We start from the raw sequence: 121896 nt of genomic DNA, 5'->3' as shown, positions 1-121896 counted from the left end.
TATATATATATATATATATAATAAATAATCTCAAAGTATATTATACTAATCCTAACTCACATAATTTCATTAAAATTAAAGAAAAATAGAGAGAGAACACTTTCAGTAAAAATACTATATGCAGCTAAGATGCATCATTATCACATATGTACAGATATGTACTTCTACTACAAATTTTATTCTGCCAAAGAAATAAACCAGATAAAAAATGCAACAAAAAGAATTCAATAAAGTATTACTAACAAATACTAACACATGCACACACTGATTAAGAGACTTTAACAAGATCTTGTAACCAACAAAAATACAAACATACATTTAATTTAGAAAGATTCATTTCTCTTCCCATATGCAAAATGCTAACCACACTTTAAGCTTATTAGAAGTAAACTCGTTTACTTTTATTAAATGAAATTGAAATTAACTCTAACCAAAGAAGATAAATCATTTGTACCTTCAAATGCAAGACAAAATATCGTGCACAAATATTTCACTCATCAGTCAAACAAATGTGCTGCTAATTTTAAACCAGTTTTTGAAAATATTAAGTACTTTTGGAATACATTTTTTGTAATGCTTTTGCAATACTTTTTTGTGAAGTGGGGCTGGATCTCCATCTACACACCATGACTATTTCAGTCAATTTTTCATATAAATTGACTGCATGTTCGGAAAGTCATATACACCTGTATAACAGCAATATGTAAATAATACATGATGAGTCACTGTGCACCATCTTGTGATGTGATATGAGACCCCGTGCATCTAGTGGTGCTGTCAAGGTTAGTTGGCTGTGAGAAAAAACTATAAACTCTTTCCTTTGAAATAAGTGTATAGTGACTTTCCAAACACCCCGTAAAATAACAGTCCTAGCCCAAGGGGATCTCTATATACTTTCAAACAAAACTACAATGTCCATTTTGGTAACAACATAATGTTTTTAACTTTATCAATGGAGAAAAAAAAAGTGCAATTAAAAACAAAAGGATACCGCCCCCCCACTTGACTAAACAAGCTAGTTAAATAACATGAATAGTCCTTTTAAATGGCTGCAGCAAACTTCCTTTCATAACACCAAATTGCTTCCATAATAAAATAAATTGCTGTTAATGAAAGCAAACCTGAACAAAACTTTTGTAATCACATAACTGATTCCAAATTACACAAAAACAAAAAGATAAGTAAAAAGGATTCCACATAAACTTCTGAACTTCTAAAGAGATTATGTTCCGAAAGTGTGTTGCTTGTATCTGAAAAGAAACATGTAGAGATTAATTTACAGGAAGTACAGGCAATATATATATATATATATATATATATATATATAATTATGAATAAAAATTAAAATTAAGTAAAGAAAGAAAATGGATTTGAATTTGAATAGAGATAAAATGGAATATCAATATATGTTGAATAAAGGGGGGAAGAACGGAAAAGAGTAACGTTATAAACAAAGTGCGAATTTTGAAAAATGCAAAATTTGAAAAGAACGAAAATAGAACGAAAATAGAAATAGCAGATTATTGAAAAGAACGACCAAAGTAGAAATAGCATTGCAGTATCTTTCATAATTTCATTATTAGCATAAGTTAAATTAAAGATTTGCACATAACATTAAAATAATTTTCTATATATATATATATATATATATATATATATATAAAGCTGTTATAAAGTGAAACCAATTTTTTAAAAATTCTATAACTTGCAATTATTATTCAAGCATATCAATGATCAACACTGTTGAGGACAAGAAAAGAACTAGATGTATGCACAAAGTGACCATATATATCAGTGTCCCAAAAAGCTAACTAAAACATCAAAATTTGTTCTGGTTCTGCCCTATTATATTGCAATATTCAAAATAAGGAATACAAATCTGATTCAGTGAACAACAATGCAGAATAATACACTGGATGGTATGTGTACTTTTATTTGGATTTATAAAATCTGATCTTTATGCATAGAATAAAATGCAATTTTACTATGAATAACTTAAATAGTAGTTAAGTTAACCTAAACAATGAATTTTGTTGGAAACAATGTCGGGACCTGCTGAGTATTAAGCTTACGTATTAAACTTAAGTTTCTTAATGTAAGAATTAGCAAGCAAGGTTATAATTTAAAGGAGCACTAAATTATCATTGTTTATGCTTCCAAGAAAGCAATATAAATTCAATACTGGTTTTTTACAGAAAAAGTTCTGTTTTATTAAGAATATAGCGTTTAATAATTAACATTAAGTACAAAGTGATATTTGTGAAATAGTATAAGAAAGCAGTATATATTCAATACTGGTTTTTTACAGAAAAAAAATTCTGTTTTATTAAGAATAGCATTTAAAGATGTACATTGAGTGAAAATTTTTATATTAACAGTCTCATATTAACAATTCTGCAACTGTTAAACAGCATAATCTCACACAAGGTACTAAGTACTATAGGTTCTAATACCTTTCGTGTTTGGGATTTTTATTAAAAAAAAATCTCATCTACCATCAAAGGCACTTGCAACTGTCCTACAGATATGGTTTCTTTCTGGTTAAGATGCAGCTTTCAATATCAATAAACAAAGTCAAAAGGTTTCTTTTTAAATAATTTTTTGCTTACCACTTTTTAGGGCCTTGATTTTTCATTCAAAATCAGATATCTTTCAGCAGTACAGTAAAACTACTAGGACAGCACAGAGCTCTGTCAATGATGTAGGGGAATCTTGGCAAGTAGATGAAAACTAATTATCCCACTATTCAAATCAATTATCAGACCACATTTTGAATACTGTATAGAAGTCTGGAAATTTCATTTAAAGAAAGCTTGAAACTTGCTTGAAAGGGTACAAAGGAAGGCAACAAGACCAGTTATGATTACAAAGATATTATAGCAAGAGACTTTAGTTCTGCAAGCTACAAAGTTTTGAAACTACACATTTGCATTACGACATGATTCATATCCTAATGCAAAGAAGAATAAGAAATACTAGTCTAGGTTTAGGCCCAAATGGATGTCAGATCTAATGAGACTCGTGGCAGAGAAGAAAAATGCATGGGATGCATATAAATTATCAGGTGACACAAGTCTATGGCAGATATACGCTAGTCTGTAATCAAGTCACAAAGGAGGTTAGGCAAGCAAAGGCAGAATATGAGAAATCTTTGGCACAGGATGCAAAGAAAAACAGCAAAGATTTCTTTACTTATATAACTATTTTGTATCTACATTCGCACATGAGGAGTTATTCAAGGAAGAAAGGGCCAGATGTTTATCAAACTCTCATAGGGAATTAAATAATTTTGTAATAACCGAGAGCAAAGTGGAGGAAAAGTTGTTAAAGTTAAACATAAGAAAGGCACCTGGGGGTGGATGTGATCTATCCAGTTATATTAAAGGAAGCAGCAAAGGAAGTAAGCAAACCCTTAGCCATAATTATGAGAGCTTCCTTGGACTCGGGGGAAGTACCCACAGACTGGAGATGCGGAAATGTATCTCCAATTCACAAAGGGGAATCAAAGGGTGACACGAGTAATTACGGACCTGTTAGTTCCCTCAGCATGAATTGTTGAGGAGGCTTCCATCCTGCATTGAGTTGATAATGGATGCAGTTTATTTATTTTTTTTAAAATTTAGTTTGAATTCTGTTCCAGGAAAAATAATGGAGTCACTGGTTAAATAAGCATTGAAGGATCATCTAGACAAGATCTCAGTTATAGTTCAGACACAGCATGGATATGTTAAGGGGAAGTCTTGTCTGACCAATTTGATAGGATACTATGTGGTCACAAAGGAGCTGGATGCAAAAAGTAATTTTGATATCATATACTTGGATTTCAGGAAAGTTTTTGATACTGTTGCACATGGAAGACTACTGTACAAATTGAAGCAGTATGGCATTAAGGGCAAGTTGCTACAATGGATAAAAGGATGGTTGAGTGGGAGAAGACAGAGAGAGGTAGTCAATGGACACTGAACTTCTTGGAATAATGTCATTAGTGGTGTACCCTAGGATTCAGAGTGGGCCCATTTTTGTTTTGTATATTTATCAATGATATTGATGAAGGTATATCAAGCTTAATGTCAAAGTTTGCAGATGATACAAAGGTTGGCAGGGTCGTTAATAACAGTAATGACAGTATGCTGTGGCAACAGGATCTGGAAAAGTTGGGCAGATGGACTGAGAAGTGGCAACTGAAGTTTAACATTGACAAATGCAACGTACTGCATATGGGTAGCAGTAATCCCAGAGTAACATACCAACTGGGTGGTGTTACACTTAGAGTAGTGGAGAATGAAAGAGACCTGAGGGTAATTGTCCAGTCAGATATTAAATTTTTCTGAGCAGTGCAGACAGGCTGCCAGAGTAGGTCATGGTGTTTTGTCAATGTTATATAGGAATTTTGTGAGCAGGGACAAGGAGGTGAAATGAAGCCTCATTTTAGGAAGGATGTAGAGTTGCTAGAACGAGTACAGAGATGGGCAACAAGACTAGTAAGGGAAACAAATGAGTGCTCTTACGAAGAAAGGCTTAAGTTCTACAAATTGCAGGTGTCTGGACATTAGGCACCTGCAAGGCAATGTGATTGAGATTTATAAGGCCTTGAATAGATTGAGCAGGCTCAATCTGATAGAATTCTCCCTCTTGCTCAGCTTACAAACCTGAGAAGGCATAAACTGAAATTGAGGAAAGACAGCTGTTGAACAGATGTGTGGAAATTTGCCTTTAGCCAGCAGGTTGTTGATTGCTGGAACACTCTTCCATCTGTCACTATGGAAGTTGGTAGCTTAAAGCTTAAATAAATCTAAGGCAGAACTAGCCAAGCATTTGAAATGAATGGATGGGCGAAATGGGGATTTTTTTTTTTTTTTTTTTTTTTTTTTTTGCTGTATAAGCTTACTTTCTTGCATCATATGCCTCTACTAATGTAAAAGATTAAAGCTGGATATTCTTAATAATTATGGAAGTACATTTTCTCTTTCTAGACTGTTGCAAGTAAGGAGACATACAAATTAAGGAAAGATAACTGTAGACTGAATATACAAAAAATTTACTTTTAGTCAAAGGGTAATCCCATTAGGGCAAGCTACAACCTTCATAACAATCCTTATAAAGTCAGAGAGTACATTTAAAGAGGGAACGATAAACATTTAAAAAAAGCAGACAAAATAAAAAAGGGCACATTTTTTTTTTACAACAGGTGCCATAAGCTTTACCTGCTTGCATCATTCTATCATTTTACTACTACTAATACCAGTGATTTCCTGTCATTTTTATTATACCATCCTCCAATTTGTACAGTAGTCTTCCATGTGCAAATACTCTGATGTGTTTTCTCAAGTTGTGTGGACCAAATGAATTTCACAACAAACAACCTTTTTTCTGTTCTCAATTCACATATCACTAACTTTGCACTCCACACTTAACTATGCTTTCAACTCATTGTAATAACAATAAATAATGTTTTACCCTTTAGTAATGTGAGACATTATCACAGCCATACATTTGTATGGCTCTGTGATAATTTCTAATGTATTCCAGCCACTGTAAAGTAAGGACATCCAACATCACCTCATACAAGATCACCTTTGGCCAATAGAAGCAGACCCTATCCATTCATTATCTCTGACCAACAGTCATGTTCTTTGTGTGCACCCCCATATGCCTGAAGATGGTAGACGAGAATATTCATATTCTGCATTTGCTCATTTGATAATAACAATGGTGCCAGGATTTGTCAGTATCATTGAGGATACCTTAAGGGTTTAGGAAACTGCCAGATGGGGGGGGGGAGAAGAGTACTATAGACTTACATTTATTCATTAATATCAGTCAAAGTAATGTTTGCACACATCAAGAATTTTGTTGGTTGACACAAGAGCCAATGTTGGCAAGATGTTCTGAGGGTGGCAACATTTCAAACACGAGGGAACAAAGCTACAGAAACATGCCTAAATAACTTCAAGGGGTTTGTCAGGGTAGTAACTACAGAAGAATATTTAGTCTTAACTGTATCTACAGTAAAGCCAGGAGTGTTGTCAAAAAAATGGGCAAATTTGAAATCCTGGTTAGAACAACTAATGTTAACATAATAGGGCTAAGAGATATGTGGGCCACCTGGAAATTAGGGATGATGACTTCCACTATAGTATGTATGTATGTATGTATTTAGGAAAGATAGAAGGGGTGGTGGGATCATGTTTATCAACAGCAACCCAAGCACAAAAAGGGCCTTTGCAAAGTCAGAAGTTAAGTCTGCCAGCATAGAATGTCTGTGGGGTTAGTTAGTTGGAAGCAAAGGTATAATAAGAATGGGCATAATCTACAGACCAGAAGAATAGGAAAACAAGTGTGAATGTGTTACTATGGGTGACTTCAGTTTGTCCCTAATTGATTGGACACAGCGGGAGGGGAACTCACCATGGAGAACAAAATTTTTAAATAAACTATATTTATACCAGCATGTTAAAGAAAACACTAGGGGTAAGAATATTCTTGACCTCATCATTGCTCACGAATCAGATGACATCAAAGGTCTTAAAGCACAGGAACCATTGTCAGGTAGTGATAACACAGTCATTAGATGGAAGATAAAGAAAGACAGTGCAGAAGTTAAAGGTAAAGGCATCGATTTTAATTTCAGATAAAGAGAATGACAGTTTAAGGTGCTTTATGGCATCTATTTGGGCAGACTGTACAGGGAGAGCAAATACATTAAAGTCATGGAATACCTTTAAAGCAATAATCACAGCAGTCACAAATGCATATATATCATTAAGAAAGTACAGCATGAGGAGAATGCCAAGATGGATAAATGCAGAGCTGATCAGTCTAACAGAGCAGAAAAAGATAGCATGGAAAGGTTAAGGTGATGAAAAGTACTGAAGCCTACAACTTCTACAAGTTGATCTGTAACAGTACCACAAATAAGGTTAGGGAGGCCAAGGCTGATTATGAGAAAACACTAGCAAGGAGAGCAAAGAATGGGGACAAGGATTTTTTCTAGTATATGAATAAAAAGATGAAAACAAATCAGATTGGACCCTTGTGTATGTGGGAAAGCCTTTGATAATCATAATCAAACTGATGTTTCTGATGAATTAAATAGGTACTTTGCAATTAGTTTTTACTGATGAAAGGCTTTTCATGCTCAGGAGAGGCCATCCGAGAGAGGCTGAGATATGAAATTAGTAATTTTGAAATTACAGATGCCTGTTTATTATAAAAACTTTAGCATTAGCATTAGTAGAGGCATATGATGCAAGAAAGCAAACTTATGCAGCATCAGCCAAAAAAAAAAAACCCTTCCACTTCACCCCTCCGTTCGTTCTAAATACCTGTCCAGCTGAGCCTTAAATTTATTTAGGCTATCAACTTCCACAACAAGGGATGGAAGTCTGTTCCACCAACCAACTACTCGCTGGTTAAAGGCAAATTTCCGCACATCTATCCTACATCTGTCTTTCCTCAATTTGAATTTATGCCCTCTCAGGTGATTATTCTGAGCAAGAAGCAGTATCCCATCAGCATTGAGCATGCTCAAACCATTCAAGGCTTTGTACACCTCTATCAGATCACCTCGCCGGTGCCTAGTCTCCAGACACTGCAATTTGCAAAACTTAAGCCTTTCTTCGTAAGAGCAACCCTTCGCTCCGTTCACTAACCTTGTTGTCCTTCTCTGTACTTGTTCTAGCAGCTCCACATCCTTCTTGAAATGAGGCCTCCAGACCTGTATACAGTACTCAAGGTGCGGCCTGACCATTGAATTATACAAGGGAATAATCACCTCCCTATCCCTGCTAGAAAAATTCCTGTATATCATTGATAAGACACCATGAGCTACTCTTGCAGCCCGTCTGCACTGCTCAGAGAACTTCATATCTGCCTGCACAATTACTCCCAGGTCCTTCTCATTCTCTACCACTGTCAGTGTAGTACCACAGAGTTGATACATTGCTCTGGGGTTGCTGGTTCCCATATGCAGTACTTTACATTTGTCAATGTTAAATTTGTCAAACGACACAAACCGTATCTAGGTATATAATTTAAACATGCCATCCATTTTTACATTTTATTTGATCACAGCTTTACTTGAAATTAATTTATTCAGATGCAGCTGGTACAATAATTCATTTATTCAATCGTTCATACTTCTCATATACGATAGTCATTTCCTTTAAAAAAAAAAAAAAAAAAAAATATATATATATATATATATATATATATATATATATATATATATATATATCCTAAATTACCATTATTAGAGCTTTCCAGTTTATTACTGTCCTTATTTCAGGATAAATTCTTTTATGCTGAAATGATAAGGACATTAGTAAAAATCCTCCAATTTCTTATTTCTTCTCAACATTAAAGCTCATCACAGATTTACACAAGCAACAACATACTTCTACTACATTGCTCTGGGGTTGCTGGTTCCCATATGCAGTACTTTACATTTGTCAATGTTAAACTTCATTTGCCACCTCTCAGCCCATCTGCTCAACCTTTCCAGATCCTGTTGCAGCAGCATAGCATCAGAAGAGTCCTTAACAACCCTGCCAACCTTCATATCGTCTGCAAACTTGGACATTAAAGCTTGATATACCATCATCAATATTATTTATAAATACAGAAAACAACAATGGACCCAACACTGAACCCTGAGGGACTCCACTAAAAACATTAGTCCACAATGAGCAGTGTCCATTAATTACCACTCTGTCTTCTGCCACTCAGCCATCCCTTTATCCATAGCAACAATTTGCCACCAATGTCACACTGTTCCAGTTTGTGCAGCAGTCTTCCATGTGCAACAGTATCAAAAGCCTTTCTAAGATCCAAATATATAATATCAAAGTTATCCCCTGCATCCAATTCTTTTGTGACTACATCATAGTATCCAATCAAATTGGTCAGACAAGACCTTCCCTTAACAAAACCATGCTGTGTCTGATCTGTAACTGAATTCTTGTCAAGATGATCCTGCAGTGCTTCTTTAACCAGTGCTTCCATTAATTTTCCTGGAACAGAAGTTAAACTCACAGGTCTATAATTACTTGTGTCAGCCTTTGATCCTCCTTTGTGAATTGGGGTTACATTTGCACATCTCCAGTCTGTGGGTACCTCTCCTGATTCCAAGGAAGCTCTCATAATCATGGCTAAGGGTTTGCTTACTTCCTTTGCTGCCTCCTTTAATATAACTGGATAGATCCCATCCAGCCCAGGTGCCTTTCTTGTGTTTATCTTCAACAATTTCTCCTCCACTTTACTCTCATTTGTTACAAGATCATCTAGCTCACTGCCAGTGTTTACTTCATCTATGGCATTCCCCTTCCTGAATAACTCCTCATGTGTGAATGTAGATGCAAAATATTGATTTAGTTTGTTAGCTACCTGACCAGGATCATGAACAGTTGAACCATCAATATCAAGTGAACCAATCTGATTTTGTTTTTTCTTTCCTTGCTGTTTTTCTTTGCATCCCTTGCCAAAGATTTCTCGTAATCTGCTTTCGCCTGCCTAACCTCCTTTGTAACTTGGTTACAGATCAAGTTATATCTATCATAGGCTTCTGTGCCACATGTTAATTTATATGTATCCCATGCATTTTTTTTCTCTGCCATATGTCTCATTAGTTCATCTGACATCCATTTAGGCCTGAACCTTGAATAATATTTCTTAGTTGGTATGTAAAGCCTAGTAGCTTCCAAGATAAGTTCTTTGAATGCTTCCCATTTTGAGTTTGCTGTTGGTAACATCATCAGTTGGTCCCACTGTATAGAATTTAAATACTGTCTCAGACCATCGTAGTCGCCTTTACGAAAGCAATAACCCTTCCCTTTACCCCTGATGGTAGTTACCTCCTTGAGTAAATCCCACTTCAGCACACTGTGATCACTGCCACCTAGTGGTTCCTGTATCTGCAGATTCTTAATGCATGAAGAATCACTACTGATAATCAAATCAAGAGTATTGCTCCCTCTAGTTGCCTCCTGAACATGCTGATTTAGAAAACAATCATCCAATAAATCCACAAAAGCCTTGCTAGTGTCTGAGTGACCAACCCACAAATTCAAGAAAATATCTGGGAAATTAAAATCCCCCATTATAAGACTGATTTACTGGCCCACTCTATTTCCCTGTACAGTTCCTTATTATACTCATCAGAGTCATTAGGCCTATAGCATACTCCTACTCTCAATTTTGATCTCCCAATGCTTATGTCACACCAAACTGACTCGACACTGCACTGTCCAGCGATGTCAACTGGATGCACTTCCTTGGATTTTATGTGTTTCTTAACTAATAGCATAATCCCTCCTCCCTTCCCATCCTGTCTATCCTTTCTGTAGACGTTGTACTCCCCAAATTCCAGTTCTGCATTACTTATATCTGTGTGACACCACGTCTCTGATATCCCAACAATATCCGTCTTTGATGCTTTGATGTCAACTGGATGCACTTCCTTGGATTTTATGTGTTTCTTAACTAATAGCATAATCCCTCCTCCCTTCCCATCCTGTCTATCCTTTCTGTAGACGTTGTACTCCCCAAATTCCAGTTCTGCATTACTTATATCTGTGTGACACCACGTCTCTGATATCCCAACAATATCCATCTTTGATGCTTTGAGCAATACCTCAAATTCATCAAATTTATTTACCAAACTCCTAGCAAACGTATAACAACTTGAGCCTAAAGGCAAATAAGGCTCTTCCAGTTGACGCTATATACCCAGTAATTTTAAGTAATATATATTGAATCATTGAGATTAATAATGAGGGCATCATTGGACTCCATTGAGATACCTTTGGATTGGAGAAGTGCCAATGTATCGCAAATATATAGAGGAAATTCTAAGAGTGAACTTGGTAACTACAGACCAGTTAGTCAGTCTCAATTTAGCGGTAATGAAAATCTTAGAGACAATGATTAAGAGCAATCCAGGGACATTTAGATAGAGATAGGATTCTGAAGAATCCACCCACCCATACACGGTTTTATTAAGGGAAAATCATGTTTAACTAACCTGGGAAGCTATTTTGGCACAGTATGTAGGGAAGAATTTCAACATAGTTTAGTTAGATTTTAGCAAGCCATTTGACTCTGTCCCTCATGAGAGGTTACTGAATAAGCTGGCCCTGGTGGGTAGCACAGTTGGTTGTTGTCCTCTCCGCACTGGGTGGAAAAGACCAGAGTTGAGTCCGATCAATGACACAAATTTTTACAGGCCTTTTCGCAACATGGCTGAGTTAGTCAATCTCAGACTTGAGTAGCATGGTTTTTTCCTCCTGAAAACTCAGGTTTTTCATCCAGTAAATAAACTCAATTTAGAGACAGTATACATGGAGCAATATGGCCTTATTCATTGATGCTACAAAACCCTATTATAACAAAAACTAAATAAACAGGAACATGTTAGGATTACTGCAAAGATTCTAAAATGAATTCAGGTGGCAGCAGGGCAAAAAGCAGAGGGTTGTGACAAATGAATATTCTTCAGATTGGTGTAATGTCAGAAGTATGTCAGAGCTGGCAACTGAAGTTTAATATTGACAAATACAAAGTACTGCATATGGGTAGCAGTAACCACAGAGTAACATACCAACTGTGTGGTATTAAAATCAGGGTAGTGGAGAATGAAAAAGACCTGGGAGTAATTGTGCAATCTTCTCAGCAGTGCATGAAGTTTATATATGAAGTTTTCTGAGCAGCGCAGACAGGCTGCAAGAGTAGCTCATGGGGTCTTGTCAATGATATATAGGAATTTTGCTAGCAAGGATAAGCAGGTGATTATCCTCTGGTATAAGGCCACACCTTGAGCACTGCATACAGGTCTCGAGGAATCATTTTAGAAAGGATGTAGAGCTGCAGGAATGAGTACAGAGAAGGGTAACAAGATTGGCGAGGAATACAAAGGGTTGCACTTATGAAGAAAGGCTTAAGTTCTGCAAATTGCAGTGTCTGGAGACTAGGCACCTGCGAGGTGATCTGATTGAAGTGTTTATGGCCTTGAATGGTTTGAACAAGCTCAGTGCTGATGGGATCTTCCTCTTGCTGAGATTCTGCACCTAGGGGCATAAATTCAAATTGAGGAAAGACAGTTGTAGAATAGATGTGCGGAAATTTGCTTTTAGCCAGTGGGTGCTTAATTGCTGGAACAAACTTTCATCTGTCGTTGCAGAAGTTGACAGCTTAAATAAATTCAAGGCTGAACTAGACAAGCTTTTGGAGTGAATGGATGGGTGAAATGGGAATTTTTTTTTTTTTTTTAGCTGATGCTTGCTTTCTTGTATCACATGTCTCTACTAATGCTAAAGTAGAGTTCCCAAGGATCAGTTCTTGAACCATTGTTGTTTCTGATTTTCCTAAACAACATCAAAGGGATAAAGGGTGTGATGTCAAAATTTGCAGACGACAAAGAGTAGGAGTGTCGTTAATGATCAGTGCCAAGTAGCCCTCCTTCAGGATGACTTGAACAGGTTTCAAAAAGGTCAGAAAATGGTAGCTACATTTTAATACAGCAAAATGCAAGGTCTTACACTTGGGGAATGGCAACCCCAAAATCAATTATACACTTCATGGGGGCTGAATTAAAAACAGTAGAGAAGAAAAAGATGTGGGAGTTATAATAAAGGCAGATATGAAGTTTTCTGAACAGCATAACCAGGTGGTCAGGAAAGCCCATGGTGTCCTATCAATGATTTATTGAACAAATATCCTGTAGAGAGAGAGAGAGGGAAGTAGGTCAAATCCCACCGTATACAGCAATTGTACAACTGCATTTGGAATGGAGACTTCCTCTGAAAAAAGACAGTAGGCTTCTTGTTAGGATCCAAAGATGGGCAACTCACATCGTAAAACTGGACAAAGGGTGACCACACAAGGAAAGACTTCGATTATATGGTATACAGAGCTTGTCAACCAGCACCTCAGAGTGGAGCTGATTAAGGTTTATAAAGCTTTGAGAGGGGCTAGTAAAATGAATGAAGGAATTTTCATTGTTATAAAGAATTCAAGAACTAGATGCCATAAATTCAAATTATAGGATTTAAACTAGATTGTAGGAAGTTTCGTTTAGCCAGCAAGTTATTAATTACTGGAACAAGTTGTCTCTTTAGGTAGTTCAGGCTGACAGTTGAAAAAATTCAAAGGTCAACTGGATAGTTACCTACACAAGGAGGGAGAGGCATAATTTATATTTTCTTATCTATTTCACCCCCCCCTCTATCTCTTGGCTGGTGCAACAAAAGCCTGTGGCTTCCTTGCACTATATGGCTAATACTAATAACAATAATAATCCTTTATTTGCAAATTATTAGTTACATAAAATATATTTTATATACTAAAGGAATATTTGTATCCTGAAACAGCCAAGGAAAGGGAGGGTTAGGTTTACAAGAATGAAAAACTCCAGCTAACAACATTATGCAAGTTTTTCATTCTCTGCATAGTGGAATGTAATATATGGACATGTAAAGCACTTTTAAATTAAGTTAAGTTTCATTACCCATATGCATTAAAGGTCCAACAAATAATTAAATATGCCATTGCACTGTGTGGTTACCGCACAGTGACTCTTTTGGTGTCTGCCTCAGAGCATGTACCTTGAAAAATAAATTAAATAAATTGGGATGATACTAGAACTAATTAAAAAGTACTCAAAAATATTAAAAGGATAGAGGGAAGTGAGAAAAACAGAGAAAGGATAGATGGAGGGGAGAAATGAAACTGAAGAAAGCTCTTGGCTGTTTAAAGACAAATAATCTGAAATTGCAGAAAACAAGATTTTTGAGATTTATTTTTAGATAGCAGATTTCTCTTTGATTTCATCACTCCTCCACCAAGACTACTAAGTATATTTTCATAAATATATGAAGCTTATTACTTATTTACATAATGACAGTTATGTTTGATATATATCTCTGGGTATTTTACAATTCTATTTCAGCAATTTATGTTAATGAATAACTGACAATTGTATGTACAAATGTGCCAGTCACTCACATTACAGTGCAGCTTAGCCTTCATAGACTAAATCCAGTTATGAAATGAAGGGGGAGGAAACATGCCCAAAAAGACAAGACAAAAAAATTTGAATTAAATATTGGCATTAATGGACCCAAGCATGTGTATTATTTCGCTAGAATTGTGTATTCATGGGCTGATTTGCATGTTGTGTGTGTTATGTTATCTGGCACAAGGGCTACATAGGCCATATTGCGCCTCCCAAACCAATTGACTTTACATATAAAAACTGCTTGAGCAGCAGTTAGAAACAGATATACATTTGAATTTGTTTTAAATAGAGAAAGAATTCTGAGAGATTCGCTTCTTTACCTATGATACTATTTGAGAGACAGAGGTTGTTGTAGTTCTGAAATCATACTAAAAGACATTTGTCAGGCATTGAACAAGCTACGTTCGAGGAGTACATGTTTTACTGTAAGTGATTGCAAGCAGTGCGCGCACTGAGGAGTATCATTTCCTGTAAGCAGGTAGAGACGTGTGAGGTGAGTGTCAACTATTGGCTAAGATTATTTCTTTTCTATTTTATGAAGGCTAGAAGTCCATAATTGTGGTTCAAGTTTTATTTGCAATAGCTTATTTGTTTGCATTTTCCACAGAAGCATGTGCGTGTATGTGATGAAAAACCTGGAATAACAGGAAAACCCTACACCCTTTGCATGAGACCAGCTAACTACAGCTGCAACTTAAAGATATAAGAATGCACTTTTTTTCCTAAATAAAACTAAAATAAAATTCCTAAATGCTGATAGTATTTTAGACATTGTATAGGAAGATAAGTATTAAATGGCTTAGATCAAGTCTGTAAATAATACAGACCTGTATTTTTCTAAAATTAATAATTTTAATGGTTTGCTATTAATTCTTCCCTTTTTAATGTCAAATTAAATATTTATATGTTACTTTTGTCCATTATGGAAGTCTGCACAACTAAGCGTTAAGTGTAGTAGTTTTTTTCTTTGCCTATGAGAGGTGATATACCAGTGTATTTAAGATTTTACTCAGTCAAATAAGAAAAAAAATATTTTTTTTGGTAGCATTAAAGGGATGAAAAAAATTAGTAAGAGTAAAAGACAGGAAAACATAAAAAGTAGGAGGTTGCAGATACGATTAAAGGGGATTTATCATAGGGTCCTGAGCTGGATATCATCATTCTTCTTTCTTGGTGATATTCTCTCTCTCTCTCTCTCTCTCTCTCTCTCTCTCTCTCTCTCTCTCTCTCTCTCTCTCTCTCTCTCTCTCTCTCTGTGTAATTAAGAATTTTTTTTTTTTTTTTTTGCTTGGTGCAGCATAAGCCTCAGGCTTATGCTGCACCATAGGGCTAATAATAATAACAACAATATATATTAAAATTAACTCAAAAATAGGCATTTATATTACACATTTGCAGAGTAAGAACTAGAATGCTGAACACATGTGAAGCAGTAATTATTATTCATGAAAATCCTGACACAATAAGCAATCTCACTTTTTAAAAACTTTATAAAATAATACAACAGTCCTGGTCTTCAGTTGCAGGAACAGAAGGCAGTGCTTCAGGTGGTGGTTCAGGGTAAAATCCATCCAAATATATTCTGATGATATATATATAATACTCTTCCTTGTCAGATACATTGTAAGTAAAACTTGTTTCAATACCATGATAAGCTTCACCACCACTGTAAAGTCTCATTGCTGCTGTTTCGGCACTCAAAACCCTGGCACCTGCAATGAAATAGCTCAAAATTGTAAGTGTTTACTATCTGTAAAAAGGTTTTTATTTAATAATAATAATAATAATAATAATAAAAACACATACTAGTACTACATGACATTTGGAAAGCATAGATAATGGGAAAATGTTAAAAACAACATATACTACAATGCTAAACTTGCAAAAGCAACTAAAAGAGAATGATTTTTCTTATAAATTATCAAGGGGAAAAAAAAATGTTTAAATGTTAAACAGATAATTCTGTATATTAACAATTTATCATATACATACACACACACACTTCTCAAAATGGAATCAAAAGTGCCCCACATGTAACCTGATGAACTGTTGTATGACCCAAAGTGTTGTTATCTGAGTGCAGATTCATAGTATTAAATCTATATTGAAAAACAAATGCTAAAAGAAATACTTAAAATATACATTTCATCAAAATTTTATAAAATTTATGTAGATCTTCAAAAATGTTGTTAATCATGTGCCAATATGAAAAGATCAAGAGGCCTCCATGCATGACAATTGTGCTAGTCAATTCAATTGCTCCTGATCAAATCTTCCAGTAATTTGCAATTTTATACTAGCCTAAGCTGCCACTTTATTTCCTTTTTTTGTGCTCCACCATAGCCTCCAGTATCAAGAATTCATCAATACATTTTTTTTTACAATACCCTGCAAAAGTTCAACAATCATTTAAATACTTCTGTCTTTTCTTAAGTGCCCTTAGTTAACTGAATTCTGTTGATGTGTATACCACAATAAGAATGATGCCAAGACAAGGCAAATTTGCAATATTTACCTAAAATTGTCAATTGACTAGATAGCTTGCATAGGAATATGCTAAAAGATTTTTCAGCTGTGTACTTCTACAAGTATCTTAAATGAGCATCATGAACACAGCTCAAGATGACAATATAGCTCATGCAAAAAAATTAAGGCTAAGACTACAACCACAATCTGCCCTCCTTCCTCCTGTCTTCTCAAAATTCACTTCCACCCCTCCCTCCCTAAATACACAAAAACCCTATGTTTTACAACTCTTAAAAAGATTTAGTGAACAGAATGCCATGTCAAGCACAACAATACTCAAACTGAAGAAAGAAGGCACCCTTGACAAATGTTCATACTGCCAAAACAGAAGACACCAGCTCTACTCTTGAACAACACATCTGGAAAATACATAGTGAGAAATCTTATTTTAATGAATGCGTTCACATTTGAAGATCAACAACTTGAGACTCCATACTGTTCAGACCCTCAAGCTCATATGCAAGGGCCATTCCCTTGACCCTTCCCCCATCACAACCAGCCAAACTGCCCAAGAATCTGTAGTCATACATTCCATTAAATATATGCTAAATATTCAAACCATGCCTCACATTCTGGTGCCCTTCTTAGGTCACCCCTCGTTTTGTAGAGGGGAGACGAATTCATGTAGTGCGGACTGTTTCCCTCGTGTCTGGCCTCAAAGAGGAGGGGAGGGATGGCCGTGAAGTTAGTCCCAATTGTGACATTCACTATTTATAAAATCACTAATGTAGTCCTCACTGCCACAACCCACCCATCCACCCACTAACAATTTTCCTCTCTGCTCCCAGTACTCTCTCCTCCCATCATAATGCACCATATATATTAATATTTTTCTCGAAAAATATCAAAAACAAATGACATACTTAATAACTGAATCACTGTTATTGGCACCACAGCTACCATTTCTAATATAAATATCTGCACAGGCAAGATAGCTAGGAAAAAAAAAAAACTTTTGATATCTTCCTTAGTCTTAGCAAAACTAACAAAAATTATCACTAGGTACTCATATTTTGTCTCAATTTAGGGTAGGAACTGCTCATTCCAATAAGTGTCTCTGCTCAGATCTCTGTGGCCATCAAGGATGCCAGCTGTACATTCTGGACAAATAAAATAACCCACAAAATCAGATAACAGCACACAGCCTGTTATAAAAGTCCATCCTGAAGATGCACAGCTACAAGGCCAACTAATGTTATCATTAGCTCACTGCCTAGTATCATTTATACATTAGCATTTAGAAGCATATGATGCAAGAAAGCAAGCTTATAACAGCATTAAAAAAAAAACCCTTCCCATTTCACCCATCCATTCGCTCCAAATGTTTGTCTAGTTCTGCCTTAAATTTATTTAAGCTGTCCACTTCTACAACAGATGGAAGTTTGTTCCAGCAATCAACCACCTGCTGGCTAATTTCTGCACAACTATTCTACAACTGTCTTTCCTCAATTTGAATATGTCCCCTCACGCAATTAATCTGGGCAAGAAGAAGAATCCCATCACCATTGAGCTTACTCAAACCATTCAAGGCCTTATACATCGCAATCAGATCACCTTGCAGGTGCCTAGTCTCCAGATACTGTAATTTGCAAAACTGAAGCCTTTCTTCATAAGAGCAACCTTTTGTGTTCCATTCACTAATCTTGTTGCCCTTCTCTGTATCGTTCCAACAACTCTACACCCTTCCCAAAATGAGGCCTCCAGACTTGTATACAGTATTCAAGGAGTGGCCTGACTATTGCCTTATACAAGGGACCATTGCTTTATACATCATAAACTGCATCATATCATCTATACATCATAAACTACAGCTTCAGTAGGCTGTCTTGAGACTTAATTATTAAACCTTGTATCTCTGGGAATGATTATTTTTTTTTTCTCTTGTATTCATTTACCAAAATGAATGTGGGTATGGAGGTTTCCCCTCAAAAATTTCTGCAAGAAAGTTATAATACAGTTTAAGATTGCCAATATTCAACATAATATTCTCCATGTTGGACAGACAACTTATGTGATTGAGACCCACTAATATTCGGAAAACCGGAGAGATGCTATACTATTGTGATTTTCTCTAGGAGAGAATCCGAGTCCTCATTTTGAATTTAAATCATTTAATAATAAATTTAATCATTTAATTAATCATTTAATAATAAATTTAATAACAAAACATAACAGCCCCCCCATTTAGGACTGCTGCTAATGGGGACAGGTAGTCATGCTTCTGGATTTCCGAGTGGAAACTTTCATATTCCTTCCTCTAAATTACCTTTAAGCTGTTCTAAATCCCTAGATTTTCAAATTCCCTAACTATTAGTGAAATATGAGGGGGCGGGAATTTTTCTTCTATCCTGTTTCTCTTCTTTTCACTTACTCACCCCCCTACACTTTTTAAATACAACGTGCTGGGGCTATATATACAGCCTTTGACATGTGCTCGCTTCCCCTTTTTAATGTGGTATAGACAAAAAGCCCCCATAAAGCTTTGGGTAATCTTCTCCCATTATACTTTCAATTATTCACCATGCATGGATTTAGGGTAAAAGCTTATTTTTATTCCTTTATCTTGTTTCAAGGTTTTTCCCTTCCTTTAAGCAGGTCTTTGAAACAATTTCCATATATTCTGATTACATCTTACATGGATGCAGTTATTCCTGGAAAATACCTCAGGTAAGAGATTTTCTGACTTAAAATATAATCTTAATATTCCATTTATTATATTTAGTACAGTCCATTCCAGTTATTTGGGACACATCAGGACTAGTACATTTTGGCCCAATTAAGCAGCTGTCCCAATTATCCGAAGTTTCACGTAAATAGTTAAAAATACAATGTATCCCCCCCCTTTATAATTAGTTCACTGTACAATCAAATCACATTACGACGAACTGAACATAGTAAAGTACCATTCACTACTACACAATGTGCAGTAAGCGCCAGTCATTGTGATCACGTTTGTGAACTGAATTTTAATTCTATTAAACAGCAATTCTAATTAGCGAAAATAGGAGGAATATTATCCACAGGCTATAAAAGCAAAGATATATTAAACACAAATTTACCCTTTATTACCTTACCAATTAAAAAAATTAAATGATACGTGAAAATCGGAAGAATATACGTGATAATTAATACGTACTGTAATATGTACATACGAACTAGTTGACATTACTGTTCACTGACATTTGTGGGTGGGGGGGGTTAAAATTTAAAACAGTAAAAAAATAAGCAATCAATAACAAAGAATGCAAGTAACAGGATATGCGCAAATGAGAATGGAGTAACAAGTTACAAAGCTTTAAAAATAGGAATGTAGAGAAGAGCTGAAAATTAATTTTTTTATATGATTGAAGATTTCATGGAAGTGTAAACACATTTCACCATAACCCACAGAATTCCAGCTGTCGGTATTATCGCAAATTCAATAAGATCGAGTTTACTGTTCGTTTATGATAGATTTCTCTAACAGAAAAGCCCAATAAACAGGTGACTGGTTTTTATGGTTGTGACCTTCAGAATTTCGACCGAACCACATGGTACCATCGGAGACAATCGTAGGGTAATCCCAGTGCTGCGGTCTCCTGCCCCAATTAAATGGCATGCTGTCCCAATTAAGCGAAGTAAACCCTGGCTATTTTCTCGATTGGTTTCTGTTTTTTAAGATTTGACCCAAATAAACGGCTTCCCCGATTAACTGGTGGCCCAAATAACCGGAATACACTGTATTCTATTTTTATTTTTGATTTGGTTAAATTTCAAAACATTGATTTAAATTCAAAATGAGGACTCCGATTCTCTACAAGAGAAAATAAAAATAGTATAGCATCTGTCCGATTTTACGAATATTAGCTGGTCTCGATCACACAAGTTCTGTCCAACATGTCTAGTAAAGTTGAGACAACAGGATTCCCATAAAGTTTTTATACAATGTCAATATCCACAATATTCTCCCTGCTGCTTCTACCCTCAACTATCTGCAGTTGGATTCCTGTTATTCCTATTGAGCACTGTAGACATACTACAGTGCTCAATAGGAATAACAGGAATGTAAGTCTCTTGAACACAAAGCATATAAACCAGTGATCTGAAAAATAAAAACTCAAAATAAAACTGATAGCCTTATTTGAAGACTATGCATCTGAGACCTAATTATATGATTCAGGTCTGCCAAAATTATACAAATACAGCTTTCTGTTACAATCCACAATAGCTCATTATGGCAACCCAGCCCATGAACTCTCAAAATATATTTCCAAACTTATCTCCCCTTATTAGTAACATCTGTTATATAGTCCACAGCAGTAGTAAACTTATTAATATAATTGCTTGATTATACAAAGATGATATAGTGTCATCTGAAGTGGTCTCCCAGTCATCTATTCCTATGGCACATGCTACTGAATGCATTTAGATATTTAGTAAGCAAGGATGCCATGCCAAGTACTTTGATTTATATTTTTTTATGAGTGAATTTTGGTAAGTATGTACGTATGTAGATCTGTCTTGAAGGTTACCTCTGTGTTCATTAGTGCATGAATTGTCTTGAAATTTTTCCAGTACATATTGTCATGTCTTATCTGTGTTTTCATCTAATTACTGACTTATGATTACTTATAGATGGCAGAATAAAATCATACCTGTTAACCTCAGTCATGCAATTCAGATTACAAAAGCTAAAATCAAGAAAATCTCTGCAATTCTGATTAAGATGACAAAAACTGAACCAAGTGATACAGATAGAGGTAAAGGGTATTATTTATATACAAAAGTATTTATGTACAGTTTATTTTGTAAAAATAAACTGTACATAATTACAGTAAACCCTCACTAATCTGAAGTAATTGGGGAGAGGAGTCATCCGGATTACACGAGAATCCAGATTAGTGAAGCAAACCATAGCCCTAAAAGACAAAAAAAAAAAACTTAATGATATAGGTAGTGCTGATGAAAATAAATAAAACAAAATCACTGAAGAGCCTTTATTTAAAATCTATAAAAGAGACAATAGTTTTTATGTTGTTAATTGTCTTTTTATACATTTATCAGGTGGTGCTGGCATCACACACCAAACGCAACTTGATCATTGTTGTGAATACCACTTAAATACAGCTTCTTCAAGAAACACTTCTTTTGGCTTTTTTAATGTCTATTTAATACACTGCTTTTATCACTCCTTACACTGAAGTTTAAAGGAAACGTCTTTATAGATTCTTTGTTTTTTAATATCTGACATAGCCTGTTTGGCCAATACCAAATTCTTTAGCAATTTTTTTTCCAGGAACACCATTTAAGTTAATGATAGTTAAAGTAGTGTTTTCTTTTTATTTCACTTTTTAATTCTTTAGAACCCATAATTATATAAAATATGTTAACTTACGTACATATATATATACACGTATAAAGAAGTTTTTTTTTTTTTTTTTATGAAAACCCCAAACACGAAAGTATCAAAACCTATAGTACTTAGTACCGTGCATGGGTTGAAGGAGAAGTATGGGGGGAGGGGGGGTGCCAGAAACTTTGCTCTAGAGACTAAACATGGGTTTCACCACTTCAAGCCTCCAATAAGCAAAGTGGTGGTATTTCACCGGTTGATGAAAGTCATCTACCACCTACAAATGAAGCGATATAAGCAATAAATCCGTCCGACTCAGAGTCAACAACAATATTGAACAACACTCAAGACAATGTAATGTGTTTCATCTCTCTCTGCACAATCAATCAGCACACAGTGAGAGTTACTCATCTGCCTTCTTAAATCCATGTGTTTTTCAAAGTACTCAACTTTGAACAAAATTTTCATATTTCAATCCGGATTATCCGACATCGGATTAACTGTAACCGGATTAGCAAGGGTTTGCTGTATTCCCTTCTCACTGCATCTCTCTTAATTCTAGAATTTTCCTAATTCTTGGGATAAAATCTATTTGCATATGTCCTTGAAAAATGAGACACAAACCTCCGATTCCAAAAAAGACTTGTTACAGTGTACGGATACTTTCCCTTCTTCATACTCCCTGAAAATAGCTTAATCAAGATCTTTCCTAACTATCCACTGACACAAAGTATAAAAAAATACATGTTTACAAAAAATTTTAATGCAGATATGATATTAACTCACTGGAAATTTTTAGTGATTACTTGTATGAGGAGACTACATTCTCTTTGAGAATTTTAATATCTCTGAGATTTTTTTTATTATTACTATTACCGTTATTACTATATTATTCCTCTGTATTACTATATTATTCCTCTCCTTATGAATAAAAATAAAAAGGTGGGAATAACATATAGGTTTGTGCTGTAGCATCATGTTTATACATAGTAGTTGGCTAAGTAGTCACAAATTGGATCATTTAAGTTCTCAATATTGTGAATGCCTTCACAAAGAGTTGCCATGATATTGCACTACCTTCACAAAGAGTTGCCATGATATTGCACTACCTTCACAAAGAGTTGCCATGATATTGCACTACCTTGAATAAGTAACACTTCACCAATGGAGAAGACTACTGTTACTTATTCTCGGTGGATACCACCACCCATATTATTCGAGGTAGTGCAATATCATGGCAACTCGTTGTGAAGGCATTCATAATATGAGATACTTAAATGATGCCAATTTGTAAATACTTAGTTAACTTCTTCATAACCTGAGGCTATTTCCCTAGACAAATTATGTAAAGATAGGAATGGTTATGGTCACATTATAACTCTCTATATAAACCTTTCTCATCTAAGGCATGTCAAGTAGGTTTTCTTCAAGAATGATGTTATATATAATTATGTGAACCAATATATGATTTATTTATTGCTCATTTTTATATACTTCTGAGAAGAAACAAAAATAAAATATTTACCTGTGGCTTTAATCCAAGCTTCTATTCGCTTTTTTGTTGCTGACAAAGTTTCAAATTCTGGCATAAACAGTCCACCTGAAGTTAACTGTACAGGAACAAATGTTTTGCAGTTTAAATTTAAAGTGGGGGTCTGATGATCCCCCAATGGAGCAAAAGGCTTCAAATAAACAACACGCAAGATGCGTACGTAGAATGTACTTCTGCTGCCATGTTCCGTATAACTCATTCTCTGGGTATCAATGTTGTTGTCTAGTAAAATATAACATACATTTTATGCCAACAAAGAACAAAAACATTTTTTAAAGAAGTTATAAACAATAACACACTGTAAAATCAGGTCACTAAATACACAGCACTGTCAGTTCTGCTATAACGCTACATGTGATCCTAAAAATCTCTGCATTATGGTATTTTGCGTATTAAAAATAATAGAGCTTATGGGGAAAATAGGGATAGAGGCAGAGCACTCAAAAAAAAAAAAAAATATGTTCTGTCTGGAAAGTAAAATACTAAAAAAAAAGTAAGAAACCCAATAAGATTGCTAACACAGGTTTAAACATCTTAAATTTACAATAAATAAATAAATAAATATTACAGCAGATATAGCACTTTATTTTGACAAGATACCTTGTATTGGTCAAAGACTATGTAAACTTACATACATAGCTTAATTAATATTTAATACCTTATATGCCTACTAATTGATATGTCTGTTCACTGAATTTTTTTTTTTGATTGTAAAATTTAAAACAGTAAAAAAGATAAGCAATCAGTAATGACGAACACGGCACACACAAATTTCACAAGTGAGATACGGAGTAATAAGTCTACGAAGCTTAAAAAATAGGAATGAAGAGAGGATTCTGAAAATTTATTTATGCTTTTCATATAATTGAAGATTTCATGGAAGGGGAAACACATTTCACCATAACGTAAAAATCCACACAATTCCAGCTATTGGTATTATCGCAAATGTAATAAGCTAGTTTACTACCCATTTATAATTAGATTACACTAACAGAAAAGTCCAATAAACCGGGAACTGCAAATGTTTTTATTGTTTTATGGTAGTGACCTCTAGTAACATGCTCCTTGGTGCTCACGCCTCACGAAATTTCTGTTTGAATAGAAAAATGTCAGCTTCTGAAAACATAGGCTGGCCTACAATATCACGTGCCATCTTTTGAATACAGCAAATGACAACGGCGTGTCTTCGACCACTACAACTACAGTAAATATGAAATATAGCTCTCACACATTTGACTTTTGACATTTAAGCTTCATAAACTTGTATGTATTGCTGTGTAGGTGGCTATGTTCAGTTTGGTGCCAGGTTTTGCGTTCAACTGATGTTGCAGACGAAATCGCATTATATTTGCATTGTTCCCTAATATATCAGTCGCACTGGAGCAAATTCGCATTGCTAAAATGCACGTTATAGCAGAATTAACTGTACTAAAATACTAAAGTTGAAATAAAATTTATGAAATTACTGTATAATGCTTGAAATAAAGATCAAAAATTTGAAATAAACTGAAGTCCAAAAGCCTAAGGGTATGAGGCACCAGCACATTGTTCCTGTGAATTGCATACATTCCATAGTTGGTTTACCTGGAAGAAAAACCAAATTTTTTAAGTGGTAACTGCATAATACTTGGCAGAGACTGACCAACTTAGCCACGATATAAGAAAAGGGCCATAAAAATTCCTCCTGTCTTTTAAACGGAATTTGAACCAGGCCTTTACAACTACTGTGCAACCTACGTGGATAGCTTTACATTGTTAATAACACATTAAAGCCACAGCATACAATGTTAAGAATGGGAAAGAAGGTGAGTGAAAACTTCTGTATGAAAGTGTGCCAGCACATTAAGAACAAAATTAAAGTTTCACTTAATGGCTATTCCACACAGCGCCCTTTGAAGTAATCCCTCTTACAGAGCAATATACCTTGTCCATCAATTCTGCCATTATTGGAAACACTTTTGGCTTCTAGACTCCACTTTTGCTATTTATTTTGATTTTTGTTAGGTCTCCAAAATGTCATTAATCCAGTGCCAGTTGCATGGATCCTGACAGGTCCCCTCTCAAAAATAACTGTTGAGCTTTAACCATTAATTAATGATTCAAAATCTGAATTTTTAATATATCTTCCTAAATATAGTCAAACTTTTATTTAAGATATTTTGGAAATGAAAAATTACTTACATGGAGTTATACATGTGAGCAACCTGTCAAGGTCTTCTGCTGATTTTGTCTTTAGCTTCAGTGTGGTAGTTTCATTTTTAGTGTCTTTTAAGCATGTTAATCACACGTTTGAAGTTGGCACACTGGCTGATGTGGCAGAGGCATCTGCCAAAGAAAGTGGTTCCTCTTCAAGTTTGTTTAATTGTACAAAATGCACATTGTCTTATTATTATTATTCATGTAAAATGGTTTCTTGCTTCTGTTATTATTAATCTATTTTTTTTTTTTTTTTTTGAGAAAACACATCAACGTGTGCATACATAAGTTTGAAATTTCATCCTCTTTAACAGTTCTCCAAACTGGAAAAGTGGTTATTGGTTTCATATTTATATTTTATGATAATCTTGGAAACAAAGATATCATAGAGAACTATGTCTGGAGAGTACAGAAGGTGAGAGCTAGGGCTATATTGTTTTTGGCCAAAAATCTTTACAGAGAGAGAGAGAGAGAGAGAGAGAGAGAGAGAGAGAGAGAGAGAGAGAGAGAGAGAGAGAGAGAGAGAGAGCAGTAAGAACAAACAAGGCACAAATTTTGCTTTGATCCAATGCAAAAATATGCATAATGATTTAATGATTGTTTTCTCATTACGAAAAAACATCATTATTTTTTCATCAAAATGTCTGGCATGTTGTACAGAAAAGTTTCAGGTATTTCTCAAAGTCATGGAGAAGGGGATTTGGTTGTCCAGCATGTTAATTTGTACAATACTTTTCTTTAATCTGGCTGGGGATCTGAATGTTCTTCATCTTCAGAGGTCAGTCCAATTTTGAATTACATAAACCACTCGATTTGCATTTTGCCCATTGTTTGATCTCCAAATTACACCTTTGGCATTGTGTTTCAGCAGCTGTTTTTCCAAGTTCAACAGAGCTTGATGCAAACTTATTATTTCAAATCCATCCTATTAGAAAAACAGAGAAACTATAGTAAAATGTACTTAATCTTACCTGGAGGCAAAAAACATTTAAGACTAGTGTCTAATCAATAAAGGTATACATTATTACTATATAGTGTGGCAAACCTCTATACCATCATTCATGTTGTCATAGCCAGAGGAATCCAGAAACTCCTCTTGGATAACAGTTATCCCAAAGTGGTTGCTGGGTTAAATTTCAATTTCTCTATATACATTAAAAAAGTTTTCCTCCTAGTGATATTTATTTAAGCCAATGGAAGAGGGCAGGGCAATTACATCACTACAAATGCACAGGTAAATAATTATATGGTTGTCTAATTGAAAGAACTGCATCTATAACGTTCGCCAACCTCATGCACGTGCTTCACTCTGTAATACATTAGCATTAGTTGAGGCATATGATGCAAGAAAGCAAGCATATATACAGCATCAGCCAAAAAAAAAAAAAAAAACCCTTCCCATTTCACCCATCCGGTCACTCCAAATGTTTGTCTAAGTTCAGCCTTAAACTTATTTAAGCTATCAACTTCCACAACAACAGATGGAAGTCTGTTCCAGCAATCAGCTACTCGCTGGCTAAAGGCAAACTTCCGCACATTTATTCTACAACTGTCTTTCCTCAATTGAATCTATGCCCCATCAGGTTTTTATTCTGAGCAAGCAGAAGTATCCCATCAGTATTGAGCTTGCTCAAACCATTCAAGGCCTTATACAGCTCGATAAGATCACCTTGCAGGTGCCTAGTCTCCAGATGCTGCAACTTGCAGAACTTAAGCCTTTCTTCATAAATGCACCCCTTTGTTCCTCACCAATCTTGTTGCCCTTCTCTGTACTCGTTCTAGCAACTTTACATCCTTCCTAAAATGAGGCCTCCACACCTGTATGCAGTACCCAAGGTGTGGCCTGACCATTGCCTTATACAAAGGGATGGTTAGGCCACACATTGAGTACTGTACATGACCATGCATAGCATCATTTGATGTTCCATTGTAATGTCAGCTGATGAAAGGACTCATTATGGTTTGTATATTTGTAAACAGTTCAATATTTTATAATTATTTTAAAGATTTGTATAGTTTGTAAATATTTTAGTCCTGCTCTTTTGGATGCAACAATATTCCCCATGCATTATGGAACCTGAAGCAAAAAGCCTTTTGCCTCAGGTTCCATAATGCATAAAAGCAGGTAAATAATTACATAATGATATTTATTCCACATCGAGAATGCTGCGCGGTGGGGTTCCAACGGAAGAAGATGGATGTGGGTCACATGGTACAAGTGGGTTGGGCAATTAACATCAAAAAATGCACAGGTAAATAATTACATAAGTCATTTGCTGATTACATATCAATCATAGTGGCACAGTGTTTCGGTAAGGTGCCACCTGTGGTTTCCCACATCTGCAAAAGCCAGAAAAGAGTGTTGTGTTGCATGTGTAGTTTAGTGTTGGATTCTGTTTGTGCTGGCTTCTTGGCCACAGGGCTCTTTTTTTTTTTTTTTTTGGCTAGTTGTTGGCGAATCGTCTTCTGTGGCCATATTGCACCTCCCAAGGTTTCTGCATTTTCTACTCTGATCCAAGCCCGAGGCGGATTTCGAACCCGCGACCTTTGGGCTGCTAGGCCACAGGGCTCCTAGTGGGACTCCACGTTGCCCACCACCATCACCACTGGGAGGTGAGCCAGGCTGTCCACAGTACTCTGGCTGCTCTCCATCAGGGGTCACCTGAGTTTCCTGATGGAGCACAAAAGAAAAAAAAATCATGAGCGAGGGAGATAGCTGAAGGATGGGAGTAAAAAGGGGGAGAAAGAACATCAGTGTGTTTCAACAGGTGTCTTTTAAGTAAAAAAGTGTGCGTGGGGGTTGGAGAGCAAAACAAGCAGGGGGCAAAGTCCCCTAGTTTAACATTAAAATAATTTTCCCAACTATATGCTTTTCTGCATTAGATTAATAGTAGTTATATAGTTGCAATTAAGTCATGTGCTGTTGCTGCAAGAAAAGAAAATAATAAAAAAAAGAAAAAAAAACTACATAAGTACTCAGCTGACTTTTGAATTTCCCCAAGATGTCAGTTAAGGCTGACATCTTGGGGAAACTACTACCCACAGAGGTAACTTATTCCAGTAAGTCACTGGCTGAAAGAAAACTTTCTGCAATCTAGTCCAAATCTCCTATGTAACTTGAATTTATGGCCTCTACCAATGGAATCATTTATAACAGTAAAAATTTTGCCCTCATTCATTTTACTATCCCCTCTCAGAGCCTTATAGACTTCTATCAGGTCTGCTCTAAGGTGCCTAAGTTACCAAGCTCTGTAAGTGCGCATGCGCGCGCGCACACACACAATTAATATACAGACACCCCTTTGTCAATAGTCACATCCTACTCAAGCACCAGATGTCAGACAACTCTAAATAATGCTTGTAGGCCTTCAAGGAGACAGTAGTGCAACTATGAATACAAGATGCCATGATTAATAAAGTTAAAAAAAAAAAGTTAACAGACTTCCAGTGCAGAATGATAACAGGGTGGCACACAAGCAATCAGTCTCTACATAACATCTCTACATGTTGAAAAACAGCACTGGAAACTTCTGAAGCTGACAGAAATGTCCTACAAAGAATTGTTTGCTCGGAATGCATGCTGGCAATGCAGCACATACAGGCTCTCAGTGAGAGGATTGGGACACATTTCAGCACTAGTAGTGTGCAGGATGCTCACTGTACTGGTAACAGTCTGACAATCATGCGTGGGTGTAGTAAATATCCAAAGAAAGCTACCAGCTAGATTATATATTCTCAACAAAGTTTGAAGGAGGCAGCATGATGCCTAGTCTGTTTTCATGGTTTGGACAAAGTCATAAATCCAAGGTCCATACCAGCAGGACAGGACAATGCTCCACATCATCCTGCTCACATTGTGACAACCTAGTCTGAGAATGTAAGTTGTGCTGAAAAGTTAGACTGGCCAGCCCAGAGACCTGATCCCAGTCCTACAGAGAAACTAGGATGAACTGGGCTATTGTGTGCATGAGGAGAAACTGTCAAAAAAAAAAAAAAAACCCTCCTAACACTATATTTTCTTAATGGCAAATGTGGCTTTATGTCTACTGTTTGAAAGGTATTCCATTCCATAATTCTAATGTATTCATCCTCCCTGTGCTAGCTTCCAGTTTTCTTGTACTAACAAAAGCCTTTTGATGTCATCTGGTTCATGGGTGATGATGATCAAACTTAAAATATTCTTTCCCCCTAGCATTTTCTCTAATGTGCAAATACAAATAATAATAATCTACTTTATTTAAAAATTTTGTTTCTCAATGCCAAGTTCCCCTCCTCCACTTATTCCAATCAGTAGAGACCAAATTGAGATCACCCAAAATAAGAATCACACTTGCTGACCTATTCCATCTTCATGTAGTGGCTCTTGTCATACTCTTTAGTCTTCTGGTCTCAATGAAGTTTCATCTTGGGAGTCAATCCCTCCAGTGAGAGTGAGACTTTTAGGCTTCAAGAGCTTTGTCTTGTGCTCACATTAGACACATCACTATTACCAACAATTAAACATATTTTGTCATGTGTTTATCTGGAAGATTTTCACAGCTACTCACTTAAACTCAACATATTTTCTGCACAGCAAAAAGTTTGCTAACAGAGGCTACCAGTCATCTGATACAAAACAAACAGGTCTTGAATCCCTGTCAAGGTGTACCTTGAACTTTAAATAAACAGTATATTCATCTTTTTGGTGCTGTTATTTACATAAAAATATTAGCATTCACGTTATCTCTGATGCAGATCTAAGCCCAAGCCTTGAGAAGTTAGTCTGTCACAGGAGGGACCAAAGTATCCCCAAGACAGAAAATGAATTCAGAAATGCATAAAATTTCAAATTAGCTATTACATTCCTATAATAATAACACATCACTTGCTTCATTAAAGCATTTCATGGCACATCCTGAATCACACAGGGTGGTACACACATCAAGTTGCAGAACAATGGATCTATGGGAAACTATTCATAAATATATTACATTTTAATATCTGCACCCTCAAACAAATTAAAATATTCAGAAAACTGTCTGTATGCTAGTTTATTTTACTGCTTAAAGAATTAAAAAATAAATTGTCAGATGGACTGATATTATATATCTCAAAATTAACAAAGTATTTACAAAATATTAGAAATTAGATTTAAATCAATATGAAATTATAATACACAATTATACAAACCCCAAAAATGCAATATACATATTTGTTCAGAGATGGTCAAATTCTCTTATGCGGCCTAACTACACAATTCTTTGACATACCAGGCAACAATTCCTAACCCCATTGTAGCCCAGCAACAATGTAATAGTTACAAGGCTAGGCATATCATGACTTTTACAATTTTTTTTTATTTATTTATGGTACTAAGCATACAGCCAATCTTTGTCAACCCAAAACATGTTCATAGTATCATACAGATTAAGATTTACTACAGAACTGCCAGTGATATATACACAATATTCTGTTCATAGTAGTGAACTACAACAGTAGTGTAAAAGGTATCAATTTAATTGTATCTCATATTGTGACTACCTTCACAATGAGTTACCATGATATTGCACAACCTCTATTAAGTAACACTTAACCAATGGAGAAGACTATTGTTACTTATTCTCTGAGGACCACCACCCAGATGGCACTATTTCAAGGCTTATTGGCCTATCCTCGGTGGGTGGGTAGGTACTCCGGTGTTGCAATCATGCCAACCCAGTTGTGAAGTATAATTCCACAATATGACAGATGCCAAATGGTGTACACAGTAATAGTATCACAAAAGTAAAAGCACCCATGGCATAATAAACTACAAATTAGAAATTCAGAACTGCCGGCGATATATACACAATATTTTTTTCATAGTAGTGAACTACAATAGTAATGTAAAAGGCATCGATTAAGTTTTAGAAGATAAAGATTTAGAATATCCAGAAAATACAGAGAAAGGGGCCTAGCTTATGTGAGCCATCAGTTCCTTGCCATACTTCTGCACACTCCTTCAATACAGAGATGCACTCAGCCAATAAAGACACATTTCATATTATACAATCCTAGTCACTAAATGGCAAACTTGACTTTCAACAGGAAGCTTTCCCATATGTCTGAATATAAGCCTCCATTAACTGGAGTGATTTCTTTTAACACTTCTCCTGCTGGCTTTTCCAACACCCTTTTGAGCTGGGATTGACAACCAATGGTTTGGGTCAATCTGGACTGGAGAGGGCAGAGACATTTTTGGGCTTTCTTTACACCATGACTGAACTAGTCAGCCTCCAGCAAAGGTTGCTTGACAAAAATATCCAGTTTTCCTTCTGTCAACTTGGAAGAAAAAATTCTAAAAGTAAGGAGGCTTTACCTCAGAGTGGTTTAAATACCTAATGCTGCATATTTGCATAATGAAGCAGTGAATGTGTTAATTTATTCTTTAACATAGTGATAACAATCTACTGTTATTTAAAATACCTACTATTCCCAAGTTGCCATACCTCTGAAGATACATAAACCAGAATTAAAATCCAAATACTCAAGTACACACACTCACTCCAAATGACTATAAAATTATACCCTACCAGATTTCATTTTGATTTCCAATGACTGAGCACTGCAAAATCTCAAATTCATTTGTTTGGAACACCACACTGAAGCCTGACGAATAACTGCAGAATATGGTTCAAATTTTGGATAGGAGAAAATTCCACCTTTGGAGATATTTTCTGGTATAAAATCTGCAATTCCTAAATATAAATAACACTTTTAGAAGGTAAAAAATGCCTTTTTTGTAAAATTGTGCATTAATTACAATATTAAAATGGCTAGTTCAATTAACTTATAAGCACTATTATACCAAAATAATTTACACTGGTATCAAAAGTAAAAGTTACAACTATAACATGTAAAATTGTGGAATCAAATCTTTTGTGGATGAGCATTATTAAAAGATTCAATTATATTTGAAAGCAAATATGCCTTGGTTATGATTATTTTCATTAAATCATGCTTACCCAAAACTGAAGGAGCTACTTATGAATGAATATAATCACCCTAACAGCTGCAAAACTCTCAACAGAAAGCTGTTTGCAAGGCTGATGACAAGGTCTTGTGGTAATATTTCTTGAAACTCTGCAAACAAGAGCAGATATTAACTGTAAGCTGCCACTCAATTTGAATATCCTCATATTCAAAGATATTCAAGATGAGGTAGCCAGCTGGGTCTCCAGATCTGAAATAACTAGCAGCCATAAACTAATGGCCACAGAAAGTCATGATTTCATAGGATAAGTGGCAAATTATGAATTCAGGTAGCCCAGCAGTGTTTGTGTTACCAGAAGTAATGGGACACCACAGGATAACCACATGGTTTGCAGAGGTGTCAGTGTGAATCTTGTTGGAAGCTGGATCTTCAATCACAGCTGTAGTTAGTTGATGTCAAGCAGAGGGAGCAGTGCTTTTACTGCGAGTTATTCTGGGTTTTAAACCTGCAAAGCACGAGAACTGGCTAGTGAACACAAGCATAAACATAGAAAATATGCAACAAATGATATAAATTGCAAATGGTGTATCCTAGCCTGATTAACTGATGCACCAAAAATTCCAAGAATAAGAATCTGCCTGAAAAAGTTGTGTAAAATCAACCACGAAGCAGACTTTCATACATTAAAATATTTCCATTGAAACCTTTTGATGCAAAAACTAGTAGAAATTTTTCTGCTGCATTCAAGACCAAAGGTGGCCTACATTATATTAAAGATTGTTTTTAGGAACTTATAAATTAATCAATTTAATTTAATAATAATTAAATAATCTTTATTGTTGCTAAGTAAGGTATACCCTGCACCTTACATAGATACAAGAGTAAAATATTGTTGCAGATTGGTTGTGTGACACCTATTCCTGCTTTACATGCATCCCTCCGAACTGTGCAATGGAAACCATCATGCTGTAGAGAAAATAGTCTTTTCCCTGAAATGGACTCTATGAATAACAGATCATTATCAGATGCCAATATGGGATTTTTGAAAATTGTCATCTGATCATTGCCTTGAATGCCAGTAAGCATCTGAGACACTACTTTCTGGGCAACCAGATATATGTTCAAATCATTGCTTAAAATTCCATGACAGCCTCACACACTTCGGGTGAAACATTTAAACTTGCAGAGGCAAGTTCATAAACAACCACACAACAGTTCTACAGCTGTTTCAATTTACTTATAGGCATATGAGCAGTTAAAGGATTTCCAGCATTGCCATCATTTTAACTCTTTTCCACTCTTTGAATCCTATTCAAACAAAGTACTTCTAGACTGAGAATCCTCTCCATAAACCTGATCGTGTCTAATGCTTCAGAAGCAGATTTCCCTAAGCTCTGGCAAAATTAGATGTTTGTATGTTTCAAATGATAATTTTTACACTCAGAAATCATGATAAAATAAACATACTTCAAATGCATGCAGCAAACAAAACATGTACCGAACAATTTCGGTACGTTTTGTTTGCTGAACAATTACCAAAAAACTTCTAGGTACACGTAGATGCAAGTTGAAACTTTCAATGTGAAAAAAAAAAAAAAACTGCATTTATCGACAGCAGTGATGTGCAGCCAGTACAGGAACTTGCTTAGCTGTACTATAAAAATATACAGCATTGAAAAATCTGCCTGTAACACTTTATAACTTACCCTATGTATGCACAGAATGTGTCAATTAAAATACACAAGGATCTATCTAGCTTTTTAGGTTTAGGCTATTTGCTGTATTTGGGCTGAAATTTTTGAATTTGATGTTAAAATTGGACTAAGTATTTTACAATAGATTTCATGATTTAAAAATTTTTTTTTTTTGCCTAATTAACTGCTTTCTTCTCACGGGAAAGCTGTTTCTGGTCTTCGGTTTAGTCTAAAAATGTCATTTTTCTGTACTTTGTGATACTCTCTTCAATGGGCACATTGAGCTGTGAATGGCTAGTTACAAATGCAATTATGTTGGTTCCTTTCACATTACAACTGTTTGATTTGTTTTTATTTTTGTTTCAAATAAAATTATTTTCATTTTTGAAGTACAGATATCATGATTTTACACTAAGCGGAACGTGGGGAACAACTCTCCCACTGAATAAAAGGTAGGCAATTATGCCAAATTTTAATTTAGAAATGAAAAATCTAAGCAGCATATTTAGACCAATTTTAACGTTAAATTCAAAAATTTTTGCCCAGATATGACAAAAAAGTCCACACAACAAATAGGCCAATCAGTAACATAGACCCTGGACTTTTAATAGAAACACCATGTAAATACATAGAACAAGCTACAGAGAATTACAGGCAGATTTTTAAAGGATTAACATAGGTAGGTTTTGATTGCTTTTTGGAGGTTCTTAAGCAGAAAATGAACTTTAATTTCATATTCCCACCAGGTTCCCACCAGGGGTGGGAACCTTTTTAGTGCCAGGGGCAAATTGCAAGTGCATATTTGAAAGCAAATATGCCTTGGTTATGATTATTTTCATTAAATCATACTATAGTAACTTGCAGGGGAGCATCTCTGCTGAGAAAAATAATGACTTAAATTTTAAAATTCATAGGTATGCACATGATCACACAAGGGTGCTCGGGTTGCAGAAGAGAACAGTCGGTGGATTTTTGGCTGCTGTAAAGGGATAAGTATTTTTAATTTTTACCGTATTCTTCGTTAATTAACATAGTACATTGTGTTTTACAGAGATATTAAATAGGTTTAGTAGCGTTTGTTAGTTTCTTATTTTGAATTTAACCAGCGATTTTTGGAAGTTACGATTCCCAGTGTTGGTGCCAATATTGTTGAACTAACTGTCATATTTTAGTCGATAAGAAATAGCTTAACGTATATATATCTCGAACTGATAGAGCGTAAAGAATAAAGTAAAACTAGATAGCGTAATACGAAGCACTGTATTAGGAATCTGTTAGTTTGTTATAATATTATCAATTAATCAAAAATAATATTAATCTTATTAAAATGCATTGTTAATTAAATTGTAATTAAACGGAAATCATGACCCAGACAAGCTGTGAAGCAAAGATCACAGACTAGCGAGAGTGCTGTGACTCGGGGGAGAAACGAAGGGGTGATTCTCCAATACATCAGTCTCAAATATGTGCAAAATGTGAAATGTTTGCCAACCTTTCTAAAACAGGACATGATCTAGCCAAGGAGGATGCCTTTGTGTGTGTGTGTGTGTGTGTGTGTGTGTGTGTGTGTGTGTGTGTGTGTGTGTGTGTGTGTGTGTGTGTGTGTGTGTGTGCGCGCGCGCGCGCTAGGTGTCTAGATTGTCATGAAATTAGGCACCAACTCAGCGTTCTGATGGGCGTCTACGAGAGCTTGAGGTGTAGGGTAAATGCCCTTGAAGAAATTAATGAGGGGCCTCATCAAGCTCTCAGCTGCCCAGCTCAACAACAGAGCTCATTCCTGTGCATCAGGAAAAAAAAAAAAAAAGTCAATCTACAAGGTAGAATGTGCTGGTCCCAAAGGAACTAGTTATTGTTGGTGACTAATGTCAGGGAGACAGGGAATATACTACGCAAGAAGGATAGGTGGAACAGGACCAGGGTATGTCTGCCAGGGGCAAAAGTTGATGACATTGGAGAGCAGATAAATTTTAAAGGCACAAAAGGTGTTGTTGTACTTGTTGGAACTAATGACATTAAGAGTAAGAGATCTGCAGATTTACTCAACAAGTACAGGTAAATGTTGAAAAAAAGTCACGAGTTAGGGTTGAATGTGAAAGTGTTTGCAATTCTGCCCAGACACAACAGCAGGGAGTATATGATGAGAGCCTTGTCGATCAATTTGGCCCTGGAGAGACGGTGCAAGGCTCAAGGGGTAGAATTTTTTTCAGCCTGGTCTGTGGTTGTTGACAGGAGAGACTGCTTCTACAAGGATGGGTACACTTAAATAGAAAGGGTGCAAGAATATTTGCTGATGCTATCGAGGCAGTGTTAGGTGGGTCAGAAAACTGCTAGCTTGAGGGGATACACAGATTAAAAGGTTAACAGTGGCCGCAGGCAGAGGTGATTCTTGCACTGCTTCTATTAGAATGAGCAGCAGCCTGGAAAGCAAGGTAATGGAGATTTCCAGGACTGCTGGGAATCATAGTGGAACAAGTAAATACATGGGCTCTGTTAGGGTAACTAAGAGTAGGAACAGGTGCATGTATACTTGCATGTACACCAATGTTAGGAGTATAGTTAATAAATTTGATGAGCTTGAAGTGCTAATCAAGACATGGTGCCACACAAATATAAGCAGTGCCAAATTGGAATTTGGGGAGTACAATGTGTACAGGAAGGATAGACAGGGTAGGAAGGAAGGAATGGTTATGCTGTTAGTTAAGGAAGTACATCCAATTGATTTTGGTGGACAATGCAGTTTTGAGTCTGTCTGGTGAGAAATAAGCAATGGGAAAGAAAAATTAGAGTAGATGTGTGTTACAGACCTATTGAATCTGATAGGTATAATGAGCAACTGTGCAGAGAAATAGAGTGGGCCAGTAAATCAGAATGTCTTATAATAGGGGATTTTAACTTTCCAGATATTGACTGGAACTTGTGGATTGGTCACTCACACACTAGCAAGACTTGTTTTTATTTTTTTATTTATTTATTTATTTATTATTACTAGCCATATAGTGCAAGGAAGCCTGAGACTTATGCTGCACCAGCCAAAAAAAAAAAAAAAATTTCCAAGTTACCCAGAGAGACCCCTGGGGTTTTATTGGATGACTGTTTTCTACAGCAACACGTTCGAGAGGCAACCAGAGGGAGTAATACTTTTGATCTGATTATCAGCAGTGATTATTCATGCATTAAAAATTTGCAGATAAAGGAATCACTGGATGACAATGATCACAATGTATTGATGTGGGAATCACTTAAAGATGTAACTACCATCAAGGGTGAAGGGAAGGGTTTTGCTTTCGTAAAGGTGACTACAGAGGTCTCAGACAGTTTTTAAATTCTGTACAGTGGGACTAACTGATGATGTTACCAATTTTGAATTCTAAATGGGAAGTCTTCAGGGACTTAATTTTGGAGGCTACTAGGCTTTTCACTCCAACTACGGAATACTGTTCAAGGTTTAGGCCTAAATGGATGTCAGATGAATTAATGAGGCTCATGGCAGAGAAGAATATATGGGATGCATATAAAGTACCAGGTGACACAGAAGCCTATGGCAGGTATAAACTAGTCTGTAATCAAGTAACAAAGGAAGTTAGGCAGGAAAAGGCAGATTATGAGAAATCTTTGGCAAAGAATGCAAAAAAAAACAGCAAGGAGTTCTTTACTTATGTAAACTCTAGAAGGAAAGGGATGAATCAGATTGGACCACTTAACATAGATGGATTGACTATTGATGATCATGCTCAGGTAGCTGATAAACTGAATGAGTATTTTGCATCTACATTCACACATGAGGAGTTATTCAATGAGGGGAGTGAGAAGTTTATCAAATGCTAACAGGGAGCTAAATGATTTTGTAATTACTGAGAGCAAAGTGGAGAAGAAATTGTTGAAATTAAAAATAAGAAAGGCACCTGGGCTGGACAGGATCTATCCAGTTACATTAAAGGAGGTGGTAAAGGAAGTAAGCAAACCCTTAGCCATAACTATGAGAGCTTCCTTCAACTTCAACAGGACCAGGGTATGTCTGCCAGGGGCAAAGGTTGATGACATTGAAGAGCGAATATCATCTTTTAAGGGCACAAAAGGTGATATATTTGTACACGTTGGCACTAATAATATTAAGAGTAGGAGACCGGCAGAATTACTTAACAAGTACAGGTCACTGTTGAACAAAAGCCGAGAATTAAGGTTGAATTTGAAAGTGTCTGCAATTCTGCCCAGACACGATAGGAGGGAGTATATGATGAGAGCCTTGTCGATCAACTCGGCCCTGGAAAGATTGTGTAAGGCTCAAGGGGTAGAATTTTTTTCAGCATGGACTGTACTTTTTAACAGGAGAGATTGCTTCTACAGGGATGGGATACACTTAAATAGAAAGGGTGCAAGAATATTTGCTGATGCTATCGAGGCAGTGTTAGGTGGGTCGGAAAACTGCTAGCTTGGGGGGAGACAAAGACCAATAGATTGACAGTAGCCACTGGCAGAGGTGAAAGATTCTTGCACTGCTTCTATTAGAATGAGCAGAAGCCTGAAAAACAAGATGCATGGTATTTCAGAGACTGCTGGGAGCCATTGCAGTACATGGGTTGTGTTAGGGTAGCTAAGAATAGAAACAGGTGCAGGTATACTTGCGTGTACACCAATGCTAGGAGTTTAGTAAATAAATTTGATGAATTTGAGGTATTGCTCAAAACATCAAAGGCAGATATTGTTGGGATATCAGAGACGTGGTGTCACACAGATATAAGGGATGCAGAACTGCAATTTGGGGAGTACAACGTCTACAGAAAGGATAGACAGGATAGGAAGGAAGGAGGGGTTATGCTATTAGTTAAGAAACACATAAAAACCAAGGAAGTGAAGCCAGTCGACTTCGCTGGACAGTGCAGTGTTGAGTCAGTTTGGTGTGACATAAGCATTGGGAGATCAAAATTGAGAGTAGGAGTGTGCTATAGGCCTAATGACTCTGATGAGTATAATAAGGAACTGTACAGGGAAATAGAGTGGGCCAGTAAATCAGAGAGTCTTATAATGGGAGATTTTAATTTCCCAGATATTGACTGGAATTTGGGGGCTGGTTACTCACACACTAGCAGGGCTTTTGTGGATTTATTGAATGATTGTTTTCTACATCAGCATGTTCGGGAGGCAACTAGAGGGAGTAATACTCTTGATTTGATTATTAGCAGCGATTCTTCATGCATTAAGAATCTGCAGATAAATGAACCACTAGGTGGCAGTGATCACAGTGTGCTAAAGTGGGATTTACTCAAAGAGGTAACTACCATTAGGGGTAAAGGGAAGGGTTATTGCTTCCGTAAAGGCGACTACGATGGACTGAGACAGTATTTAAATTCTATACAGTGGGACCAACTGATGATGTTACCAACAGCAAATTCAAAATGGGAAGCATTCAAAGAACTTATCTTGGAAGCTACTAGGCTTTACATACCAACTAAGAAATATTGTTCAGGGTTTAGGCCAAAATGGATGTCAGATGAACTAATGAGGCATATGGCAGAGAAGAAAAATGCATGGGATACTTACAAATTAACACATGACACAGAAGCCTATGACAGATACGAGTTGTTATGCAACCAAGTTACAAAGGAGGTTAGGCAGGCGAAGGCAGATTACGAGAAATCCTTGGCAAGGGATGCAAAGAAAAACAGCAAAGAGTTCTTTACTTATGTAAACTTTAGAAGGAAGGGGATGAATCAGATTGGTCCACTTGATATTGATGGGTCAACTGTTGATGATCCTGCTCAGGTAGCTAACAAACTAAATGAATATTTTGCATCGACATTCACACATGAGGAGTTTTCAGCAAGGGGAATGCCAGAGGTGTATTCAACTCTAGCACTAATCTACAGAATCTTGAAATAACTGGGAGTAAAGTGGAGGAGAAACTGTTGAAGATAAACACAAGAAAGGCACCTGGGGTGGATGGGATCTATCCAGTTATATTAAAGGAGGCAGCAAAGGAAGTAAGCAAACCCTTAGCCATAATTATGAGAGCTTCCTTGGACTCAGGGGAGGTACCCATGTACTGGAGATGTACAAATGTGACCCCAATTCAAAAAGGAGGATCAAAGGGCAACACAAGTAATTATAGACCTGTGAGTTTAACTTCTGTTCCCAGAAAATTAATGGAGGCGCACTGGTTAAAGAAGCACTGCAGGATCATCTAGACAAGACTTCAGTTATAGCTCGGACACAGCATGGTTTTGTTAAGGGGAAGTCTTGCCTGACCAATTTGATTGGATACTATGATGCAGTCACAAAAGAACTGTATGCAGGGAATAACTTTGATATCATATATTTGGATCTTAGAAAGGCTTTTGATACTGTTGCACATGGAAGACTGCTGCACAAATTGGAGCAGTGTGGCATTGGAGGCAAATTGCTGCTATGGATAAAGGGGTGGTTGAGGGGGAGAAGACAGAGTGGTAATCAATGGACACTGCTCATCGTGGACTAATGTTATTAGTGGAGTCCCTCAGGGTTCAGTATTGGGTCCATTATTGTTTTCTGTATTTATAAATGATATTGATGATGGTATATCAAGCTTAATGTCCAAGTTTGCAGACGATACGAAGGTTGGCAGGGTTGTCAAGGACACTACTGACACCATGCTGCTGCAACAGGATCTGGAAAGGTTGAGCAGATGGGCTGAGAGGTGGCAAATGAAGTTTAACATCGACAAATGTAATGTACTACATATGGGAAACAGCAACCCCAGAGCAACGTATCAACTCTGTGGTACTACACTGACAGTGGTAGAGAATGAAATAGACCTGGGGGTAGTTGTGCAGGCAGATATGAAGTTCTCTGAGCAGTGCAGACGGGCTGCAAGAGTAGCTCATGTTGTATCGTCAATGATATATATAGGAATTTTTCTAGCAGGGATAAGGAGGTGATTATTCCCTTGTATAAGGCAATGGTCAGACCACACCTAGAGTACTGTATACAGGTCTGGAGGCCTCATTTCAAGAAGGATGTAGAGCTTCTGGAACGAGTACAGAGAAGGGCAACAAGATTAGTGAATGGAACAAAGGGGTGCTCTTACGAAGAAAGGCTTAAGTTTTGCAAATTACAGTGTCCTGAGACTAGGCACTGGCAAGGTGATCTGATAGAGGTGTATAAAGCCTTGAATGGTTTGAGCATGCTCAATGCTGACAGGATTCTTCCTCTTGCTCAGAATAATCACCTGAGTGGGCATAAATTCAAATTGAGGAAAGACAGATGTAGGATAGACAGGTGGAAATTTGCCTTTAGCCAGAGGGTGGTTGGTTGGTGGAACAGACTTCCATCCCTTGTCGTGGAAGTTGATAGCCTAAATAAGTTTAAGGCTCAGCTGGACAGGTATTTTGAACGAACAGAGGGTTGAAGTGGAAGTGGTTATTTTTTATTTATTTAATTTTTTTAATTTTATTTTTTTGGCTTATGCTGCATAAGCTTGTTTTCTTGCATCAAATGCCAATGCTAATTAAGCTTGATATACCTTCATCAGTGTCATTGATAAATACAGAAAAAACAATGGACCCAACACAGAGCCCTGGGGGACTCCACTAATAACATTAGTCCGTGAAGATCAGTGTCCATTGATTACCGCTCTGTCTTCTCCAACTCAACCATCCGTTTATCCATTGTAGAAACTTGCTCTTAATGCCATACTGCTCCCATTTGTACAATAGTCTTCCATGTGCAACAGTATCAAAGGTTTTCCTGAAATACAAGTATATGATATCAAAATTATTTTTTTGCATCCAGTTCATTGTCTGACCAATCAAATTGGTCAGACAAGACATCCCCTTAACAAACCCATGCTGTGTCTTAACTATTACTGCAGTCTTGTCTAGATGATACTACAATGCTTCTTTAATCAGTGACATCATTATTTTTGCGAGGACAGAAGTTAAACTAATAGTTCTGTAATTAATCATGTCACCCTTTTATCCTACTTTTTTGAACTGGAGATACATTTGCACGTTCTGTGACTGGACTCAGAGGGACTTCCTGAGTCCAACAATGCTCTCATAATTATGGCTAAGGGTTTGCTTACTTCCTTTGTGGCCTCCTTTAATATAACTGGATAGATCCCATTCACCCCAGATGCCTTTCTTATGTTTAACTTCAGCAATTTCTCCTCCACTTTACTCTGTTATTACAAAATAATTTAGCTCCCTGTTAAAGATTAATAAGCTTCTGTTCTCCACTTCCCTACAGAATTTGTCATCTTTGAATGCAGTTGCAAAATACTTATGTATTCAGTTTGGCAACTATCTGAGCAGAATGATCTATAGTCAAATCATCGATATCAAGTGGACCAATCTGATTCATCCCTTCTTTTTAGAGTTTACATTTCATGAATTTGAAGTGCTGGTCAGGACACCAAAGGCAGATATTGTTGGGATATCAGAGACATGGTATCACAGAGATGATAAGAATGCAGAATTGGAATTTGGGGAGTACAATGTGTACAGAAAGGATAGGAAGGGAGGAGGGGGTTATGTTATTAATTAAGAAAAACTAAATCTAAGGAAGTGTATCCAGTTGACATAGACAGACAGTGCAATGTTGAGTCAGTTTGGTGTGACATAAGCACTGGGAAAGCAAAAATGAGTAGGAGTGTGTTATAGGCCTAATGACTACAACAAACAATTGTACAGAGAAACAGAAGGGGTCAGTAAATCACATTATGTTATAATGGGGGATTTTAACTTTAGCATTAGTAGAGGCATATGATGCAAGAAAGCAAGCTTATGCAGCATCAGCCAAAAAAAAAAAAACCCACTTCCATTTCATCCATTGGTTCGTTCGAAATACCTGTCCAGATGAGCCTTAAATTTATTTAGGCCATCAACTTCCACAACAAGGGATGGAAGTCTGTTTCACCAACCAACTACCCACTGGCTAAAGGCAAATTTCCGCACATCTATCCTACATCTGTCTTTCCTCAATCTGAATTTATGCCCTCTCAGGTGATTATTCTGAGCAAGAGGAAGAATCCCATCAGCATTGAGCATGCTCAAACCATTCAAGGCTTTATACACCTCTATCAGATCACCTTGCCAGTGCCTAGTCTCGAGACACTGAAATTTGCAAAACTTAAGCCTTTCTTCATAAGAGCAACCCTTTGTTCCATTCACTGATCTTGTTGCCCTTCTCTGTACTTGTTTCAGCAGCTCTACATCCTTCTTGAGATGTGGCCTGACCATTGCCTTATACAAGGGAATAATCACCTCCTTATCCCTGCTAGAAAAATTCCTGTATATCATTGACAAGACACCATGAGCTACTCTTGCAGCCCATCTGCACTGCTCAGAGAACTTAATATCTGCCTGCACAATTACCCCCAGGTCCTTTTCATTCTCTACCACTGTCAGTGTAGTACCACAGAGTTGATACGTTGCTCTGGGGTTGCTGTTTCTCATATGTAGTACTTTACATTTGTCAATGTTAAACTTTATTTGTCACCTCTCAGCCCATCTGCTCAACCTTTCCAGATCCTGTTGCAGCAGCATATCATCAGTAGTGTCCTTAACAACCCTGCCAATCTTTGCATCATCTGCAAACTTGGACATTAAGCTTGATATACCATCATCAATATCATTTTTAAATACAGAAAACAACAATGGACCCAACACTGAACCCTGAGGGACTCCACTAATAACATTAGTCCACGATGAGCAGTGTCCATTGATTACCACTCTGTCTTCTCCCCCTCAACCACCCCTTTATCCATAGCAGCAATTTGCCTCCAATGTCACACTGCTCCAATTTGTGTAGCAGTCTTCCATGTGCAACAGTATCAAAAGCCTTTCTAAGATCCAAATATATAATATCAAAGTTATTCCCTGCATCCAGTTCTTTTGTGACTACATCATAGTATCCAATCAAATCGTTCAGGCAAGACTTTCCCTTAACAAAACCATGCTGTGTCCAAGCTATAACTGAAGTCTTGTCTAGATGATCCTGCAGTGCTTCTTTACCCAGTGCCTTCATTAATTTTCCTGGAACAAAAGTTAAACTCACAGGTTTATAATTACTTGTGTTGCCCTTTGGTTCTTCTTTTGTGAATTCGGGTCACATTTGCACAGCTCCAGTACATGGGTACCTCCCCTGAATCCAAAGAAGCTCTCATAATTATGGCTAAGGGTTTTCTTACTTCCTTTGCTGCCTCCTTAAATATAACTGGATAGATTCTGTACACCTCGGGTGCCTTTTTTATGTTTATCCTCAACAACTTCTCCTCCACTTTCTTTTCAGTTATCACAAAATCATCTAGATCACTGCCAGAGTTTACTTCACCTCTGGCATTCCCCTTCCTGAATAACTCCTCATGTGTGAATGAGGATGTAAACTACTCATTTAGTTTGTTAGCCACCTGAGCAGGATCCTCAAATGTTGAACCATCAATATCCAGTGGACCAATCTGATTCATCCCTTTCCTTCTGGAGTTTACATAGGTAAAGAAATCTTTTCTGTTTTTCTTTGCATCCTTTGCCAAGGATTTCTCATAATCTGCCTTTGCCTGCCTAATCTCCTTTGTGACTTGGTTACAGACCAGCTTATATCTATCATAGGCTTCCATGTCACCCATTAATTTATACGTATTCCATGCATTTTTCTTCTCGGCCATATGTCTCATTAGTTCATCTGACATCCATTTAGGCCTAAACTGTGAACAATATTGAACTTCACAGATATTGACTGGGACTTGTGGGTTGGTCACTTGCTTTTTTTTTGGGGGGGGGGGGGGTAGTTGTTGGTGCATCAGCTTCTGTGGCCATAATGCACCTCCCAAGGCTTTTGCAGTACTTTGAACCAAGCCCGAGGCGGGATTCGAACCCGCAACCTTTGGGTTGCCAGGCAGGCACTTTACCCACCTGGCTAGCCCGGTCGGCTTGGTCACTTGCACACTACCAAGACTTTTGTGCAGCAGCATGTTCACGATGCAACCAGAGAGCGTAATACTCTTGATCTGGTTATCAGCAGTGATTATTCATTCATTAAGAATTTGCAGATAACAGAACCACTAGGTGGCGGTGATCACAGTGTACTGATATGGATTTACTTAAAGATATAACAGGTGGAAAAGGGAAGAGTTTTTGTTTCCGTAAAGGCGACTACAGTAGTCTCAGAGTTTAAATTCTGTACAGTGGGACCAACTGATGTTAACAACAGCAAATTCTAAGTGGGAAGCATTCAAGGAATTAATCATGGAAGCTACTAAACTTTTAATACCGATCAAGAAATACTGTTCAAGGTTTAAGCCTAAATGGATGTCAGATGAACTAATGAGACTCGTGGCAGAGAAGAAAAAAAGCATGAGACGCATATAAATTATCAGGCGACTTGGAAGCCTATGGCAGATATAACCTAGTCTGTAATCAAGTCACAAAGGAGATTAGGCAGCGAAGGCAGATTACGAGAAATCTTTGGCAAAGGATGGTAAGAAAAACAGAACAGACTTCTTTACTTATATAAACTCCAAAAGGAAGGGGATGGATAGGAACTGGTCTAATTGATATTGATGGTTTTACTGTTGATGATCCTGCTCAGATAGCTAATAAACTGAATGAGTATTTTAGCATCTACATTCACACATTAGGAATTATTATGGGAAGAAAAAGCCAGAAGTTTATCACACTGTAACAGGGTGCTTAATGATTTTGTAATAACTGAGAACAAAGTGGAAGAGAAATTGTTGAAGTTAAACATAAGAAAGGCACCTGCAGTGGATAGGCAGTGTGCTACTGCAACAGGATCTAGGAAATTTGGGCAGATGGGTTGAGAGGTGGCAACTGACAGGGTTTGCATCTCACCCCAGGGGCTCAACATCTGGTGAGTATGGGCTTGGCACACCTAGGATCATGAGATGGATATCATTATTCTTCTCTTTCTTGGTGATTCCCTTCTATTTTTGACTCTTGTTCTCTCTCTCTCTCTATATATATATATATATATATAACAACAATAAAAATAATGACAATAATAATTGACAAATGCAAAGTACTGCATATGGGTAAAAGTAACCCTAGAGGAATGTACCAATCGTGAAGTACTACACTTAGGGTGGCAGAAAATGAAAAAGACTTGGAAGTGATTGTGTAGTCAGATATGAAGTTTTCTTAGCACTGCAGACAGGCTGCCAGAGCAGGTCATGGGGTTTTGTCAATGATATACAGGGATTTTGCTCCAAGGAAAGGAGGTGATTATCCCTTTGTATAAGGGAATCGTCAAGCCATGCCTTGAGTACTGTCTACAGGTCTGGAGGCCTCATTTTAGGAAGGATGTAGAGTTGCTTGAGCATGTACAGAGAAGGGCTTAAGTTCTGCAAACTGCAGCAGATGGTGACTAGGCACCTGCGAGGTGATCTGATTGAGGTGTATAAGGCCTTGAATGGGTTGAGCACACCGAATTCTGATGAGATTCTTCTGCTTGCTCAGATTAAGAAACTTAGGGGGACAAATTCAAATTGAGCAAGGACAGTTGTAGAATAGAGTGCGGAAATTTGCCTTTGGCCAGCGGGTGGTTAATTGCTGGAACAAACTTCCATCTATCATTGTGGAAGTTGATAGTTTAAGGAAATTAAAGGAGGAACTGGAAAAACTCTATTAGTACTACTACTACATAATTAAAGGCATGATGCAAGAAAGCAAGAGTATGAGTCCCATGCATTTTTCTTCTCTTCCACGAGTCTCATTAGTTCATCTGACATCCATTTGGGCCTAAACCTTGAACAGTATTTCTTAGTTGGAATGAAAAGCCTCGCAGCTTCCAAAATTAATACTTTGAATGCTTCCCGTTTAGAATCTGCTGTTGGTTACATCAACAGTTGATATCACTGTATTGAATTTTAAAAAAAATCTGAGATCACTATAGTCACCCCTGATGCTAGTTACATCTTTGAGTAAATTCCACATCAGCACATTGTGATCACTGCCACTCAGTGGTTCCTTTATCTGTAAATTCTGAATTCATGAATAATCACTGCTGATAATCAGATCAAGAATATTACTCCCTCTATTTGCCTCTTTAACATGCTGCTGTAGAAAACAATCACAAATAAATCCACAACAGTCTTGCTACTGTGGGAGTGACCAATCCACAAGTTCCAGTCAATATCTGGAAAGTTAAAATCCCCCATTATAAGACATTCTGATTTACTGATTCTCTGTATAGTTGTTCAGGGCCGCTGAGACCTCATATGCCACCAGTAAGCGAAATCAAATTTGCCACCCCAAAATATTTCGATTAAAAAATAAATTTAGGCATAAATGGTTATTATTAATTTATTGAAAAAGAAAATTACAGCATTCACATATAATATAATGAAACAATGAACAAAAATAACAATTTCATTCTGAATTCTGGAAATAATCTTTAAATTATAATCACAGTAATCCTACTCTATTACAATAATAAAATAAAAGGAAAATTGTAATGTTATACAAATTTGTTTCCTTGCTTTAAGAGATGCAAATTTATTAATTATTTCATTTATGTTTATTTGTTCCAAATGATCATTTTCTATTGAAATTATTGCCAAATTAGAGAGGCATTGTTGAGACACTGTAGTTTCAAATAATTTGATTAATTTTAATTTTGAAAAACTGCATTCAACTGAGGCAACTGAAACTGGTGAAGTCATAAAAACTGGCATTGGCATTAGTAGTGGCATATGATGCAAGATAGCAAGTTTATATACAGCATCAGCAAAAAAAAAAAAAAAAACCAAAAAAAAAAAGGAAAAAAAAAACCACTTCTCATTCACCTCTTCATCCGCTTCAAGGGGTTTGTGCAGTTCCTCCTTGAATTTATTTAAGCTATCAACTTCCACAATGACAGATGGAAGTATGTTCCAGCATTCAACCACTCGCTGGCTAAATTCAAATTTCCGAACAGCTATTCTGCAACTGTCTTTCCTCGATTTGAATTTATGCCCCCTCAACTGTGTAATGTGAGCAAGAGGAAGAATCCCATCAGCATTCAGCTTGCTCAAACCATTTAAAGCCTTAAACACCTCAATCAGATCACCTCACAGGAGTCTAGTCTCCAGATGCTGCAACTTTCAGAACTTAAGCCTTTCTTGGTAAGAGCACCCATTTGTTCCCCTCATTTGCATAAATTCTTAATGCTACATTTGGAAAATGTATCTGTAAAATAGTTTTTTAAAATATATTGTAACACTTCAAATGGAGTAATATTGCTTTTAATATAAATTTGAAGTACTCTAAATTCTTCAAACAACATTAAATCATCCATAACAGACTCATTACGATCAATGCCACTTAATTTAATATGTAAATCTTTTCAATGATTTAATAAATCGTCTTATGACCATTTTTTTAATTCAGAAATATTATAAAATATTTTAAATATTTCTGCATGTTCTTTCATATTTCTAAACCTTTCACAGTTAACGTTTCAGTTTCAGATAATTTGAAAGAAAAATATAATTTTGAAATTTTGTTTCGGATCCTGAATAGCTTCCTCTCTACTTTCATAATCGAAATGACATCTTTTCAATCTTTTCCTTACAGTGCTTGCTTCTGGAAACAAAGTGTCAATGCCAATGATAGTAGCCATATAATTAGTCGAATCAAGAATTTTTTTTGAATGCTTCCTCTGCTCTATTTTCTTTAAAATATTTTGTGATTTCCATTGGTAGGGGTGTAAGGCAAGGATGTTCCATGTTTCCCATGCTATTTGATTCATATGCAGAAGCACTGATGAAAGAGTTCAAAGAAGAGCAGAAAGGAGGTGCAAAAGTAAGAGAAAAGATAAAGACAATATGATTTGCAGATGACTAGATACTGATTACTAATAATGAAGAATTACAGAGCTCCTTGGACATCTTGAACAGCACAATAAACGAGTACGATATTAAGATTAACAGCAATAAAACCAAGGTAATGTTAATTTTAAAGTGGCCAGGAAGAAGAATCAATATAACTTAGGTGGAATAATATTGGAACAGGTCAACAGATAGATACTTGAGAAGCATAATGACAGAAAATGGAAAAAGCCTGGAAAAAATAAAATCAAGGATTGCAATGGACAAAGAGGCATTTAGAACTATTGAGAAGAAATTTCAAGGAGTTAAAGAAAATGATGAAAACATTGATATGGACTGTTGTACTTTTTTGGCTCCGAGACGTGGACACTGGGAAAGAGATTACAGCTAGAAGCTTTCGAGATGTGGGTGTAAAAGAGGGAAAGGGAGAAATGGGTGAACAGAGTGAGATTTTGAGGAAAGTAGAAGAGAGAATGTTACTACAGAATTAAGGAGACAAAATAACTTTATAGGACAGGTATTGAGAAGAGAAAGCATGTAGAGGAAAGGGATTGAGGGGTAGATGTGTGAGAAGAGAACTACTGGGAGAAGGAAAATTGGAATGATGGATTGGATAACAAGAAATTATGCAGGAATTAAAAAAGGATAGCACAAGATAGAGAATCACAGCATCAATGATGCCCTGAACCTACCTGAGGGTAGATAACTTGAATAAAAAGATTTTGTAACTGCAAAATACAAATATGAAACAAATTCCAGATAAGCAAATTAACGTGTCTGCAATTTCATGTACTGTATTTCAAATGAATTATTTGCCTGCCTTGTTGAATACTGGTAAGCAGTGGCAGATCCAGAAAAAAAATGACAGGAGGAGCTCCATTTTGTGCCTTGTTTGTGCACAAAGCATAAAATAATGCACAGAACAAAACAAATGACACTCAAACAGAATGTGACTGGCAGACACAGGCACACAGCTATAGTCTGAATTACTTTGAAGTAAATATTATGCATGACCAAACTGCGTGATGCCTCGAACTAGAATGGCGATCACATCAGCATCAGTGTTGTCAACTGTAGTCAGCTGAAAAGAGCCTAGCCACAATGAAGAAATAGATAAAATCCTATATTAACAATAAAAAAAAATAAAAAAAAAATTTTTTTTTGTAGCTAAAGAGAATTTAAACACTTGGTGTATATTCTCCGAAAAATGACAGGAGGACACTTGCCCTACCCTGTATTCACCATTACTGGTAAATGATGGAAGTTATGCTGGTCATCTGATTGGTTTTAACCATCAGGTTAGCAGCATGACTTCTGGGTACGTGGGACAGGCGGTTGGATAGGTTTTAAGAGTAACAATAAGTTGAAGAATGGTAATACCTTTGGATCTTAATTCGTGCTTAGCAGCAGCACTAATTGACTCAATTGCTTGAAGGCCAGATTGTTTGTTTGTTATTTGGTTTTTAGGAGCATTAGCAACTAAGGCCATATTGCTCCAGGATATGCGGTGGTCATTCCCTAACCTTTCCGCATCCTCCGTATTTGGTGGTGACTGGCTTGAACCCCGGTCTAATCAAGAAGCATGTGCTATGCGCTGCTGCTCCTTTCCACCTGGCTACGGGGGTGCCTTTGAAGGCCAGAGGTGCGAACAAAGCATTCCCAGTAAAGTCTCTCGTAATCTGTTGGTATATGGAAGTAATCTTCGTTTTACCGAAACTATTTTAGATGCAATTACCAAGGGAGATTTAATAAAAATTGTTATATAGAAAAAATTTCTATAAAGAAATCCATTACAGAGGTCTGACTTGTACATGTCAAAAACATTTTTGGTGCCCTCCTGAAGTGCCACTTGTAAGCGATGCTTACCTCACTTACCCACTTGCAGCGGCCCTGTCATTGTCCACTGTACTCAGAGTCATTAAGCCTATAACAAACTCAGACTCTCATTTTTGCTTTTCCAGAGTTTGAGTTTATATCACACCAAACTGACTCAACATTGCACCGTTCATCTAGATCAACTGAATGCACTTGCTTAGATTTTGTGTTCCCTTCCCACCTTGTCTATCCTTTCCATACACATTGTACTCCCCAAATTCCAATTCTGCACTGCTTATATCTGTGTGACACCATGTCTCTGATATCCAAACATGCCTTGATCAGCACTTCAAATTTATAAAATTTATTTATCAAACTCCTAACCATTGGTGTACATGCACGTATACATGCACCTGTTCTTACTCTTAGTTACCCTAAAACAGCCCAACCCAATTACTTGTTCCATGACAACCAGCAACTCTTGAAATCCCCAACAACTTGCTCTCTAGGCTGCAGCTTATTACAATAGAAGCAGTGCAAGAATGGCTTTCCCCTCTGCCTGCAGCTACTGTTATTCTTTTAGTGTGTGATTTCCCAAAGCTAGCAGCTTTCCGACTCACCTAACACTGCCTTGACAGCATCAGCAAATATTCTTGCACCCTGCCTATTTAAGTGTACCCCATCCCTGTAGAAGCAATCCCAGTGATTGCTACTATTAAGCACAGACCATGCCAAGAAAAATTCTGAATTGATTGACAAGCCTCTCATTGTATACTCCTTCCTATCGTGTCTGTCCGGAATTGCAAACACTTTCAAATTTAACCCTAACTTGTTTGAGTCTAAGTTCAACAGCACAGAACTGGAATTGCCCAACAAAAAAAAAAAAAAAAGGGGGGGGGGGGGTTGTCCAATAATTTAGCTTTACTGCAAAGTTTTCTCCGTAGAAAATCTAAAAAAATACTGTGTTATGCGAGATTTGCCACAATTCTCTGTGTTAGATCGAAACCATATTATAAGTACCATGTTGTACAAGGATTGCTACAGTTTATTAATCATGTTAGAGCGAAACCATGTTGTACAAGGATTGCTACAGTTTATTAATCATGTTAGAGCGAAACCTTGTTGTAGAAGTACTGTGTTATATGGGGGTGGCCTATATATATATATATATTTATGAAAGCTCTCAAACTCTTAATTTTTACTCCAATGATATTTTTATTATCTCATACTAAATGTATCACATACTAAGTATTAAAATAGCAAATGCTTAAAAAAATAGGTATCACATACCTATTTCCTCATTTCCAGGTGCTGAATGCTCAAAAAATACTCTAATGACATAAAGAAAATGTTTAGATACTTCACCATCTTCTGTCCAATATGATCTATCAGGATCAAGACCTGTATAATTAGAAACCTTCATTTCTTGACTCTCAACTGTAATGACTCTTCCTATAAGAAAAGTAAATATTATTAAAAACAAAACTCATATGCATTTTTTTAAGTTTGACTATGAAATACAAGGCATTCCTAACTGACGTTCTTTAAGCCTCTTTAATGATGAGAATGCCTGTGTATAAAGCAGAATATTATGTTGGGTGAGAGACTCCTTTCTTTAACCAGTACAGTTTCTGCTTGGAGGAAAAAAATATATACAGCCAAACTTGGTTATAACAAGCATCAAGGAACTGACAAAATTTCTTCATTATAACCGTTACTCACTATATCAGTGATGAGTTAAATCTATCTCAGATTTTTTTTTAATTCTCAATAACTTGATAAAAAGACAGATACAAAAAACAAAAGAAATATTAGAGAGAAAAAATAAAATAGTATTAGTATATACATATATATTATTTGTATTAATATGCTTGTATTTAGTTTTTAAATCAATCCAACCAACCATTGTTACATACAAAATCATAGAGTCCAAATTGTTTAGCAAATTTTTCCGCTTGAGCCTTCAAGATCAGACCGTCTATTAGAAAATCCAGCACTTTTTCGTGTAGAGAACCATTGAAGAAACGCTTCATTGATGTTTGTAACATCACGCTTTCTAAATTTTTCCCCCCATTATGTTCTTTTCCAGTGCCTATAGGTAAACATGTTTATTCTTCCATAATATCATTACTCTTGAAGAGAACAAAAACTTTTTACACACTTCAACATTTTTTGCACCACGTTTTAACTCAAATAATTCGACTTTTTCGCGGATCAAGAGACACTTTCTTTTGTTAGTAGGCATGTTTCCAAAGGAAGGGTTCATTTCTAACTGATTTTATTTAAAATGACAGTAAAGTGATTCGCATACAAAATTCTTAGAAGTCCCGAAATAAATTTATGGTTCAGTGAATACAAGACAATATGTAAATAGGGTAATGCGACAAGCAGAACACCAATGCACTATTGTATAGCTCCAGTCCCTGAAAGGGCAAGGTCAAACTGGCCACTAATCCAATGCAATGAGGGTGGTCATAAAAGCTAAGTTGCCCTTTTAATTTTTGTCTATTCTAAGAATTGGGTTCTTTCAACTACAGGTAGTTCTTGACTTGACGAGTTAATTCGTTCCTAGCTCGCGCTTGTAAAGCAGGAATTGATTTCCCACAGACAATGTTAAAAATAGGGGTTACGTTATCAACAATGAAATTAGTCGGCTAATTAATTTATGTTTAAACAATGATTGATTTATCCAAAGAAATGAAAACGTAGCCTGTAAAATCAAACAAATTATAATAGAGAAATTATTTATGACTCACAAATGTTAAAGAATGTTTATTCTTCATCATCATCATTGACTAAATGCACACTCATTGATAACTCATTATTGGCTCGGCAGTTGGTTTGTTGCACAAGGAGTCGTCCTCTTCAGAAATACTTCAAGAGGCATTTATTTCCAAGACATTCTCTTTTCTTTATACATTTCAATAGCATAGCATATGCATTTTTAACGGAACACACAAATTGCAACACGATTTGTGCAGAGTAACAAGTTTACAAAGCTTTAAGAAAAAATAAGGAATGAAGAGAAGATTCTGAAAATTTATTATTTTTTTATACAATTGAAAATTTCAGTAAAGGGCAAACACATTTCACCAAAATAACTTAAAAACCCGCACAATTCCAGCTATCGGTATTTTCACAAATGCAATAACAGAGTTTACTACCCATTTATAATTGCTGGCAGTAACAGAAAAACCCAAAAAACCGGAAAGTGCAAATTGTTTGTTTTAGGTTCGTGACTTCCAGAAATGTGCTTTATAAAAATATCAAAAAGCAATGAAAGTGTAGTGCGTTTAAAGATTTGAATTGGTAACTAATATAATTTACCCTATAAAAACAACCTTTTAGGGAATTATATAGTGAAAATTTGAACTTCTGAGGTCATGGAATGAATTACCAAAAAACATCTGTTATTGGGTTCACATTATATTTTTGCGATACGATGGTAACGGATTAATATCGTAAAGCGGGGTACACTGTATTGTATAGCTACACGTGTGGTTCGAAATGCAGTATTTATGAATGTTTGCCATTCATTTTTTGCAATTAATGTTCAAATTTTCAATTTTGTTGATACTTGATTAAAAAAAAAAAAAAAAACTCCTAAACCCGGGAACTCGTAAAGCGAAAACTCTTAAAGCAGGAACTGCCTGTACTTTCGAATGTTTGCATAGTTACCAAAATTTGTACGGTACATTCATGTAGTATGCTCGTTATAACAGTGAGTGATTATATGGGAATACGCGTAAATTAAAATCATTATGGCTTTTTGCTCATTACATCCATGATCTTGTTATTTCCGTGCTCGTTATAACCAAGTTCGCCTGTATATACAAAGGGTACTAGGAAAGTTTTGCAATACAGCTTTATTTAATTTTTTCAAAGTAATTTCCTCTACATTCAATACACCTCTCCATCCTCCGAAACCAATCTTTAAACCAGTTCTGCCAAGTTTCACTAGGGAGTAAAGCACACTCGTTGTCCCAAGCCCGTAGAAGGTCCTCATCACTGGAAAACCGCCTCCCTTTTAGCTTCATTTTCACATGCGGGAACAGTGCAAAGTCGCAGGGAGCAAGGTCTGGACTGTAGGGAGGGTGCTCGAGAAGTTTCAGTCCTGTCTTGGTCAAATATTCGGTGCAGGCTTTGGCGCAGTGAGCTGGAGCATTTTCGTGATGGAGGTACCAGGTGTCCATTCTTGACTTTGGCCGCAGGTTCTTCATAGATCCAATGACTTTAGGCAGGCATTGTTCAGTATACCACTTAGCTGTGACTGTCTTCTGCGTGTCCAAAACGACACATTCCACAATTCCACTCGATTTGAAAAATACAGCTATCATTTTCTTCTTTACAGATCGGGATTTTCTGACAATTACGGGTGTGTCGTCATCATCAAAGACCCAAACTTTGTTTTGAGCCTTGGTCGGCAGATCGTAATAGTACAGCCAAGTCTCATCACCTGTCACGATGTTGTTCACATACCGAGATTGTCCCTTATCAAACTTTTTTAACATCTCCCGGCACCAAGTCACACGTCGTGTCATCTGCTCTTCAGTCAGTTGATGCGGCACCCAGAGAGAACAAAGTTTCTTCACGTGCAAATGATCTTGCAGAATCGAACGAATTGCTGGTGCATTTAGGCCCAATGTATCCTCTATCTGTTGGTAGGTCACTCGCCTGTTTTCGTCAAGCATTTTCCTCACAGCAGTAATGTTTTCCTCCGTAACTGACGTTCGTGGCCTTCCTGGCCTCTCAGAATCCTCCGGAGTGAAATTTCCCCTTTGGAATTCTCTATACCACCTGAATATCATTGTATGATGTGGACAATCATCATCTAGTGCAAGAGCCATTTCTTCTAAGCACTGGTCTATGGTTAAACCACGCACAAAATTATACCGCTGTCCTTATCTCATTTCTTGACCACGATGCCATTGCAAGCACTTTACACTCTCACTACTAATGAATAACTGAGCCCATCGAGTTGGCACAGCGGCTACTATGCACGTATGAACATGTCTCAACATGCAGCAACAAGCAGCTTCCTGTGATTCATTGTTGCGTCATATTGCAAAACTTTCCTAGTACCCTTTGTATATATTTTAGTTCTTAAATCCCATGACAATATTTGGAGATAGGTAAAAGACAAGTATTGGTTGCAATACAAGCTAACCAAATAGCTAAGAGGTCCACAGAAGGTCAAAAGGACAGGATGACCATAGGGAAAAATATTCAAGAGTTCTAAGGAGAATGGGATCTGCAAAAATTTTGGAGAAAATAATGGATCCAACTTGTATGTTATAACAATGTGGTAACAATTTTTTGCACATTAGAATATTAAGATACACATAAATAGGAAGATGTCAGACTCCAGGTGGAAATCCCAGTTATACAGGTAGCAGTTGCTACTACTGGCAAACAGCATAAACCAGCAACAGAAGAATTTTAATCTCCCTTAGTAGGAGAGTCAAGAACTCTTAAATTTAGTGCTGTTAGATAATCATTTAACAGAGAGGACAAATACCTACAATTAGGGAGAGGAAGATTCAAGATTCCAAAAATAATAGCATCAATTTTAAAGTTTAATCAACAACATCACAAATTCAATAAAAATATTTGCCCAATACTGGAATGAATGTACACATTAACAACATTGAAGAGAAATTGCCCAGATGGGCACCTAAGAGAATCACTTCAAATAGTAGCACTTTAGGATACTTAAACTGCTCTCATGAAGCAGCTTTTAATTATGATTAATATGCCACCGTGCATCAGTCTATTACGCAATGCAACAAAAGTTTGTTTATATTTAACTGTTTCATGCATACTTTGTGCTAATTTCATCAATGCTTTTGGTTTATATTTATTGTCAGGATTTTAGTGGGTTCTTTTGATAACATCTGTGTATTACAATGTCAGGACTAATATTATGATATATAAGATAAAGCTATTATAACATATTGTGATACATAATAAAAAAACTATTATTATTCTAATAATAATTTATTATTTTAATTAATTTTTTTTGCAGCATACTATGGCTACTAAAAGGTGTAAGTAATCTTTAGACAATCTGCTGTTTGTGAACATTACATCGGTTCAAATTCAGGTGAAGAATAACACAGTTGGGAGCATCAAATTCTACACTGCATATGAAACCTATTTTGGAATGCCTCGGATGGCTAAGACAAGTTGTGGATCCTGTAATCATGGGTGCCGGCAGCATGGTGCAAGGTGATGCAAATGCACCACCTCTGGATTTCAAAGTAACACACAATTTTTAATATTTTCATTAATTTATTGAAACATTAAAACAATACATTCTTTCAAAATACAAGTACTTTCTCCCACTGGTCACAAAACGGCTTGGCTGTACACGTAAATCAATCAACCTTTACTTAATTAAACTATTGCATGTATTCAAAAATTTGGTGAACAAAAAATTTATTCACATGCACCACCTTACAAAATATCCTGCTGGCACCCATGACTGTGACAGTTGTGGATCAACATTAGAGGGTTAGTTTTGTGATAGTGGTAAGTGTATATTTTTGTATATGTTGAATATTGCGAGTCCGTAAACAATCACGATGACCGCTAACCTTTCTATGATGGGTATATCAATATTTAAAAAGGCTGAAGATCAAAAAGCTGCAGTGTATTCCAACACATCATCCTTTATTTCTCTGGTGCCATAAAACAAAGACTTGCCAATTCCCAATCTATCTTCCAGAGAATAGTCTTCAGAACTGAATGATAAATCTGGTGAACAGGATAATAAGGATTAGACTTCAGAACCCTGTTCCAAGTAAAGCACCACATTTCCTTAAACTAATGCCAGTATTCCCAAGGTTCAGTTCTTTCTCCCACTCTTTTCCTTTTATACATTAATGAACTTCTTCCATCGACCAGAAACACTATCCATAGTTTTCTGATGATAGCATATTATATGCCACTTTCCAGTTTGAGAAACCTTGCCTTGCACAAACAGCTTCAACTCTTGAATATCCAATACCAATTCCTTAAATGCTGATCTACAGGTAATTCCCCACTGGGACAAAGATAACTTAGCTGATTTCAATCCTTCTAAAACTCAATCCTGTCTTATATCCCACAAAAAGGATTCTTCTTCTGCTCCTTTGCTCATCTTCAATGACACTCTGATCTCTAGACAAGATCATATATCTCTACTGGAGATTACTTCTAACTTCTTGGTATAAGTATATTTCAAATATTGTTTCCTATGCATCTGAAAAACTGGGGTTTCGCTTTCACTCTTGGCATTACTTTTCTTTCAAACAGTTCACTCTGCACAAATCACAAATTCGCCCTACTATGAAATATTGTTCCCACATCTGGGGCAGTGCTTCCAAAACCTCTCAGGCTTCTAGATTCCACTCAAAAGGGGCAGTTAGGTTAATTATTGACCTATCTCTAATAGAGTCTCTTCCCTCTGTCTCATAGACGTTCTGTTTCTGGTGCACGACTTTTCTATAGATACTTCCATGGGCACTGTTCTTCTGAACTGGACTCTTAATTCTCACTCTCTCTTCCAAAGCAGTCTGAACACGTGCTGCAACCAGGCAACATCCTTTTACTGTCCAAATTCAAACTCACAGGACCAACTTCTTTTTCTCACTTATTCATTCAACTTCTGTTTTCTGTAACAACCTTCCTTCGTATGTATTTCCTGAAAATTACAAACTACAGAAGTTCAAGTCTAATAGCAACAAATATCTTCTTTCATCTTCTCAACCTTCAACCCAAGCACATTACTAAATTCTATAGTTCCTAATACCTCTTATATTTGGGGTTTTCATAAAAAAAACAATCAAACACCATGAAATTCAAATAAACCAATTTTTTTTTTTTTTTATTTTTTTTTTTAATTCATAGTGTTATTGGTAAAACGGAGATATCCAATGTTTTGGGAAGAATGGTGTGGGTTTTTTTTTTTTTTTTAGGAGCATTAGCAACTAAGGCCATATTGCTCCGGGGATATGTGGTGGTCAATCCCTGACCTTTCTGCATCCTCTGTATTTGGTGGACACGGGCTCAAACCCCAGTCTAATCAAGAAGCATGTGCTACGCACTGCTGCTCCTGCCCACTTGGCTATGGAGGCACCTTGGGAAGAATGAGATCAGCAGCATTTTTCTTGAGATGACTCCTAATGAAGAGATTTTCATAATATTTTATATGGTGCTCTTTTAATAAAATTTGTCAAGCCATCCCAAATTTCATTAAAATCAAGCCAATAAAAAAAAACCAAAAAAAAAAACCAGTAATCTTTATTTCCTTGTCTCTCCAATTTCATGTATGATTGCCTGCAGCATATTGATTTTTCATTGTGTTTTGCTTTTAAGACACCTTTTGTGTAATAACAGTCTTTAATAGTTTTCTTAAAGCACTGTATTACACCATGATCAAAGTGTAGTTATTTGTTATTTGGTTTTTTTTTTTTTTTTTTTTTTTTTTTATGAGCATTAGCAACTAAGGCCATATTGCTCCGGGGATATATGGTGGTCAATCCCTGACCTTTCTGCATCCTCTGTATTTGGTGGACACGGGCTCAAACCCCAGTCTAATCAAGAAGCATGTGCTACGCACTGCTGCTCCTGCCCACTTGGCTATGGAGGCACCTTGGGAAGAATGAGATCAGCAGCATTTTTCTTGAGATGCTGCTGTTTCAGTGAGACAGCAGACAACGAAATGATATGCTAACAAAAATTTACAGTTCAGAAGCTTATTGTATATTTTTCTTTTAAGTTTATTCTTTTAACTTAAGTATATTCAAGTTTGGCCAAAGAGCTAAAGTTATAGAAAACCATTCCCACTAATTAATATTAGAACCCAGTAGCACCTAATAATGACCATGATCAATGTTGTAACAAGGCCTGCATGATTTGGGTTGAAAATTCAAAATAATTGTAGATATCAATCATTAACCAGATTATTATTTACAGAAAAAATTGGAAGGCAGTATCTCTCGGCACACAATTGACTGTCTATTGTTAAGATATTTTCTATATAAAAAACTGCATAACCATTTTTATAATTCTAAATTACTTAGTCGGACCTCTGTTTAACGAAGTCCTTTTATAGTGAATTATTTTGAATCCCCCTTGGAAGATACATATAAAATACTTTCCGTTGAGAGAACAAAATTTTCATACAGCGAACGGATTAAGAGAGAATAACTTGGTACGCACTGTTCGCATTTCTGGCCTTCAGGCAATTAGTGCTGCTGTACGAATTATGAGAGCTAAAGGGATTACCATTCTACAACTTAGTGGTACCTGGTAAAACCTATCTGACCACCTGTCCCACATATGGAGAAGTCGTGCTGGTCAACAGTGAGCAGATCAAGGGGTATTTCCAATGGGCTCTGGTCCACCTACTGCAGTAGTGTCCAAATGTTTCCCCTGTATGGAGAAACATTTGGACATAAACACCATATTCAAAAAAAAATTCAAAGTTAGATTTCTTTAGTGTGTTACATTTTCCATATCTTATTGCATGTAAAAGTAAAATCGAAAATATTTGAAAATTTTTTTAAGTACAATACACAATTATATTTACTGAACAAAACATTTAATGAGAAATTTTTTTGATAATTAAAAAAATTTAAAATGCTTTTTTAGTTCACTTTCTGGGTGGGCTGTAGGTTGGACAATGCTGTGAATCACTGTAAGTGCCCCATTCGAGAATTAGGAGAGAGTGATTTTCTTTTACCCCAACAAATAATTATTTGTCAGGGTAAAAGAAGTGCATCATCCATATTTTTCTGTAAATTTTCCCATCTCTTTACATGGTCACAGTACCTGAATATCTGAATGACACTGACATTTTGGACAGTTTCAAAAAAAAAAAAAAAAATTCAAATTTAAGAACTAGTGACAATACCGATGATGAGAGAAATAAAATGAGGACAACGAAGGTATTAACCTTCTAAACATGAATTGTTGGAAATTTGGTGAAAATGAAGTTAGAAAATTATATTAGGTTACAGTTAAATGAAAGAGATACAATTTGTGAATTTCGGGAATACCTAATTGAAAAAGTGGTTTCAGAAAAATTGAAGCATTTGATGGATGCTCTGAGTACAATACCAATTTCCTCGAGTGAATGTGAACAAGAATTCTCACAAATGAATCTGATCGCCAGCCCAACCAGAGCTTCGTCGATGACAAAAACAGTTTCTTAAAATTGTAGGCCAACTGCTAACCCAGTTTGATCCAGCAAAATATGTCGATTCATGGCTGCTTCGGAAACGTCATTCAGGAAGAGACACAACAAAGAGGAAGAAAAGAAGTTGGCACAGGATGTCAGATGAAAATTTAATTTGGAATATTCTTTTTTTTTATTTTTTATTTTTTTTAATGAAAACCCAAACAGGAGAGGTATTAGAACCCATAGTACTTAGAACTGTGCTTGGGTTGGAGGTTGGGAAGACGAAAGAAGATATTTGTTGACATTGGACTTGAACTTCTGTAGACTAATTTTCAAGAAATACATATGAAGGAAGGTTGTTCCAGAAAATGGCAGTTGGATGAATAAATGAGGAAGATGAAAAGTTGGTTCTGTGAGTTCGAAGTCGGACAGTAAATGGATGTTGGCAGGTGGCGGTACATGTTCAGACTGTTCTGAAAGAGGGGGAATTATAGAAGCCAATTCAGAAGAACAGTGGCTATGGAAGTATCTGTAGAAAGGCATGCAACAGAAACAGTACATCTATGAGACAGCAAGTGGAGAGACTCTGTTAGCGACGAGTCATTAATTAACCTAACTGCCCTCTACTGAATGGAATCTAGAAGCCTGAGAGAGGTTTTAGGGCACTGCCCCAGATGTGAGAACAATATTCCATGGCAGGGCGGATTTGCGATTTGTACAGAGTGAACAACTGTTTGGAAGAAAAGTAACGCCGACAGCGAAAAAGAAAACCAAGTTTTTTAGATGTAGAAAAAATAATATTTGTAATGTGCTTGTGCCAAGAGAGATTAGAAGTCAGGGTAATCCCCAAAAGAGATATCACCTTGACTAGAAATCGGAGTGTCACCAAAGATAAGCATAGGAGCAGAAGAATCCTTTTTGCGAGATATAAGACAAGACTGAGTTTTAAAAGGATTGAAATCAACTAAGTTGTTTTTGCCCAACTGGAGAATTACATGGAGATCGGCATTTAAGGAATTGGTAGCAGATTTTCAAGAAGTGGAAGCTGATTGCGCAGGACAAGGTTTCTCAAAATAGAAAGTGGAATGCAATGTGCTATCATTGGCAAAACTATGGATAGGATTTCCAGTTAATGGAAGAAGGTCATTATTATAAAAGAGGAAAAGAGTGGGGTGAAAAAATTAACCTTAGGAGACAACAGCATTAGCGGAGAAGTTAGAAGACAGAGAGCCATCTACCATCACTCCAGTGAGCAATCAGAGATAAACTGAATAAACAATTACGAAAAACAGTCGGCAAACCATAAGATGGAAGATTGTTTAGAAGACCTTTATGCCAAACACAACTGAAAGTCTTTGAGATGTCAAGAGCAACTGCTTGTGTTTCACCAAACTTTTTCATTGAATTTGTCCATAAATGGATAACATAAGCCAGAACATCAGTGGATCGACACTGACAGAATCCATAATGGTGATCGTTGATCAGACAAAAGGTTTCTAGGTAGTTTAAGAGTTGGCAGCTAATTGATTTTTCCATTACTTTAGAAAGAGTAGAAGCAACTGCAATGAGACGATAATTGGATGGGAGGGATTTGTCACCCTTTTTAGGAAATGGCTGGTTATGAGGAAATTTCTAAGCAGAAGGAAAAAGACCTTTGGAATAATAAAGTGAGAAAAGGCAGCAAAGAACAGGAGTAAGTTCAGGAGCACAGGTTTTGAGAACAAGTGGAAAAATACCATCAGGCCTGGAGCTTTCTGAGCATCGAGTTTCGTCAAAATCCTTTTGACGTAAGACCACAGCTGTGTTTTAACAAGATAATTAATACATTAACTGGAAGAAAAATGGAATGCTAGCAGGTCAGCTTTATCCTTGGCTGAAGTGACAACAGAACCATCTGGTTTTGACAGATGGTTCTGTTGGGAAAATGGGAAAAGGTTGGGGTCAATAGCTTTGGCAAGAGACCAGAATTCTCGTCTACCATTAGGACAAGAAGCAAGTTTTCTACTCTTAACTTGTTCAAAATCTAGTTTGGACTGATTAATAACTGCTTTACAATTGATGCGAGCTTTGGTGTAGGAAGAAATTGAAACTGAAGGATTGGAAAGAAGCCAATTCCAATATTCAACATTCTTCTCTTGAACAGCCTTAGTACATTTATTGGAAAACCAAGGTTTAGATAAAGGACAAGGTTTTATAGTGGACCTTTTACTGACACGAATAATTTAACTGATACGATCTGAGCAAATGCCGACATCAGAAGTTTTGAAACAGTAATACGACCAAAGAAAAGAAATTTCACAAGTCATCCCATTTTGCATTCTTGTAATGGCAAACAACAGTAGGTTGGGAATAGTCACGAGATAAAGGCTCCATTGGAGAAGAGACAATCACCAAGTTATGATCTGAGGTGCCTAAAGAACCACTCACTTCAGCCGTGTACTTAGAAGGGTTGTTTGTGAGAAAAAGATCAAGCGTGTTGGCTGTATGGTTAGGACTGTCTGGTATTCTGGTAGGTAAATGAACAATCTGTGTGAGGTCATTAGTAATTGCAAAAGCCTCAGCATTTCGACCAGCTGGGCGCAACGTGACTAGAAAACAGAAGCCAGCTGGAGTTGTGAACATTAAAATCATCAAGGAAAATTACCTCACTGTTAAGAAAGTTGGACTGGAGAAAGTCAAGTTGCAAAGAGAGGAAGTCAAAGAGCTCCAAGTGATTAGTGGAGTTCAGAGAATGGTAGAAACAACAGATGAATTTGACAGAATGAGGTAGAGAGAATTTAAGCCAGAGAAGATCGAAAAGAGGAGATCCCAAATTATCAAGTCTCTGACAGGGAATATCGGAACGGACATATGCACAAGTACCACCTTTGAGGCGAACGGAATCATACAGCAAATAATTTGGGCAACTGAGATGAGTAGTAGTTGGATCAACTGATAACTGAGATTCGTACATGTGATTTGCCAGAATGCAAGTGGAAATGGACATCATTGAGATTAGAACTGAGCATGTATATTTGTGAAATGAACTTAGAATTTTTTGCAGATAAGCTTACTCTATTAGTTACAAATTCTATAAAAACTTTATTATGAAATTATTTTTACTTATTATTTTTAGGGTCTGTAGTCTAATGAAGAACCCTTATGTCACTCAGTTGTATCTGTCTGCCCTTCTGTCACAGCATTGTATCTCTGGAACACTCAGCCTATTTGGCTTGAAATTTTGTATGGGTTTGTACATCATGTGGGCCAACATAATGCCACAATGATCGTTGACAAAAATTTGTCTGAGAAATGGGGAGGGGTAAAATATGGGATGACAAAAAATAATGTTGACAACCTATAGCTTATTATATACTGTTGGAAAGAGCTCAACGAGTAGGTTTAAAATATAATTTTAAAATTAAAAATGGCAGCGCCAGACAGGAAAATGTAATTTTCCTGTTCCCCCCTCTATTCCTGTCATTAATGGAACTAAAAATTTAAAAATCACATTAGCTATGCATTATTCGATGCTTATCAAGGGAAAACTATTCAGATTTAAATCTATCATTTACTTTTTGTGTTAAAATAAAAAAAACAAATTTTTATTGCTATTCGATAGCATGCTTCTTTGTAATGAGTAACTCTCCTTTTGGTGACAAAAAGGTTGTTAAATAGTTAGTTAATAATTCTATAAAGGTCATTTATAAATTTTGTAACGAGAAGTATTTTTTAACAATTTTCAAAGCTTGAGTTGTCCTGGCAAGGAGGTACTCAGAGAGCCAGCTTTGAGGCGGCGGTGGTGGGGAGGCACCTGCATGGCCCTCACCTGCCAGTTGCTTCTCCCCGAAGACATTAATCGCTTCTCCAGGAAGAAGCCGGAAATATTTCTTCCACCCTCGTCATTCACATTCACAACTGGAAAGACTCAAATAGACAACCTTTTGTTAGTTCCTCAGTTTTAGACCAAGTCAGGGTACTAGAAACTTTTTTCAGTTACCACAAAGCTATATTTGAGATACTACACTAACGACCATTCGTGACTATGGTACCTTCATCCTGAGTGCCCGGCACTCAGTAGTTGACAGATTTATTTACTTATTTTACTTATTTTTTATACTTGAATAAGAAATTTATGCATAATAAACTTAATATACTAAATTTGTTGTTCTTATTCCAAAAACATTACTACTAAAGTAACAATATCAGGAAAAAAAAATTTAGAGTATTTTTTCATATCCTTTTAATTTTCAATTTTTTCTGATAGCAAAAAATGAGTACTGGCACCTATTTTTTTTTTTTTTTTAACAAAAAAAAAAGCACTGGTTATATCAATTAAAAATTATATATTTTTCATGCAGATCAGCATATATTCACCAAGTCAGTCAATTTATATCAGAACTGACTTATCCAAGTTTGAATCCTTTTAACACCTAATAACTTTTATATTTTCATTTTACATAAACATAAGAGAACTGTATTTACCAGGCAATGGATTCCTGCGAATCATATTGTTGAATCTTTGCAAAAGTCTATCAAGCTTTTCATAGGACGGTGTTCCAAAAATTCCAGCTTGATCAAGTTTTTCAGGTACAAGGTTCATGTAGTCTAGCTGTTGAGCAGGCCGACTACAATCCAAGCGTGGAGTTAGCCATAACCTTAAAGCATATTTAATCAAATTATTATACAAAGGAGCAGCATGCTTTATCATTTATATACATTAGATTTCTGCAATATTAATTTTTCTAGACTAATTCTCTGTGTAATTATGCTCAAGCTAGTAAAAGTGATTTTTAGTGGCAGATAGGATAGAAAAAGACAGCTAGCTACAGACATAATATAACTGTGTACTGAAGGTGAAGAACTAATAATTCTAATTAATATAGGATTAAATTCTGAAGACAGATCAGGATACAACAAAGGCTTAGTTTATAGAGATACAACTCTTCATAACTACCATGCAGTTAGTTCTGCTATAACGCAGTACATGTGTTCCTAAAAATATCTGTGCTATGACATTTCATGCATTAAAAACAAGAGAACTTATGGGAAAAATAGGGATGGGGCAGATAACTCAAAAAAAAAAAAAAGAAAAAAAAAAAGAAAAAAAGTTCAGTGTGGTAAGTAGGTTTAAACATCTTAAATTTCTAATAAATACATAAATATTACAGTAAATATAGCAGTGTAATATATACATACTAACTGATATTTCTGTTCACAGAATTTTTTTTTTTGGATTGTAAAATTTAACAGTAAAAAAGATAAGCAATCAATGATGACAAACATGGCACGCACAAGTGAGATACTTGGTAACAATTTCATGCTTTAAAAATAGGAATGAAGAGAAGATTCTGAAAATTTGTTTTTTTATATGATTGAAGATTTCATGGAAGGGGAAACACATTTCACCATATTAACGTAAAAACCCACAGAATTCCAGCTATTGGTATTATCACAAATGTAGTAAGATCAAGTTTGCTACCTGTTTATAATTAGATTGCACTAACAGAAAAGCCGAATAAACTGGGAACTGCAAATTGTTTTTGTTTTATGGTAGTGACCTCCACAAATGTGCTACTTCGCTGACGCTATCCCGCCTCGTGAAATTTCTGTTCGAACTGAAAAATGTGAGTTCCCAAACACATCAGTCAGCCTACAATATCACCTGTTATCTTGTGAATACAGCGAATGACAACAGTGTGTCTCTGACCAACACAACTACAGTAAATGGGAAATATAGCTCTCACACACGACATTTTTAAGCATCGTAAACTTTGTATTGCTGTGCAGGTCGCTATGTTCAGCTTGGTGCCGGGTTTTGCATTCACCCAGTATTACTAGCAAATGAAATCGCGCAGGGCGAACAAGAAAATTGTGTTATACTTGCATTGTTCCTTAATATATCAGTTGCACTGGAGCAAATTCGCATTGTCAAAATGCACATTATAGCAGAACTGATGGTATTTAGAAATTTTAAAACAATTTTAAAATTTCAAAAAAAAAAGTTTTTTATTGATTTAAAAAAAAAAAGATCACTGCATTTATTTATGGTAAACAGTGTATCGTAAATAAATGCAATGAGTATAAGAAACATTAACTTGCATGCAAAAGACTTGCATTAAAATCATATTACACACAGAATTAACTGACAAATTAAAAGCACACAAGAGAAAAGCTAAAATAACTTTACAAAGTGGAGAAAAAATTATGCAAATACAAAATTAGAGTACAATGTAATGAAAAACAAATTTACAGAACTTAAACTAAAAATACATCAGAGAATTATGTAAAATCTTAATACCACAAATAATCTGTTTGTGGTATTAAGAGCAAACTCTCTTGAATAGATATTTATAATGGTCTTCAGAATTTTATTGACAATTTCAGTTGTGTATCTCAAATCCTCTATGAAAAAGACAGGATCAGGCTGAATTGTAATCACAACTGAGTAAATAACATACATTTTCTTTCTAAACATTTTTTAACTATGATTCAGTTGGTTATCCCACCAAATTTGGAACTACTGGTGATTCTGGAAATGATTCAAATATATTCAAGATGGTAAGAAGCTTTTTTTTTTTTTTTTTTGTTAGTTGTTGGCGCATCGGCTTCTGTGGCCATAATGCACCTCCCAAGGTTTTTGCAGTACTTTGATCCAAGCCTGAGGCGGGATTCGAACCCGCGACCTTTGGGTTGCCAGGCAGGCAATTTACCCACCTGGCTAGCCCGGTCAGAAGCTTAATCACAACTGAAACTAGACACTGATTCTACAAAACCCAAGAAAAATAAAGCAATCGGTAAAATATTAAGAAAAACAAAGTAGATCTGGAAGCTTTATTTCAAGACACTTGCCTTAAAAGAGTTATTGCTACGTAAAGAGACTGATTGAGGTATTAGAGACCTTAAAAGGGTTGAGCAAACTTAACAATGGATATATTTTCTCCTTTCAGGATGACACAAAAATAAGGGGACAGAGATGGAAACAATTTCATGTGTTAATTACTCACTACACCCTTTGATCCCCTTTGTAAATAGGAGACATTTGCACATATATTCCCTGAATGCAAGGATACTCTCATAATTACGGCTAAGGCCAAAAGTTTGCTTACCTCTTTTGCCGTTTCTTTTAATATTTAACTGGAGAGCTTCATCACCTCAGGTCAAATTTATGAATGGAAATATCTTCTGATGTTCTCTTCCCTAAAAGCACACCAAGAGTTGGGCAATAAATGGATGCTCATTGGTTGTGGCATATGTTCGCATAATGAAGGCAAATGGGATGCCACTATAGTAGTATAGCTGCCAATTCAGAAGAGCACTGACAATGGAAGTATCTACAGAAAAGACATGCAGCAGACACTAACCATCTGGGAGAGAGAGAGTGTGGAGAAACGTCATAAGAAATGAATCATTAATTAACACGGGTGCCTCTTTTGAATGGAATATAGGAGCTTGAGTGGTTTTGGGAGCATCGCTCCAGATGTGGAAATAATATTTAATGGCAGGACAGATTTTAGATTTTTACAGGATGAGGAGGGAAAGAAAAAAAGGAAAACTATACAGAAGAAAAGTAACACTGAGATCATAAAAGAAAACACATCTATTCTTTTTTTGATGCCAAGTAAGCAACATTTGTGGTGCTTAAGGCAAGAGAGAGAGACTAGAAGTCAGGGTAACCCCTTATACATACATTTCACCTTATTTAGAAATCTGAGTGTTGTCAAACATGAGCATAAGACTCTTTTGTGAGAAAAAAAGGCAGGATTGAATTTTAGGACTGAAGTTACTAAGTTTCCATCGCTCCACAGGTATCCAGAGAATGACACTTGAGGAGTTGGTGGTAGATATTCAAAATGTTGAAGCCATTTGTGCAGGCAAGGTAGAAAGAGTTATCATTAGTAAAATTACAAATACAATTCCATACTGGCAATTATTGTTGTAGTAGCAGTAGTAATAATAATAATGGAAAATGATGCAAGTTAGCAAGCTTATATAGCATCAACCGAAAAAAAAAAAAAAAAAAGCCTACACATTTCATACCTTCCAAGAATTTTTCTAGTTCTTCCTCGAATTTATTCAACTCATCCACTTCCACAACAACAGATGGAAGCCTGTTCCAACAATCAACCACCTACTGGCTAAAGGCAAGCTTCCACACATCTATACTGCAACCATGCTTTCTGAACTTGAATCTGTGCCAGCTCATGTGTGTAATCTCAGCAAGCGGAAGAATGCTATTAACATCTTTGCCTTTAAACACCTCAATCAGCTCTTCCCACAAATGCCTAATCTCAAGACGCTACAATATGCAGAACAAGCTTTTCTAGGTAAGAGCATTCTTTTGTTTCCTTCACCAGTCTGGTTGACCTTCTCTACACCCATTCCACTAGATCTACATCCTTCCTAAAGTGATGCCTCCAGACCCGTATACAGTACTCAAAATGCGGCTTAATCATGACCTTATACATAGGGATAATCACCTCCTTATCCCTGCTAGCAAAGTTTCTGAATGTCATTGACAAAACCCCATGAGCTGTTAGAGCAGCATGTCTGAACTGTCAGAGAATTTCATGTCTGACTGCACAATTTCCCCCCAAGTCTTTTTCACTCACCACTGCCATGAGTGTAGTACCACACAGTTGATAAGCTACTCTGGGTTTACTGATAGCTATATGCAGTACCTTGCATTTATCAATATTAAACTTCAACTGCAATTTCTCAGCCCACCAATGCAATTTTCCTGTATCTTGCTGCTGTGGCTCACTTTGATGACTGTCATTAACCACCCTGCCAATGTTTGTATCATCTGCAATCTTAAGACATTAAGCCTGATATATACCTTCAATATCGTTGATAAATACTGAAAACAACAATGCGTCCAGCACTGAATCCTGGCAAACTCCACTAATAGCATTAGTCCATGAAGAGCAGTGCCCATTGGTAACTACTCTGAATTATTATTATTAGCCATATGGTGCAAGGAAGCCTGAGGCTTATGCTGCACCAGCCAAAAAAAAAAAAAAAAAAATTCCCGAACTACCCTGAGAGGGAGAGGGAGAGAGAGAGAGAGAGAGAGAGAGAGAGAGAGAGAGAGAGAGAGAGAGAGAGAGAGAGAGAGAGAATCACCAAAAAAGAGAAGAATGATGATATCCAGCTCAGGACCCTGGGTGTGTTAAAGCCCATACTAACCAGATGTGAGCCCCTGGGAGTATTTTTTCCACTTAACCATTCCTTTATTCATAGCAGTAACTTGCCCTGAATACCACCTTGCTCCAACTGTAGAGCAATCTTTATGTGCAAAAGTATCAAAAGCCTTCCCAAAATCCAAGATTATGTCAAAATTATTTTTTGCATCCATTTCTTTGGTCATTGCATCATAGTAACCTGTCACATTAGTTAGACAAGACCTTCTCTTAACAAATCCATGGAGCAGAGCCAGAACTAGGCACTCCTATGCCTGGGGTAAAAGTGTTATAAGTACAGCCCCCATTATATATACAGGTAATCAATCTTTCAGCAGCATAGCTAGGGTCGTCGACGCCCAGGGAGGGGCAACAAGTCTTCCTGATTGTAATAGATAATTCCTTCAGTTTGCACCCCTGAAGCTCGGTACCCAGGGCAAATCCCCCCAATCTATACCCCCTTGCTACGTCTCTGCAAACTTTATGAATTTATACAAATTACTATTGCAATGGTCTACAATTTGCATATATTTATTAATAAAATAATTTAAATACAATGAATATAACAAAACAAAAATATCAAAGAAAAAGAAACTTTCAAATATTCATTTATATTTACAGAGAATTCAATTCTATATAAACTACAAAGAAATTAGAAAACCAGATAGTTTATGTTTATATATCTAGTATAAAATCATTGAAACAAAATACTGTGAAATATATTACGTGTACTTTTAACATTATTACATAAACTAAAAATATGCAATGAAGGTGTATTATTTTAATTGAATTTTTCTCACTTTGAAGGACATTTCACAAGAAGCTACTGTTACAGGCAGGATAAGAAAAATTCATAGTGCTAGTTCTACATTTAGATAAGGTTCTATTAGACCAGCGGTTCCCAACCTTTTTTAACTAGCAAACCCCTTTCAACATAATATTTATATCGCGAACCCCTAAGCCTATATTCTCTGAAATGGTATAAATGTACTGAATTTTCATTATAAAATATTTCCAGCATTACGTTTATATGAGATACATTGCGTAATAAAAATTATATTAAGTATTATTTTTATACTTTGTAAAGCAGTTATTAATTAGTGCAAACTAGATTTTGAACAGGCTAAGAGTAGAAAACTTGCTTCTTGTCCAAATGGTAGCCGAGCATTCGGTCTTTCCAAAGCTATTGGCCGCAACTTTTGCCCATCTGTTCCCACCTCTGTCAAAACCAGATGGTTCTATTGCCACATCAGCCAAACAAAGCTGACCTGCTAGCAACCTATTTTTCTTCCAACTCATGTATAGATGATCTTGGTAAATTACCTCAAACCATTCTCACATTACATTCCATTCAATGAATCCTGTGATTTTCTGTCAGGATTTTGATGAATCTGATGCTACGAAAGCTCCAGGTCCTGATGGTATTTCTCCACTTGTTCTCAAAACATGTGCCCGTGAATTTACTCCTGTTTTGTGTCGTTTGCTTCACTTTCTTATTTCAAAGGTGTTTTTGCTTCTGCTTGGAAATTTGCTCACATCCAGCCAGTTCCTAAAAAGGATAACAAAACCCTTCCATCCAATTATCGTCCCATTGCGATTACTTCTCCTCTTTCCAAAGTAATGGAGAAATAAATTAACTGCCAACTCTTAAAACTACCTGGAAATCTTTCATCTGGTCAACGATCACCAGCATGGATTCCATCAGTGTCGTTCCACTGGTGATATTCTGGCTTATGTACATCTATGCAAGAACTTCTAGAAGAGACAGAAAACAGAATGAAGACATAAGAGAGAAAACGGAAGTGAAAAATAATATGAACACTATCAAAGAAAAGCGTTTCACATAGCATGGACATGTAAAATGGATGCAAGAAACCAGATATCCAAAGGCTATCCTGAAAGAAGGAGAAGAGGAAGACATGGATGGATGGAGAACAGAAGTGCATGACAGTCTGAGGTTTAACTGACCAAGACACCTTGGACTGCACTTTACGACGGGAAAAAATTCCTACAAAAAATAACTTGTAGGCTGAGGAAACCCATTCTAAATGGAAACACTCCTCTTGGAAAAAATGTACATCTATGGACAAATTCAATGGAAAAGTTTTTGGTGAACTGAAGCCATTGCTCTTGACATTTAGCATAGGCATATGATGCAAGAAAGCAAGCTTATGCAGCATCAGCCAAAAAAAAAAAAAAAAAAAAAAACAACACGCCCCCATTTCACCCCTCTGTTCATTCCAAGTACCTGTCCAGCTCAGCCTTAAAATTTATTTAGGCTATCAACTTCCACAACAAAGGATGGAAGTTTGTTCCACCAACCAACCATCCGCTGGCTAAATGCAAACTTCTGCACATTTTTTCCCCTACATCTGTCTTACCTCAATTTGAATTTATGCCCTCTCAAATGATTATTCAGAGCAAGATGAAGAATTGCATCAGCATTGAGCATGCTCAAACCATTCAAGGCTTTATACACCTCAATCAGATCACCTCACAGGAGCCTTGTCTCCAGACACAGTAATTTGCAAAATATAAGCCTTTCTTCGTAAGAGCAACCCTTTGTTCCATTCACTAATCTTGTTGCCCTTCTCTGTACTCGTTCCAACAGCTCTACATCCTTCTTAAAATGAGGCCTCCAGACCTGTATACAGTACTCAAGGTGTGGCCTGACCATTGCCTTATACAAGGGGATAATCACCTCCTTATCCCTGCTAGAAATATTCCTGTATATCATTGACAAGACATTATGAGCTACTCTTGCAGATATCGGCACTGCTCAGAAAACTTCATATCTGCCTGCACAATTACCCGCAGGTCCTTTTTGTTCTCTACCACTATCAGTGTAGTACCACAGAGTTGATATGTCACTCTGGGTTTGCTGCTTCCCATATGTAGTACTTTACATTTGTCAATGTTAAACTTCATTTGCCACCTCTCAGCCCATCTGCTAAACTTTTCTAGATCCTGTTGCAGCAATGTACTGTCATTAGTGTCCTTAACAACCCTGCCAACCTTCGTATCGTCTGCAAACATGGACATTAAGCTTCATATACCATGATCAATATCATTTATAAATACAGAAAACAACAGACCCAATACTGAACTCTGAGGGACTCCACTAATAACATTAGTCCACGATGAGCAGTGTCCATTGATTACCACTCTGTCTTCTCCCACTCAACCATCCAGTTATCCATAGTAGCAATTTGCCTCCAATGCCACACTGCTCCAATTTGTGCAGCAGTCTTCCATGTGCAACAGTATCAAAAGCCTTTCTAAGATCCAAATATATAATATCAAAGTTATTCCCTGCATTCAGTTCCTTTGTGACCACATCATAGTATCCAATCAAATTGGTCAGGCAAGACTTTCCCTTAACAAAACCATCCTGTGTCCAAGCTATAACTGAAGTCTTGTCTAGATGATCCTGCAGTGCTTCTTTACCCAGTGTTCCATTAATTTTCCTGGAACAGAAGTTAAACCAACAGGTCTATAATTACTTGTGTTGCCCTTTGATCCTCCTTTGTGAATTGGGGTCACATTTGTACATCTCCAGTACATGGGTACCTCCCCTGAGTCCAAAGAAGCTCTCATAATTATGGCTAAGGGTTTTCTTACTTCCTTTGCTGCCTCCTTAAATATAACCGGATAGATCCTGTACACCTCGTGTGCCTTTTTTATATTTATCTTCAACAATTTCTCCTCCACTTTCCTCTCAGTTATTACAAAATCATCCAGCTCACTGGCAGAGAGTTTAGCTCACCTCCAGCATTCCCCTCCCCGAATAACTCCTCATGGGTGAATGTAGATGTAAAATACTCATTTAGTTTGTTAGCCACCTCAACAGGATCATTAACAGTTGAACCATCAATATCCAGTGGACCAATCTGATTCATCCCTTTCCTTCTAGAGTTTACATAGGTAAAGAACTGTTTTTCTTTGCATCCTTTGCCAAGAATTTCTCATAATCTGCCTTTGCCTGCCTAATCTCCTTTGTGACTTGGTTACAGACCAGCTTATATCTATCATAGGCTTCCATGTCACCCATTAATTTATATGTATCCCATGCATTTTTCTTCTCTGCCACATGTCTCATTAGTTCATCTGACATCCATTTAGGCCTAAACCTTGAACAATATTTCTTAGTTGGTATGTAAAGCCTAGTAGGTTCCAAGGTAAATTCTTTGAATGCCTCCCATTTTGAATTTGCTGTTGGTAACATCATCAGTTAGTCCCTTAGTCCCACCGTATAGAATTTAAATGCTGTCCCAGACCACCGTAGTCACCTTTACGAAAGCAAAAAACCCTTCCCTTTACACTTGATAGTAGTTACCTCTTTGGGTAAATCCCACTTCAGCACACTGATCACTGCCACCTAGTGATTCCTTTATCTGCATATTCCTAATGCATGAAGAATCACTACTGATAATCAGATGAAGAGTATTACTCCCTATAGTTGCCTCCCGAACATGTTGATGTAGAAAACAATCATCCAATAAATCCACAAAAAGCCTTGCTAGCGTGTGAGTGACCAACCCACAAATTCCAGTCAATATCTGGGAAATTAAAATCCCCCATTATAAAACTCCCTGATTTACTGGCCCACTATTTACTTGTACATTTCTTTATTATACTCATCAGAGTCATTAGGCCTATAGCACACTCCTACTCTCAATTTTGATCTCCCAATGCTTATGTCACACCAAACTGACACGACACTGCACTGTCCAGCGATGTCAACTGGCTTCACTTCCTTGGATTTTGTGTGTTTCTTAACTAATAGTATAACCCCTCCTCCCTTCTTATCTTCTCTATCCTTCCTGTACACATTGTACTCCCCAAATTCCAGTTCTGCATTCCTTATATCTGTGTGACACCACGTCTCTGATATCCCAACAATATCTGCCTTTGATGTTCTGAGCAATACCTTAAATTCATCAAATTTATTTACCAAACTCCTAGCATTGGTGTACATGCAAGTATACATTCACCTGTTCCTATTCTTAGCTACCCTAACACAACCCATGTTTACTTGTACTGCAATGACTTCCAGCAGTCTCTGAAATACCCTGCATCTTGTTTTCCTGGCTGCTGTTCATTCCAATAGTTGTAGTGCAAGAATCACTTTCACCTCTGCCAGTGGCTACTGTTAATCTATTAGTCCTTGTATCCCCCCCCCCCAAGCTAGCAGTTTTCAAACTCGCCTAACATTGCCTCGATAGCATCAGCAAATATTCTTGAACCCTTTCTATTTAAGTATATCCCATCCCTGTAGAAGCAGTCTCTCCTGTTAACAAGTACAGACCAGGCTGAAAAAAATTCTACCCCCTGAGCCTTGCACAATCTTTCCAGGTCCGAATTGATCGACAAGGCTCTCATCATATACTCCCTCCTATCGTGTCTGGGCAGAATTGCAGACACTTTCAAATTCAACCCTAATTCACGATTTTTTTCAACAGTGACCTGTACTTGTTAGTTAATTCTACCGGTCCCCTACTCTTAATATCATTAGTGCTAACGTGTACAACAATATCACCTTTTGTGCCCTTAAAAGATGATATCTGCTCTACAACGTCATCAACCTTTGCCCTTCGCAGATGTACCCTGGTCCTATTCCACCTATCCTTTTTACACGGCATGTTCCCCATTTCCCTGACAATAGAGTCACCAACAACTACTAGTTCCTGTGGGACCAGCACATTCTGCCTTGGGGGTTGCCACTGTGTTGCGCAATGATCAATTGCAAGCTCTGGTGTTGATGTGGGCAGCTGAGAGCTTGATGGGCCCCTCAATTTAGATCCTTCGAGGGCATCCACCCTGTCCTTCAAGTTCTCATATAGGCCCATAACAACGCTGTTGTCGCCTCATTTCCTCACACTCCTTACATCGCGCACACACACAAAGACATCCCACTTGGCAATATTATGTCCCGTACCTGATTGCTCCACAAACAACAAGCAAGCAATGCATTTTAAAAGGCTGTGATTCAGAGGGCAACTGCCCCCTTCAGTTCTTCCCTCAGCCACAGCACTACATTTAGCTTGAGCTTTTTGCTTTGCTGCACTGGTCTGAGTCATGGTTCCGATTCAATTTCAATAAAATTTCAATTTCAGTAAAAAAATTATAACTCTAAACTTGTATCCCAATGCAGTTGTAACACTATATATCTATTTTTTAAGTGTCAAGTATTATCTTCTAGTTTCTTTATATAAGTTCCATATCAAGTTATGTATTAATTATGTTACATTCGTAAAATCTAAGTCGTTATATATATTTAATTAAATGTACAATTAATTGACAATGAAATTCAACAAGATTAATAAATTTTACTGATTAATTAATAATATTATATACTATATTAAGCTAACGCTATCTAGTTCGGGATATAACGTTGTATCGTATAACAATGGCGGCAAGTTACGAACGGTAAATCTACAGACACTTAAATATTAATTAACTTCCAAAATCTTGCTGTCTCAATTCAGAATAAATCAAGAATCTTGCCTAGGTCTATAAGCTACTTACAGAAAATAATTTAATATAACAATTGGTCAATAAAGCGGCTAACTATAGCTAAAAAACTTCCGGTTCTTCGGCTCTGCAAATTTTGTAAAACCCGTAGGTTGGATACCCTTACCGATACTAAGTAATAACCTAAAAAAATCTCTATCTACATTAAAATTTAAAGTATCGTAACTAGGAATATAGAGCTACTCTAGAAAATAATTTAATATGCCAATTTAAGTTAATAAAACAGAAAAAAGTTCTATGTTCTTCAGCCATAAAAACTTCACCTGCACAAGGCTACTCTCATTTCCACTGAATCTCAGTTCCTACTGAATTTCAAAGGTGGGCAGGAGCAGCAGTGCGTGGACACGCTTCTTGATCAGACCGGGGTTCAAGCCCGTAACCACCAAATACGGAGGATGCAGAAAGGTCAGGGAATGGCCACCGTATATCCCCGGAACAATATGGCCTTAGTTGCTAATGTTCCTAAAAACCAAATAACAAAAAAAACAAAAAAAAAAACTGAATTTCAAAGGCTTTTGATTGTGTTTGGCATAAAGGCCTTCTAAATAAGCTTCCATCCTATGGTTTGTGAGCTATGTAATTGGGTATCCAGTTTTTTCTCTGACTATTCACTGTGGGTAATGGTAGACAGCTCTGTCTTCTTGGTTCTCCACTAATGCTGGTGTTCAGTTCTTTCTCCCACTCTTTTCCTCTTGTATATTACTGGCCTTCTTCCATTGACCGGAAATCCTATCCATAGTTTTGCTAGTGATAGCACATTACTTTCCACCTTCCAGTTTGGGAAACCCTGCCCTGCTGAAACAGATTCAACTTTGAGTATCCACTGCCAAATTTTTAAATGCTGATCTCCAGGAATTCTCCAGTGAGGCAAAGAAAACTTAATTTCAATCCTTCTATAACTGAGTCCTCTCTGACATCTCGCAAAATGGATTCTTCTGCTCCTATGCTTATCTTCGATGACACTAATTCCTAGGCAAAATCTTGGGGATTACCATAACTTCTAATCTCTCTTGGCACAAGCACATTACAAATATTGCAAAAAAAAACTTGCTTTTCTCTTTCACTCTCAGCATTATTTTTCTTCCAAGCAGCTGTTCACTCTGTACAAATCGCAAATCTGCCCTACCATGGAATATTGTTCCCACATCTGGGGTGGTGTCCCCAAAACCTCTCGCAGGCTTCTAGATTCCATTCAAAAGAGGGCAGTTACGTTAATTAATGACTCATCTCTAACAGAGTCTCTCCACTCTGTCTTAGACATTGTTTCTGCCGCATGTCTTTTCTACAGATACTTCCATGGGTACTGTTCTTCTGAATTGGCTTCTCTAATTCTCACTCTATCTTTTAAAGCAGCCCGAACATGTGATGCAACCAGTGAACATCCTTTTACTGTCCAACTTCAAACTCACTGAACCAACTTTTCTTCTTCCTCATTTATTCATTCAACCTCTGTTTTCTGGAACAACCTTCCTTCATACGTATTTCATGAAAATTACAGTCTGCAGAAGTTCAAGTCTAATGTCAACAAATATCTTCATTCATCTTTTCAACCCATGCAGGATACTTAGTACTATAGGTTCTAAAAAAAAAAAAAAAAAAAAAATCTATATGTAACAATGATCCTTGAGAATGGGAGAAAAAAAAAAAAAAAAAGTATGGAAATATATTTATTTAAAAAAGGTTGTTTAGGCATGGGTAATGTCCTTCCATCCTTTCTACTACCCAGGTAGTATTAATGCATCGTTTATTCATATCTCATATTGTGAATGAAATTTCAGAACAAGTGGCCGAGGTATTGCACTGCTTTGAATAAGTAACTTCACCAGGCTAATGTTACTTATTCTCGGTAGATACCACCACCCAGATGGCACCGTTTCGAAGCTTGTTGCCTTACTCATCGGTGGGTGGGCAAGTACCCTGTTGTTGCAATAGTGACAACCCGGTATGAAGTATAACTCTACAATATGTGAGATGCTTGATGGTGTGCATGGTTTAATCTTAAACTATTTCTTGACTAAACGTCAAAGAGTATGAAAAAGGTTGTTTATGCATGGGTAATGCACTTCCATCATTTCTACTACACAGGTAGTATGAATGTATCTGATTATATCTCCCATTACCCATGCATAAACAACCTTTTTCATACTCAGACATTTAGTCAAGAAATAAATTTTAGATATTTATTTAACATGGTATACTGTAAGATAGTAAAGTAATTATAAGGAATTGTGGGAGATGTGGTTTATTTCTTTGGCAATTCTTTACTTTTTATTTAATTTTATTGTTTATTATTAGTTATATTTTGTAGTTTACAATAATATGCCTATGTAAATCTAAGCAGACACCATTGTGGAATTTTTAGTGCAAACCCCTGGAACACTTGTGAACCCCCAGGGGTTCATGAACCACCGGTTGGGAACCACTGTATTAGAACAAATTGGGAACCATACTCGTGAACAAATTGGGAACCATACTCGTGAACAAATTGGAGAAGTTGTAAAGGGATTACAGATTTTCATATATCTGTTGAAATATCAACAGATATTTGAAAAATTTTGTTTTTCAAATATCTATTATTATTAAATTACAGTTGCTCAGAGTGAAACGGATACAAAAATATAGATCGTGACAAGTTTAATAATAGGAAATATACATATATTAGATTAGATACATACAAATAAAAGCTTTCGGTTGTTTAGTTAACCTTCTTCAGTTGAAATGAAATGACAGTTAGAATGGAGGCGTGTACTGCCAATCTTGTACGTGAAGTGCGAGGCTATTTGTTGGATGTTGAAGCCTGTGGCTGTGATGTATGTGTATTTTAAGCATATTGGATTTCTGTTATTTTCGAAATTGTAAAGCACTGTTCCTCCCCGATATTTTTTTCCCCCGGTAAGTGATTATAAATCCTGAATTTATAATTTTTTTTTCACTCTCACAAAAATTTTTGTAGCACGTGCAAAGATAACAGTATTTCTTTTAATAAAATTTAATTTTTGAACAAAGAACACAAGTTGACCAGAAGTTATTATCTGTGTCTGGAATATGCCTTAATCTTTTGACTGGCTATAGAAAGTAGTTGACTGGCATGACTTCTCGGTATGTGGGATAGGTGGCTGCATATGTCTTACATTCCATTTATATTGTGGAATGGTAATCCCTTAACCCTTAATTTGCACTTTCTAATTGCTTAAATTGCCTAAAGGCAAGAGGTGGAAACAAGGCATACAAAGTTAAGTCTCTCGTAATCCGTTCGTTATATGGAAATTTTCTTCATTCTACAGAAAACTTTAAATGTAATTACCAAAAGAAATTCAAAAAATTCACTATAGAGAAGTTCTTTAAACACAGGTCCGACTGTAACTAAACCAAAAATGAAGCAATTTTAAAATATATATCTGGTCGGATGTGCCTTAAAATGCTGCACCTAGGGATCCCATTATTTTCCCTGGAACACACATTAAGCTAACAGGCCTGTAATTATTCGCATCATCTTTTGATCCCCTTTATGAATTGTGGGTATATTTGCACATCTTCAGTCCATGGGGACCTCTCCTGAATCCAAGGATGCTCTCATAATAAGGGTTAAGAGTTTGCTTATCCCTTTGCAGCCTCCCTTAATATAACTGGATAGATTCCATTCACCCCAAAAGTCTTTTTTTTATATCCATCTTTAACAACGTCTCCTCCACTTTCCTTTCAGTTATCACAAAGTCATTTAGCTCCTTGTTAGATTTTGATAAACTTCTGGTATCCTCTTCCCTAAAGAATTCCTCACGTGTGAATGTAGATACAAAATATCTATTCAATTTGTTCACAACTTGAGCAGGGTCATCAACAGTTAACACATTCCTTCTACTGTTATTATAAGCATAGAAGCCTTTGCTGTTTTTCTTTGCATTCTTTGTTGGAGACTTCTCATATTCTGACTTAACTGCCTAACGTACTTTGTGACATGATTACATACTAATTTATAGCTACTATAGGCTTCTGCATCACCTGATAATTTATATACATCCCTTGCACTTTTCTTCTGTGCCACATGTCACAATAGTTCATCTGACGTCTAAGTCTTCAACGTACTTCATTGGTATGAAAAGCCTAGTAGCTTCTTTGATTTGATTACTTCTCTGAATATTTCCCATTTAGAATTGTCTGATGCACAAGTGTGAGCTCTGCTGTTGAGTTTGGGATGAGATCTTGATGGGCCCCATTTTAATTCCTACAAGGGGATCTATATTACTGTTCAAATTTTCATAAATGCCCATCAGAATGCCGAGTTGGTGCCTAATTTCTTCACACTCCTAGAACATACAAAGACATCCCCCTTGACTAGATCATGTCCTGTTCCAGAAAGATCTGCAAACATTTCACAAGTTGCACATTTTGTTAAGCTGTGACACATTGGACAATTGCCCCCTTCAGTTCTTGCAAGTCACGGTACTCCTGCAGCTTTGTGCCTGTCGCTTTACTACTCTAGTCTGGGCCATGATTTCCATTTAAATACAATTTAATTGATTAACAATTAAAATTAATAAGATTAATAAATTTAATTGATTAATTGACAATACTACACTAAACTAAGGTTCCTAAATCAAGTTTTACATTATGCTATATCATTATGATGGCAGTGTTAAATTAATTATAACCTTACTAAAAAGTAAAATACCTTAACTAAACACAAAAAAGATATGTGCAACATGCGATTAGAACCTTCAAGCTACTTATTTATCACGATTAAAACCCTACTATTCCATTGCACTACTCATTATGTGCTGCAATATTCGAGCCAAAACACTGATACAACAGCGGTTCAAATAGCAAGTTGCAACTTACAAAATCACTAGCTAAATTTAAAAATAAGCTAATGAACATAACTAAGACTATTTAAACAAAATTTAACATTCCCACCAGCTTAAAATTGTGTTCTGGCACTTATAATCTTGTACTAGAGACCTGCTAAAAGGTTTAGATAGTTTTAAGAGTTGGTATTACCCTACTGTAAGCCTTTTATACCTTATCACTTTCTTCTCTACTGCAACAGGGCTACCAAACAACAGCAGTATCCAAGTGTAACTTTTAATATTCCTGGTTCCAGGATAACCAAATATGAAATAACAATTGAGATAAGTGAAGCAACATGCATATATACATATTGTCTTTTACTTTCTCAAACATTAATAAAACTATGAATTTTTGAAGTTAAACTATTTTCTATGATAGAAGAATGAATTTAGCATACCATAGAAAAGTAAGTATATAAGCATATTCTAAAGCACAATCTCTAACACAGAAATGAGCTATACTAATGAACTTTACAGACAAAAAACAAAGATTGTTACATATATGAAAAAAGCATTAAATTTATGACCTTCATAAATGAAAGCAAACTGCTTAAACTGCAATATCAACTTCTGTCTATGAGTCCAAGTGCAGATACTACAATATTTAATTCTTCATGAACAAACACGTAATGTCCTTTTCTCAAAACATTTTTATACGTTAAATAAGTTTTTAAAGTTATAATTACAACCAAAACTAAGTAAGAATATTTTGTAAATGGCTTACTATGATTATATCTTCACACACTGATGAAGCAGAAAAGAACTGATTCCACAAAATGTCTTTTGTATAAGTTTATCTATTTATTCCCTTTAGTGTAATGCTAGAAAAATAAAATTAGATTGAACAAAACTCACAGAAGTGCTGAATTACTTAACCAGATATTCTCTATATTCTCTCGTCTATTGCTACTCTTACGTTCAGCATTAATTCAAATCAAAAACAAAACTAATTTCTGTGCCAGCATTATAAGAATCCATTATATATATTTATATATGCAAACGGGGGTGAGGGGCAGGCTTCAACCTTCCCCAGTCTATCAAAATGAAAAAACAAAAGTACTCAATGATTTCTCTCTAGGTAAAAGTAGTGACACTGATCCTCAGTCTCCTCCAAAGAAAAATACTGGGCGTGCACATTCTCACCTTGTTACATGGATAATCTAGTACCATCACTACTGCCATAAGCCCAAATTATAATTGAAGTGAGATTAAAAAAAATAAAATAAAGATTCTCTGTCCATTCACCTTCATATCAACCCCATAGCTTCTGTCAGGATGTAAATGGTTGGTATTAAAATGGATCAGTTTCATGGCTTTTTTACTACACTCAACTAATATCAAACAAGTGAGTGTTCCTTCATTGTCAAAGAAGCTGACATTTAAGCCTTCATGCAGCTCCTCAATGGCCCTGATGACTACATTTAAAATAGTGTCCCCATCCCAGGTTCATTGTCAATCAAAGCTAGCTGCCAACTTTCCTGAAACAAACTAGAAGCTAAACTTCATATATCATTCAAGGCTAAGAATAACAAGGAAAAGCACTTACCCTGCATTAAAGAAAAACAATTTATTGCAATGAAAGATTACAAAAAATTTACACTCATTGCAAATATGCAAAAATCCAGATACATCTCTCTTACAACATCCTGCCAATTATTCTCAGTGAAACATACATTACTGAAGACACAAGAATAAGAAAACCTTGCGATGATGGGAAGAACCACAGGCAAGGTCATAAATCATTGTGTGACATATGACACTAAGAGCTTTGATTAGAAGTATCTCTTCCTTTTCACAGGAAGTCTGGACAATCTACAAAGGGGCAGTGTTTCAGTGACGGTATCCATTTCCATGGACATAAATGGTTATGAATTCATTGGAATTACAAGACATGGGTATGCTGCTGAAGGAAGATATTCTGCTGTTGCCCATACCAAGAGGGATGTTCCATTCTGAGTTGTAGGTAGCAGATCCGACTTGGATCTAATAATGATGTTGTTGCAAAGTCAAAGTGCTCTGCATCAAAGAATAGTTTGAAATGAAGGAAGGTGTACTAATGGAAGGAGGTGCCATGGCTGGCTCTCAAGTATGGGTGATGAGGTACCTACTTGACATGAAGGTCTGAATTAATATTAATATTATTCACCATATAGTGCAAGGAAGCCACAGGCTTTTGCTGCACCAGCAAAAAAAAAAAAAAAAAAAAAACAAACCCAAGCAGGTAAGAAAATACAAATTATATGCTTCCCTCCTCAACACAGGTAACTATTCAGTTGACCTTTGAATTTATTCAAATTATCAGCCTCAACTACCTGCGAGGGCAACTAGTTCCAACAATCAATGACTCACTGGCTAGAAGAGAACTTCCTAATATAAACCTCAACCCCTGTAATTTGAATTTATGGCCCCTAGTTCTGGAATTATTTATAACAGTGAGAATTCCATCTTCATTCATTTTACTAATCCCTTTCAGAGCCTTACAAACCTCAATCAGGTCACCTCTGAAGTGCCTGGTTACCAATCACTGCAGCCCACAAAATCAGAGTTTTTCCTCGTACAGTCATCCTTCTGCCAATCTCACCATTCGAGCTGCCCGCCTTTGGACCGTTTCAAGAAGCTCAACATCTTTTTTCAGATGAAGTCCATACTTGAACACAAATGTGGTCCATACTTGAACACACAGTATTCCAAATCAGGTCAAGCAATTTCCTTATACAGTGGGATTAAGACCTCCCCTATCTCTTTCAAGATAATGTTCAATAAATCAATGATAGAACACCATGGGCTTTCCTGGCTGCCTGTTCACACTGTTCAGAAAACTTCATATCTGCCCATATTGTACTCCGAGATCCCTTACTTCCTCCCATTTTTAATTCAACCCAACCAAGTGTATAATTTATTTGTGAGTTGCTATTTTCCAAGTGTAAGATTTTGCATTTAGAGCATTAAAACATAACTGCCACTTCTCTGACCATCTTTGAAGTCATCCTGAAGGAGCACTGCTTGGCATTGATAATTAATGACTCTGCCACTCTTTACATCATCTGCATATTTCAACATCACGCCTTCAATGTTATTTATGAAAATAAGAAACAAGAGTTGACCAAGAACCAGTCCTCCAGGGACCCCACTCCTGACATTACATCAATCTGAAGAATATCCAATAATCACAACCCTCTGCTTTCTGTCCTGCAGCCACCCAGAAATCCATCATAGAATCTTACCAGTAATCCCAACCTGTTCAAGAGTATACAGTAACCTCTTATGAGGAACAGTCAAATGCTTTGCTAAAATCCAAATAAACTACATCAAAATAGCCTACTAAGTAAGTTAAACGATTTTCCCTTAAGGCCATGTTGTGTGTCCTTCAGAACGCCATATCTAGCTAAATGTCCCTGGATTTTTCCTACCACTGAAGTCAGACTAACTGGTCTGTAGTTACCAACTTCACTCTGAGAATCACTTTTATGTACTGGCGATACATTGTCACTTCCCCAATCCAAAGGAATCTCCCAAGTCCAAAGATACCCTCATAATTAACCTCAATAGTTCAACACACTCCCTTGTGCTTTCCATCAAAACTACAGAGTATATTCCATAAACTCCAGAGCCTTACTTGCCTCTATGCTCAAAAGTTTTTCTAATAAACAATCATTTGTAATTACGACATCATTAATTTCATATGACTCAGCCTCACTCACAGAGCCTCTGCTCATCTTTCATCAGTCAAGACAGATGCAAAGTACTTATTCAATTCATCCGCAACATCAGCTGGGTTATCTAAGACTTATTCCATGCCCAGTGCACAAAGGTCCAATCTGATTAGCTTTCTTCTTCATTGTATTCCACATACATGAAAATTTCCTTGTCTCCCATTCTTTGCTCTCTTAGCCAATGCTTTCTTATATGTAGCTTTGGCCTGCCTGACCTTATTTGTGGTACTATTACATGTGGACTGTTTTAGTAAGAGGCAACTCTGTATGTGAGTTCATCTTCACCTCATATCTCAATGAAGAACAGTACCACCATAAGAGGGCCAGAAATGCGAGTAGTGTAGGTTTGTGTGTATTATGTGTTTGTGTTCTGTTATGTTCTTGTTCACTTGGCTACCCAGAAGCATCAATCACCTGGACAGATAATTCTGGGTACTTGTCCACACCACGGGAAGGTGGGCCAGTCCCAATGGAGCATGTACTGTCTTGATATGGGACTCTTGACCCACCTGATATTGCCAAAAGGTGGGCCAGATTTCTCAGGGCCCACTCCAGAGAAGAGGGGAAAAAAAAAAAAATGCCACAGTGCAAAAAAAAAAAAAAAAGAGAAAGAGCCCAAGTCCCAGGAACAGAGTGGAAGTAAAAGAAAAAAAAAAAAAAACATTTTAAATTCGGCACGCCGGTTACCATGAGGCAGTGAAGAGGAAGAGATTAGTCAAGGTGCCGGGGGGGGGAGTTTTCCATCCCGCATGGGACAGAGTGAAAAAGAAGAGAAAATGGATCAAGGCTGCTCACCGCAGAGGCGTAGCTACGTTTTTGGAGCTCTTGGCAAATTCATGGCTACGCACCATTTTTTGGATAATTGGTAAAATAATAATAAACAGTAAGACCTCTGTTTAATGAACAGCCTGGCTCACCTCCCAGTGGTGGTGGTGATGAACAATGTGCAGTCCCACTAGGGGCCCTGCAGCCAAGCAGCGAGAGACACAACAGAACATAACACTATTTTTGACACAAACCAGACATTACACTTTTCCGGCTTTTACAGAGATTCTGTACTTCTTCACAAAGTACTATGGCTCAGATGTGGGAAACCACTGGTGGCACCTTCCACAAAACACTATGCTTAGTGAACTTCTTTATAGCAAATTTTTTTGGATTTCTCTTGGTAATTACATTTAAAATAGTTTCCATAAAACGAAGAAAATTTTCCATATAACGAATGGATTACGAGAGACTTAACTGGGTACACATTGTTCACATCCCTGGCCTTCAAGCAATTTAGGCAACAGTGCTGTTGCTAAGTGTGAATTAAGAGCTAAAGAGATTACCATCTACAACTTAGTAGTGCCCGTAAAACCTATCCAACTACCTGTCCCACATACCAAGAAGTCGAGCTGGTCAACTACTTTCTACATATCATAGCCAGTGGACAGATCAAGGGGTATTCCACATTTGGACAATAGGCCTGGTCAACCTTCTACTGAAAGGTTGACCAGGCATGAATAACAGCAGCACAGCTTCCACTAGCAGTGGACATCTGCCGTCATATAATCCCAACAGTTTGTGACCAGAGAAGTAGACATTACTTCACACTTTGTGAAAAGCAAAGGGAAAACTACCATTTAAAACTCCTAGTATCCACATGTCATACAGTGATCTATCTATGATCTTGCTTTTTGGTTCTTCATTTACTCTAATTCTTTTTCTTGTTTTTTCAGTAATCTAAAATTTCCATTCAGGATAGTTGGCAGATTGCTTCAACAGAAATGCATCTGGATTTTGTATATTTGCAATGCAAGTAACATTCTTGGAATCTCATTATGTTAAATTGTTTTTCTTTAAGTCAGAGTAGGTGCTTTATTATTGCTTTAAGCTGCATAAGTGACCTTCAAAAGTTATACTGCTAATAAGGGAAGAGGGGGGAGAGCGAGCACATGCGCGCGCGCGCACACACACACACACACACACACACAGGACACTACTCCATAAATTTGCCCAAAAGATTCCTGCAAGTAATGTTAGGTTAATGTTTAAGGGAAAGAATAAAAATAGATGAAAACAAGCAGATATGCATTTGCCTTGTAGAATACTGATTCTCACTTTCTGCCTAAATGCTTCTAAATTTTTGCAACATACATTTCTGGGATCAGACCAGGACTAACGTGGATTTTAGGAAATGGAAAGGACCTAATTTATGTAACAAAACACTATCATATGGTATCTAAGAGTACGCATTCCCTCACTATCGTGAATTTCCAGAATTAACTAGAATTTTCTATTATGGTTTCTTCACTGCCAAAACCAGATCCAGAATAATCTTTATTTGGCAAATCTACTAAGTCATGCATTTAGGAACTTATTACTCACATCTTACAGGACAACAATTATACACATCTTCTACTTAAAGAAGATCCAAAGTTAATAAGAGATTTATTCCAGATACATACCTTAATCCCCGAATATAACAGGTATGAGCTTCTCCATGTTCACGATATGTCATTTTCTCAGGATTCAACATTTCACGTTTAGCCTTGAATTCTACACTTTCACAAGATTTTACCTCCCACTGATGATTTGATTGCAACCATTGGTTGGCATTATTAACAAGTACTCTAGAATAAATATAAATAAAAAAAATTAATTGCAATCTTAGTAAACTTGAATTGGATAAAATTTTAACAATATTCAGGAATACAGAATTTAAGATAATTCAATTTTAATATGTAGCATAGGTTTCTGCCATGTCTAAAGTAAAAGTAAAGTATATGTAGAATACCATCTGTGAGATTTTAATAGATATGACTGGGATTTTCATTTGTTGCAACATCTGGCTGAGATCTTAAATGTTGTCCAGGGTTTTAATTAATATAGTTGGTTGTGGTCCTGAGGTAAAATATGTGAACAGTGACATGCATATTGTGAGAGAGAGTTTATGCACTTCTATAAGAAGTGCTCAGTCCACAGAGAACAAATTGTGATGGTTTATCTGCTGTAATTAAACAGTTCCAATGAAACTGAAAACATTGTGAAATTTGATATGATTTTGACATGATTTGTCAAATACAAATTTCACATGCTTTGTGGCTACACAAAATATAAATACTAAAAAGAATAAATGCACAAGGTGTAATAGGCTAGGATTGGTAATTCACTATAAGAATATCAGTGATATAGCACCATATTTTTCCGTAGTAGCAAAAAACTACAAAAGTAGCGTAAATGGCATCGATTTAATTGCATCTCATATTGTGACTACTTCCACAACAAGTTACCATGTAACAAAGAAAGGCTTAAGATTTGCAAATTACAGTGTCTGGTGACTAAGCACCTGCGAGGTGATCTGATTGAGGTGTATAAGGTCTTAAATGGTTTGAGCAAACTCAATGCTGATGGCATTCTTCCTCTTAGCATTAATAGAGGCATATGATGCAAGAAAGCAAGCTTATGCAGCATCAGCCAAAAAAAAAAAAAAAAAAAAACCACTTCCATTTCACCCCTCCGTTCGTTCGAAATACCTGTCCAGCTGAGCCTTAAATTTATTTAGGCTATCAACTTCCACAACAAGGGATGGAAGTCTGTTCCACCAACCAACTACCCGCTGGCTAAAGGCAAACTTCTGCACATCTATCCTACATCTGTCTTGCCTCAATTTGAATTTATGCCCTCTCAGGTGATTATTCTGAGCAAGAGGCAGAATCCCATCAGCACTGAGCATGCCCAAACCATTCAAGGCTTTATACACCTCTATCAGATCACCTCGCCAGTGCCTAGTCTCCAGACACTGTAATTTGCAAAACTTAAGTCTTTCTTCGTAAGAGCAACCCTTTGTTCCATTCACTAATCTTGTTGCCCTTCTCTGTACTCATTCCAGCAGCTCTATATCCTTCTTGAAAAGTACTGTATACAGGTCTGGAAGACCTGTATACAGTACTCAAAGTGTGGCCTGACCATTGTCTTATACAAGTAGATACGTCTCAGGCTTTCTTGCACCATATGGCTAATAATAATAATAAATATAATTAACTATATAATATTGGTGTAGATACACTATAGTTTACCCATAAATTTGAACTATGTATGTAATGTAAAAGGCATCGTTTTAATAGTATCTCATATTGTGCGTGCCTTCACAACGAGATAGCTGGTATTGCACTACTTCAAATAAATAATGCTTCTCTAGTAGAGAAGACTAATGTTATTTATTTTCAGTGGATACTACCACCCAGACGATCGTTTTGAAGCTTTTTGGCTTCATCATCAGTGAGTGGGCAGGTACCTTTATAATGCAACATGCCATCAACAGTTGCAAAGTTATTTCCACAATATGAGAGATGCCAAATGGTGTATAAATAATAACGTATTAGAAGATGAAATGCACAAGGCATAATTTCTTATGGGTTTAGGTAATTAACTATATAATAATGGTGTAGTTTAGTTTACCAAAACGATCGTCTGGGTGTTGGTATCCACTGAAAATAAATAACAATAGTCTTCTCTAATAGAGAAGCGTTATTTATTTGAAGTAGTGCAATACCAGCTATCTCTTTGTGAAGGCACCCACAATATGAGATACTATTAAAACGATGCCTTTTACACTACATACGTAGTTCCAATTTATGGATAAACTATGGTGCATCTACACTTTCTATTATATAGAACGATTCCATTATATAGTTAATTACCTAAACCCATAAGAAATTATGCCTTGTGCATTTCATCTTCTAATAAATATAATAAATAAATAATCATCGTGAAAGTTGTTCCAAGGGACCTACCTACCCCAAGGTGGGAGTGGCGACCAAGGCAGATTGTGGCGCCATCTGGCGTTACTCCTGAGAACTACCACTGGACATAAGCCAAAACTAAGCAGGTCCACCTCCATAGATGGATGATGTTACAGAGAAATATTAATCATACTTCACTGAGTATGGTGCAGGATAAAGTCACTCACATTCAAGCCTTAGGCAGAGGGGTCGGTTCGAAAAATCAGAGACGATCTCCCGAAGACAGTGGAGCAAATGGCACTGTCTCCCGTATGGCTACCACAAAAGAAGGGCAAGACCATCCAGCCCAACCAACTGGAAGTGCTTCCTGTGCAACTGTGCTAGTGACTACCCAGGAAGAGAGAAAACACCAACTCATGAAGTGGAGCATCGAAATGAATATGTACATCATGCAAGCATACTACAAAATAACGAAGCTGGAGACTGACACGACAACTTACAGAGTCAGACTACATACCAAGTGGCTCGAACGATTCCTGGATCTTCAGGTCACCGAGCAGCGAATAAAAGACCAAAGAAGGACCATCGTCACGAAGAACCTGATAGCTCATGTAATCTTGGAAAAAAACCAAGCAGGACGTGGGCAATCAGCTACAAAGGGTAAAGAATAGGAAACAGAGGAGGAAGAGCAAGAAATACAACCCACAGCAGCTGAAGTGAAAAGAGACTAGGTCATGATATACAGAGCAGAGGAAGAGTGGATGAAGGCCCTAACAGAATTCGAAGGAATGGACCCCACAAAGACTCATGTAATACTGAAGCAGAGGCCAAATAGAACCTTGTGGAGAGTCATAGACCACCTGAATCGGCACATAATACTGCATTACCGGAACAGCAATGGTGCAACCTGGAGGCCATCCACAAGGATTAATGGAAGAGAAGCGAGACCAGCACAGAAGAACCGAAAACAGAAGCAAGAAACCAGCAGAAGAACCGAAAACAGAAGCAACTGCCAGCTTGGTAAAAAAGACTTCAGCAGAAGATAAAAGAATTAAGAGTCAAGATAGGCCAATCGACCCAGTACCAACAGGGCAATAGGAGTAAGAAATTAACTGGAAAAGTGAAGAGCATCCTCAAGAGAGATAGCATCCACAGCAAACGTGAGAGAAAAAAAAAAAAAAAAAAAATCAAAGAATAGGAGAGTACTTGGAAACATTGAAGCAGAACCTCTTTGCACTCAGCAAGAGACTATGCCAATACAAAGAGCTCCCAGAGGAAAATAAACAACCAAATCTTCAATGAGGACCAAAGAGGTCCTCATCGAAGATTCAGTGTTTTTTGAGATTCTACAGGAATCTTGGAAAAGATAGGAAGAAGGGAATGGATCACCCAAAAAGACGATTCAGGAGTTCTGGGGAAACATATGGAGCAGGGAGTAGGACATAACAGCCCAGCCACCTGGACAGAACTAGAACGCAAGAAAACCAAGGACATACAAGAAATGAGAGGGTGGGAGATTCGGGAAGAAGTAAAACAGACTATCAAGAACTCTCACAACTGGCAAATTCCATGAATAGATAATGTCCACAACTACTGGTACAAGAAGCTCACTTGCACACACAAGCACCTGGCAGAGCAGTTCACCCAAATGATAAGGCACCCAGGGACAATCCCGAAGTTTCTCACTCAAGGAATCACATATTTGAAGCCTAAAGATGAAGATACAAGAAACCCGGCAAAGTATAGGCCAATCACCTGCCTCCCAATAATGTACAAGATCCTGACCAGCTGCATAACCAGGAAGATATCAGACCACATGGAGAGCCAGAACATAATGGCCGAATGGCAGAAAGTATGCAAGCAGCTGAGCAAAGAATGTAAGGAGGAATTAACCATAGATGCCACGGTTATGGAACAAGCCTACAAGAAGTGCCGCAACATGTACACAGCCTAAATCGATTAAAGCAAGGCCTTCAACTCCATGCCTCATTGGCTAATAGAGGCGCTGACCATCTACAAAGTCAATCCGATAGTGACAAACATTTTAGGAGAAACGATGGTGAAATGGAGTACCACCATTAAGGTCGAAAAACATAACCAGGCCAATTCACATCAGAAGAGGAATCATTCAGGGAGATGCCCTGAGCCCATTGTGGTTCTGTCTAGCACTTAACCTGCTATCCACCATTCTCAACAGTAGCAAGCATGGATATAACCTCAAAGAGGAAAGGAAGAATCTGTACACCCTCACCCACCTGATGTACATGGATGACATCAAGCTCTACGCAGGAACCAAGAAGCAACTATTCCAGATCACCGAAGAATTCAGCAATGATATTAGGATGGAATCTGGCCTAGACAAATGCAAGACCCACGGACTGCACTAGGGGAAATTAAAAAAAAAAAAAAAAAAAAAACGAGTCAACCGAAACTACCAGCTGTATACTGGTAGTTTTGCTTTCTGGTAGTACTGCATCATCCCCAAATACTTGGGGATGATGCAGGCCCAGCAGTTACATCACAAGGAAATTAAAACCTGCCTGACCGAAAAATACCATCAGAGACTCATAAGCCTCCTGAAAGCAAAATTGAATGGAGGGAACACAGTTAAAGCCATAAACACATATGCAGTTCCAGTGCTAACATACTACTTCGAGGTCATAGATTGGACTAACACCGAACTGGAGGATATCATAAGAAAGAAAAGGACAATGACGAAGAGCTGCCAACACCACCCGAAATCTGCCGTGGAGAGCTTGAGAATTGCCCGGAAAGAAAGAGGAAGGGGCCTGATAGACCTTATTGAGCAACACAAGACAGAGTCAGTTAACCTGAAGGATTACTTCTAGAAACACATAGCAGGCCATAAGGAAGACGGAAAAATGGTATACCCCACTCTAAGTGAGGAGTCCCCCCCCCAACCAGGAGATACAAACAAAGCTAGAAAGATGAGAAGAGAAGACACTCCAGGGCAGACACTACAGACCAGTTAATCAACACCAGGAACTACAGAAAGAATGTTACCAAGGAGCCCAGAGTGTTCGATGACACATACTGACGATGCCACCTGGCCTCAGAAACAAATCAACACATCACTGCGGGATGCAAGGTGATCACCCAGACTGAGTACACTCGTAGACACGACCAGGCAGGCAGGATAATACATCAGAAGCTAGCAAGAAAATACAAGTTGATTGAAGAAAGTGTACCATACTATAAGTACAAACCCCAAGCAGTACTAGAGACCCCAACCCAAAAGAAAGCTGTACTGGGACTGCTCCATAATAATGGATAGGACAATCCCACACAGACAGGACATAACCCTTGTGGACAAGAAGGAAAATGTTACCTATCTGATTGACATAGGTACCCAACACTGGCAACCTGCAGAAAACCCATGGGGAAAAGGTCAGGAAGTACATGAACCTAAGATAGGAGATCAAAGAGATGTGGCATATGCAACAAGTAACAACCATCCCGATCATTGTGTCAACCACAGGTATGGTGCCAAAGACCCTACATAACAGCATAGCAGCAATAGGTCTCCCAGCAAACACCTATAAGGAACTCCAGAAAGTTGCAATCCTAAACACCTGTACAATATCAGAGTTCCTCGACTAAAAGTAACACCAAACATTACAACCACCCTGTGTGCTTGGTAACAATACCTGTCACGAGGTGGACCCCCCATGAAGTAGAAATAATATAAGAGCAATAATGATCACCTTATCCCTTCTAGAAAAATTCCTGTATATCATTGACAAGACACCATAAACTACTCTTGCAGACAGTCTACACCACTCAGAAAACTTCATATCTGCCTGCACAATTACCGCCAGATCCTTTTCACTCTCTACCACTGTCAGTGTAGTACCACATGGTTGATACGTTACTCTGGGGTTACTGCTTCCCATATTCAGTACTGTACATTTGTCAATGTTAAACTTCAATTGCCACTTCTCAGCCATTCAGCCAACTTTTCTAGATCCTGTTACAACAGCATAGTGTCATTAAAACTTGGACATTAAGCCTGATATACCAACATCAATATCATTAATGAATACAGAAAACAACAATGGACCCAATTAATGTATTAATGATCATGTATTAATGATCTTGGTAAAACACCTCCCATCATTCCCAACCCACTCCATTCAATGCCTCTTGTGGTCTTCCATCAAAAGGAAGTCAGAAGGATTTTGATGATTCTTGATGTTAAGAAAGCTCCAGGTCCTGATGGTATTTCTCCACTTGTTCTCAAAACCTGCACTCCTTAACTTACTCCTGTTCTTTGTCGCCTTTTTTCACTTTATTATGCCAAAGGTGTTTTTCCTTCTGCTTGGAAATTTGCTCATGTCCGGCCAGTTCCTAAAAAGTGTAAGAAATCCTTCCCATCCAATTATCGTCCCACTGCAATTTCTTCTACTCTTTCTAAGGAAATGGAGAAATCAATTAACAGCAACTCTTAACCTACCTAGAAACCTTCCAACTGATCGATGATCACCAGTATGGATTCCATGAGTGTCGATCCACTGGTGATATTCTGGCTTATGTTACGCATTTATAGACAAATTCAATGAAAAAGTTCGGTGAAACAAGCAGTTGCTCTTGAGATCTCAAAGGCTTTCAATCGTGTTTGGCATAAAGGTCTTCTAAACAAGCTTTAATCTTATGGTTTGCCAACTGTTTTTTGTAATTGGTTATCCAGTTCTGAGGGTGATGGTAGATGGCTCTGTCTTCTACCTTCTCCACTAATGCTGGTGTCCTCCAAGATTCAGTTCTTTCCCCCACTCTTTTCCTCTTGTATATTAAAGACCTTCTTCCATTGACTGGAAATCCTATCCATAGTTTTGCCGATGATAGCACACTGCATTCCACTTTCCATTTTGAAAGCCCTTGTCCTGCTCAAACAGCTTCAACCTCTTGAATATCCACTACCAATTCCTTAAATTCCGATCTCCAGGTAATTCTCCAGTGGAGCAAAGACAACTTCATCATCATCATCAGCCATTTTCAATCCACTGCAGGATGAATGCCTCTCCAGCAACTTTCCAGTTCCTTCTGTTTTGAGCACTGGCCATCTATTTACTACTCAAAAACTCATGAATTTCATCTATCCATCTCCACCTTTGTCCTCCAGGTTTTCTTCTAGCTCCTCTTGGGTACCATTCTCTTATTTTCTTAGTCCATCTGTCATCATGTCTTCGAGCTATGTGTCCTGCCCAAGACCATTTTAGTTCTTTAGTTTTGATAAGAATGTCCTTTACTTGAGTTTGCTGCCTAATCCATGTGTTTCTCTTCTTATCTAACAGTCTGATTCCCAATATAATTCGTTCCATTCTTCGCTGTGTAGTTCTCAGCTTCTCTTCCATTTTTTTGGTGAGTGCCCAAGTTTCACTTCCATAAGTCATGGTGGGGAGTATACATTGATTCATTATTTTACGTTTCAGACAAACTGGGATATTGCTCTTCAGTATGTGACTATATTTCCTGAATCTATCCATCCAAAATTTATTCTTCTCTTGACTTCCAGCCATTTATCATTATTACAGCTAATAACTTGTCCCAGATAAGTATATGACTCCACCTTTTCAATTACTGCTCCTTCAATCATTATTTCCCTTTCCGTGGCATACTTGTTCATCATTACTTTTGTTTTAGCCATATTCATCTTTAGTCCAAAATCCTTACTAACTGTACATAACTGATTAAGATTTTCCTCTAATTCTTTGGGATCGTGGCTTATAACCACAATGTCATCTGCAAATCGTAAATAGTTTAGGTACTCTCCGCTCACATTGACTCCTTTCTGCGACCAGTCTAATCTTCTGAAAGCTTCCTCAAGGGCAGCAGTAAACAGCTTCGGATATATTGTGTCTCCTTGTGGAACTCCTTTCTCAATTTTAAATTTCCTACTGTCTTTGTCTAGTCTAATAAAGGAGGTCGCGTTCCCATATATTTTCTTCAAAATCATAATATATGGGGTATCTATGCCTTGTCTTTCCAGTGCCCGAAACATTGCCTTATGCTGTATGGAGTCAAATGCCTTTTCATAATCCACAAATGCCAGGCATAATGGTGTTTTATATTCATTTGCTTTCTCCATTAGCTGTGATATTACGTGAAGGTGATCCACAGTTGAGAATCCTGTCCTAAAGCCAGCTGGCTGTTTCAGTTGATTCTCATCAAGTATTCTTTCTAATCTGTTAGTAATGACCCTTGTAAACAACTTGTAGATGTGGGATAACAAGCTAATTGGTCTATAATTTCCAATTTATCTCCTTTCTTATACAGCAAAACTATGATTGCATTATTCCACTGCTTAGGCGTCACACCTTTTCTAATGCACTTTGTGAAGAGCCTTGCCAGTTTTTGTGTTATGTCTCTTGCTCCCAATTTTAACAACTCTACAGTAACTTCATCTTCCCCTGGGGCTTTCCGATTCTTCATTTTCTTCAATGCATGTTCTACCTCATCAGGAAGAATATCGGGTATGTATGTCGTATGTGTTGCTACTTCGCAATCCATCTTTCCCACTGCTGGTATCATTCCCTCGCTCCTTGTATAATTCTCTATAGTAGTCTTCTGATATTTGAATTATGCCTTCTCTGCTGTTTATAAGTACACCATCGCTATTCTTCAGTTTCAGTATCATTTGTCTTTCTGTATTACTGCTCATGGCTACTGATTTAAATCCTTTGTTTTCCCTTAATGCTTGTTCTACTTTTCTTGTGTTAAATCTTCTTATGTCCTCTCTGAGTCTCTTTCTAATGGCTTTGCATAACTCAGTATACTCAATTTTCTCCCTGTCAGTGTTTTTCTTGCTCTTCATTTGTCGTCTTAGGTTCATCATGACAAGTGTTTCTTGACTAATTGTTTCTTCTTTGGATTTCTGTTTCCCTATAGGTTTCTTGGGCTTTATCACTTTCAGAAAGTTGTAATATTCCTCGTCGATATCTTGGTCCTGAGCAGTCTGCAGAAGCTCAAACTTGTTCTTAAGTTCCAGTACATACTGCTTTTTCTCCTCCTCTGTTATCTCAAAGATCTTTGTATTATTTACTCGAGTCAGTTTTTTCCTTTCCTTTCCTACATCTATATCAAGTGTACATCTTACCATTCTGTGATCACTTCCAACATTTACCTTATTCAGGATGTAACATCATTCACAATATATCTTCTGTTAGTGAGGATGAAATCGATTTCATTAGTTGTTAATCCATTTGGACTCTTCCATGTCCACTTTCTGTTCACCCTTTTCTTGAAAAGGGTGTTCATTACTGACAGTCCTTGATATTCTGCAAATTCCACAAGTCTTTCACCTCTTTTATTTCTTTCACCAATTCCAAAATTTCCTATAGTTCCTCTTTCTGCACTGTTTTGCCTTTTTCCAACCTTAGCATTGAAGTCCCCCATAATAATAGTGTAGTGGGTTTTCTGCTCATCTAGAAGACTCAATTTCAGTGTACATTTCTGCAACCTCTTCATCATCATGGCTCGATGTTGGTGCATAAATCATTATAATCTTTAGCTTGTACCTCTTAGAAATCTTGAGTATTAATCTTGACACCCTTGGTGATGTACTTTTGAATTCCAAAATGTTGTTTTTAAAATCTTTATGGACCAGAAATCCAACTCCACCTTCACTCCTTTCACTGTTTCCATTGGTGTACAGCAGATTTCCACTTGATAAACTTAAGTGATTCATTTCTTCTTCTTGTTTCAGCCAAACCAATGATATTCCAATTCACATTTTCTAATTCCTTTTAGAAAATGTGAATTGGAATATCATCATTGGAAAATCAACTAAGACAACTTAGTTGATTTTAATTCTTCTAAACCTCAGTCTTGTCTTATATCTTGCAAAAAGGATTCTTCTGCTCCTATGCTTATCTTTGGTTACGCTCTGATTTCTAGGCAAGCTGATATCTCTCTTTTGGGGATTACCCAGACTTCTAATCTCTTTTGGCACAAGCATATTACCAATATTGCTTCCTCTGCATCTAAAAAATTTGGTTTTCTCTTTCGCTCTCAGCGTTACTTTTCTTCCAAACAGCTGTTTACTCTGTAAAACTCGCAAATCCGCCTTACCATGGAATATTGTTCCCACATCTGGGAACACTATTCCATCAGGTTTCTAGATTCCATTTAGAAGAGGGCAGTCAGGTTAATTAATGATTCATCTCTAACCAGTCTCTCCACTCGCAGTCTCATAGACATACTGTTTTTGCTGCGTACCCTTTCTCCAGATACTTCCATGGGCACTGTTCTTCTGAATTGACTTCTATAATTTCAGCTCTCTCTTTCAAAACAATCCGAACACGTGCCACCAACATCTGTCCAACTTCAAACTCGCAGAACCAACTTTTCATCTTCCTTGTTTATTCATTCAACTGCCGTTTTCTAGAACAACCTTCCTTCATATGTATTTCCTGAAAATTACAGTCTACAGGAGTTCAAGTCTAATGTCAACAAATATCTCCTCTCATCTTCTCAACCTCCAACCCAAGTACGGTACTAAGTACTATAGGTTCTAATACCTCTAGTGTTTGGGGTTTTCATTAAAAAAAAAAAAAAAAAAAAAAAGTGTACCCAGTTCTATCTGGGAGCTAAATGATTATGATAACTAAGGTAAGTGGAAAAGAAATTATTGAAGCTAAAAGGGGGTAAGGCAAATAGGCTGATGGACTTCCAAATTATATTAAAACCCGTACCAAAAGAGGTAAGGAAACCTTTAGGCATAATTAGGAGAGCATCCTCAAAATTAGAGAAGGTCCCTGCAGGCTGGGCACGTGCAAATGTCTCTCCTATTCACAAAGAGGTAAAGAAAATCAGAGAGTGAAGTGAGTAATTAGACCTTCAAGCTGGACTCTGTTCAAGGGAAGTCAATGGAGTCTGTGATTCAAGAAGTAATGGAAAACCATCAATGACAGGAATGTCCAATATAGTAGGTTTCTTTTTTTTTTTTTCTTTATATGACAATCAAAAGCATAGATCTGTTAAGCAGAAAAACTCTTTGCTTAACAGATAATTAGCTAACTGAGGTTTAGCACAAACTACTGGAAATGCACAAAGATGAGCAACAAGTCAGGAGTACAAAAGAGTCAAACAAACAGGTAGACAAAAGGAAAGGCTAAGTTCCTTGAATTGCAGTACCAAGAAATTATATATCTGCAAGGAGACCTGACTGAAGTGTTTAAGGCTTTAAATGAGTTGAGTAAACTAAACACTGACAGCATCCTTATTCCTTCTTGAATGGGACACATATGAAAGGACAAATTTAAATAGGAAAAGGATGGTTGTGGGATAGATGAGTATAAACATGCTTTCAAAGATCAGTCACTTTCAGGAATGTTGTTGTTGTTATTTGGTTTTTAGAAGCATTAGCAACTAAGGCCATATTGCTGCGGGGATATGTGGTGGTCATTTCCTGACCTTTCCGCATCCTCTGTATTTGGTGGTCACGGGATCGAACCCCGGTCTGATCAAGAAGTGTGTGCTACGCACTGCTGCTCCTGCCCACCTGGCTACGGAGGTGCCTTCAGGAATGTGACTGTTGGTTTTTTGGCTTGGTGTTTAATGGCGCATTGGCAGACTGATTATTGGAATAAACTTTCACCCAGTGTTGTGCAAGTTAGCTTTTTTTTTTTTTCTGACATTGTACAAGCTAACCTCATTGCACAATTTTGTCACTACTATTAGTAAGGACCATACAATTATTGTGGGTTCTCAATTCGTAACTGAATGCTGCCATATCAGTATAACACTTATTGGGATGCTAAATAAGCAAAAAAAAATATCTCATTAAATAGACGCAATTGTATTGGATATGATCTCACAGGCTTTACTAATGACAACAATTAATTCCCTAGGGAAATTTCTACAAGTGCTGACATGTGAAAGTTGGAGTCTTGCCTCTGCTCCTCCTGTAAGGCGACAGCTAGTTCTCTGCTTGAACTAGTGTTTTGTTCTGGCTTTCAATTGTTGCTGCTCTAAAACAGAGGTTCAACTGGATTCAGATCTCAGCTGTAAATGGTAGGTTCTCCACATCATTATTCTCCTCATACCATTGTACTGGCCAGGCATTGCTGACACTGTGCAGTGTGCCATTGCCGATACAAAAAAACAAACCCTCTCTGAAAAATTGCCACAATGCAGATAAGACAGAATTGTTCAAGTATCACAACAGATAGCTGCATTCATGGTATCACTGACAACAGACCTGAAGCAGCCAAGATCAATGTGGATGTATAATATACATGAATTTCAGTTGACCCTGGCATGATTCCAGTTGATCATTAACAGTTAATAATACCATTCTTTACAAATTGTATTAGTAGTGGCAAATGATGCAAGAAAGCAAGCTTACATTTATTATTTATTAAAATTTTGTATATTCATCAGCCAAAAAAAAATCCTATTTTGCCTATCCCCTTCAATAGTTTATCTAGTTCTTCCTTGAATTTATTCTAACTATCCACTTCTACAACTGGAAGCTTGTTCCAGCAATCAGCCACCAGTTGGCCCAAGTTAAACTTCTGCACATCTATTCTACAACCATCCTTCCTCAATTTGTATTTGTCCACTCACGTGCATAGTCTGAGCAAGAGGAAGAATGCAATCAGCATTCTTCCTCTTGTCAAAATTATTTTTTGCCTCCAATTCCTTTGTTACTGCATCATAACAGCTAATCAGACTTCCCCTCTAAACAAACCCATGATGTGATTTCCACATAATTCCTGTAACACTTCTCTTGTAGGATGTGTGTATTATGTGTTAATACCAAATTTGAATTCTTACAAATTTTGTCCACACCACTGAAATCATTATGAATTGCCAGATGTCTTCTTCTGAAACAAAATTTATATGATATATGGGAAGCAAGCAACAATAGTTTGCAAAGAACAGCTATAATAAACTATCAGGTCCTTACAAATGACTGTGCCCTTGAATTATACAGAATAATTCAAGTATTTCTCTAAATTGTCTTAACTGTTCACACATAGCCAAATGTCAACCAAAACAGTTCAAAAGTGAAGTTCCAATTATTGGTATAAATGAGCATAACTGCAAAGTGGAATTTTTTAAAACATAGGCCATTCTTAAAAAAAAAAATAATAATAAAAGGACAGGTTATGAAAATTTATTAACTTATTTCTCACAAATAAGATTCCACAAAGACTTATGGTGGCCACCATCTTAAAATCAATTCCTTTCTAAATGTGTTTACCACAAATAGGAGTAGGTCAGACAATACAATGAACCTTTAATATCCTGAAAGTACACAAATCATCTGAATAGTTTTTCTTCAGCACAGAACATAGACTTATCACACAATAAAAGGCTGATTTGATCCTACTAATTCTTTAGGTTTAAATAGCATCTGCATTCAATTACAGTTCCAAGTTTTAAGCAATTGACTGCATATTATTGTACATGTTGGCACTAATGACATTAAGAGTAGGAGACCTGCAGAATTACTTAACAAGTACAGGTCAATGTTGAAAAAAAAAGTTGCAAGTTAGGGTTAAATTTGAAAGTGTCTGCAATTCTGCTCAGACATGATAGGAGGGAATATATGATGAGACTTGTCAATCAATTCAGTCCAGGAGAGATTGTTCAAGGCTAATGGTGTAGAATTTTTCTCAGTGTGATCTGTGCTTGTTAACAGGAGAGACTTCTTCTACAGGGATGGATACACTTAAATAGATAGGGTGCAAGAATATTTACTGACTATCGAGGCAGTGTTAGGTGGATGAGAAAACAGCTAGCTTGGGAGTATACACAGACTAATATATTAGCAGTAGCCACAGGCAGAGGGGGAAGTGATTCTTGCACTGCTTCTATTGAATTGAGCAGCAGCCTGAAAGGGAAGAAAGTTGCTGGGGACCTCAAGAACTGATGGAAGTCATCATGAAATAAGTAAATACATGGGCTGTGTTAGGGTAACTAAGAGTAAAAACAAGTACATGAGTACATGTATACTTGCATGTGCAACAATGCTAAGAGTATAATAAATAAATCTGATGAATTGAAGTGCTGGTCAAGACATCAAAGGCAGATATTGTTGAGCTATCAGAGACAGTGTCACAGTGATATAAGACATTGGAATTTGAGGAGTAAACCGTGTACAGGAAGGATAGACAGGATATGAAAGGAGAAGGGGTTACGCTGTTAGTTAAGAAACAAAATCAATGGAAGAGCATCCAGTTCACACGTGTGGACAGTGCAATGTTCAGTCAGTTTGGTGTGACATAAGCAGTGGGAAAGCAAAATTGAGAGTAGGAGTGTGTTATATTGACTTGAACTTGTAGATTGATCACTCACACAGTAGCAACACTTTTGTGGGATTTATTGGATTGTTTTCTAAAGCAGCATGTTCAAGAAGCAACCAGAGGAAGTAATACTCTCGATCCGATTACCAGCAGTGATTATTCATGTACTGAATTTTGAATTTGCAATAAAGGAACCACTAGGCGGCAGTGATCACAGTGTACTTATGTGGGATTTACTTAAAGATGTAACTACTATCAGGGTTAAAGGGAAGGATTTTTGCTTTTGTAAAAGTAACTACAGTAGTCTCAGACAGTTTTTAAATTCTATACAGTGGGACAAACTGATTAAGTAACCATTCAAGCAATTAATCTCGGAAGCTACTAGGCTTTTCATACCAACTAAGAAATACTGTTCAAGGTTTAGGCCCAAATGGATGTCAAATGAACTAATGAGACTTGTGGCAGAGAAGAAAAATATGTGGGATGCATATAAATTATCAGGCGACACAGAAGCCTATGGCAGATATAAGCTAGTCTGTAATCAAGTCAGAAAGGAGGTTAGGCAAGTGAAGGCAGACTAAGAGAAATCTTTGGCAAAGGATCTAAAGAAACACAGCAGACTTCTTTAATTATGTAAACTCTAAAAAGATAGGGATGAATCAGATTATATATGATCCTGCTCAGATAGCTGCCAAACTGAATAAGTATTTTGCATCTATATTCACAGAGGAGGAATTCTGTAGGGAAGTGGAGAACAGAAGCTTATTTAACTCTAACAGGGAGTTGGAGTTTAATAAACTCTATTAATAGAGTTTAATAGAGTTTAAACGCTAAATGATTTTGTAATAACTAAGAGCAAAGTGGAGGAGAAATTGTTGAAGTTAAACATAAGAAAAGTACCTGGGGTGGATGGGATCTATCCAGTTATATTAAAGGAGGCGGCAAAGCAACTAAGCAAACTCTTAGCCATAATTATGACAGCATCCTTGGACTCAGGGGAGGTTCCCACGGACTGGAGATGTGCAAATGGTTATCTCCAATTCACAAAGGGAGGATCAAAGGGCGACAAGTAATTACAGACCTGTTAGTTTAATTTCTGTTCCATGGAAAATAATGGTGTCACTGGTTAAAGAAGCTTTGCAGAATCATCTACACAAGATTGCAGTAATAATGCAGACACAGCATGTATTTAGCATTAGTAGAGGCATTTGATGCAAGAAAGCAAGCTTATGCAGCATCAGCCAAAAAATAAAAATAAAAATAAATAAATAAAAAATAACCACTTCCACTTCATCCCCCTCTGTTCATTCGAAATACCTGTCCAGCTGAGCCTTAAACTTATTTAGGCTATCAACTTCCACCACAAGGGATGGAAGTCTGTTCCACCAACCAACCACCCGCTGGCTAAAGGCAAATTTCCGCACGTCTATCCTACATCTGCCTTTCCTATTTGAATTTATGCCCTCTCAGGTATGCCTTTTGAGCAAGAGGAAGAATCTCATCAGCATTGAGCATGCTCAAACCATTCAAGGCTTTATACACCTCTATCAGATCACCTCGTTGGTGCCTAGTCTCCAGACACTGTAATTTGCAAAATTTAAGCCTTTCTTCGTAAGAGCACCCCTTTGTTCCATTCACTAATCTTGTTGCCCTTCTCTGTACTCGTTCCAGCAACTCTACATGCTTCTTGAAATGAGGCCTCCAGGCCTGTATACAGTACTCTAGGTGTGGCCTGACCATTGCCTTATACAAGGGAATAATCACCTCCTTATCCCTGCTAGAAAAATTCCTATATATCATTGACAATACACCATGAGCTACTCTTGCAGCCCATCTGCACTGCTCAGAGAACTTCATATCTGCCTGCACAACCACCCCCAGGTCCCTTTCATTCTCTACCACTGTCAGTAAAGTAAAGTAAAGTGTGTTTGGTGTCAAGCGGCACCAGGGGTTTCCCCCATCTCCGCATTGCTTGCATTGTGATGGGTGTGCCAGTTTACTGGAAATGCCAGAGATTAAAAAGTGTATGGATATTGTACGTGTAGTGTCATGTACCGTTGTTCATCTGGTCATTTAGCCGCTGGACCCCTACTGAGGCCCAACGTTGCCCAACTTTAGCCCCGTGGAGGCAGACCAGGAAACACCAGTCGACTAAGATTTACTCTGGCAGGTCCTGCCACCTAATTTCCTGAGATTTCAGTGGCTAGGACCTTAAAAAAAAAAAAAAAAAAAAAAATATATATATATATATATATATATATATATATATACACACACACACACATATATATATATATACACATATAAATATATATATACATACGCATAAAACACACAGGTGTGTGTATATATATATATATATGCCACACACAAACATATACAGGGTGTTTCAGTTAAACGTTTCAGAACTTCTAAGAGGGGTAGGGTACATCCTGACAACTCTAAATCATATAGCAATGTGGGATCGGAAATGCTTTCCTGAAGCGGTGTTGTACAGAGAAGCACCATAAAGAAAAGAGACCGTAAGTGAGAAATCGTTTTAATAATGCATGAAAAGAAGCAAAAGGTACATGGTAAGTGTTCGAAGTTTCTTCCACGGGCTACAATGCACGCCTCACATCTCCGACGCATGGACATCCGAACATTCTGGAATACTCCAGGCGAATTTCGAATTTCTTGAACAAGAACGCCAAGTTAGTAGGATGGATGATTACACGAACGCAGAGTTAGCCGATATGCATTTGGCATACGGGGCTGCAAATTGTAGTGGGCCAGCCGCACAGTGTTTGTACGCGGAACGATATCCGACAAGGCGTATTCCCAGTCATAATTTCTTTGCAAGACTGCACCAGAGGTTAGCTGAGAGAGGTTCATTTGAAAGAGCTGACAGGGACAGGGTAAGAACAGCACGGACTCCAGCCGTCGAACAGAATGTGCTGCAGCATGTACAGGGGAATCCAAGAACGAGTACACGAAGTCTAGCAAACGCAGTCGGAGTTTCCCATTGCAGCGTCTGGAGGATTCTCCGAGAACAAGACATGCATCCGTTTCACGTGCAGCGTGTCCAGACACAGCAACCGGAGGATTATGCACCTCGTATTGCTTTCGCACAGTGGTACCTTGGAAAATGTGCTACAAATCCCCTTTTTCCTGCTGAAGTGTTGTTTTCCGATGAGGCATCCTTCACAAGGGAAGGAATTTTCAACACTCATAACGACCATATCTGGGCGGTCGAGAACCCGCATGCAATACGACGTCGTGCAGCACAGATTCGATTTTCGGTCAATGTATGGGCCGGTATTATGGGAGATCACCTCATCGGACCTTACCTGTTACCGTGTCGTCTAACCGGACCTATCTACTTGATCTTTCTGCAGCAAGTATTGCCACAACTTTTGAGAGATGAACAGATTTCTGCATCGACGCAACAGACAATGTGGTTCCAACACGATGGAGCCCCTGCCCATTATAGCGGAGATGTTCGTAACTACCTGGATGTCACATTTGGTCAACAGTGGATCGGACGTGGTGGTCCCGTGCGTTGGCCTGCTCGGTCACCCGACCTATCATGTCTTGATTTTTATTTCTGGGGTCATATGAAATCGCTAGTTTATGACACCCCTGTTGACAATGCTGAGGAGCTGGTTGCAAGAATCGCAGTAGCTGCCGAAGAAATTCGAAATTCGCCTGTAGTATTCCAGAATGTTCGGATGTCCATGCGTAGGAGATGTGAGGCGTGCATTGTAGCCCGTGGAAGAAACTTCGAACACTTACTTTAATCCATGTACCTTTTGCTTCTTTTCATGTATTATTAAAATGATTTCTCACTTACGGTCTCTTTTCTTTATGGTGCTTCTGTGTACAACACCGCTTCAGGAAAGCATTTCCAACCCCACATTGCTATATGATTTCGAGTTGTCAGGATGTACCCTACCCCTCTTAGAAGTTCTGAAACGTTTAACTGAAACACCCTGTATACACATATACACACCCTCAATGCGCTTGCGTGGCAGGGAGGCGCCAGGAATGGGAGGCCGAGAGTAGTGGGCAAAGGTGATTTTAGATTGTGTGGGGCATTGCGTGCAGGTAGAGTGGGGAGTAGATTGAAGACTGGGGGGGGGGGAAAGGCAGAGACATGGAGCCGATAGAGAAGACAGCTCCAGTTTACAGTGGGGCAAGCCCATGCCCCACCAGAGAGTAAGAATGGGGGTGGCGCGTGGGGGAGATACGGTGGAACCGTCACCTCCCCACCACTGTCAGTGTAGTACCACAGAGTTGATACATTGCTCTGGGGTTGCTGTTTCCCATATGTAGTACTTTACATTTGTCAATGTTAAACTTCATTTGCCACTTCTCAGCCCATCTGCTCAACCTTTCCAGATCATGTTGCAGCAGCATAGTGTCAGTAGTGTCCTTGACAACCCTGCCAACATTCGTATTGTCAGCAATCTTGGACATTAAGCTTGATATACCATCATCAATATCATTTATAAATACAGAAAACAATAATGGACCCAATACTAAACCCTGAGGGACTCCACTAATAAGATTAGTCCACGATGAGCAGTGTCCATTGATTACCACTCTGTCTTCTCCCCCTCAACCACCCCTTTTTCCATAGCAGCAATTTGCCTCCAATGCCAAACTTCTCCAATTTGTGCAGCAGTCTTCCATGTGCAACAGTATCAAAAGCCTTTCTAAGATCCAAGTATATAATATCAAAGTTATTCCCTGCATCCAGTTCTTTTGTGACTGCATCATAGTATCCAATCAAATTGGTCAGGCAAGACTTCCCCTTAACAAAACCATGCTGTGTCCGAGCTATAACTGAAGTCTTGTCTAGATGATCCTGCAGTGCTTCTTTAACCAGTGCCTCCATTAATTTTCCGGGAACAGAAGTTAAACTCACAGGTCTATAATTACTTGTGTCAGCCTTTGATTCTCCTTTGTGAATTGGGGTCACAATTGCACATCTCCAGTCTATGGGTATCTCCCCTGAATCCAAGGAAGCTCTCATAATTATGGCTAAGGGTTTGCTTACTTCCTTTGCTGCCTCCTTTAATATAACTGGATAGATCCCATCCACCCCGGGTGCCTTTCTTGTGTTTATCTTCAACAATTTTTCCTCCACTTTACTCTCAGTTATTACAAGATTCTGTAGCTTACTGCTAGAGTTGAATACACTTCTGGCATTCCCCTCGCTGAATAACTCCTCATGTGTGAATGTCGATGCAAAATATTCATTTAGTTTGTTAGCTACCTGAGTAGGATCATCAACAATTGACCCATCGATATCAAGTGGACCAATCTGATTCATCCCCTTCCTTCTAGAGTTTACATAAGAAAAGAACTCTTTGCTGTTTTTCTTTGCATCCCTTGCCAAAGATTTCTCGTAATCTCCCTTCGCCTGCCTAACCTCCTTTGTAACTTGATTACAGATCAACTTGTATCTATCATAGGCTTCTGTGTCACGTGTTAATTTGTATGCATCCCATGCATTTTTCTTCTCTGCCACATGTCTCATTAGTTCATCTGATATCCATTTAGGCCTAAACCTTGAACAATATTTCTTAGTTGGTATGTAAAGCCTAGTAGCTTCCAAGATAAGTTTTTTGAATGCTTCCCATTTTAAATTTGCTGTTGGTAACATCATCATTTGGTCCCACTGTATAGAATTTAAATACTGTCTCAGTCCATCGTAGTCGCCTTTACGAAAGCAATAACCCTTCCCTTTACCCCTAATGGTAGTTAACTCTTTGAGTAAATCCCACTTCAGTACACTGTGATCACTGCCACCTAGTGGTTCATTTATTTGCAGATTCCTAATGCATGAAGAATCACTACTGATAATCAAATCAAGAGTATTACTCCCTCTAGTTGCCTCCCGAACATGCTGATGTAGAAAACAATCATCCAATAAATCCACAAAAGCCTTGCTAGTGTGTGAGTGACCAGCCCCCAAATTCCAGTCAATATCTGGGAAATTAAAATCCCCCATTATAAGACTCTCTGATTTACTGGCCCACTATTTCCCTGTACAGTTTCTTATTATACTCATCAGAGTCATTAGGCCTATAGCACACTCCTACTCTCAATTTTGATCTCCCAATGCTTATGTCACACCAAACTGACTCGACACTGCACTGTCCAGCGATGTCGACTGGCTTCACTTCCTTGGATTTTATGTATTTCTTAACTAATAAGCATAACCCCTCCTCCCTTCCTATAGACATTGTACTCCCCAAATTCCAGTTCTGCATTCCTTATATCTGTGTGACACCACGTCTCTGAAATACCAAAAATATCTGCCTTTGATGTTTTGAGCAATACCTCAAATTCATCAATTTGAGGTATTGCTCAAGGGGATTTATTAATGGGAAATCTTGCCTGACAAATTTGATTGAATACTATAATGCGGTCACAAAGGAACTTGATGCAAAAAATAATTTTGATATCATATACTTGGAATTCGGGATAGCTCTTGACGCAGTTGCACACAGAAGGCTGCTTTACAAATTGGAGTAGTATGGCATTAAGGGAAAGTTGCTACAATGGATAAGGGGATGTTTGAGTGGTAGAAGACAGTGGTTATCGTTAGACACTGCTCTTTGTGGACCAATGTTATTATTGGAGTCCCCAGTGTCCGGCCCATTGTTGTTTTTATTTATCAATGATACCGATGAAAGTATATCATGCTTAATGTCGAAGTTTGTAGATGACACAAAGGTTGGCAGGACTGTTAATGACAATATGCTACTGCAATGGGATCTAACAAAGTTAGGTAGATGGGCTAAAAATTGGCAACTGAAGTTTAACATTGACAAATGCAAAGAACTGCATATGGGTAGCAGTAACTCCCAGAGAAATGTACCAAATGTGTGGCACTAACTCAGGGTAGTGGAGAATGAAAAATGCAGTGCAGACAGGCTGCCAGAGCAGGATAAGGGGCTTGTCAATGACATACAGGAATTTTTCTAGCAGGGATAAGGGGCGATTATCCCTTCATATAAGACAACTGTCAGGCCACACCTTGAGTACTGCATACAGGTCTGGAGGCCTCATTTTAGGAAGGATGTAGAGTTGCAAGAACAAGTACAGAGAAGAGTAGCAAGATTGGCGAGGAGAACAAAGGGGTGCACTTACCAAGAAAGGCTTAAGTTCTGCAAACTGCAGTGTCTGGAGACTAGGCACATGCAAGGTGATCTGATTGAGGTGTATAAGGCCTTGAATAGTTTGAGGAGGCTCAATTTGCAGATGGGATTCTTCCTCTTGTTCATATTACAAACCTGAGGGGGCATAAACTGAAATTGAGGAACAACTATTGTGGAATAGATGTGTGGAAATTTGCCCTTAGCCAGTGCATAGTTGATTGCTGGAACAAAATTCCATCTGTTGTTGTGGAAGTTGATAGCTTAGGAAGAACTGGACAAATGTTTGGAGTGAATAGAGGGGTGAAATAGGAAGGTTTTTATTTTGTTTGGCTGATGCTGCATAAGCTTGCTTTCTTGTATTATATGCCTCTACTGCTAATGCTTTTTAAATTGCCCACCTGCAAAAATTAATCATTCCTTTAATTTTTTCAACATTGAAGAAAATGTACAGCTTGGATATAAATTAGATAAGAAATACTTCTCCATGATAAATATTTACCCCATATTAAATAATTATAAGATACTAAATATTTGTAAAGAAATCCTTTTGATGAAGTCAAACAGTCTGGGGTTGCTTTTGTATTTTAATGCTTAATGTTATTTCATATGTGCTATAATTAAAGAAAATCAAAGAATTTACAACACTTATTACTGGAGGGAAAAAATTTAACAAGGAAGCAGAACTTTTTTTTAAAAGTGAGAACAAATATTAAGATAATCTTCAGTAAATCTTTATTGGTACTTCGATCCATAATTTGCATTCCAATTTTCCACTTCTCTTCTCTGAATATTACGTTGAGCACGGTTTTAGGCAGTGTTATCAACAGTGGGAAAACTAAACTTGGTTATGTCAATTTTCAGCATGGAGCAAACTAACAAAACTCTCATATTAAAGAAGGTAAACAACTTTATAACAAGGTGTGATTATATACAAAGAAAATATACAGAAGTGTTCATTTTAATTATACTTTTTCTAAACAAAAAAATGTTTTACTAATGCATTTTGTTCTTAAAAGAATATTAAGATCAGTTGTAATTAATGTACACATACTTTAGAAACAAATTTCATTACTTTTTTTTAAACAAATTTGAAGGCAACTGTCTCTATGACAATTCAACCAGCAACTCCATTATTTTCCTTAAAACAAAATTCAAGCTTACAGGTCTATAATTGCTCATTTTGCCCTTTGATCCCCCTTTCTGAACAGAGCAGACATCTGCACATCTATAGGAACCTTCTCTGAATCCAAAGATGCTCCCAAAATTAAGGTCAAATTTTAATATAATTAGGTAGATATCAGCAGTCCCTTATTTACTTTTAGCCTCAGCAACTTCTCTTCCACTTTCTTGTCAGTAATCACAAGATCATTTAGCCCTAGTTATAATACGTTGTACTTCTGGTGCCCCCATCCCTAAAATCTTTTTTGTATATGAATATAGACGCAAAATATTTATTTAGTTTGTCAGCAACCTGTTGACAAACTAAATCACCAATAGTTTTGCCATTCATATCTCATGAGCCAATATGGTTCTTCTTTTCCTTCAACTGTTAACATCAGCAAAGAATCCTTTGATACTTTTCTTTGCATTCTTAGCTGAGGACTTCTCATAATCTGCCCAGTTTGCGTAACCCTATTTAGTGACTTGATTGCAGACTAGCATTAGCATTAGTAGAGGCATTTGATGCAAGAAAGCAAGCTTATGCAGCATCAGCCAAAAAAAAAAAAAAAACCCACTTCCACTTCACCCCTCTGTTCGTTCAAAATACCTGTCCAGCTGAGCCTTAAACTTATTTAGGCTATCAACCTCCACCACAAGGGATGGAAGTCTGTTCCACCAACCAACCACCCGCTGGCTAAAGGCAAATTTCCGCACGTCTATCCTACATCTGTCTTTCCTCAATTTGAATTTATGCCCTCTCAGGTGATTTTTCTGGGCTAGAAGAAGAATCCCATCAGCATTGAGCATGCTTAAACCATTCAAGGCTTTATACACCTCTATCAGATCACCTCGCTGGTGCCTAGTCTCCAGACACTGTAATTTGCAAAACTTAAGCCTTTCTTCGTAAGAGCACCCCTTTGTTCCATTCACTAATCTTGTTGCCCTTCTCTGTACTCGTTCCAGCAGCTCTACATCCTTCTTGAAATGAGGCCTCCAGACCTGTATACAGTACTCTAGGTATGGCCTGACCATCGCCTTATACAATGGAATAATCACCTCCTTATCCCTGCTGGAAAAATTCCTGTATATCATTGACAATACTCCATGAGCTACTCTTGCAGCCCATCTGCACTGCTCAGAGAACTTCATATCTGCCTGCACAACCACCCCCAAGTCCCTTTCATTCTCTAACACTGTCAGTGTAGTACCACAGAGTTGATACGTTGCTCTGGGGTTGCTGTTTCCCATGTGTAGTACTTTACATTTGTCAATGTTAACTTCATTTGCCACCTCTCAGCCCATCTGCTCAACCTTTCCAGATCCTGTTGCAGCAGCATAGTGTCAGTAGTGTCCTTGACAACCCTGCCAATCTTTGTATCGTCTGCAAACTTGGACATTAAGCCCGATATACCATCATCAATATCATTTATAAATACAGAAAACAATAGTGGACCCAACACTGAGCCCTGAGGGACTCCACTAATAACATCAGTCCACGATGAGCAGTGTCCATTGATTACCACTCCCTGTCTTCTACCCCTCAACCACCCCTTTATCCATAGCAGCAATTTGCCTCCAATGTCACACTGCTCCAATTTGTGTAGCAGTCTTCCATGTGCAATAGTATCAATAGCCTTTCTAAGATCCAAGTATATAATATCAAAGTTACTCCCTGCATCCAGTTCTTTTGTGACTGCATCATAGTATCCAATTAAGTTGGTCAGGCAAGACTTCCCCTTAACAAAACCATGCTGTGTCTGAGCTATAACTGAAGTCTTGTCTAATTGATCCTGCAGTGCTTCTTTAACCAGTGCCTCCATTAATTTTCCTGGAACAGAAGTTAAGCTCACAGGTCTATAATTACTTGTGTCAGCCTTTGATCCTCCTTTGTGAATTGGGGTCACATTTGCACATTTCCAGTCTATGGGTACCTCCCCTGAGTCCAAGGAAGCTCTCATAATTATGGCTAAGGGTTTGCTTACTTCCTTTGCTGCCTCCTTTAATATAACTGGATAGATCCCATCCACCCCGGGTGCCTTTCTTGTGTTTATCTTCAACAGTTTCTCCTCCACTTTACTCCCAGTTATTTCAAGATTCTGTAGCTTACTGCTAGAGTTGAATACACCTCTGGCATTCCCCTCGCTGAATAACTCCTCATGTGTGAATGTCGATGCAAAATATTCATTTAGTTTGTTAGCTACCTGAGCAGGATCATCAACAGTTGATCCATCAATATCAAGTGGACCAATCTGATTCATCCTCTTTCTTCTAGAGTTTACATAAGTAAAGAACTCTTTGCTGTTTTTCTTTGCATCCCTTGCCAAGGATTTCTCGTTATCTGCCTTCGCCTGCCTAACCTCCTTTGTAACTTGGTTGCATATCAACTTGTATCTATCATAGGCTTCTGTGTCATGTGTTAATTTGTAAGTATCCCATGCATTTTTCTTCTCTGCCATATGCCTCATTAGTTCATCTGACATCCATTTTGGCCTAAACCTTGAACAATATTTCTTAGTTGGTATGTAAAGCCTAGTAGCTTCCAAGATAAGTTCTTTGAATGCTTCCCATTTTGAATTTGCTGTTGGTAACATCATCAGTTGGTCCCACTGTATAGAATTTAAATACTGTCTCAGTCCATCATAGTCGCCTTTACGGAAGCAATAACCCTTCCCTTTACCCCTAATGGTAGTTACCTCTTTGAGTAAATCCCACTTCAGCACACTGTGATCACTGCCACCTAGTGGTTCATTTATCTGCAGATTCTTAATGCATGAAGAATCACTGCTGATAATCAAATCAAGAGTATTACTCCCTCTAGTTGCCTCCCGAACATGCTGATGTAGAAAACAATCATCCAATAAATCCACAAAAGCCCTGCTAGTGTGTGAGTAACCAGCCCCCAAATTCCAGTCAATATCTGAGAAATTAAAATCTCCCATTATAAGACTCTCTGATTTACTGGCCCACTCTATTTCTCTGTACAGTTCCTTATTATACTCATCAGAGTCATTAGGCCTATAGCACACTCCTACTCTCAATTTTGATCTCCCAATGTTTATGTCACACCAAACTGACTCAACACTGCACTGTCCAGCGATGTCGACTGGCTTCACTTCCTTGGTTTTTATGTGTTTCTTAACTAATAGCATAACCCCTCCCCCCCTTCCTATCCTGTCTATCCTTTCTGTAGACGTTGTACTCCCCAAATTCCAGTTCTGCATCCCTTATATCTGTGTGACACCACGTCTCTGATATCCCAACAATATCTGCCTTCGATGTTTTGAGCAATACCTCAAATTCATCAAATTTATTTACTAAACTCCTAGCATTGGTGTACACGCAAGTATACCTGCACCTGTTTCTATTCTTAGCTACCCTAACACAACCCATGTGTTTACTTGTACCGCAATGGCTCCCAGCAGTCTCTGAAATACCATGCATCTTGTTTTTCAGGCTTCTGCTCATTCTAATAGAAGCAGTGCAAGAATCTCTTTCACCTCTGCCAGTGGCTACTGTCAATCTATTGGTCTTTGTCTCCCCCCAAGCTAGCAGTTTTCCGACCCACCTAACACTGCCTCGATAGCATCAGCAAATATTCTTGCACCCTTTTATTTAAGTGTATCCCATCCCTGTAGAAGCAATCTCTCCTGTTAACAAGTACAGTCCAGGCTGAAAAAAATTCTACCCCTTGAGCCTTGCACAATCTTTCCAGGGCCGAATTGATCGACAAGGCTCTCATCATATACTCCCTCCTATCGTGTCTGGGCAGAATTGCAGACACTTTCAAATTCAACCCTAATTCTCGGCTTTTGTTCAACAGTGACCTGTACTTGTTAAGTAATTCTGCCGGTCTCCTACTCTTAATATTATCAGTGCCAACGTGTACAACTATATCACCTTTTGTGCCCTTAAAAGATGATATTCGCTCTACAACGTCATCAACCTTTGCCCCTGGCAGACATACCCTGGTCCTGTTCCACCTATCTTTTTTACAAAGCATGTTCCCCGTTTCCCTGACAATAGAGTCACCAACAACTACTAGTTCCTTTGGGACCAGCGCATTCTGCCTTAGGGGTTGTCTCTGTGTCACGCGATGCCCAAGTGCAAGCTCTGGCGTTGATGTGGGCAGCTGAGAGCTTGATGGGCCCCTCAATTTAGTTTCTTCGAGGGCATCCACCCTGTCCTTCAAGCTCTCATATAGGCCCACAAGAACGCCGAGTTGTTGCCTGATATCGATACACTCCTTGCATCGCGCACACACTAGTTTGTACTTATTGTAGGTCTCCACATCCCCTGCTAATTTATAATCATCTCACACATTTTTCTTTTCTGCCACTAGTCTCACTGGTTCCTTTAACATCCATTTAGGTCTAAACCATCTTGAACAATATCTCTTGGTTGGTATAAAAAGCTTAGTAGCTTCTGATTACTTCTCTGATATTTTGAATTTACAGTTGATAATATCGTCGCAGTTGGTCCCACCAAAAGGAATTTAAAAATTGTCCAAGCCTACTGTAGTTGCCTTCTTTTCCCTTCACTCTTAAGAGTAGTTAACTTTAATATAATATATCAATATATTATACATTAATATATTAGTTTTAATATATCATTATAAATCAATAAGCTAGTAAAAGATTAAAAGACCACATCAAATAAGGTATTTAAACAACTAAGTATTAAATATGATAATTAAGTTCCAAGAACTGAGTCCAATGCACAAATGTAAAAACATATAGGCTCATGATGTAACACAGCCATTCAACTGTTATAACTGCTTTCCTCTACAAGGAATTTACATATCATGAGATAGATTCACACAGTCATGTTAGAGCTGTTGCATTGTTCAAGTAGAGAGAGTATTGGAAAAGTATGACTTAAACCTACAAACTGACAAAAGAAATGCATTGGGACACTATCTCAGCTTGCTTTTCATTAGTCTGCATGATTTCATGAAGGATGCAAGTACAGTAAGTCCAAATTATGTAACTTCGGACTTGGATATATATTTTTTTTCACTCAAATTATTTTTATTTTTTAGGATTGTAAAATTTAAAACAGCAAAACAGAATATTAAGCAATCAATAACGACGAACACAGCATGCACAAATTGCACAAGTGAGATACGGAGTAACAAGTTCAAGAAGCTAAAAAAAATAGGGATGAAGAGAAGATTCTGAAAATTTGTTTTTTTATATGACTGAAGATTTCAGTGAAGGGGACACACATTTCAACCACAATAATGTAAAAATCCTCAGAATTCTAGCTATCGGTATTATCACAAATGCAATAAGATTAAACTGCAAATTGTTTTTGTTTTATGGTAGTGACCTCCAGAAATGTGGTTTACAAAAATGTGAGCATGTGAGCTCACATAAGGTGATAACTGTGTTTCCGCCTTAACCCTGTGAAGTTCTTTACAGAAAATTTTATTTCGACTGTTATCATGGTGCCGACTAAGAGAATAAGTGCCTGTGGTACCAGAAAATCTACCAAGAAAAGGAAAGCGATCGATTTGGATCAGAAAATTAAAACAGTGAGGAAGTATGAAAATGGTCAAACATCAACGTGTGGAATTTAGATTTGTCAGTGGTAACAGTGAACACAATAATAAAGGAAAACATAATACAAGAAGCAGTGAAGGAATCGGCACCAATCAAGTCAACTATAATAACCAAGGCTAAGAAATACATATCAGTTTTTAAAGTACAATAACATCCATTTTTTTCTTCATTTTATGTTTTCTTTTCTTATGTGCCACTCCAGCTACTTCACCACTGTCCCCAGATAGTTTTTAATCGAACTAATTAAAAATAACCATTTATATATATATATATATATATATATATATATGGCTAATTAATAAAAAATATATAACTATTTTTCATTCTTCTAAGGACATTTATGTGGTTTTTGTAATTTTAGCATATCAGGGGTATAGTAGCAATATTTTATTAGTCATTCCAGACTTACGTAAGTCCTGGAACATATCTCTTACATATGTCGGGGACTTACTGTATCTGCAAGATAAGCATTGTGAACATCCAAGCAGTGCTTTAAACCCCTGAAAGAGTCAAAAAGTTCACACACTGATTGCATCTGATTGTCTAATGACTCTTCAAATGATGGAAGGACAATGCCACATTACTATCAAAGCAATTTCTGACAGAATATTTTGGCAAGTAGAAGATCTGGACTAGGTTTGTTCACTACTGTGACTGGTGAACAAAATCCTTCAGAGTAAAAACACTAAGCACTCATTGGAACCATTTGTTTTTTTCTTGCTGATTCAATTATAACAGATGACAAGTTGTGGTGTTGATCAATCTCTTTAATAGCAAGAGAATCATAACAATTTGTTCCAGCAGATAAGACAGTGAATAAGGAGAAATGAATGTTTTCGATTGTTTGATTAAAAGAATTAGCCACCCAGGGACTGGTTACTGTTGGATGATGACACTAGGCAGCATTCTGTACTGATTATCGAGTAATTTTTGGCAACGTAAGCAAAACCACCCTCGTCATCCCCAATTTATCTCTTCCAGACTACTTGTTCCACAAAATCAAGTTCACACTGAAAGCACGATTTGACAATCTAGACAACATTAAAAGAAATGTTACAGAAGAATTGTTGTTGTTATTTGATTTTTAGGAGCATTAGCAACTAAGGCCATATTGCTCCGGGGATATGCGATGGTCATTCCCTGACCTTTCTGCATCCTCCATATTTGGTGGTCATGGGCTCGAACCCCAGTCTAATCAAGAAGAGTGTGCTACGCGCTGCTGCTCCTGCCCACCTGGCTACGGAGGCGCCGACAGAGGAATTAGTGTTGGTAAGTGTGCTAAACTATATTTAGAAAACATTTTCATATTATACAAACGACCTCACAAGTGTATAACTACTAGGTGCAATTATTTAAAAAAAATTGTTATTTTTTTCCATTGTAACATTTGGTTTTCTTCAAATGACTGAGTCCTGAAAAACCTGGTAAATCAATGCCTAAAATTACTGTAGTCAAAGCTCCTTAACAAATTGAAAAGCAAATTAATTAGTTTTCAATAAGTTTCTTTGAATATATTCTATTTTATTATACTTGATTACCTGCAAACGTGCCAATCAGCTGACAAACATTCACTTGTAGAGATAATCCACACAAAACAATATGGCCTTAAATGTTAATGTTCTATACAAATAATAATAAAAAATGCTAATCAGTGGCAATTTTATTTGAAATTTCCTATTTCCAATATCCAAAAAAACTTCAGTAATAAGCAGTCAAGAATGATCTCTAATAAGCTAATACAGAAAAAAAAAAAAAAAAAGCGTTCTAGCCCATCCAGATACTGATTTCTTGACGATAAGCACCAACCATTAATTGAAATAGCTCTTTACTGTGACCAGAATTTACAAATTAAAATAACATATTTACAATAAAATTTAATGTATAAAATAAAACTGCTATGATACACTGTATAAGAATTAAAACTGTAATAAAATCTGTTGAGGAAGCATCAGCTTCCTTCCTCTGTTGAGAAAGGAAGCTGATGGTTCCGAAAGCTACAGGTTTTATTGCTTTTAATCCAATTTATTTTAGGTAATTTTATTACAATGATTTTATTACAGTTTTAATTCCTATACAGTGTATCATAGCAGTTTTATTTTATTTTATACATTATATTTTATTGTAAATATGTTATTTTAATTTGTAAATTCTGGTCACAGTAAAGAGATATTTCAATTAATGGTTAATGTATGAGCTTATTTATCAAGACAAATTTACTCAACCTCAGAGGCCTTTTCCAGGATACAGATACTGATTACTGGGCAAGTGACAAAGCAAAAAAATCCGATTTAACCTCTGTAAAATTAAAATTACCACATTTCATAGGAATATCCTCGATGTTTAGAAATAAATCATTATCACTATTTATTCGTTTCACGAATAAATTTCATCAGCGAAATTTCATATGCGCCATTATCTCAGAATTGCGAATGGTGATGAAATGCCACTGTAATTGCAAACTGACAGTGACATTATTTTAGATGAAACTAAAAACAATTCCCAATTCCTTTAACTCTACTGAAAAACAATTCAAACAAGACAGAGCATTTGTGATCTCCTCCACTCCTGGCGCAAACGAGTATGTAAAAACGTCCATGGAAAGAAATTCCACATATTTTAGATGCATTCACCTATCCAAGGCGTTCAACGGGCGTTTTGTAATATGCTCTGACCTTGGCTGTCTTCAAAATAAACACAAATTTATTTATATCAAAAATATAATAAAAATCTGTGTAAATTTAACATAAAAATGAAGAAGTTTCGATATTTTCCCATTGTTTATCTTTATTGCACAAATGGCTACATAAACTCACTTAAATGCTTCGAATTTAGGTTTCGAAAACAAACCACCGGATTCCAGCATTGCAGGCAAAAAATCGACAAAAGTCAGAGCTCCTCCCAGAGAAGCATGCTGGCCGGTTGCTTCTGAATATGATGGAGGCACGAAATTATCTTCCGAATTCGACAACGAAGCCATTTCACTGACAGAATCAGAACCTCAAAAACATACCATTATCATAACGCGCTTGCAAAAATCGAAGTTATTACACACAGTTTCGTAATGCTCATGTGATAAATATTAGGGAACAGTTACGCCGCCTATGGAGTAGTTGGTTCTCTCTACTTACACTACTAACAATAATACAGGGTGACCATAATTAAAGTATTCCTATTCAGAGCTCTCTGTAGCTCTAAGTAATAAGCGGAATGCCACCAAAATTATAAGTAAACTATTCAGGGCGTGGAAAGAAGAATCCTGTGAAAAACAAAAATTTGTTCCACAATCTGCCAAAAGGGAATAATACGGTACTGTACAAGAGGAAAGACATGGCAAATTACTAACAAATAAATAATTAAGACAAACCTTTAATGTGTGCCTTTGCAAAAAAACAGAAAGAAACTGAATTGCACTAAAGTTTTAAATCCAGACTAAAAAATAAGACACCTGAGAGCAGTGGCGGCTCTTGACTTTAATGTAGTTGCTGCGTCTTAAAGTTATATTAAATTGCCTTGGTTATACACATGGGTTGTTGTGTAAAGTGTATTAGTTGTCTGACGGCACCAGGGGTCCTCTATCTCCGCGTTGGTTGTACACCGGTGTGTAAAACTTAAGGTGTGAAACACTATTTCTAAAGGTTACAACCACAAAATCAAACGAAACAGCTTGTGGCGAGTTGCATAACTGTGGCCGTTCAATAGAAAGCTAGTACACATGCAAATATTTCAATCGTGATGAGAGGGCTAACATAAACAGATAAAAGCACCAGTTCAACATAATTACCGAACGGCGAGGACGATTGTTACAGACGTTCGATTGGTTTAATAGAGTGCTGCAGACAACGAAATGGCCAGTAGACAACATATGGATAACTTTACCCGGATTCGAATAATTGGGAAGCTCCAGGAAGGTCGAAGTGCTAGGAGTGTAGCTGCAGAGTTCGGTATCGCCCATAGCATCGTCTCACGTGCGTGGTCGGCCTTCAAAGCGATAGGTACAGCTGTTCGAAGGAACAGTGGTGGTCTTACACGAAAAACAACGCCCAACGATGACCACTATATACTCCTACAGGCCAAGAGGGATCGACACAAGACAGCGGGATCCATTGCAAACAACCTGCACAGGATGCAGGATATCGCGGTTTACTGTGGCCAGGCGACTCCACAAAGGTGGGCTGATTGCCCGACGGCCAGTACGCTGTGTCCCTTTAACACCTGCCCATCGGAGACGCCGTTTACAGTGGTTCATCGAAACAAGGACTGGACAGCAGCGCAATGGGGTAAGGTACGCTTTACTGATGAGAGTAGATTCAGTCTCAGCAGTGATTCTGGACGTCAGCTAATCTGGGAGAGGTTGGCAGACGGTATAACCCCGCAAACATCACTGAAACGGATCGATATGGCTGTCGAGGTGTTCTCGCCTGGGGAGGCATTATCTTGGATGGACGTACAAAACTCCAGATACTGGAAAGTCGTACTGTAACCAATGCACGCTACAGTACTGAGGTAATCCAAGATAAGTATTCGTATTTATGGATGATAACGCCACACTCCATCGAACTGCAGCTGTTCGTATGCTTTTCGAAAGTGAGGACATTGTTCCTATGGATAGGCCTGCCCGTTCCATTGATCTAAATCCCATCGAAAACATGTGGGATGCTCTGGGAAGACGCCTAGCGGCACGGCCACACCCACTAGAAAATGTTCACCAGCTGAAGATGGCGCTGACAGAGGAAAGGACGATGTGACCGCAAGAGCCTAAGTATTGATAGGCGGTGCAAAGCTTGCATCGACATTAGGGGTGGCCATATCTCCTACTGAGGACCACCTCTTCCCTTTGTTCCAACTTTGGCAGTGATGCATTGTATCATGGCAGCCAGTGCTATGTTGCCATTTTTGAATAAAGTCCCTCTGTACCGGTTTGTTTTCGTTGTTGTGTTGTTTTCTTCATCATTTCTGTACCTCACGAGGTTCCTTTGGTATGCTTTTTGTAGTATGCTTTTTCCACTTTTACTACAAAACATTAACTAGACATTTACCGTTAACAGACTTGAACTTTTATTTAAAAACAAAATACATTCTTCGGTTTTTATTTGTTGAAAATGGATTAATAACTTTTTCATTCAAGTTTGGTGCACTGTTGACGAAGCTTTTCTCTATTGAAAGCATTGCTTGAGCATTTAGCCTTTCCTGATTCATAGTGCTCCTTAAAATGTTTTTATTCTTTTTAATGTCGAATGGCAGCGTTCGGGCTCTGAAGTAGTCAACGGAATGGTCAAGAGAACTTTTATGAGTTTTGTAAGTTCGCCAAGATCTTCAGCTAGATTATTTTCTGAGATAAATTTAAGCAAGTCACTTAATTTGCAATAATTGTGAAGATCATGTCTGCTATAGAAAACTTGTAATTCCGTAAAATGTTTTTCTCTTTCAATAATGGGATATACCTCAGCAGTCTCCCGTACCTCTTCCATGGGCATTTTCGTACGAAAAATAACAAAGTTCTCCTTGTTAACCAATTTAGCAGCGATTAATTGCTTGTGAAAAATATCTCTCACCTGTGTCAACAATCGAACGCCAGGGGCTGATATCTGGTGAGTATGGGCTTGGCACACCCAGGGTCCTGAGATGGATATCATCATTCTTCCTTCCTTGGTGATTCCCTTCTACTTTTGACTCTCTCTCTCTCTCTCTCTCTCTCTCTCTCTCTCTCTCTCTCTCTCTCTCTCTCTCTCTCT

The 121896-nt window shown here is 37.3% G+C and overlaps 1 protein-coding gene across 1 annotated transcript; it reads right to left on the bottom strand.

Annotated features, from left to right (window-relative positions):
* Positions 1–1188: 1188 nt before the first annotated feature.
* LOC150090151 (uncharacterized) lies at positions 1189–119196 on the bottom strand. Its single transcript, XM_090368973.1, has 9 exons — positions 118978–119196; positions 87743–87907; positions 65505–65677; positions 52166–52327; positions 32169–32333; positions 26671–26712; positions 23395–23643; positions 15488–15723; positions 1189–1250 (listed from the first exon to the last, which is right to left on the bottom strand). The coding sequence occupies exons 1-8, from the start codon at positions 119139–119141 to the stop codon at positions 15500–15502; spliced, it is 1344 nt and encodes a 447-aa protein (XP_090225099.1). The 5' UTR covers positions 119142–119196; the 3' UTR covers positions 1189–1250; positions 15488–15499.
* Positions 119197–121896: the final 2700 nt, after the last annotated feature.

This window comes from Mastigoproctus giganteus, chromosome 2 (assembly GCF_048544385.1).
Source record: "Mastigoproctus giganteus isolate SK-2022 chromosome 2, ASM4854438v1, whole genome shotgun sequence".
Lineage (NCBI taxonomy): Eukaryota > Metazoa > Arthropoda > Arachnida > Uropygi > Thelyphonidae > Mastigoproctus > Mastigoproctus giganteus.
Note: the sequence above shows the minus strand (reverse complement) of the source record. Positions and strands in the feature narration are given on the sequence as shown.

Bases quoted from the DNA above. Each gene is read 5' to 3' on its own strand.
- LOC150090151 (XM_090368973.1), bottom strand. From the start codon at position 119,141: ATGGCTTCGTTGTCGAATTCGGAAGATAATTTCGTGCCTCCATCATAT. The intron at 52,328-65,504 runs GTAAATACAGTT...CTTTTCTTATAG, and splicing joins TCGCAGGAATCCATTGCCTG to GAAGAGTCATTACAGTTGAG. The intron at 15,724-23,394 runs GTAAATATTTTA...ATTTCATTGCAG, and splicing joins AGCTTGGATTAAAGCCACAG to GTGCCAGGGTTTTGAGTGCC.